The 144179-nt window shown below is 41.5% G+C and overlaps 1 protein-coding gene across 6 annotated transcripts; it reads left to right on the plus strand.

The window, feature by feature from the left end:
- Window positions 1-8206: 8206 nt before the first annotated feature.
- Tjp1 (tight junction protein 1) lies at window positions 8207-84143 on the plus strand. 6 transcript variants are annotated; one of them, XM_027408086.2, is made up of 28 exons: window positions 8207-8649; window positions 24184-24240; window positions 33914-34038; window positions 34762-34864; window positions 37070-37346; window positions 40268-40371; window positions 40751-40919; window positions 41242-41389; window positions 50257-50396; window positions 51940-52045; window positions 54566-54716; window positions 56961-57069; window positions 58351-58570; window positions 58842-59026; window positions 59140-59235; window positions 61205-61287; window positions 61840-62050; window positions 62301-62401; window positions 65326-65676; window positions 65995-66234; window positions 66870-67742; window positions 67873-67970; window positions 69038-69265; window positions 74068-74234; window positions 76721-77195; window positions 78868-79085; window positions 80392-80535; window positions 82607-84143. In XM_027408086.2, the coding sequence occupies exons 1-28, from the start codon at window positions 8623-8625 to the stop codon at window positions 82699-82701; spliced, it is 5301 nt and encodes a 1766-aa protein (XP_027263887.1). In that variant the 5' UTR covers window positions 8207-8622; the 3' UTR covers window positions 82702-84143. The 6 variants fall into 6 exon arrangements, with proteins under 6 accessions (XP_027263887.1, XP_035298358.1, XP_035298359.1 ...); XM_035442467.1 differs by having other exon boundaries at window positions 80392-80496; XM_035442468.1 differs by having other exon boundaries at window positions 80392-80475.
- The last annotated feature ends 60036 nt before the right edge of the window (window positions 84144-144179 follow it).

Genomic DNA, 144179 nt, shown 5'->3' on the forward strand with positions numbered 1-144179 from the left:
AGGCAGGGAGGCACCGAAACTCAATATTCCTTTCTGGGGCACACCCCCTGACCTAACCTCTGTCAGTTAGTCCTCTACCCCCTCCTGGCAGTATCACAAGCTGACAATATATGGGTATTTTGGAGACATTGAGTAGCTTCTTGTTCCCTACTAATCCAATGATTTGGATTCTCCCTGCCATCTTTGGATGACACACATAAAACTAGAGAAATGTAGATGGTTTTATTCTCATATCTGCTAGTGTGTGAGGCCCAGAAAGTGTCTTGTGGCAGTTCTTTCACAAAGTGGGACTGAGGGAAAATAGTTCTTGAGCATAATAAGAAATACGCTAAGTATGGTGGCATAGGCCTGTAATCCCCATACTGGAGACATAGAGGTGGGAAGCTCAGATGTTCCAGATCATTCCTCCACTACATAGAAAGTCCAAGGCCAACCTGGCTGTGTGAGACCCCCAACTGAGAGATATCTAGAGAGATAGAGATAATGAGAATATATGGATATGAATGTATACTTTGTTTTGTTTTCTTGATAATATAGTCTGCCTGTCCTGATGGTGTGTGTCTTAGTTACTATTGCAGTGAATAGACACCATGATTAAGACAACTTATGGAAGGAAGAGTTTATTGGGGGCTTACAGTTTCAGAGGGTGAGTCATGATCATTATTTTGGGGCACGGCAGCAGGCAGTTAGGCATGGCACTGGAGCAGTAGCTGGAAGATTACATCTTGGGACAGAACCATGAGGCAGTGGGAGAGAGCTAACTGGGAATGGTGTGGGCCTTTGAAGACACAAAGCCCACGCCTAATAACACACCTCCTCCAAAAACACCACACCCTCTAATCCTTCAAAGTAGTTCCACTAGTTGGGGACAAGCATTCAGATATACGAGCTTATGGCAGCCATTCTCATTTAAACCACCATATGATGTTCACACAAACTTGAGCTCATGGGACGTGTGGAAGTCAAGACTGATATAGATTCCCTAATATTTGGAGAGTAGGAGCCATTGACAAAGTTGGAAGAATATGGGTGAACTTTAAAAAGATTTAACTTTCAAACCAAAGTATGGTGGCTCACATCTGTGATCTCAGCAGTTAGGAGATGTGGGCAGAATGATCAGAAATTCAAGATCATCTTCAGCTACATGGTGAGTTCAAGTAGTCTTGGATACACGAGACTATCTCAAAAAAAAAAAAAAAAGAGTGAGAGAAAAGGAAAAAAAAAAAAAACAAGAATTCAGTGGTAGAGTGCTTTTCTAGCATGTGTGAGGCCCTGTTTTTACTTCCCAGCAGTTTGGGATGGTGGGGGAGTTACCTGGCAGAACTTGATATAGTTGAGTTAGTTGTACTAATGTGAACCAATACATGTTCAGTGTTTTAAGGACATGCAAGATATTAACAGCAGAGGAAAACACGTCCTCCTGCAAGATGTCCCCATACTGTCCTGTAAAGTTCTGCAGTACTTTTTATTTAACACACACACACACACACACACACACACACACACACACACACACACACACACGTACATGGAGTAGATTGAAAGGAGACTCAGAATGCATTTAATACAAAATTCATAAAGAACATTCTTTTGTATCCTTTTGTGTCGAACCAATAAAAGAAACAGTCAAATAGGACATAATGGGAAAAGTATATCAGGCTAATGATAGGATATTTTTACTAGATGAAAAAACACATAAAAGATTAAATAGGAATTCACATGCTTGCTTAGGGAACTAGTATATGGTTAAGCTTTCCCTGGAGGACAAGTTGGCAATATCAGTTAAATGGTTTCCCTCTCTCTCTTTTTCTCTCTCCTCTTCCCCCCGCCCCACTTTCTTTTTTGAGACAGGGTCCAGGCTGGCCTCCTCCTTCAGTTTTCCTGCTGCCAGGATTGCAGAAGTACCTCACTTGTCCAACTCTATTTTTATCTTCATATAAGCTATACTTTAACCCTGAAATCTACTTGAACCTCTCTCCTGGAGAAATATTTGCACATGTGTCTGAATGTCAAATGTAAGAATTCCAAGTTGAGTAGAATTTCAAGTTGGGTGGCAGTGGCACATGCCTTTAATCCCAGCACTCAGAGGCAGAGGCAGAGGCAGAGGCAGAGGCAGAGGCAGAGGCAGAGGCAGAGGCAGAGGCAGAGGCAGAGGCAGAGGCAGAGGCAGGTGGATCTCTCAATTCAAGGGAAGCCTGGTCCACAGACCAAGTACCAGGACAGCCAAGGCTATACAGAGAACCCTGTCTTGAAAAACCAAAGCACACACACACAAAAAAATCACTGTAACATTATAATAACAGAAATTGTCAGAGAAACTACACTATGTTTGCAGTATAGATTATTGGACAGACATTTTATTTTTTTAGTTTTTCTTTCCTTTTTGTTTTTCTAAGACAGGATTTCTTTGTATGGCCTTGACTGTTCTGGAGCTAGGTCTGTAGACAAGGCCGGCCTTGAACTCACAGAGATCCACCTGCTTCTGGGTGCTGGGATTAAAGGCATGCGCCACCACCCATCTGTTAGTTTTTCTTTATTAGACAAGGTCTCACTATGTCTCAAATATGTCTTGAATTTACAGTCTCCCTGAGTTCTGGGACCATAGGTATGTACTATCATGCCTGACTCTTAAACAGCCAATTTAAATGATAAAGCCAATTGTTTAACAGATTACCAAGACTAGTATTAAATAAAAAGCAGATGAAATTCAGAGTAACAGTTTATCTAACGAACACAAAAGTGTATATTCTCATTTGTTTCTCTGCTTCTATACACATACACAGAGAGACAGAGACAGAGAGACAGGAGACAGAGACAGACAGACAGACACAACACACACAGTCAAAGCATAGAAAGCAGTCTGGAGACAAGCTTTCTATTTAGGTTTAAATGATAGTATTCATGGGCAACTGGAATGTGAGCACAGTGGATTTTAAAAGTGCATATTACTTGTGAAATTAAGGAGGAGGGTAGATCCTGGCAATTTGGGCATGCCTTAACACAGAGAAAACAGCTTGTAGACTGCTCTGGAGAGGCACTGCTCTGGAGAGGCTTGATACCAACCTAACAGTATCTATAGGAAGAAGTGGAATAAACTCCACCCTGTATCTGGAACCTGATAAAAAATGAAAATTAGAGCGGGGGGTGGTGGTGGCAGATGCCTTTAATCCCAACACCCAGAAGCAGACAGATCTCTGTGAGTTCGAGGCCAGCCTTGTCTACCGAGAGAGTTCCAGGATAGGCTCCAAAGCTACACAGAGAAACCCTGTCTCAAAAAAAAAAAAAAAAAAAGAAAGAAAAAAGAAAAATGAAAATCAGATCCTGTTCCCAACGTAAGAAAAAGTGCCAGTAAAGCTATTACTTACAGTCTAAACCTAGTATTGTTTTTTCCTTCACTGGTTGCCATCATGATTTGTCAGATTTATTTGCTAATCGATGTCAGTCTAAGTAAAGAGAAATTTAAAATGTAAAATATTAGCACACATTTAACCATTTGTTTTGTATAACACCAGTTTTAAATGTCAGTCTCAGATTTTAGTTCCTATAAGGAGTTGCTACAACTCAGATGTTGTGGCTTGACCTTGGAGGATGCTTCAAGCTGGCCAGAAGTGACCAGCACAGCCAGACTTAGGAAGGTTGGAAAGAGCCCGTGGAGATCCCATCCCCAGGAACACAACCAGTCTTGGCTTGGCAGGCATGCAAGAAGCACTGCTTTTCACGGGGACCAGGTCTCACCTCTATGTATGCTAGGCCTGCTGGCTTGCTGGGATCCCCTCCCCAAAGGCCTTAAAATGCCTTGCTGAATATTAGGTATGGAGAAATTGAGTCTAGGCTGGGTCAGAGGTTCATCTCCAACCAAGATAGACCTTCTCACTAGCTGCCCATCAGATATGAAGTGTCACTGCCTGCCTGAGGCTCTTGTGCTGCCAAATGTACTTGTCTGCACATACAGTAGCTCCTGCCCCTTGCTTAGACCCTTGCCAGAGGCAGACAGGGCAGGAATTGCATAGACCTCCTGAGGTATGGTAGCAGGTAGCCCAGACCCTCTCCTAGGAAGTAACTGGAGGTAGGATGATGTGACAACAGAGGCCAAAGTCCCAAGGGCAACTTCCACTGTCTCAGAAACATTTATTTCCAAAATACAGATCCCAAGTGAAACCTAAGGTTCAAAACCATAACCCCCACTTCCTCCCCAGTACAGGGCTCCTGTGCATTGGGCTCCTGCCCATGTACACTGTTGTGAGCCTTGGAAGGTATAGTCAGGGGGTATCAATGGCTATTTTGTTCCTGCATTTTAAATGGGGCACACTAAGGAAGCTTGGATTCTAAGGTAGAATTCTTTGGTCGAAGAGAGATGAAGATGATGGAGAGAGCTGAAAGGAGTACAGGGTAGCCCTGGGGGAGGATTAGCAGGAGAGAGGATACTCAGGGTGGTTTATCAGTGGTTTGACAGGGAGGAGGAATTCCCATTCAGCAGCATCCTTTACCTGTGGGGTTTGGAGAAAAGATGCCTGGGCTAGGGAGAAGTGAACCATTAGGAGGCGTCAGAAGAGGCACAACAGATAATCTGTAGAAAAGTAACAAACTGTCCAGAGCTGAGCCAGGCAGCCTTCAGCTTTTACAGGCATAGCATTTTGCTGTAGCCTCTCTAGTTTTGTGTGTGGACTATTCAGGGCCTCGAGAGGAAAAAGCGCCACTTATCACAGTTGGAGGAAGGGTAGCTCCAAGGGACTGGTGTTTTTGTTTTTGAGACATGATCTGGGATAGTCCAGTTGGAAGGATTCTTCTTTATTCTGAAGAGAATAATACTATAAAAAGATTTGATTTTAGTGTTTATATGAGCAATGAAAAAAATGGAATGACAAAGGGAATGATAAGGTTGGGTAGCTGGGGGGAAGATAATGACACAAGCACCATCTATGCATTTATGGAAATGTCACAGTGAAACCCACTAATATGTAAATTAATATTCACTTATGATAAAAATCAAATCACATTGATCATTAACAATATTTTTATTGCAGTTATATATATATATAATCTAAAATTTTAGTTAACTTTAAGTATACAATTTATAATTTTTACTTTAAAATAAGATAAATAAGGGCTGGTGAAATGGCTCAACAGGTTAGTGAGCCTGATGACCTGAGTCTGATCCTTGGGACCTATTTGGTAGAAGGAAAGAACTGACTCCCCCACCCCCAAGTTGTCTTCTGACTTCCATATATATGGTGTGGTATGTACATGCATGTGCTCAATCATACACACACACACACACACACACACACACACACACACACAAAGAGAGAGAGAGAGAGAGAGAGAGAGAGAGAGAGAGAGAGAGAGAGAGAGAAGTAAATAAGTATAAACTAAAATTGGGATTGATAGCCATACGTATGTATGCATGCATGTATGTATGTATGTATGTAGACAGGTCACCCTATATAGCCCTGGCTGTCGTGGAAACATGTAGACAAGCTGGCCTCAGAATCACTGAGGTCCTCCTGCCCCAGCCTCTGTCCTCTGCTATGGCTAAAGATGTGCACACCATGCCCAGCTTGTTTAAGGATTCTAGAAACTTGACAAGTCACGGAAAGTTTCTTCCCCATTTTGCTCAGCTCTGTGACATATGAAAGTCCTGAAGCCATTCGCAGACTCTTTAGTGATGTGGTCTGGTCAAAACATCCAATGATGATACCTGCTAATAGTGTTGGGGTGTGTGTGTGTGTGTGTGTGTGTGTGTGTGTGTGTGTGTGTGTGTGTGTGTGTACGTATTCTTCTGTTGCGTTATCAAGATCACCTTATGGTGCCCAACATTTCCTCTTTCCTTTTCAAAAGTAAACTCACAGCTCTTACCAAAAGTAACACTAATAAAGTTTTTTTTTTAGAGATTGTTGTTGTTTTTTTGTTTTGTTTTTACAGTGGAAACAAAAATCCACATATGTAAAATGTAAGTGTAGGTATAGTTCATTGAGTCAGGGCTGTTTTATTAAGTAAGTCTAAGATTTCTAAAGACTCTGAATGCTTAGTGCTTCTTGCATTCTGACCACAGACACCAGAAATCCCACAGGAAGTTGTGCTTCTGAGTGTTGTGGTTTTTAGTTTCCTGTTCCTCTGCATTAGATCAGAAAGAAATCTGTACACAAAGGGAAATTCTTGGTTGAACTTTCTTGTAACTCTAAATGAGATTCTCTAACTCACTTGGATTTCTTCCCTTTTGATTTAAACCTAGAGAAAATGTAGCCACATTCATCTGTACTCATTAATGTCATGGTACACTTTGAAAACTTTTTGGTGTTCAGTGGATAAACTCTTATTCAAGTTAAGGGTGTGTCTCAGAGATTATGCTATATTCTGTCCACTCCAGTTTATCTGGGGAAAGGTCATATTGAAGCACCTTCCCACAGATAAACTGTAGGGCGGCAGAGCTAGATTCCTGACAACAGTGTTTTTCTTTAAAATTATTTTCTGATTTCTTTATTTTTATTAGCATACAAATTAATAGGTGTCACTATGGCAGCTTAATTTCTATAAATGATAGGAACTTCCCTTGCTATTTGGAGAAGATACACAAATATAGTTTGGTTTAGATATTAAGAATATCTGTTCAATTTACCTAGTGTAACATTTAGTTCAATTTAGATAATGTAATTCCATTATTCAAAATACCATTGGAAAATTTTAAAATGTTATGTTAACTGGAAATTTTTGATACACTTTTTAAAGCAAAGTATTATGAAAGTGAAACGTTTTTATTGATTTCATTTTTTTAAAGCCATGACAAAAATTAGATCAATCAGGTATACTGGATTTGAGACAAGTTGCAGATATCTAACATTTAATTCATACAGTGGGAGACATGATAGAAGATTGTCCAAAGAGAAAAGAGGAAGAGTATGTGCATAACACACCCCATCTGCCTCTAGGCAGGTTTGCAGAATGCATTTTATTAAAAGTTAACGCACTGATGTGAAAGACCTTCAATAACCACTTTCTAAAAATACAAAACATCTAAGTGTTTTGTGATGCTGTTTTCTCAGAGGAAAAATTTAATCACTCTTCTTAAGAGAACACAGGGCACTTTGCCTTTGAAACAATCACATGCAATATGACTAAAACAAAAAAAATGACTTTAATTGGTTTCTTTCATGGCAAGAAATAGGGTTTGGTTTGCATAATTTTTTTTTCTAGTTCAACTAGCTTAGAGTTGCAAAACACATGATTTTGAAATCTTAATTGTCATATACAGATATTTCTTAGAAGTAAGTTTGATTCTGTCACGTAGCTGAATTCTAAAAACTATTGTTTAACCCTATGTTCATGCCCCACTCTACCTTGCCTGGCCATCGTAGCATTATAATAGGTACTTTAAGGATGTTATTTAATGTTACTAAAAATTCTTGATATCTGTGAAGAGCTTTGCAGTATACAGAGTGTAACTTAATGAAGCTCGAAGTGGTTTTCTACCTATTTTTCCTGTTCATCAAGGTAGCTAGCTGGCCTAAGTTTGCGCGGTGGCCGATTGAACTGGTGGTGAGTTCCGCATGTACTTACATACTTTTTTGTCCAGCTTGAGCTGGAGGGCATGGTTTTCAGAAAGGCAGGCAGCCTGGTCTATCTCTTCAGGGGCCAAGAATTTCAGCAATCTTGATAGCCCAAAAATGTCTAGGGAGGCATGAGAAAGAAAGTGGCTGGGATTATCTCTGGATGCCTAGATCTGTAACTTGGTTTATTTAAGGCAGTTGGCTTGTTCTGAGCCTGCTAGAGCGCTTCTGATGTACTTCAAACAAAAACACATCTCTCTTCAATAGGGTAACAATGCCCAGACACGTGGTGACAGTTGTGACCATTGTTACTTGCGAGGTTAAGGAAACCACAGTCAGGTATTGGCCAGGCTCGCCTTTCCTGCCACACTCCTGCGTGGGACTGATCTGGGGTGGCTGGCTTAGGAAGAGAGTAGACAAGTCTCCGTAGGGAGTTGAAAAGCTTAGGTACATAGAGGTGTGGGCTTCTCCGGGGCGAATTCTGCCGGATCTTTCATAGAAGCAAACAGGATGGCTCGCGCGGCAGCGGAAACCGCCTAGCAAGTTACTTGGAGAGCTGAGCTTTTCCTTCCGCGCGGGGGTCGGAGCCGGCCTGGCCCCGCCCCTCGCCGAGGCCCCGCCCCCGCCGGCTGGGCATGCTCAGTGGCCCGGTCCGGCAGGTTTTGCGTGGCTGCTTGAGTTGCCCGCGACGGCTCTGCCCGCCGACGGCACGTCTCTCGGCGGCCACGCGTTCCGGGGAAGTTACGTGCGGGAGCAGGTTTCTGAGGAGACGCCCGAGGGCGGAGGGGACGGCCGGGGGTCTCGGTCCTGCGGAGCGGCGAGCGGGCCGAGGGCGGCGGAGGCCGAGCAGGCGGCCGGGTGTGCCCCGCGGAGAAGCCCGGGCGGGGCGGACGCTTCCCGGACTTTTGTCCCACTTGAATCCCCTCCCCGTGGGCCGGGCCTTTCCGGCCGCCCCCGCCCCTGCCCCGCTCGTCCCCGGGAGATGTTTATGCGGACGGTGGCGTGAGGAGCGGGCGGGCGGGCCGGCGGCGCGGAGTTTCGGGTCCGAGGAGCCTCGCGCGGCGCCGAGAGAGACAAGATGTCCGCCAGGGCCGCGGCCGCTAAGGTGAGGGCTCACGGCCCGCCGGGCTGCGGGCGGGGCGGTGGAGGACCCGGGGCCCTGCGGGGGGCCTCGCCCCGCCCTCCCCGCGGGCGGCAGCCGGGGGCGACGGTGGCGGGGCGGGGAGGCAGGGAAGGAAGGCGGGCTGGAGACGCGCCTGCCGCCCGGGCAGGTGCACGGCTGCCGGTGCCTGGCTCCGGCTCGCGCTGGGAGGCGACGTGCAACAGGTCTCGCGCCTGGAAAGTCGCCCCGGGTGAGGATTCTCATGTCTCCGAGAGCGTGTCTGCTGAGACCCAGGGGTGTCACCTGCAGCAGGCCGGTGGGTAGCTCGGGCTGTCTCCGGAGGAGTGGTTGGTACCCGGCGAAACCCTGTAGTTTCGATCTGATGTCACCCGCTGCGGTATGCGCAATGGCAGCGATAAAGCTTTGAGACAGCAAAACACTCAGCTCGAGAGTAGCTAAGATTTTTTTTTTTTTTAGCTTTAATATTTATGTGAGGCATCAGAGGAGGAAAGTTCTTAACACTTTAATTTCAACTTTCAAAAGTATCACAAAGTGTCCCTGCACATGGACAATAAGATGGACTCAACAACAGAAAATACCCGATGAATTCTGCACAAAACAACGTTCCGGTCCATTTCCCCGTGTGTTTTGAAGTGTGTTTCTTGACACAGCATGCCTTATGTTATTAAGTACTACATTAAGCCAAAAAATTTTAAAAATCGAGTTAGAATTCTTCCCATTTATGCATTTTAGTACTTGGTCTTTCAAACAATGATAGGAACACAAAATGTGATGAGTGAAAAAACTCCCTTTAAAAAAAAATCCATTACTCAAACAACTTAAAACAGGTGGTGATTTTATATATTTTTCTATTAGAAATACTTAATCATAACCTTAGGGAGCAGATAGAAGGAAGCGCCTGAATTCTTAATAGGACCTTGTCTTTTGGCTGGCAGTAGTTAGCGGTTACAGTTAGTAGTGAATAGATTGTTTTAAGGAATGGAGTATTCCTCCCTTAGTAATAATGCTTGTATCTTATTTGAAGGCACATTGATGACCGATCTAAAACGTAAGCCTGGGACCAAAAACTAGAATCAGTGCAACATTTTGTTACTTATAAAACATAAAACTTGTTATTTACCTTTGCTGGGACTTCCTGGGAAGAAAGGCTTTGTTGCCATATTACACAGAATGTCACTTTGTTTCGAAGTGTGAGCCCTGGTACTTGTTATTCAAGACAACACAGTTGGAAAGTGTTATTACTAGAGAAGTGTTTCCAATAGCTTGCTATGGCAAGGTGATTTAGAAGGTGTGCTTACACATAAATTATGATATTGAGATTTTTATGGAACATGGCAATGCTTCTCTAGTCAAATATTTGCATGCTTAGCTGGTAATTGAAGAATTATTTTCTTGGATGCTGTATTGGGGCACACTTTGAAGTCTACATAAAGCTAGAACCCACCATAAGTGAACAGGTAAATGCAGTGCTAACCAGTTGTTTCCCTAAGTCACATTTATTGTTTTGCTTAAGAGCTCAACTCTGTCAGTGCTTTACATAGGGTGCTTTTGTTTTTCCCACCCCTGTTAAAATATTTTACAGACACTAATTTTGCAGCACAACAGTTGTAGAGCTTGTGTATAAGCCAATGCTTTTGATTCTGTATTCTTGTAATGGTTGAGTAATTTTCATCTTGCTGCTCAGGTCATCATTGCCTTTTTGAGGAGATGTTTGGCTTGTTTCCAGGATATTGTTACTGCAATGAGTACACTTTAAATAATTGTATTTACATTTTTGTATCTGTCCACTTACTACTGTATGGCAAATTCTTAAAAATGAAATTGCTATGTCAAAGAGTTCATTTGAAATTCTGATATACCCATTAAAATCTTCCTCCAGAGCCTATACTTAAGAATAAATACAACAAATGATGGTTTGTTACCCAAATCTAGGGGAATCAAACTCTGGGTGAAGAGAGTCAGAACCTACCCATGGTCCCTGAATTGATGTGTAAGTGCAGTGCAGTTCCAAGTAGAATTCCAGTGTGGTATTATAGAAAACATGATAGTTTGATGTTTATCTTACCACATAAATGAATGGAGGGAGAAAGTCCTTTCAGATAATCTAATGTATTATAAATTCAGAGTAATTTAAAGTAGGCTATTGCTTCAGGAATAGAGAATGGCGCCACACAGCCATAAATAAATAATACTTATTATTCAGAAATAAATAAATAGTACTTATTTATTGGCTGTTAGTGTTTGTGATCAACTTTTAATATGTACTGTGGTTGTTTTGTGTTGGTAATTCACTTAATTCTCACAGTAATGCTGTGAAAGTGGAAATAGTTTGCACTCTTAGCCCAACAAAAGGGAAAACTGAATATATGTCAAAATAAGAATAGATTATTGGGAAAGGATCCTTTATTCAATAAATAAGACTACTAAGGCGGGTATCTTTTTTTAAAAAAAATGTTTCTTTTATGTAACAAAATCCAGAAGAATCTTTGTTGTAGTTGTTATTTATTGTGGGTGTCTGATGGGAATGCACACATGCTGTGGCAACCCAGTGGATGACAATTTTGTGGCTTTGGTCAGTCTAGCATCTGTGAGTTACAACCACCTTTATCCACTAAGCCATCCTTCCTTCGATGCTCCTCATGAAGTTTTAAGTGTTTGAAAAAAATAACTGAAAAAGCACTAGGAGAAATGTGTAGGGAGACATAAGCTCTTGAGCTCACAACACATGCCTGAGTACTACGTGTACACACACACACACACACACACACACACACACACACACACACACACACACGTTTGAAAAGGGATTCTCTGTGCATGATGTTCAGTAAATAAAGGAAAAAGCCTTTTATCTGTATGATGCGTATCTGAATTTGCATTGAATTTTGCTTACTAGTGTACTTGGTAACAGCTATTTGGAAGTTGAAAACAGAAATTTGGGGATGGTTCTCTGCCTTACCAAATAATTGTTTAACTAGGTAAGAAAATAGTATTAATTATTAGGAACATTTTCATTGGCTGACCCATCAACAGTTACTGAAGGGAGTTGAATGGTTTCTGGAATTTCAAGTTGTATCACTTTGGAGAAACAGTAAAAATTATTGTGCCTTCCTTGGCTAGCTTATTGTTTTGCTGTGTAATGAAATGTTTGTGTCGGAGAAACAGTTTTGTTTTTGCTAGTGGCTATGTCTGAAATAATGTAGATGGGTATAAAAATGATTTATACTTTTCTTTTTTAAACCATTGCTCTGTTTATTGTGAGGGTTCTCAGGAATCTTTATCAAGTGAGGCACAGTTAGTTTTTTTAGTAGCTGAACATTTTTGAATTTTAACTGCAGAAAATAGCTAATGTTCAAAACTTATTCCACCAGTCTTTATGGATAGGGATTGTTTGCTGAGGAACTATTAAACAATTTTAGTTTGGTACTTAACTGATCAGTGAGTATTTGCTTCATATACTTCAAGAGTAAAGTAAAAACTCACTTGAGGCTCAAGATTTTCACTTTATTGAGTCTGCCACCATTTATGATCTTTGTTCTACTGATACCCCTCCCCCCCTCAGTTTGTACAGTAGTTTTCACCAGGATGTAGAATTTTAGACACAGGCTTTTAAGTATGTAGGTGTTCAGCCTTTTAGATGCTGTTCATTAAAGCTTTACTTCATGTAAATTGGTTGGTAGTCCTCATTATATTATGTAGCTTCATAACTTACTGATACAGTGCCATTTTCCCCAATAGATGTTTCCATGGCAGGAGCTTGTAAAGTGAACTTTTATTTCAGATTTGAGGAAGACTTCATGCTGCCTCTGGCTTGCTGTAGTGATAGTGTTAGCCCAACTCACCAATAGTAAGGAGCATGTGTTGGGTATTTATAGAACTGCTTCTATAAATTACAATAGCTTCACTTTTTTTTTTTTAAATCCTAGAATTGGGATTCTGCCTCTGACTTACCTGCTCTGTAATCCTTTTCTATTTAGAGACCTAATGTAAGTTCAATACAGTTGTTAAGAATAAATCAGAATAAATAAAATCACTCTAAATTTCATTTAGAGAAATGGCTTTTTTAGAAAAACCTATTTAAAAACTTTTCTGGTGGGTGTCTTTTAAAATAATAATTTTGATGAAAATTTAGGAGATACAATTTTGTTTCTTGGTTTAGCTTTAATGTGTTAATAATTCAATCTTCTGAAAGACAAGAGTCAGCTTTAAATTCCTGTGACATCCATCCTCATGTGTCTCAATGCAGAACATCCCAGGCCTGCTAGCTTTCAGTCACACTCATTCCAAGTCCCCACTGAGCCGCCTAGTAATGATGACAAGCTTGGGGGTGAGGGAGGGCAGGGGCGGCACTGCTAACTAACTGTTGTTAGGCAGAGTTTTTATCAAATGTCAATTAAAATTAAAAATGGCTTTTATTTAGAATGATAATACTGAAAAATTTGACTGCAATTTGTTTTCAACTCCAAACTTTGAAAGGCAATGTCAAAAAGAAACAAACAAAAAACAAAACAAAACAAAAAACCCCAAAATCCAACAACAAATAACATCTTCTAAGTTTGGCAACAATTACTGTGGTGGGAAGAATAGACATTAGGGGCATAGTTTACCAACTTTTAAGCTTCCTCTGACTTGCTCTGTTTCTGAGTAGCATTTCCTTTGTAAGCCAACAATAAAAATAGGCCTTTTGCTATCTTTGACCTAGAGTGCTGCTTAATTTATTTATTACAGAGAAGAGTGGCTTCAGGTTGCTCCTTTATGGGCCAACTATTCCATTTCTTCTTAAGCAGCTAAATTCTAAATAATGAGTGAGAAGCTTGGGTAGGTATGAAGGGCATAAGTCAGGAGTTTTATCTTATAACCCAAAAGTGGATAAAATAATTGGAATGGCTTCACAGTTCACTATAAAGCCAATGGTGCCAAACTTTGTATCATAAAATACACCATTGATGGTATAAACAGGCCCTGAGTATTTGAAATGTGTTGTACTAAATCTTTGGGGAACACTGAACGATTACATGTTACTAGATTTTGTCATGGGTTATGTGTCAGAACAAGGTGTTTCTGTGCTGGTAGAATACTAGGAAGTCAATTGGCTGACACATGAACTCACTTGAGTTTACTGTGCACACAAAAAAGGTCAAAATAAAGAATATTTTCTGTGGGTAGTAACTTTCAAGTAAATTGGTTTCTATTATCTGAAATTTTCTATTTTATTTTTATTTTTTAAAATAGAGTACATTCCCAAGATAAAGACTTCCTTTTTCAGCCAGGGGGTGGTACACATCTTGAATCCCAGCATTCAGGCCGCAGAGGCAGACGGAGCTTTGTGAGTTGGAGGCCAGCCTGGTGTTCAGGACAGCCAGAGTTATACAGAGAGACATTGTCTCAGAAAAAAATAAAATAAAACTCCATTTTCTTCTTTGACTGTTTTGATATTGGTGCTAGTGTTTAAAAAAAAACCAAAAACTTTGAAGCTGGGCGTTGATGGCACACGCCTTTAATCCCAGCACTTGGGAGGCAGAGGCAGGCGGATCTCTACGAGTTCGAGGCCAGCCTGGTCTCCAGAGTGAGTGATAGGATAGGCTCCAAAGCTACACAGAGAAACTCTGTCTTGAAAAACCAAAAGAAAAAAAAAAACTTTGTTATTATTATTTTGAGGTGAGTTTTCATAAAACTGAGATTGATCCCAGACTCATTGTGTAGCTGAGGTTAACCCTGAATTCATTTCTTCGTGTGTCCCTCTCCACTACCAAGTACTGGTGTTATTGGTGTGAGCTATCAGCTTTTTAACAATTTCAGATGACTGCATATATGTTAAATTTATAATTAAATCTCTTTAAAATTTTTTATTTATTTAATTTTTATGTGCATTGATGTTTTGCCTACATGTATGTCTGTTTGAGGGTGTTGGATTCTCTGGAATTGGAGTTACAGACAGTTGTGAGCTGCCATGCAGGTGCTGGAAATTGAACCTGGGTCCTCTGGATGAGCAGCAGTGCTCTTTAACAGTTGAGCCATCTCTCCAGACCCTCTAATTAAATCTTTTTGGTTTGTTTGCTTTTGAGGCAGGGTTTCTCTGTGTAGCCCTGGATGTCCTGGAAATCATTCTGTAGATCTTGAACTGAGGGATCCGACTGCCTCTGCCTCCAAATGCTGAGATTAAAGTCATGGACCATCACCAACAGCTAATTAAATCTCTTAATTCTGGAATTTAGAGGATGCCAAGAATGACTAATTGTTTTTGTTAACACTGAGTTTATTTTGGTTTAGTTCTATGCTCTTTAGAAGTTTATGTAACTGGTTGGTGGCACATGCCTTTAAACCCAGCACTTGGGAGGCAGAGACAGGCAGATCTCTGAGGTAGAGGCTGGCCAGCCTGGTCTGTATCAGGACAGACAGGACTACACAGAGAAATACTGTCTTGGAAAACCAAAAGAAAAAAGAAAAGTTTATAGTATTCAGCTGTTCTACCTATAGTGTAATGATGAGTTTTAAAACTTGTAAATTCATTGTATAAAAACCAAAGAATTTTGGGCTGGGTGGGTCTGTCTGAGTGCTTGTTTGTCTCGAATGCACAAGGCCCAGTGTTCAGTCTCTAGTACTGTATGAAGTGTGTGTGTAAGGTAGAGACCTGCGGGTCATCCTCATCTATGTATGACATTCCAGACTGTCTCTGACTACTTGATCTATCTAGGCTGACCTTGAATTTGTTATGTGGTTCAGACTGATTTTGAACTCAGTTATGCCTCAGCCTCCTGAGTGCAGTGATTACAAGACTATTCCACTGTACTTTGACTGCCCTTCATAGCCTTTTATTTATTGTAGGAAGACTTCTTGCCTTATTGACTTTGGGAGGAGAAAAGTAGGCTAAGTTGTGGTTTTGTACTGGTTGACTGTTGTACAAAAAGAATTGTCTGAACAAATTATCCAGCTATTGGAGTTCTAACAGTTGTGTGAAAGCTGCTTTTGGTTAGTTTCAATTTTGAGAATATTTTAATATTTTACGATTAAATCTTAAATCCATAGTGAGCATCCCCTTACTTGACTCTGGTAAGACCATTGAAATCACCAATCAAGAGATAATATGTATTTTAAACAAAAACATGTAAAAACAAATCTTTCTTTCAGAATGTAAATTTTTTCCAGTAGTATCATATAGAAAAGGATGTTAGAAGACTTACGTGATAATTTTTTTTTAGTTGTAGTGGACTATTTAATCAAACAATACTATACTATTCTGATACTATATTGCCTATAAAATTGGAAATGAATGGGCATTGAAAATAGGTTCTGCATTTATGTTGAGTACTGACTCACAGATACTGAGCTTACTGTTTCATAGATATGCTCTTTGATCTTTACAATTTTATTCTGTACTACTATTCTCTTTTACAGGTGAAGGATCCAAGGCTAATTCATTTGCTATAGTTAGTCACACATCTGATTATAACTCAGATATGTGTACATTTACATGCTCCTGTGTTCTAGATGAGCATCAGACGAACATTAGTATATGTTAGGTGAGTCTTAGCTACTGAACAAGTAGCATGAATCATGAAAGCTGGAAACATGCTACTACTGTATTTGTTGGAAGCAAGCTGCAGTGAAGGACGCAGCTATTGAAGCTCCAGCTGGTTCTTTTCCTGGGGTCAGACAAGCTAGGTCTTCCAGTTTTTCAAAATAGGTCATTTGTCTGGATTTTGACATAAATGCCTTTACTTAAAGCTAGCCAGCTCAATTCATTTTTAAAAAATCTTCTTATTGTAAAACATAGTATTAATGTATAAAATGGCATTAAGCAAATGTACATAAATGAATTATAAAGTGAATACCCATATAAACACTGCCTACCTGTCAGCAGGCCAGATTCTTTACAGCAAGAAGTCCAGTAAGATAAGGACTTAAAAAATATGGCCATTAAATAAACTTAAGGTTCTTTCATTTACTGAGTTTAGGGTCTAGGTTTAATTTTGGGGGATCTACCTATCATTAGCTACCGTCTCACCTACTTGAAAGAGAGCAAGAGTAGGAAATACAAACAGTACCCAGTTCAGCTCAGACAGTTGTATACTCAACAGAGAACCTGGCACATAGTAAGTTACCATGATTGACACATTTGTTGTTGTTTTTCAAGATAGGGTTTCTCTGTGTAACAGCCCTAGCTGTCTTGGAACTGGATATGTAGACCAGGCTGGCTTCAAATTCACAGAGATCCTCCTGCCTCTGCCTCTGCCTCCTGAGTGCTGGGATCAAAGAAGTGCACCACCACTGCCCAGATGATTGACACATCTTTTAAAAACATTATAAATGAAACCCATTTTAATATTGAAGAAAGGCATGTAGGAATTATGGTTGGGTTTACTTATGTACAAAGTTAATTCATGCCTAGTTTGATGGATTGGGCAATAGAGCCTTTGAAGTACATTACAAATCCAGTGTGTATGACTCAGTTTGGATAGTCATCTTAGTGGTGAGTGATTAATTAGCAAGTCTTTCAGTTTTTAGTCATCTGAGCACCTCTGATCTTTTCATGTAGTCTACCTGTATTTTCTACCATTTGCTATCTATCCCCTCCTTCACATATGTGACATACACACTAATTCTCTTTGGAGTACTATAGTAGGCTTCTAAAGAATATCTTAGCCACAGCTTTTCCAAAATGAATCTCTCTCTCTCTCTCTCTCTCTCTCTCTCTCTCTCTCTCTCTCTCTCTCGCTCTCTCTGTCCTTTGATAGTCCCATATATGTATGTGATGTATCTTGATCCTAGTCAGCCCAAATCTCCCTGTCTTCAGCCCCCCCCCCCAATTATATTGAGTACAGTTAGTACTGATTGTATGTATAGGCTTGGGGGTATTTGCCAGGGCATGGACAACCTACCAGAGACCACATCTCCCAAGAAAAATAACTTCCCTCCTCCAGTAATGAGTGGCTCCTCAGCTAAGGGTGGAGCCTGATGAGCCCCTCGCCTACCCATGCTCAGTTGTGTGCAAATACCACAGCTTCTGTGAGTTTGTGAGGTCAGAAGGCAGCATTTCACAGCACCTCCTCATCCTTTGGCTCCTAAATTCTTTGTGCCTTCTATTCCATGGTGTTCTCTGAGCTGTAAAAGTAATCTTTACAAAGTTTAAGTGTTGGGATTAGTTTCTCTGCCACTTCCTCTAAAACTCACAAACATTCACTCATTCTAAAGTTTCTGTGTTCATTGGCTTGCTTTAGGTAGTAAAAGATTGAAATTGGTAACATGGCCAGTAAACTATTACTGGGTTATTGGGCCATTGTCTATGTGACTGACCTCATCTTTTATCTTTCTCTTTGACCTCTGTTGACAGACTTTGCTTTCCTCTTCTCATTTATTAAAGTGCATTTGTGGGTGCATGTGTTTTCCTCATGGAGACTAGAAGAGGGTGTCAGTTCCCTGGAGCTGGAGTTCCAGGGGGTTATGAGCTGCTTCAGATGGGTATTTGGAGCCTAACTCTCTGGTCCTTTGAAAGAGTTGTAAGTTTGCTTACTTAACTCTGAGGCATCTCTCCCAGCCCCTCCTCAGTTCTATCATGCACTGGCTGCCAGGTTTCTCTTTGTTCCTCTCAGGACACTGGTTTTCTTTCTTGGTAGTGCTTATTTAAGCTCATGATTATATATCAAGTCAGGAAGTGTTTGGGCCATTTTTGTCTCCCACTAGAGTGTAAGCTCTGGGAGACACATGGTCATATTTGATTGTGCCTGGTTATTTGCAGAGCTTAATACAGTATCAGCACATAATAAATTCAGATGCTTTGCCAGGCATTGGGCTTTTGATTAGACTTCTTCCTTTATCTGGAATGTTTCCCACATCCATCCTTCACTCATCCATCTCTGGTTTCTTTTTTCCTCAAGAGATTTGTCCTGAGCCCAGAAACTAGGTCAGAACCTAGGAGTGTCAAGACCCTATGCAATCTTTCCACCACTTAGAACTCACACCTAATTGTCTGCTGGCTAGTTGATAAAATGTAAACTTTTTTGACCATTACTTGTTGTATTAGATGATCTTTTAAAGTGCTCCTGTTAGATGCTTGCTTATCTCTAAGACTCCCTATACTTTTTCTTTTCTGGAAAAGAAGGCAGCTGCTGAAGTAACTGGCCCAGGGAATTTTTCTAGTGCTAGCTGGATCATGGTAGGGGCACTCTTTTTCTAGTTCCTTGAAGTCTTCTAAATTGAAAAACCTTTCAAATGGAAATTATGTTGAATTTCCCATGTTATTTTCATTTTAGTACAGATACCATTTAATGAGCTCATTATCACATAACAGTTTGTTTTTATAAGATCTTTCTCTCCACCCCTTTCCTTATCACCCTTCCACATGTTCTCTTATAGCCCAGGCTGGTCTTAAACTCTTGATGAACTTGTAGCTGCCTTTAACTCATGCCCATCATGCCTTCCCTTAAATGCTGATATCATAGATAGGCATAGGTTACTACACCTGGCTTTATAAGTGGTATCAGATACCAAGGTTTTTGTAGTTGTTGCTTAGATTTTTCTTTTTCTTTTTTTAAAAAGTTCTTGCCTAGATTTCTTAGTTTATTAGATGTCACCAGATAATGGTGTTTAAATTTTAGTCTTTTGTGGTTTATTAGGTGGAATATTTAAGAAAAACTTTAACGTACTGTTTGGCTACCCAGTGGTACTGTTTATATAAGAAAGACAGAATAAACACTTAGTCCCTTGTCAATACCAGAAAAAAATGTATTGTAATTAACTGTTCAAATGTTTATCTTTTTTAAAAGGGTAGACAAATGGGAAAATTATATATATATATATACATATATATATGTATATATATATATTTGATTTACTTTTACCAATTTCTTTACAACTTTTATCATCACAATACTTTAATTTGAAGCATTTCTAACAGTGCATTAAAGTAAAAAGATAGGTCATGGTGTATTTAAACTAATTTTTAAGTTGGATACATTTCTTCCTAGCTTCTGGAGCAAGAAGGAATTTTACCAATATCTAGGAGTTGTTTCAACTTTTGTGCCTGTGTACTATCCTGACTTCTAACTGGTAAACTAGTTTTTTTTGTCTGCTTAATTTAAAACTCATGTTGTTTTGTGGGTTATAAGATTGGCAAATACAAAAATTTAAATATATGACTCTAAAGCCAACTATTTCCCTGTGGATATATAAATATGCTTTCTTTCTTTTTTTTTTTTAACAAAGTTGGCACCTTTTTCATTTTCTGCATGATTTTCTTTATTAAATTCGGAAGTACTCTATGGAGATACTGATTTCCCTGACACTGTCAGTGTTCTCACACATTTCTTACACAATTGTGCTCATTTGTTATTTAATTTGGATTGAAACTTTATCTGCATGTATATTTTAATAACTGCTTGAATTCTTACGTGTAATGAGTTGCTTTTTTCTTGCATTAGTGAATTTTGTTGAGTCCCTGACTGCTCTTCGAGTCCCTTCACCACCTCATTCCATTGAACTTCAGATTGACTTTCTTTTACTACCTCTTGACATCTGTTTCAAGATATTAAATAGTACCCCTCAGATCATTACACTATATGTCATCTGCTATCTTTTAACACATATTCTGTACCCTATCACTGCACTCTACCTGTAGAGCAGCCTTTAGAGTATGATGTGTATTTGAAAATTCACAGAGGGTCAGGATCCTCTTGTATACTTCTTAGTTCCTGACTCAGTCTCACCCCAAGAAGTAATCTTGTGTTCTACTTTAGGTAGAATAAAAAGCTAACAGCAACAAAAGTAAAACACAAAACAAGGTAAGAACAAACTTTAGTGCTCCAGGGAAAGTGGTAACAGGTTAGGTTGAAGAGTTGCTTTCAGGAGCCCAGAAATAGCAGGACTTGATTTTCCTAATGGAGCCATGCAGAAACTGTTTAGGGTGTTTTAACCTAACTTTCTGAGCATATATTTAATATTATTTAAGGATTTAATATTTCTAAAGCTCATGGAAATTTTGTTCTTTTGTGATGTTAGATAATAAAGTATATTGATCTTGAATTGAGAGATCTTCAGTTCTTGTATTTTGTTGTGTTTTCTGGACAGTATATAGTGTTTTGTATTAGCTCCATTTATTTTCATGTATTTTCACCAGCAACTTCTCAAGTTCTATTGATTCTTCTTTCCCTCCCCTAAAATAGTTGTGGTCCATAGGGCCATCTTAGTCCTTTGTAACTAGATACTGGTTTCAATGCTACAGTCTTGTAAATTGCCCTGAGATCCTTGTCTACCCTGGATCTCAGCCTTGATCATCAAACATGTATACCCACCTGCCTAATTCCTGTGTCTCTGCCCTGATGGTTCTCTGGGTACCTCAAAAAGCATGTCTGAGACTGCATTTGTAATTGTTGCCTGCCCTTTCAGAGCTGCATCCCCTTCATACCTCCCTCCTCACGTTAACCCTCCCTTTTGCCTTAAATTTGCTTACCTTCTCCTTACCATCTTCAGAATGAACTCTGATTGCACTGTTTGATTATCTAGAATTTATTAGTGTTTCCCCATTGAGTTTAACGTTTTCAACATTACATCACAATGCATATGATGTGTCTGGAGATTGCTGTTTCTCTGTTTAACCCTCTCCCCTTTACTTTCTTGTTAGTTCAGTTCTCCTGTCTTTCTCCCATTTGATTTGTAATTGGCCTAAAGGATGATGAAACTGCCTAGAATTAGGATCTAGAGTTGGCAGGAAGCCCTTCAGATTTGGTGATCTGAGTATATTTGCCAGCTGGAGCTTAGAACAAAGAAACCAAACAAACTCTTGGCAGATTCTGAAATAGCTTTTTTTGCTTCTTTAGAAATTATGATTCTAGTCAGTTGATACTGACTTAGAAGTGTATGCAAAACTAACACAGCAGCCATGAATTGCAGTCACTTTTGATGCTAATTATTGAATTTGTAACCTATTCTCGAGTATATTTTAATAAATGGACTTTTGGAACTGGGAAGACCTTTTTCCTTGAAATAATTCAGTCTAATGTCCTCATCTTATAGGTGAGGAAAACTTAGCTCTCATTTCAAATTTATAGTAGATTTGGGTGCTGCTCTTTTTTCTGAGCTAGCTCATTTTCTCTGTGTCTTGCATAGTTAATAGAAAATACTAGACACAGAATCATCATGCTTAGTGCATTAATTCCTTTTCCTTAGTTTCCTAAAGCCTAAACACTTTTAGAATGGGACTGGTGTGGTTTAATAGAGGCCCTTATGTAGGTTTTATGATGATTCAGTTTAAAAAAAAACATTAACAAAGTTTATAGAATGAAAATTAAGTTTGCACTTAAATTTATGTGCACAAGTAATAGATGAGCATTATAAAACAGTACAGAAGGACTTAGAGTGAAGGCAAACCCCTCCACTTTCTTTTCAAAGGCTCTTGTATCTTAGGTATTCTTCCAGAGGCTCTTCTCCCTAGTCTAAGGATCCAGTTCCCACTCATTAATAATCATTTCCATCATTTTATAAATGTAACCCTTAAAACAAAAAGTCCAACTAGAAACAAATATTTGAAACTTGAAGTAGCAGTGGAATGTGAATGTAGTTTTAAATATGTTGCCAATTTATTACGAGTGGAAAAAGAACAAAAAGATAAAACACCTGATGAGAAATACACCCACAGTTCCTTTATTCCAAGCTGACAAGTGTGAACCTTTTTCGTATCTTTTCAACCTTCTCTCTACTTACACTTAAACAGAATTAGATTCGACAATGCCCACGCCGTTTTGTAACTTGCTTTCATTTGCCTAACAATGTAAACTATGTGATGTTCACAACCCTGGGGAGAACCATACACTTTTCGTAATATACTTACCAAGAAAAGTACCTGTTATCAGATCATTACAGTTTGGACTGATAGAGAAGGGTTTAAAAAGTCATTGAAGCCCTGCTACTAGTTAACAAAGTGGATCCAGAAAAAAAACAGTTTAAAGCTATGCAAGCAGTTCCCATTGTTAATGTCAGCTGAGATTGCACAGACTGGCAGTTACTGCAGACGTTTTATTATGTGTGTTTTAGTGGAACTGTTGATGTTTAATGATCCACTTATCAGTGTCACTGATTCACATTGATAGTGGAGGGTTTGTGGTGGTGGTGTTGGTGTGTGTGTTTGTGTGTGTGTGTGTGTATACATACATACATACATACATACATACATACATACATACACACACACACACACACACACATATATAATTATAATATATGTTTAAGAAATCTGGTCAGTTTGTGTTTAAAACAAAACAGCTTTGTGTCCAGGGAAGTCTCATTAAAAGAAAGTTTTGCAGCTCACGATTGGAAGATTGAAACAAAAGCTGGGAAGGTTGGCAGGTCTTGTCTGTGGAGTGAACAGAGAGATCCTTTCTCTTTCCTCTCTTATTCATTTGGGAGGAAAGTCAATCTAGTTGCTTTGAATTTAGGGAAGCAGGCTTTCTTTATAGGGATTCATTTTCTAAGGTGGCATTAATCTTCAATTAAAATTGCTGTGGGAAAAGAGAAATGGTCCCCTGGCACCTTGATGCTCAAGAGTCTTGTGATGCTACTGATGCCCATGTAACAGAAACAGATTTCACCTGTGAGAGATGCATTTATAGTAATAGCTGATGAGGGATGTTCTGAGAATGTCTCCTTTCACCTTACTTTTTGATAACTCTGAAAATCTATTTTAGAAATAAATACACATAGGCACCCCAGTTTATTAAAAAGTAATGCTAAGAGAGACTGTATTACTTTAAACCACCAAGAGCAATTAGCCCAATTCAAAAGAAAATTGTTTTAAAATTGTTAGTGTTTGTCTTTTAGATCATTTATTTTCTCCATGAGAGACTAATGGTGGGAGATAAAACTCAGCTACCCTGAAACTTGCATTGCTTTTTATGGTTCTTGGGGGTGGGGGTATGAGGGACTTGAGATTTTTGTCTTAATAGATTCATGTTTGTGATATGTATAACATAAAAACCTGTTTGGTTGTAAATGAAGTTACAGGCGGTGAGTCTGACATAGAACTGAAACCGGATGGAGCAGTATTGCTCATGGCTTTACACAACTTATCAGATGCTCTTCATCTGTTTTCCTAGAACATGCGTTTATACCGAGTTTAGAGATATTTTGCCTTTTCTTGCTTTACACAGCATGAAGAATGTTCTTAAATATCCACTTAGATATTTCAAAACTGTTGCATCTTTTATTCTAGCCTGTCTGATGTTAAACATAAAGTTGCTGAATTAGCTAGCTCGAACTTGATTTCTGCTTGCATTAAATGTAGAGCAGCATCTGTTCAAATTAAGTTAAAAACAAAGGAAGTTCCTGTGTCTGGTTTCCTGGGTTTCCTATCTCTTAAAACAAAAACAAACAGCCCTTTCATAGTTAAGAGTTTTCCAGAATAGTTTTAATATTAACAGTGCAAATTTTGGTATTTTATTGTGCTAAGTTGTTTCCAGAATGCTTTACTTTATTAAAAACTTACTTTTTTGAAAAAGGTAAATGCTTTGTTTTCTTTTCCTTTATCAGAGCACAGCAATGGAGGAAACAGCTATATGGGAACAGCACACAGTGACGCTTCACAGGGTGAGTTTCTGTTGCAGTAAATAATCTGTGTTATAATTCAGGATACTGGCAGCTTTGAAAACAATAGAGGAAAGCCAGATGTCAGGAAGCCAAAAGAAAGGGGAAATTTTTTCTATATTCTTTTGTTTAAAATTAGATTTGTAATAAATTCTTCATTAAGGTCAGTAGTGAGCATGATTGCTTTTTCACATATCCTTTTGGTTTTTCTTGTATATTTGCTATTTTTATCTCTAAATTTAAGTGATTTGTTGCTTAGAATTTTGAATGAAAAGATAAGAGATTATACATTAGATTATAAACTGGTTGTGGCTTGGGATTTAATTTTAAAGCAAGTTATGTTCCAAATAAAATCTTGAAAGAAGGCTTAGTATGAACTCAATTGCTAGTGTGCTTAGTTTTAGTATGCATGAAGCCCTGAGTTCCATCCCCATCTGAAATCCTGGCACTCAGGAGATAGAAACAGGAGAATCACAAATTCAAGGCCATCCTTAGCTACTTAGAAGGTTGATATGTGTGTGGGGGTGGGGTGGGGGGGCGGGCAGTCTTGAAAGATAATTGTTCATTTGAAGCATGTACAATGTAAACAATTTCAGATGGCCAGGAAAAGAGTAAGCACAGTGGAAATAAGATCTTTGAAACCAGACTTGTCTGTGTTTTAATTCTACTTGTGCTTTACTGTTGCTTTAGAAATGGGGAAGTGACCCAACCTATCCTATGAAACCTTGGTGTTTACATGTTTGAAATGAGGCTAGGAACTGGAGACAAGGTTCAGCAGGAAATAGTGCCTGCTTTTCAAAAAGGACTCAAGTTTTAGTTCCTGGTGCCCATGCTGGGTTGCTCACAACTGTCTGTAATTCCATCTTGGCAGACACACACACACACACCAATCTCCCCAAAACTTAAAAATTAGCTGGACATGGTACCACACACTTTTAATCTCAGCATTAGGGAGGTAGAGTCAGATGGATCTCTGTGAGTTCAATGCCAGCCTGTTATATATAGAAAGTTCCAGGATGGCCAGGGTTACATAGAGAAAGCTTGTCTCAAAAAATAAAAATTAAATAAAATAAGATGGCTAATGGCACCAATTCATGCTTTATCTGTTCAAACATGTTTCCCAAAATTCACCCCTTTTCTCTTCTTGAGCCGAGCTGACTCTACTGATGGCTTTCCTGCTTAGAGAATGTTTAAATATATGTTATATGCCTTACACTGATTACTCCTGAGAAGCTGACAAGGGCAGTGGGGAAATCATGTTCCTGGGCACTGCCACTGATTATCTCATGAGTGCTTCAATCTGTATGTAGTGATAAAGAGTCAGTCATTTATTCAAATGAAATGGTTTGGGGCATATATGGTTGACCGTTTTCTGTCTCACTAAATGAAGAAATCATTTTAACAATATCTTAACTTTTAGTTTGTAAAGCTGAAATATAGCTTCCTGTTGTTTGAAATGTGCTTAATAGGAAGCATGTCTAAATCAGATGTGTGACATAAAGTAATTTTATACCTCATATCTTTCACTTGGTTGGGATATACTGGCTTGGTAGCGTTTTAAGTATTTTTCTTAATACCTTTGTCATTTTGTTGGTATAATTTACTAACAATAAATATATATTCATCTAGTATACATTTCTAAGTTTTGACAGTCACATAACCAATAGCACAGTAAAAATGCAGAGTGATTCCATTATCTTAAAATTTTCCTTTAGAACCCCCCCACCCCCCCAACACACACACACTGCCCCTTTGTAATCAGCCCTGTCCTTTTACTCTGCCTTGAGCCACTGATCTGTCTATTTAAACTTTGACCTTTCCTGGGATGTCATATAAATGGATTCATGTAATAAGTCGCCTTTTGAGACGGACTTCATGACCTTCCATTAATGCATTTGAGACTTCTCCATAATCTTGCCTGTGCTGGTATCTAGTTCCTGCTTCTTACTAAATTCTACCACTTTGTATGAATGTATAATAGTTACTCATTCTACAGTTAATGGTACATTTAGGTTGTTTGCAGTTTTTGTTGATTATGAATGAATCTGCTTTAGCATATGGAGTTTTGTATGAACACAACTATTTTCATGGGTAAATCGTTAGAAATGGAATGGCAGTGGGTTTTATACTAGCTGTTTTAATTTTATAGGGCATTGCCAGACTGGATAAGCCTTCTCAGTTGTCTCATTAACCCTTGATACTGTCAGTTTTAACCATTGAGTTTAGTAATTCTAATAGATGTCTAGTGGTATCTTATTGTAGCTCTTTTAGTTTGTTTTTCTCTGTAGATTAATGCTGAGCACCTTGTAATGATCAACCTTTATTGCCAAGTTAAATGGATTTGTAATCCTAGGAGACAAACTGAGGCATGTCTGTGGAGATGTTTCTCAACAGGTTTTAACCGAGGAGGAAGACCGACTCTGAATATGGGCAGTACCATTCATGGGATCCTGGAACTTGTGGAGTACATGGTCTCCGAGCTTTCAGACTGAACAGACTGACCAGCTGCCTTACACTCCTACCACCATGCCATCCCTACCGTGCTAGACTGTATTCTTATTTCATGAACCAGAATAAATCCACTCCTCCTTCTATTACAATTGATTCTTGTCAGATATTTTTCCACAGTGAGGGATAACTAATACTTCATTCTCTGGGTCTATCAAGTGAACTGCTGGGATCTTTTACATTTTAACTCAGAAAATATGTAAATTTTAGTAATTTTAATTTTCCAGATATTGAGTTATCAAACTCATCCTGTAGTTTATTTTTTATTTTATTATTATTATTGTTGTTGTTCTTTGAGGCAGGGTTTCTCTGTAACTTTGAAGTCTGTCCTGAAACTAGCTCTGTACACTAGGCTAGCCTCAAACTCACAGAGATCTGCCTGTCTCTGTCTCCTGAGTGTTAATTCTGTAGTTTTTTTTTTTTTTTTTAAATGCAGTTGATTTGTTACAAAAGATTCTTGAAAGGAATTATCAGATTCATCCTCTAATTTTAAAAAATGCAGTTCTTTTTGTCCCAAATGAACTCTGTTTCTATTGAGGGAGAGGCAGAGGCAGGCCCATCTCTGTGAGGTCAAAGCCAGTCTTTTCTACAAAGTGAATTCCAGGACAGCCAGAGCTCTTTTACACAGATAAACCATATCTCAAAAAAAAAAAAAAAAAAAAAAAACCCCACAAAGCATCATCTGTCCTTGTTCATTGGCTCTTGGTGTTTTCTTATACCTTTAATGCCCAATTTCATTGTTACTGCAACAACATTAGCAGATATTAACAACTTCCAACAACTGGAACAATTGGAACAATTCAGAGTTCTGAGCTATGCTCTAGAAAAACATTTCCAGCAGGCTGGCAGGATTTATTCCTAGTGCAACCTGGGTAGTAGTGGATTGTACTCATTGCTGCAGGAACTTTAAACCTTTAATAAGAATGTTATGGAAAGCTGGGGTGTTGTCCTTGAATTGGAGAGACTTTGGGTCTGATTCATTTTTGTGTGTGACATTTTTATTTATTTTCAAGTTGTTTTTTTTTTTTAACTAATAAAGTTTATAAAACTAAAAAAATTTAAATTAAAAGGTGGGGGGGGTGAAAAAGTGCTGTCTTTTTGGTGAGGCAGAGGCAATCTGATGCTATGTTCCCAGCACAACACTTAACACCTTTTTGAAACCAAAGAGCTGTGAATTTGACATACCCCTCTTATCTCTGTTTACCTCGATGAACCCTCCAAGGGAACTGGTATCTCCTAAAGCAGGAAGAAGGCAGATTTGAATGCAGCCTCCACTGGCCCTCACACTGCCAGGTTTGCCTAAGGACTGCCTCTCTAGATTGATGAGATGACATGGAACACAGACACAAACCACGATGGTTTCTTTAACATTCAGAATCTTGCGTGTGTGTGTGTGTGTGTGTGTGTGTGTGTGTGTGTGTGTGTGTGTGTGTCTGAGGTTGATAATAATGGGTGTCTTCTTTGGTTGTTTTCACCTTGGTTTTTTAGATAGAGTCTCTCACTAGCACTAGAGCTCACAGATTACTAGACCAGCTGGCCAAAAAGTTCCAGGAATCTACCTGTCTTCACTGCTTGTCAGCACTAGGGTTAGAGGCACATAGCCTCCACACCCAACTTTTATGTGGGCCCTGGGGATCCAAATGCCGATCCCCAGACTTATGGATGCATCAGGCACTTTGCCAAATGAACCATCTTCCCAGCCCCAGAATCATACTTTTAACTAGCATATGTATCTTTTTTTTCATTTTCCTTGTTTAATAACTAAAGCACTACGAGGAGAAATGTAATGTGATAATAATAAATTATACCTCTAGTTTCCAATGGGTGATTTGGCTGGCTCCTCTAACATTCTATTCTTACTGCTAAAATACAGCTAGAATGGGCATTTGGAATGGAGGCTACTGGAGCTTCATGATAAATTTTACTTTTGGTATCAAATATATTTTATGTACTTAAAAACCACCCAAAACAAATAATTCATGAAAAAGTTAGAACTAGAAAAGTAATTAGCTTTATATCCTTTTTAATGAAAGAGGGCTCATGGCCATTACCTAAACTCGGTCCTTATGTTTTTGACAACGGAGGCAAAACCATACCTTGAGTAAAAAAGACAGCTTATTCAACAAATGGTTTGGTAAAATTGGAATTCTACCCACAGAAGAATGAAATTAGATTTGAATCTTTCTTCATGTACAAAATCTATTTTAAAAAATGGATCAAAGTTTAAGGCCTAAAATACTAAAAGTTTCAGAAGAAAACACAGGCAATACCCTTCAAGATGTTGGAATAGGCAAGGACATTTAAAACAGAGCACCAACAGCACAGGACTAACCCATGTATCAACAGACAGGATTACATGACAACTAAGGGTTCTTTTCTGTGCAGAAAAGGAAACCATCAGCCGAGCAAGCAGACAGCCCTCAGAATGGAAGAAAGTCTTTACCTGGAGATATGCAGAGTTTACTAGTAACTGCAGAAATTCAATACTAAGGAAATGGAAGTACCAATCAACAAGTGAGCAAATGAACTGACTAGTTTTCAAAAAAAGAAGCACAAATGGTCAATGACTATTTTAAAGGTGTTCAATATCCCTAGCCATTAGGGAAATACAAATTAAAACCCTTTGAGATACCCCTCATGCTAATGAGAATGGCTAGCATCAATAAATCTGACAGCAAGTGTTAGGGTGTGGAGAGAAAGAAACTATTCACTGTTGCACTGTGGGTGCAAATTCATACAGCCATTGTGTAAGTCAGTTTGAAGATTTCTCCAGAAAAATGGTATTCTAGATCTACCTTAAGCCAAAGGAATCAGAATCTTTGGTCAGAAGGGACAACCTAGTTGATTCTTCTTTCTTTGCAATAAACCTGGAAAGCTACTGCTCTAGGTCAGTGTCAACAAACTATGGTTCAAAGATTAAATTTGTCCAGGAAGTAATTTATTGCTTGTTTTTATTTTGTGTGTACATGTGCACACGTGCATGTATGTGCCCATATGGAGGTCAGATACCAACCTAACTATCATTCCTCAGGAGACAATCACCTTGTTTTGGGACAAGATTTCTCAGTGGCCTAGAGCTTGTTCACTAGGCTAAATTTGCTTGCCAGTGATCCCAGTTTGTATTCATTTCCCAGTACTGGTATTATACACATATGCCAACTCACCTAGCTTTTTTACATGGGACTGTCAAGCATAGACCCGAGTGCTTATGTATCAGCAAGCACTCTACTAAGTGAACTATTTCTTCAGCCCTTCCAATTGTCTGCTTTTTATAAATACGGTTTTATTGGAGCATAGCCACATGAGCAGTGTATAGCCATAACAAAGATTTACAGCCTACAAAGCCCCATATATTAATTACTATCTGGGTTTTTATAGAAGACTTTGCAGCCCTGCTCTAGACACTCTACATTTTATTCTGGAGAAACTTAGAAGAACAGAGGATGTCGGTACCTGAAAACACTGTTGTGCAGCCTTAGAAGTCAATTCAGTTAATCTTTGGCAAAAGTCTTGCAACTTGGTTTAGAAAAGCTGTCTTTTCAGAACCTCTGAGAGGGGCTGTAGCGATGGCTCAGTGTTTAAGAGCTCTCGCTGCTCCTCCAGGCGATCCAAGTTCAGTCCCCAGCAACCACATTTATTGGCTCACAGCTGCCTGTAACCCCAGCTCCCGTGGATCTGGCACCCTCTTCTGGACTCCACAAGCACCTATACTCACACTTACATAGATGCACATACACACACACACAAAAAATCTTCAAAAATAAAAGCCCACCAAAGTCCTTTAAAACAAACAACAGCTACTTTTAAGAAAATCATTCCGTCATGTTCTGCTGTACTCACATACACATTTGTTTACATATATTATTGATTAGAGTCTGCATAAGAGAAAGCAGGAGATTTTTGGTTTCCTTTGAGATTGTGACCTCACATAATATCATACATCCTGTCTATTGATTTTCCTCCAATTTTTATTAACTTCATTTTTCTTTAGAGTTCAAGAGTATTCCATTTTATAGGGAAACACCAAATTTTAATTCTTTGTTATAGTGGGTAAAAAAAAGCAGCAGTAGACAAGGGGTTACAAATGTCTGTATGTTAGTGTATGAAGTGAAGTTCCCTGGATATATGCCCAGGAGTGAAATAGTTGGTCTTTGCACTCAGTGGTTCTCAGTGACAACTAAATATATATAAACCTCAGGCAGTAGTCTGCCCCATTGTGGTGCACTATGACCTTTTTGGGGTTTGAAATCCTAGTCAGTTTTGTATCTCCTTAGTTACACACAATAAAATTTAGTGGGCATATGAAATCAGTAATGGTCCACAAAGCCTCTCCCAAGAGATCAGCAGCACTGTCCAATAACCTAATCTACAGCAAAATCCACATGGAAATTAAAAGATTTTGGTTTTCATATTTTAAAAATGGTTGAAAGTTTCATTATATCCTATTTAGCTCAGTATACTCAAAATGCCATGTTAACATGTAATCATTATTTTAAAATTATGTACTTTTCCTTGTGCTGTTATAAAATGTGTACACATTTTACAATTTGAGCATATTTCAGGCAAGACCAAACACATTTAAAGTCTCATAGTCACATAAAGACATCACACTTTTAGCAAGTGTCATCTGTAGTTTAAGGTGCTGATACCTTAACTAACATTCGAGGGGGTTGGATTCTGTGCTGTACTTCCATCATAACACCCTACTTTATTTCCAGCTGTTCTTCCTTGGAAGTTGCATGTATTTTAATAATCCTATGAGAAATAAAGTGAATGCTCAGAATGAGTTAGGCATTTCTGATTTCTTATTAAAGTATTATGGTAATGTTTTAGAGGGTGAAATTACATAAGCAAGGGAATTAAGAGGGAGTCTATAGGGGAGCTGCTAAGCCTTTTATCTATGGAAACAATTGAACAAGAGGGAAACTTGAGATGAGAGTGCTGGTACAGTGCAGGAGGTATGGATCTTTAATAGATGGTGACAGGAGAGCTTTTAAGCCACATGCAAAGTGATGAACTTGGACCGGACTGCTTGCTGCACTGTGTGCAAAGTTAGCTTGAGATGAATCATAGGCTCAAGTGTCGCTAGACTCACAGAACCTCAAGAAGAAAATACAAGGATAGATGTTGGCCTTACATTAGGAAATGTTTTATTGTATGTGATGTCAGAAGCCCAAAACAAAAGAGAAAACAGGTAAATTGGGCCTAATCAGGATTGGAAATGTCATCAAGGAGATACACCACAAAGCCCAGGGCTCTCCCAACATGGCTATAAGAATAGACTGTGGAAAGGTTGACAAGGATGGAGATAAATTGGCATGTTTATACATTACCGATTTTAGTGTAAAATGATGCAGCTATCATAGAAAACAATTTAGGAATGCCTCAGAAGTTAACTATATAGCACTTCTAGAAATAGACCTAAAAGAAATGAAAACAGATATCCACTCAGTAAGTAGCGTGTGAATATTCATAGCAGCCTTATTTAAAATAGCCGGAAGTAAAAACACAAATACCCATTTGCTAATGCATGATCAATAAAATGTGTTGTATATTTTTAGTATTTGAGTATTCAGCAATTAAAATAATGATACATTTCTTGAAATTATTTTGCTGTGCCAAGATGTAATATATTTGCCCATGGCTTAGTGATTGTCAAACCCCTCACTTCAAAGGGCATAACAGTTTTCATGTCCTTTATCAGCGTACATATACTGTCAATATGGAACTTGATAAGGACAGTTGTTATAAAGAGAACCCTGTCCCTATGTAAATATAACACCATAAAGGCATTTATGCCATCGAGCCAAAATTGGTATATTGGGAAACCCATTGCTACTGTGTACTGACTGTGTACTGTATTAATAGCTATGAAGTTATATTTATTACTTAAATAATTTCCTATTTAGGGTATGTGTATGCATGTGGCAGATGCTGATACCAGGCGTCTTCCTTAACTTGTGTCCGTTTGGGTATTCTGTCCTAATTCTAAATCAAAATTCACTGGACAATTTTATGAAATTCAAGTAATCAACTCAGTGATGTCTTGCTTTTGTTCTTTAAAGACAAAGTCTCTATTTCTCAGGCTGGCTTTGAACTTAACAAATGACCTTCAACTTCTGATCCACTTGCCTCTACCTCCCAATTGCTGGGCTCACATGTATGTACAACTATACCTGACTCAAACAGCAAGTTTTAAAACCAAACATTCTACCACAGTACAATCCAAAAATATACAAATTTGGTACTCAAATGCTGACAAATTTGATACTCAAATGCAGCCTGGTCTATAAGAGCTAGTTTCAGGACAGCCTTCAAAGCCACAGAGAAACTCTCTCTCGGAAAAAGAAAGAAAGATGTGTCTGTAAGAGCTGAAAGTGTTTAATGTACAGTAAAAACACTTGTTCAGGTATTGGCATCACCTGGGCACAATGGCACCCACAGTGCAGCATGCCCATGCTGTATGTTCAGAAGCAAGGCTGAGGTGCAGTCCTGACACTTAGAAATATTTGGATTTTTTTTTCTTTGTATTGAACCATTGAGTCGCTGGCATAGAAATTTAGTTCTTTCAGAAGTTTGTACCTTATTATAATATATTTAGTTAAAATATAAAGAAAAATAAATGAAAACTGGTGCACATTTTCTATTATACAGTGAATTCTATTATACAATGAAGTACATTAGTGTTACTTGTGTAGGGATTTTTTTCTGGGATTTTTTAGAATAACTGAAGGAAGTTGAAATACATAAGACTTGTTTTTTAAGGCAACCATAGTATTGTGTGAAATGATAGATGGTCTATGGATGAGTCAAGTCTGTTATTTCTGAACCCGGTGTCAGTGTCCGTGATGATCACGCTGAGCCCTACTTGTCCCTTCAGAACCCTACCTGATAATCAAAAATAATTCAGGATCTTTTTAGCATTTTAAAATAAGTTTATTGCTTATGGAATATTTATGCAGTTGACATTTTTAATATTGCTATATCTGGTGTATAATTTATTGGAACATGCATTCTCATAGAATGGACTGGTGATTGTAATGTATAATCGTGTGAGTACAAATCATAAATGCAATAAGATTATAATTTACAGTTTTTACATTATGTATGCTATAATGAGCATTTTTGTTGTCCTTAATAGAACGATTTTACTTGATTACTATTTTAGGCTCCTGGGTTTGGATTTGGAATTGCAATATCTGGTGGAAGAGATAACCCTCATTTTCAGAGTGGAGAAACCTCCATAGTGATTTCAGATGTACTAAAGGGAGGGCCAGCTGAAGGACAGCTACAGTAAGTGTATGGGTTTTGTTCTTAATTCAGATCCCCTCCCTCTCCCCCCACATTGTTCCTGTCCACAATTATGGATCTATTTTGTTAGTGATTCAGGATTATTTATACCCAACTTGTGCTGTACTTGCTTAATATGTTTCCCTAAGTGAATGCACACTTACACTTAAGAAATCTTTATCAGTGATGAAATTGGGCAGCTAAGTATTCCTTACTTTAAATAGATAGTAACCCTAATGGTAAAGACAGTGAGCAAGAGCTACTATCTATTTTAGGTGGGCACTAGTTTTTAAGGGCCTCTCACATGAAGTCTTCCCTTTCTGCATGCTGAGGAGATTAGGGCAGTACAGAGAATAGCAAGGGGAGGAAGGAAAAATTGAGGTTATAACCACAAGGACTCAAAGACATTTAAAAGGAGAAAGACTTAATGTTTAATGATGGTGTCTCTGGTAGCTGGGTGACTTTGTTTCATCTGATGCTGTAATTCAGCTACCAGTGATCTTTTTATTTGTTGTAGTGTCTGCTGTGTTCAGGCCTTTAGGGAAACATCAAAAGAAGAAACTGATGCCCTGTAAATGCTCTTTTGAAAGACCTGACAGTAAAATATGATGCTGTTCTATCATTGCTCTAAGGACAAGCAGATTAATTAACCTGTTATTAAAGATTTAGTGAAGTCTTATGGTTTTCTTTAACATGTTTTTCTGGTGTTCTCTCCCTCCCTTTTAGGGAAAATGACCGAGTTGCAATGGTTAATGGAGTTTCAATGGACAATGTTGAACATGCTTTTGCTGTTCAGCAGCTAAGGAAAAGTGGGAAAAATGCAAAAATTGTGAGTATCTTTTGTGCTAATTTAGTAGAACTATCAACTGCTCTTGATACTTGTTTGGTATTTGAACCCCGGGCTCCCCCCCCCCCCGCCCCCTCCCCCCTTTACACCACATCCCCCTTGTTCTCCAGACAGGGTCTCTGTAGTTCTGGCTGTTCTGGAACTCTATGTAGACCAGTCTGGCCTCAGAGTCACAGAGATCCTTCTGCCTCTGCCTCTGCCTCTGCCTCTGCCTCCTGAGTTCTGGGATTAAAGGTATTCTGTATTCAAGCTATTCCTTGTCCTTTAAGAAATGAAAAGGTAGTTCTGAAGTTATTTGCTCTTCTCTACTCTGTCTTTAATCTAAGTTTAGATAGAATTTTTCTTTTATAAAGGGCACTATGTTATCCTGGATCTTGGCAAGTATTGTGAAAGTGTGTGCGGCCCTCCTTCCTGCTGTGAACTTTCTTTGCTGGGAAAGCTTTCCCTTCCTCCTCTGAACCCCAATCATCCACTACCTCCTTATCTGTGACTTGTTGAGGGGAAAGAACAAACCAAGATTGTCTATGAAGAATTGTTCAGGGTGCATTTCAAGTTACTGCCTTAAAGCTAAGTCTGTGGTCACAGGATGCATTGGCATGCCTAGGTTATGCAGTATAGGGTATCACTTCTAGTACAACTCTCTGGAGAGTGAAGGAGAGGTGAAACCAGCCCGGGGAAAGCAACTGTCCTTTCTTTCTTAACAGCACATTGCTTGTCTTTCTTACATGCTGGTTTCTCTTGCTGCTTGTCCTCCAACTTCAGACTGACCCACTCTGGTTAATCTGGAGAGTAAGAAGCAGTGGTGTTTAGTGTTGACTCAGTCCAGAAGAAATTTAGCCATGAAAGAAATACAACATAATTTGGAAGGGAATAGCATGACAAGATTATTTGGCAATTATCAGATGGATTTGCGGTAATTGGGAGAGATGAAAGCTACAAGTCACATAGAATGGTAACTGATGAGGAAGCCTCTTGGAAGAGTGTATTGATGAGAACAAGCCCAAATGGTAAGGTTTTCTTCACAGACAGAATGATCCACTTAATCTCTGGAGAGCACAAGAAAGGAGCATCAAATAAAAGAGACACATTGAAGGGCTTTTAGAAGAGGGCGTAAAGGGACACTGACTCCAAAGCAGGCCAAGGGACTGAGGCCTTCGTAGTGATTTAAAAGAAACCCATGTTAGGCATTGAGAGGGCACAAGATGCAGATGAAAAGATGGCTGAGTGGTGGCAAGAATTCTACTAGTAGAATGAGTTTATAGATGGCCTAAGCAATAGAAAATATTTTTTATTATGTCAAAACATATCTGGTGTTTATCATGGCAGATGAGGGGAAGAAACCAGTAGAAAGTCATTAAATGTGACTGCAAGTGAGGCCGTGAAAGGACTGGTGATTGAGAAAACAGAAGAAGATGGAGCAATCAGAAATAAGCCAAATGTTTGAGTAGCTAACGGTGTCAGAAGAACTCATGTGTCCCAAGAAGCTCTTGCAGGCCCCTGAGGACATTCAGAGTACCACTGTGAGGGAGCCAGGTGGCTTGAAGGATTACAGAACTGCACATTCAGAAGATGCACATAGATCTCGAACTTAGAAAACAAAGGAATGAGTGGACAGGGAGCACTAAGAGAATGCAAGAAGGAACTTGCACTCATGCCAGAAGTTTAAATGGGACCGACACAGAGGCAGGAGGCAGTTTGTGTTGGGAAAGCATGCTGAGCTCACAAGCTGCTGCAGAGTAAGTTGTATGTTAGTTTGTGGCAAATAAATGTGTCCCTTAGCAGTCTGTCAGGATAACTGTAGACCTTGATAATGATGCACTATCAAATTTAGATTAAGGAATGAGGTTAGACTTGTGAGTTTGTTGTGCTTTCAGTTACAGAGCATCCATAAGGTATATGATATGCTTACAGTTATAGTTACTAATTCCCAGTAAGTTTGTGATTCTTGTCACCTGGAAGATTGTTACAAATTCTGGAAGGATTTAGTAAATTTACTATTCCTAATCTGTTGCTTAGTCATTTCTGTTTAAGAAAGCAGCCATTGTGGAAATGGATTGGTGTGACTGCTATATTATCTCCTTTCTGTTTAAATTAGTTGATATAGGACAAGAGAAATGTATGTTTCTTCCTCTCATGAATGGAGAGTACATGGGTATCATTCAGTTTATAATCTCTTTTTACTTATAGACCATTCGAAGGAAAAAGAAAGTTCAGATCCCTATAAGTCGTCCAGACCCTGACCCAGTATCTGATAATGAGGATGATAGTTATGATGAGGAAGTACATGATCCAAGAAGTGGCCGTGGTGCTTCAGTTAACCGAAGGAGTGAGAAGAACTGGGCAAGGGATAGAAGTGCAAGTAGAGAGAGGAGCCTGTCCCCTCGTTCAGACAGGCGATCGGTGGCCTCAAGTCAGCCTGCCAAACCTACCAAGGTCACATTGGTGAAGTCTCGGAAAAATGAAGGTATTCTCCACTGACTCTTGTATTGTTTTCACGTGAGAGTTTTAAAGCTAATTTTAATGAGAAATGCAGTGACCTTATTTTCCTATCTTTGTTTTATTCAATTTCTCTTTGTAGTTGTGTTCTTTTGGTAGGACTCAAATCCTGTTAAGGCAGACACATTGGGGCATTTTGACACCTTTTCTCAGATCATTTTGTTGGAGCAAACTGTAATTGAAATAAAGTGTTTTATTGTGACAGGAACAGCAAAAATCAAATTATGCTAACTAACAAGGAATGTCACACTATCACTGAATTAAAATGTTGTGTTTAGATCAATAGTAGTATGACTATGGAAAGAAATCTAAGGACTTATTTAGAGGGGAGAGATGGGTTATTTTATTTTGTAAATGGAAGGATTAACATTTTAAAACTGAAGTCCAGCTACTTTGTATCACTTCATCAAATTACTAGCTTTTAAATGGCTTTTTGTTCCCTCTTGCTTTTAGTTATGTATGGCTGATCATTTTGATTTCAAAGTTGTTGAAGAAAGAATGCTGGGGTTGATCTCACCACCTCACACATCTTGTCACTGACATCCTACCCACTCCTACGCTTAGTTAACCCCTAAGTCTGCACTTGGTGTTACTATTTGCACTTACTTATTTACTCTTCAGCTTTCTCTGATCAGTACCTGTTATTCACAAAGTCTCCCAGGCCCTTCCAGTAATATTTCTCAGCTATCTAATTTGTGGAATAATGTAAGGCTCATCTTCCCGAGGTTCCCACTTCTCCTGTTCATTTTCATCAACTTATCCTTTGATGCTCTAGTTTTTTGTTCAAGAATCTTTCTTCCACGTCCTGTGATTTCTTTTGTACTAGTCTCAGAATCCCCATTACCTCAGTGCACTGCTAATGTCACCGTTTGCTTTTCTAGTCCAAGCCAGTGCACTCTTGTGTTCCCAGCTGTCCTTCGGGATTCCTCAGAATCAGCCAAATCCTAAGGGAATCACATTTTATTCTCAATTTTTTTCTTTGTGTTTCTAATAAAGCATTTCTTTGACCATATCAGGTCAATCCATTTTTTTCAGTCAGCTAAGCATGGATAATATATAGACTTCCCCTCAACATCTTGTCTGTGTATAATGAACATGTCGTAACTTCTGCCTTTCTATACTGCCGATTTTCTTTTCCAGGCTGCTATATCTCTTTAGTGGGCTTTGCCAGTTTTGTGACTGGTCTCTCTGCCTTTCCAGTGACTCCTGTAGACTCTTTTGTGAAGGTGCTTCTCCTTGTGTTTCTATCAGTGTCAGTTGTCCTAGACTTAGGACTCCATGATACCTGCCATGCTCTTTCCTTCGTACTTTGGTGTATTTGAATACTCCCAGCCTCCTGCACACAACACATCCTTGAGGTTTAGATTTAGTGTTTCTTAGGTGAAGTTTTAGCTTTGGTATTTCTTTCTCAGGCCTTCTCTGACCCTGGTAGATATGCATATTTAGTTCCATTGTTTGAATCTTTGTTGTACTACTAAATTACCATGATAACATCTTGTTGCCAAGGTGCAGGGACTGTCTGATTTGTTGGTTTAATCTCTAGTGCCTGCACATAGTTACTGTGTACTCAAAGAAATACCTAGCACAAAGGAGTAGACTGATACACGAGGAATATTTTGGCTCCATCTCTATAATGACCATTTGTAACCTTTTTTTCTTTGTTTTATTTTGAGACAGGGTTTCACAGTGTAGTTCTGGCTGTCCTGGAACTCACTATGTAGCCTAGGCTGGCCTTGAACTCACGGAGTTCTGCCTGACTCTTCCTTTCAGGGATTAAAAGTGTGCAGCATGTCCAGCTATTTGAAACCTTTTAATTGTGAATAAGAATATTTCCTTACTCCTGTATTTTTCTCTGATGAAATGGTTGTTTTCAAAGCACTTAACAATGCCTGCCTGAATCTCCTAATGTCACTACTTTTTTCTTTTTCTTAACCTCAGTATTAGCCCTGCTTCTATGTATACTCTTTGGATATTTACCTTAAGTTAAATTGTAACTGTGATGGAACATTTAGATTCTTGCATGACAGGCTTCATAATTTATTGTAGATTAAAAACTTTTTGTTTTTCATCTTGGCTTTTTAGTTTTTGTTTAATCTTATTTCTTTTAAAATGCAGTGAAACTTAAAAGAGTTCTCCTTTCTCTTTTCACTGACCAAGAGCATTTCTTTTCTTAACAAAGGACTGATAGTTTTTGTTTTGTTTGTCTTCCTTCGATAGTCTTAACTGTGTGGTCCTGTCTCAGCCACTGACTATGGGCATCATGTGGTGCTCTGCCACACCTGGGTTTTGTTTATAATAAATTTTTATAATCTCCTTAATTCTGACCATGTATCCACCACAGATAAAATCACCATTTCTTGGATCCTTTGTAGGTTGAATAAATGAGAGAGCACTGTGTATTAACTCCTGCTCACATCTGCTTGACTAATTGTGAACCATTACACTAATGATTAGAATGCACTAAAGCTCTTGAGTTTCTCTTGGTTTGTACACACCTAGGAGCTAAGGGAAACAAAACTAGTATTTGATTTATGGCAGTCATCCAAAGTACTGTTGGACTTCAACATTTTTCAAGCCTCAAGCAATTCACTCTGAAGAATTGTGTTCTTTAAACATAAGGCAGTAGGATGTCATACAGTCTGAAAAAAAATGGCTACTATCTTTAGGGCCTTCTGTTTTTTAGTAAGATAGGGACACAAAGTGTTACCTATTTGAATCATGTTTTACTTTGCTTTTTTATGACATTACAGACTTTAGATGATTTAAAGATAATGAGTGACCTTAGGTGCAGGATAGTTCATAAGGCCAGTAATTTTAAATCTTACAATTTAAACTGTAATTAATTGTTTTAGGATTTTGAACTTAAGATATTTAAATGTATTCTTCCAGAATATGGTCTTCGATTGGCTAGTCATATATTCGTAAAGGAAATTTCACAAGATAGTTTGGCAGCAAGAGATGGTAACATCCAAGAAGGAGATGTTGTCTTGAAGGTACAGTAACATTGTATATTGTAATGAACTGGAAGGGAAAACAAAGTTTGGAGTCATTTTGTAACCTCTGCTTGTGTTTGAAAGTAGTTTTGCCAGAGAGAATATTCAGCATTTACCCATTATGAGGTTTGGGGTTAACCTGAGAGAATTAACTACTGCAAATATGTATCATTCACCAGGATCATTTTAATAATTGTTCTAGATACTGTTGGAAATGCTTTCTAGTATGCTTATAGGATGTTCCTGATGATTTAGAAAGTATATAGGTGGTATTAGGTCTTCCAGCTATCCAAGGAGTGTGTTTCTTCCTGTAACAGATCAGACTTAAGTTTGTACTTTGTTGTTTACTTTTCAACCTCTACTTTTTTTTCTGTTACAGATAAATGGTACTGTGACAGAAAATATGTCATTGACAGATGCAAAAACTTTGATAGAAAGGTCTAAAGGCAAATTGAAAATGGTTGTTCAAAGAGATGAGCGGGCTACCTTATTGAATGTCCCTGATCTTTCTGACAGTATCCATTCTGCTAATGCCTCTGAAAGAGATGGTGAGTACCATTCTGTTTGGAGGGTCCCAGTTGATTTCTTAAAGTACTAAGAGGTCTGGATATGTTTGAGTGAAGTGATAGGTTTCAAAAACCTAAAACTTGCATGTACATTTGTATGTGTGTTTGTGTCTGTCTGTCTGTCTGTCTTTGTTGCTACACACAAATGCTTTGTATGTAGTTCACCACTATGTTTTGGGTTTGATCTCTGGAGATATTAATGCTTAAATCATTTTATGTGAAATATACTTCTGGCTTATATCATTGGAATCCTTTATACTTTATTTTAATCATTTCATGGGAAAATACTCTTCTTATTTAACAGATATTTCAGAAATTCAGTCACTGGCATCAGATCATTCAGTCCGCTCGCACGACAGGCCTCCCCGCCGCAGCCAGTCACGATCTCCTGACCAGCGCTCAGAGCCCTCTGATCATTCCAGGCAGTCTCCACAGCAGCCCAGCAATGGCAGGTAATAACAGCCTTATTTAAAACAAAATACATTTAGAGCTATTTATAAATAAAATTAGAAAATAGATTTTTCTTTTATTATTTAAGATTAAGTCTGTCTTCTTCTTTTTTTTTTTGTTCCCCTCAGTTTAAACACTAGAAGACAGTCAAGGTGCTAGGTAGTACATGTAGGCAGGCAAGTCAGTAACTATTTGTCACTACTCAATTCTGGCTTACAGTACAAAAGCAGCTATAGACAGTATATAAACAAGTGGACATGGCTGTGTTCTGTTTTATGGCCTTTAGGAAAGATAACTTGTTTAGTTTGAAGGTTCCTCCCAAAATGAAGAATAGGGAACCACTGTATGATCTTCCTGAGTGTATCTGGGAAAGAGAAACTGACCATCCTTAAGAAATATCTGCAACCCTACATTGGGATAGATCTTTATTTATAGTGACCACAGTAAAGAGACAGCCTGCTCATTATGGATAAAAACATAAAGACAGGTATATGTAATGGAAAGTTATCCAGTGCTAAAGGAGGAACTCCATCACTTTCAGTGACATGGACATACCCAAGATAATGTGAGGGCACAAAGAAGCGCACTGTGGGATCAATCGTATCTCTGGAAGAGAAAACACTTGAACTCAAAGAAAGAGGTGGGGAGATTTTGGTCACAAAGAGTACAGGTTGTGGAAACCTAATGTATGTTAGGTTTCCTATAGCTAATAATACATGCTTGAATTTTAGTAAAAATCATAAATATTCTCATCACATACTAATATTTGAGGTGACAGATTTAATTGCTGTAATTTCCAATGATATATATATATATCCAAGTAGTCACATTGAACACCTTAAATATATGTAATTTTGTTGATTATATCACAGTAAAAGTAGGAAAAGGAAAAGAAATCCAGTCTTGGAGCTGAAGAGACAGATTATAGCTAGAAAGTGTTGACTTTAGATTCATCTGCAGGCAGATATTACCAGAAACCTGAGAAATAACAGAAATTGCTAAGAGAAGGGATATGAAGAAGGGCCAAGAACTGGGGCTACAGCATGTGTGTATCTTTAGGAAAGTGAGCAGGCAAGAGAAAACAGAGAGCTTCCGAATGCCTGTAATCCCAGCCCTTGGGATGTAGAGACAGGAAAACTGCAAGGTCAGGATCATCCTAAATTATATTAAGTGTCTTAGTCAGGGTTATTGTTGCTTTGATAAAACACCATGGTCAGAGCAACTTGGTTGAAAGGGTTCATTTGCTTATTCTTCTACATCGCAGTTCATCATCAAAGGAAATCAGGACAGGAACTCAAGCAAGGCAGGAACCTAGGAGGTAGGAGCTGACACAGAGGTCATGGAGGGGAACCTGGCTAGTTCTTGGCCTGCTCAGCCTTCTTTTTTTTTTTTATTTTTTATTTAACTTTTATTGATTCTTTGTGGATTTCACATCATGCATTCCCATCCCATTTAACTTCCCCTCCCTTTGAATCTGCCCTTGTAACCTCCCCAAAACAAAACAAAATTTACAAGAAAAACCAAAAAACAAACCAAACAAACAAAAAGAAGAATCTCATTGTGGAAGCTGTATTGTAGCCTGTTGAATCACACAGTTTACCCTTTAGTCCATTCATCTTTACTTGTAAGTGTTCATTGCTGAGAGTCATTGGTCTGGTTCTAGGCCTCTGGCTTCTGTTACACTATTGGTAATGGGCTCTCTTTGGGACTCCTTGGATATCTTGTTGCTGTCCTATGTTATGGAGATCCTGCAGTTTTGAATCTGTAGGTTCATCCGCTTCACATGTTCCAAACAGTTCATAGATGCGGTGGATGTTGGGGTGGGCCAACTCACAACCCTGATTCTGGGCTTTGTTGGTCAGCCTGACAGCTTTCCCTCATCATCACTATTCAAGTGAGTTCTCCTCACTGCTTTGGCTAGCTCGCCCAATTCAGCCTACAGCAAGGGGCAAGGGTCAGTTCTGTTCTCAGGTCCTCAGATCCAGCTCACTTACACACCACCAGGACCAGTTCTACTGTTTTGCCAAGGCCAGGTTAAGGGCCCTCTCTCCTGAGTGTTGTAGGGGCTATACAGGGTATGTCCAACTGTCTCTTCATCTGTCCATCTGTGTGTCCAGCTCTCCTACTCTTCGAGCCCTCAGGGCTGGCTCACAGGAGCCTGACCTGTGCCCCCAACAACAGGGTCAGCTCTAGTGTGCTATCAGCCTGCTTTCTTACAGAAGCCAGGACCACCAGCCCAGGGATGGCCACACCCATAATAGACTGAGCTCTCCATCAATCACTCATTAAGAAAATGCCCTACAGGCTTGTCTATAGCCTGATGTGTTTTCTTAGTTGAGGCTCTCTCTTCTCATGACTCCAGCCTGTATCAAGTTGACATTAACTAGTCAACACAGTGAGTTTGAGGTCAGCCTAGGACACATGAGGCCCTGTTTCAGAAAAAAACCCACCATCAAAAAAAAAAAATATTAAAAAAACCTAAAGTAATACTTGTTAAAACTGTATTCGTAAAGCTATTTAGCTTTTTACTCAAACAGTAACACGCTGGGTAAGCAGCAGAAGTTATTTTGGTTGCTGTGATTACATCTTCTTTAGCTTTTAGATATATGAGCTCCATCCTTTTTTTCACTTCAAGCTTTGGATCCATCAATTGTGTGAGTCTCTATCTTTAATTAAGCTTGAGATGGTCTTTAAAGGATTATTATGGTATATCAAACACAAAATTAGTTCATTATTTTATAACTGATGGTTTTTACTTGCTGCAAACTATCTATTCCAAAATGTTCCCTGTTACTTTGAAGAGGATTCAGCCACAAATGCATATGGAGATGGCACTAATGTTTCTGATGGGTTATCATGGGGGCAGCTGTAACTTAGCACAGCCCTTACACCTAGAAACTGTGCTGATACCCATTGGTTTCCACATGCTTTTCCTTTAAGAAAAGGAATTGTAATAATTAGAGTCTCAACAATTTAGCCACATTTATTTATTTATTTATTTATTTATTTATTTATTTATTATGTATACAGTATTCTGTCTGCATGTATCCCTGCAGACCAGAAGAGGGCACCAGATCTCATTACGGATGGTAGTGAGCCATTATGTGGTTGCTGGGAATAGAACTCAGGACCTCTGGAAGAGCAGCCAGTGCTCTTAACCCCTGAGCCATCTCTCCAGCCCCAATTTAGCCACTTGTTGAGAGTAAACAAATTCTAAATGTTAGGAAGTTTTATTGTGTTAATTTGGTTTGCTATTTTTATTACCATATATTGTCCAAAGTACTAGGCTTTACTCCGTTATTTCCTTTCACTTTCCAACTCCCTAGTAGTCCTCATCTTTTTTATACTAAATTCCACATGTGACTGGAAACATGAGATACTTTGTCTGTGAAATCTGTTTTATATGTCACTTATCATGATGGTCTCCAATTCTGTCCATTTTCCTGTAGATGATACATTTTTTTGTGACTGTATAAAACTTCTTTGTGGTGTGTGTGTGTGTGTGAGAGAGAGAGAGAGAGAGAGAGAGAGAGAGAGAGGAAGGAAGGAAAGAGAGAGAGAGAGAGAGAGAGAGAGAGAGAGAGAGAGAGACTGACTGACTTTGTCTTTACCCTCTCATCTATTAGTAGGCAGCTAGGCTGATTCCCTAACTTGGCTGTTGTGGATGATGTTGTGATGCTGTGACGGGTAGGCAGCTGTTTGGTTATTTGGATTTATATCTAAAAGGGATATATTTGGTTCTGTTTTTAACTTCTTGATGTCTTGAGGAAACTCTGTGCTGATTTCCATGGTGACTGATACATTTTTTTCTTTTGTTGTTTTTGCAATATTTTTCATCACTGTTAAAACATGTTTTGAATGTGAACTTTGTAGATTTATAGATGATATCATGTTGCAGTGACGAAAGGCTGAATAACCTGAGTTCTCTCTTACTCTGAATCTTGGTTATTTGTTGTTAACTTTCTTTTTTGACACAAGGTTGCTCTATGTAGCTCTGGCTGTTCTAGAACTCAATCTGTAGACCATGCTGGTCTGGAACTCACAGAGATCTGCTTGCTTCTGCCTCCCAAGTTCTGGGATTAAAAGTGCCACACGGCTCCCTGATGTTGTTACTTTCTTGATGGAAGTCAGCCATTAAGGGTAAAATCAATCTCATTATAGTGTTAGTTTGATAAAAAGTTATTTTAGCTATTTTTGTTTTTATTTAGAGTAACAGTTTGGCATCTAAAACCTTATTTTGAAAACTCAAATTATTATTAATAGTATCTTCCGAATGTATCATGATGTCCGCTGCCTGTTAGGAGCCTTAAGTGTTTTTATATGTAACATCAGTTCTGTGGCTTTTTAAAACTATAGTGTCCACATCCCAGTTCATCTGATGATATGCTTGTCCTTTCTGTCTGAAGTGACTTCCACAGTCACATGTAAACAGGAACAGTAATGAAAACACATATTACAGCAAAAGCTCTGGTTAATAGACTAAAATTGTCCAGGCTTACATTTTGTTTTACACTCATTTATTCCATGAAACTAACAGCTTACCTGAGATGAAGTGGTTTATGTTTTAATCATTATAAAAACAATCATTTATACAGCACACACCCTTTTTTATTGAAAATAGTTGCTTCTAAAGTAGTTGAAAGTACTTACTGCCTTAAAAAAATTGAGTTTGTAAAGATGTTAAATATTCTCACTATTACTGTTTGTTCGTCCTGAAAGAAATGCCTACACTAAATCCTGAGTGCAGTGGCAGCTTTGGCTGACACAGTTCATGACCTAACCACATGTGTGGTAGGGATATTGTGTATATGAGCAAGACATTGCCAACCTAAACTCAGGTGTTATGCCAGAACATTGTATTTGGGACCCAGGCCTTGTAACTTATAGTCTGCACACAGCATTAGAATTAGAATTATTTGAGAGTCTTGACTTTTAAGTGACCAAGGTGTTTTATTGTGATAGTAGTAGTAGTAGTTTCAAAACTTTTTTTTTTTTTCTGTACTGGCTCAGGAAATGGCTCAGTGGGTAAACTCTTGCTGTGTAAGTGGGCATCTGAGTTCAAATCCCAGTAGCCCATGTAGAGTCCATAGTTCTCCTATAACAAGGTGAGAGCTGGAGACTGGAGTCCCTAGAGGTTTGTAGGCAAGCCAGCTTGGCATACACATTTTAAGACAACAAAAAGACCTGTCTCAAACAAGCTGATAGACAACTGACACCTTAATCCTCCCCAAACAGTTGCTTCAGTTGGAGACTCAAGTATTCAAATAGATGAGCCTACGGGAGCCATTCTCATTCAGACCACCACAGTAATAAATAAGGATTTTATTAGCATATATTAATTATACAAAGTGGGGTTCTATAGTGACACTTTTGTTAAAGTGTACCATGTAGTTTGACCATATTCACACTATTACCCTTCTTGTCACTTTTTTTTCCTCTTCTACTTGTCCTTTTCCTCTTTCAGAATGGTCTCCCTTCTACTTTGATGTCATATATATTATCTATCAGTCTAGGTTCCATATGTAAAAGAAAGCATAGGATACTTTTCTTTTATGAGTTTGGCTTAACATAACGATCCTCAGTTCCATCCACTTTCCTGCAGATGAATCACTTCACTCTTCCTATGACTGGGTGTATGTTGAAGTTGGTTTACTGTTGACTCTTCTGCCAACTTTGTTATAGGTTTTTTTGTTTTGTTTTGTTTTTGTTTATTGAGACAGGGTTTCTCTGTGTAGCTTTGGAGCCTGTCCTGGAACTCACTCTGTAGACCAAGCTGGCCTCGAACTCACAGAGATCCACCTCTCTGCCTCCCGAGTGCTGGGATTAAAGGTGTGCTCCACCACCACCCAGCTAAACTTGTGATTTTTAAAAGTAATTTTATATTTTCTTTATTTGTGTGTGTATAAGTAAGAGAGGAGAGAGGGAGAGTGGCCACATGTGCCACAGTGCATGTTTGAAGGTCAGGAGAACAACTCATGGCATCCATGTCTCTCCCTGTACCATGTGAATTGTAAGAATCAAACAGCTTACCAGGCTTGGCAGTGAACACCTTTACCCATTGATCTATCCTTTCATCCATATGTACTGATTTTTAAAACTTATAATCTTCTGTCTAAAAAAGGTTTCATGTTTCTGTTGTATGTTGGTGCCTTATTCTAAACAAAAAAAATACATATTGTTTATAATGCCACATTTTCTTATACACACTTTGTTTCTGGCTCTGCCCTTACCCCATTCCCCTCTAGCTCCAACATGCAGAAAAAGCCGGGTAGCAGGATGTGATTTTTAATTGTTCAGTGAGGTTCATAACTGATGGCCTCTTCCATGGCTCTTTACAACTTAATGGATAGAATTGTTTGTGAGTGGGGCAGATTTTTATTGGTATTCATTTGTATTACCAATGCCTTTCTATAAAGGTCTGGAACAGACTAGACAAGTCTGTGTTACTTGAGCTTACAAACAAATGAAGAAAGTTAAGTTTCAAATTTGTGGTAATGCTTAGCAGTACACATACTATAAGGGAAGACTTCACTGATAAGGGAAGTCTGAGGTAGTGTGCTTAGGAAAGGAGCAACTCTTTATTCCTATCAGGTTAAATGATAAGAAAAACCCAGCGGGATGAAGATCATTCCACAGGGAGACTTAATGTGCTGCTCCTGAAATGGAAACACTTGACTTGATGGAAGAACAGGAAAGGAGCCCTGTGGCCAGCCCTCAAGAGGCTTAGTGATTAGACATTCAGAAAAGGTTACTTTGTGATAGTGTGACAATGTTAAGAAAAAAAAAAGTTCATTAAAGTACCACTAAGTGTGTCTGTTTACCAGGATGTTTTAAGAAGCTGTTTATCATGTTTACCATTTCATAGTGAGGGTGATTGATGGTAGTCAGCTGTTCTCAGTGCTCATGTAGCAACTGCAGCTTTGTTATGCTTTGTGCAGGGCAGGGTGAAGGAAAGCATAGAGATAAGCATTCTGGTCAGTCAGAACCAGAACCAGAACCAGGCTCAGTGAGACACTGTCTCAAAAAAAAAAGGGGGGGGGATTATAAGAAAACATTGATGTCAACCTCTGGCTTCTGTTTATGCACACAGGGATGGACACACACACACACACACACACACACACACACACACACACAGAAGAGAGAGAGAGAGAGAGAGAGAGAGAGAGACAGACAGAGAGAGAGAGCTATATATAAAGTAGTACCATAAAATATGTATCTAAACTGTTCCTTGAAGCCCATTTTCATTTTCAGAATGAGTTATAGAGACTCAATGTAGCTACCCCCTCCTTCCCCCCCAACACACTCGCACGCACGCACGCATGCACATGCCCAGGCTACTTGGGGAACTAGGCAAAAGAATATCACAATTTCAAGGCCTGGATACATCACTACAGAGCAAGTTCAAGGCAAGCTGGGTAACTTAATAACATCTTCAGTATGGATGGGTTGAGGGTGCTTGAGTGCCAGAAGTACCAGGGAAAGCTTCACTAGTGGGCAGCGTGGCATAGCATAGTAGAGTGAATGCAGTTTTATGGGAGCAGTGTAAAGAAGCTAAGCATAAAAGGAGAACTATAAAGCTTTGGCTCCTAAGAAGTAAAGGTAAGTCTAAATGTAAGAGCTACTACAGATACACAGAGCTGTTTCTCCACCTGATTCTGAGATGGAGTGCCAACAGAAGAGGCACTCCATCCCAGGAGTGTCCCCAGGCCTTGGTGTAGCTTTCTTGGAAAGGGCTCAGCCTGTGTTCCCTGAATGTTCAGAAAGTTTGTAGTGTATTCCTCAGTGACCTTGCAGGATGTTTGCTTTCTAGAGTGTCTGGGAAGGACATCTGTGGAAGGTATCTTATTTGGAAGCCTTGTACTGCACAGCCATTTGAGAATAGCTTAGATAAGCAACTAGCCACCATGTTCTCATGCTCAGTGGTGAGGCATTCCAGAGGAATGTAAGCCAAGACCTGCAGGGTCTTCAGGCCACTCTGCCTGCAGATTTTCACTTACTATTATTCCTTGCTGATCTAATTGATATGTACTTTGTAATTTGCTACTTTGTTTACACAGTTGATAGTCTAAGGAGCCTTTATTTCCAGTGATTCCACTTATGTACAGTATAAAAATTTCTTCAGACTCTATTTCATGCCATCTTTAACAACCATTTTTATAGAGCTTTTAGCCTACCTGAAATCTTTTGCACAAGTTAAAAAAAAAAAAAAAAAAACAGGCCAGCAAGGTGGTTCAGTGGTTAAAGGTACTTGCCAGGGAAGCCTGGTTGACCAGCATTTATTGGGCCCCCATATAAGGATGGTAGAGAAATGACTCCACAAAGTTATCCTCTGATCTTCACATGTGTGCCATGGTATTGGTGACAATCTACATATGATGTGCATATGCACTCACACACATACACACAAGTAAAACAGTTTAAAAAACACACACACACACATACACACATGCTATCTGTACCCTTCTGAGGAAGAATGGAATGCTTTGCTAGCTCTTTGAAGCCTGATTTGCTTCTGGCCAGTGAGGAATGTGGTAAACAAACATGGCTCAGAGCTTACATTTAGTGTTAATTCATGCATGTGTGCATGTCTGTGTGTCTGTATGTGCCATAGCACACAACTTATAGTTGTTGGTTCTCTTTCTGCCATGTGGGTCTAGTGATAAAACTCAGGTTGTCAAGTTTGGTGGCAAGTGTCTTCACCCACCAAGTCAGTCACGTTGCCTGCCCGCCCCATCCTAATTTTAATTATTAATTTTGGTAACTGAACACATCCCTTTCCTTTGGTTTTGAAGTTGTTTTGTCTCTTCAGTTCTCACAAAGTGTTTTTCAAATCCATTTCTCCTCATGTTCTTATTGTATTAATTAGTCTCCGGAGCAGAGAGGAAGAGAGAATTTCTAAACCCGGAGCTGTCTCAACTCCTGTAAAACATGTAGATGACCATGCACCCAAAGTAATGGAAGAAATTACAGTTGAAAAAAATGAGAAGCAAACACCCACTCTTCCAGGTAAGTGTGGCCACAAAAAATGCCTTTGTGATCAGACAACAGCAACTGTCAGCATTTGAAAGATGCAGTTGTTCAGTGCTTAGCTGTGAATCTCTGTTTCTGCTTCCATTAGCTACTGGATGAAGACTCTATGGTGACATTTAAGGTGGCCTCTCCACTATTGCTTAGATTCTTAGTTGGGGGCATCCTTGTGGATTCCTGGAGATTTCCCTAGTGCCAGATTTCTCATAAAACCCATAACGACTCCCTCTATTGAGGTATCTCTTTCCTTGTCCTTATCTGTCCTTCCTCCAACTCCACCTTCCTGTTCCCTCATGTTCTCTTCCCCCTCCCCTTCTCGCCTCCTCTCACTGCTACCTCCCATCCTCCTCCCCCCATGCTCCCAATTTACTCAGGAGATCTTGTCCCTTTCCCTTCTTGGGGGGTCCATGTATGTCTCTCTTGGGGTCCTCCTTGTTTTCTAGCTTCTGGGGTTGTGTATTGTAGGCTGGTAATCCTTTGCTCTATGTCTGATATCCACTTATGAGTGAGTACATACCATGTTTGTCTTTCTGTGTCTGGGAATCCAGTTGTAGAGGGGGAGGAGAGATGAGCAAAGGGGGCAAGATCAGGCTGGGGAAACCCACAGAAACAGCTGACCTGAGCAAGTAGGAGTACAAGGACTCCAGACTGACAGCTGGGGAACCTGCATAAGACCAAACCAGGCCCCTGAACATGGGACGACTGGCAATGAATGGCACTATCCCTAGTGCTTGAACTGATTTTTTGGAGCCCATTCCCTATGGAGGGATACTCTCTCAGCCTACATACAGGTGGGAGGGCCTTAGTCCTGCTCCAAATGATGTGACAGACTTTGATGATCCCCATGGGAGGCCTCATCCTCTCTGAAGAGTGAATGGGGGGGGATGGGGAGATGGGGGGAAGTGGGAGAACAGGAGGGAGGGGAACTGGTATTGGTGTGTAAAATAAGATTGTTTTTTAATTTAAATAAAAATTAATTAAAAAGAAAAAAAAAGAAAGATGTAATTGCTGTTACCACTGTGAATATTTCTGCATATACCTTTCAACATCTTATTAGGGTAAGAATTAGTATAGATAATAACCTTCATGAATGTTTTTATTTTCTAAATATAAATTATTCATGTGTAACCGCTGCTTGCAGTGAGTAAGGATGTTTTCCAACACTACTCATTAAAGATAAACAGAGCTGAGGGATGACCGAGTGCTTGCTAAGCTGTCACTATGGGTCATCATACATTACTGCAGGGATGGCACGGGGGTGGGGGGTATATTAGATTGCCTTCAAAAATTTAAAACAAAGTTATTTCAACTATTAGAAGAACTGCTTGCTTCTCTTGTGTCTGTCTTATTCTAGTTGACTAGCGGCAGGAATGTGGTTATTAGAAAAGTTTTTGCATAATTAAGAATGGTGGTCCAGAGAAATATATGGACGCTTTGGTAATTATTTTCTGTTACTCTTATTCCTGCCCATATCTCGTGGGTCTTATTAAGTTCTGCACAATTTCAAATTTCTTTCTCTTAGAACCAAAGCCCGTGTATGCCCAAGTTGGACAACCAGATGTGGATTTACCTGTCAGCCCTTCTGATGGTGTTCTGCCTAATTCAACTCATGAAGATGGGATCCTTCGGTAATCCAAATTTCAAGCCACACTGTTTTTTGTGTTTATTAGACATTTCTCAGCATGAGAATTGAAAGTCATGTTCCTATAGCACTATGTAGTGCTTGTAGTACTGTGGCCAACAACAAAGCAACTTTTTTTTTTTTTTTAAATGCCACGTTTTCTTACCTAATTCTTAGGTCAGTAATTAAAGAGTAATGATTGTTTTCTACTAAGATAACAGAATGTCCACAAGCTTTCTGTGCCCTAGCACTCTTAAAAGATAAATACTTGTTGGTCAGCACTGACATTTTGGGCTGATGTCTGCTTATTATGGACCTCCTGTGGTATGACATGTTTATGCACAGGGTCCCTGGCCACAGTACCAATAGCACATCTTCAGAATAATCTCCAAGAAAATCTCAATCTTCTGCCTGGAGGAAAATAATTTCTGGTTGAAAAAGCTGTTCCAGAATTAGTTTAAGAGTCCATATCATTTATTTATTACTGTATAGATAGACTTTATATAAATTTTGTGAGTAAAATTTAAGTCTTCATGGTCTTTAAATTTGTTCCTTCTATCATAAAAAGGACGTGATATGTGTATACTTAAAAATAAGCACATCTACTAAGGTGCAGTAGTCCAAGAACTCTCAGCAACCTCGGTATTTTCTGTACAAAAAACAGTGTATGGGTTGTTCCCTCAGTACCTAGGCAGAGGCAGATAGCTTCAGAAGTTGGTGAATATGGTACAAATTTAAAATAGTAGAATTTTAGTGTTAGTAATAAATGATTGAAACACACAGAATGGATAGGCCTAGTTCTCTTTGCTCATTCTTGGGATTGCTTGAAATTGTAGAGGATACCAAAGAACTGCTTTTCTGGAAAGCTCTGAAGAGGGACACTGAAGAGGACTCTAGGATGTCCACAGTAGTATTAGCTGAGCTATGACAGTCTTTCATGCAGATATAGTTAGTGGATTTGAAGGAAAAGAGTATGTCACTGCACATAGCTGATAAAATGTAGAAATGACAGAGTATAAAACTTGTCATTTTCCTGAAGCTGTCATCCAGCATTGCTTTTCAGAAGCTAGACTTTATATGAGTACAGAACCACTTAGCCACATCTACTTTATGAGACATTCTCAACTAGTCAGAATTAGAGGAGGATTTCCAAAGACCTCGGAGTTTTCAAGAAAATATTTTAAAGGTCTAACTGTGTACTCATTATTTTGGGCAAGGAATCCATGAGATATTTTTGACTTGGTTAGAAAGCAGAACATCAACACAACCAAAGGACTCAGATCATCTACCAACATAGCTGGTAAATACTTTCAGGATGGGTCAAGGGTGCTAGGAGTCCTGACTAAGTGTGACCTGTCCAACCTGTGACCTTTTGACTTTTATGTCTAGCTGGATCGTTCCAAGTTAAAAAACAAAACAACCCCCCCCCCCCAGATTGCTGGGCATAGTGGCACATGCCTTTAATCCCAGCACTAGGGAGGCACAGGCAGGTAGAGGCCAGGGCTACATAATGAGGCTTTTTTTTTTTTTTTTTTTTATAAGGAAGAAAGAAAACCAGATCAGATCAGTGGTGAATATTTTATAAATTATAAACGCATTGCAACTAACCAGTCAGTTCAAAAGGACCAGGATTCTCCCTTAATTCATTTATTCATGTATTTGACTATAGTTTATTTTAGATTTTAATAATTTGGTAATTGATTAATAAGTTAAGAGGAAAGAGACCTTTACTTTCTATTCAAAATAGTGAGATAATTGTTGAGGAATGTAAAGGTGACAACGGGAACTTACACAGCAGTGCAGCCCCTTCCCCTAGTATCTTTCTTTGCTGCTATGCTGTCCTTTAAGTTGTGCTTAAGTGTTTGCTCCCTTCTTGTGTAATAGAGGGACTGCACACATCTGTTCCTTCATTTCTTCCTAGGGAAATGAGGGACAGAGATGGGTGTTGGGCTAATTAAGAAATGCTAAATAATGTAATGTTCTTATTTCAGACCCAAAAAGGGCTGCAGATTAAGGGAACCGCAAAGAGACCACCAGTGGTTAAATGAAAACCTGTGTCTATTGGTTGTAGAGATTAGAACAGATTGTACATTTCTCATAGTAAGAAAATTACTGAATTTTATGCAGCAGATTCTTTTACTTATATCAAATGAAACTTTATCTAGTAGGATTGGTGTAGAAAAGTAGTTTTTTGTTTTCTTTTTGTTTTTTTAGCTATTGGGAATTTGCCGGATATATCTTCTCAAGAATAGGGGAAACATTGTTTATAAGGAAAATTGTAAAGCAGTCATAAAAAGTGTTATTTCTCCACCATTTAAATATTTCAAAAGCTACTTTCTAGTAAGAAATTAGAAGGTCTATTAAATCTGGTTTTGGATCTAATACTAGGTTTTATGCAATAAATGAGTGCTATCTCTATGTAGGAGGCTTGAGAAATGACGGTCCTTTATTCCATTCTGAATGTAGTTGTTGCTGTAGCAGCCTACTGTGACTTTAACTGTTTGAAATGAAATATCTGTTTTAACAGGCCCAGCATGAAACTGGTAAAATTCAGAAAAGGAGATAGTGTGGGTTTGCGACTAGCTGGTGGAAATGATGTCGGAATATTTGTAGCTGGCGTTCTAGAAGATAGCCCTGCAGCCAAAGAAGGCTTAGAGGAAGGTGATCAAATTCTCAGGGTATGTCAGTATATCATCTTATGTGGATTCGAAAGTCTTAGATCATCAGATGCCAGGCATAACAGACCAACTATTGTGATTAGATTATAATTTATGTACAGTCTCTTGAACCACCTAAGTTTCACAGTAAGAACTGATTAGTTCTAGCTTGTGTTAGACCGGTCACTTGCCATTCTGCCTTTGCTCTTGTTTGCTGCTTCATTATGTTGTTAGTGATGTTCTAATGAAGTCATTGGTATTCATAGAACCTATAAGGAAACCAAGTTTTAGATCCCCCTACTATCTACCAAATAGTCTTTTAAAAGTTCAGTTCAACTTTTGGACTGGTAAGACTGCTGGAGACCACAACTTGTGAGCCAGCAATTTTGGGTATTGTTTTCCCATGGGAATGAGAAGTCTTTATTGTAGTCCTGGCCTCTTGGACCTTCCTTATTTCAGATCATGGCTCATACTCAGGAGGATGGGATTTCTGTCAGGCAAATCTGTAAATGGCCTGGTTTTTAGCCTTCAAACACCAAATGGAAGGAGATCATTGGCAAAAGCCAGGAGAGCTTGGTCTAGATGTAATCTCTCCTCTTCCTTCCCTTTCCCTTCCATGGCTGTGTTGCCTAGCGATGACAGTGTCTTCATCCATCTCTCACTTCTCTTTTTAGAGTATCCAGATGTTTGTATAGATATTTGATCTGGTTGGTAAACTCTGTCCCAGTTTTTAAATCACAGCACTAGTCTATCCAGTGTGGGTTGTACATTTACTGTTTCCCTATCTCCTCTTTTTGGTGCCTCCATTCTCGTCTCTCTCTGCTTTTAGCCTTCCTCCTCCCTGTGCTGAATTGAGTCTCCCATCTGCCCTATAGTCCTGCAGCTTTGTCCACCTTTTCTCTTTCCCTCCCCTCAGGTTCTCTCTGGTTCTTCAGTGTCTATTTCTCCCTCTTTCTGTTGACTGGTTCAAGGAATGGTTGAGTTCCTTCCTTGCCCTTTTTATTTTACTTTTATTTTTTTAAATCACTGTGGCCCTGTAGTCTGGCTAGCTACAATAGAATCCGTGTTTTCATGGCCATCACTGAACAGCATCAACTTTGCCTCAATTTTTTTTTTAAAATCACTTCTTAGCATTTGCCTGTCAACCCTCAAAAACTTTCTCCCTGAGATTCTGTCACTTGACCGATGCTCCTGCTGCTTTGTCTTCTGTAATTTGTAATTCAGTGTTCCATGCACCTCCATGGTTAGTCTTCATCTCAAGGGAGCAGCCCACACCCAGAATCTTCTCACCAGGTGCAATTTCCCAAGCTTGTGGCCCATCCTGTGGCTGCGTTCATCTAGACCTCTTTTCCCTTCAAACTTAAGCATGTCAGAGAGTCATGACATTGTCTCTGACTTAGCGGTCCCCTCTAACAGGCATTAGGTTCCTCCTGATAACATATCCCTTCTTCTCCATGCATTTGTGTCAGCATGGTGATAATATAGCTGACTATATTTGAAATTCCAGTGCTTATTTTCTTACTACCTCGTGATCCTGCTTTGAGGTAATCGGAATAAATATATCACCTAAGAGTAGCTTCTTAATAGCTCACTTTGGGTTTTACATGAAAGTAAGTAGTGCATTTTGGTTTTTTTGCCTTTGGCCTTTTTGTTATTGTTGCTATTAGTGGAGAAAAAAAGTTCCAAAAGGTAGTGGATAAAACTCCTGCCTGTTTGTAACCCTACACAGTTACTGGTGAAAATTGAATAGATGTCTTTTCAACTTCTCTTTGGAACTTAAGGATTTACTAATATAAGTAGACATTGACTTGAGACACATAGCCTCCATTACAAAGTTGCTGCTACAGGGACACCATAATGCATATACTGTCTTACTGGTTGTTTTTTTGTGTGTATCATTTCCTTTTTAGCAATTAGTAAAAAAAAGTTAACCTGTATGGTACCTATGTAGAATGAATATAGAATTTTAAACCTAGAATTTTCACAGTGGTAAATATACATTGTCATTTTGGGTTTGAAATAGTTAGATTTTTAACAGATTATCATTAATGTCAGTTATAACTACTCTGAATTTACATTTTTACTCACCTGTTTTACTTTGTTTCTGCTTATTTTAAATTAGAGAATATTAATATTCTCTAAAATAAAAAAAAAATCTTCCCTATTAAATACATAGTATTGTCAAGTTAAATAGACTAGGAGCAAATAAATACATTTATATTTCTAAAAGCAGCTAGCACAAATTTATAAATTTTTTTTTAATAGGTGAACAATGTAGATTTCACAAATATCATAAGAGAAGAGGCCGTCCTTTTCCTCCTCGACCTCCCTAAAGGTGAAGAAGTGACCATATTGGCGCAGAAGAAGAAGGATGGTGAGACAGTGTCTGAAATGGAGGGGATTGACCTATAGGAATTGGGGGCCTTTCAGCGGGGTTGGTTCAGTTGTTCAGTGTAAGGAAGGGCCAAGTGTGGTGGCACACCTATAATCCCAGCGCTCAGGAGCCTGGCACAAGAGGATCACTCGTTCAAAGCCAGGCATGACGAATTCCTTCAAAAAAGAAGTTCAGCCCGGCATGATGACTTAGGCATTGTATCTCAGTATTTTATCATCAGAGGTAGGTGGATATTTGTGACTTAAGGTTAGCATGATCTCCGTAGTGAGTTCCAGGACAGCCAAGGCTACATGCTGAGATTTTGTTTCAAAACAAACAAGACAAGCCATTAAAAATGTAGTTCAGTGCCAGGTGGTGGTGGCACACACCTTTAATCCCAGCACTCAGGAGGCAGAGGCAGGCGGATCACATGAATTTAGGGACAGCCAGTGCTAAACAAAGAAACCCTGTCTCAAAAAAAGTAGTTCAAAATAAATCATTCCTAGTAATGACTGAGTTGGTTAATCTCAGTTAATTTTATTTAAGGTTCTACAGTCTTATGCTGTGCTTATTAACAGAGCAAAAGAAATAGGACAAGCGTTTATGGCATTATGATTTAAGTTAAATGCCAGTCTATCCTTAAGCCATAGAAAAATATATGTCTTATTAGCTATTGGAATTACATAAACATGTATGTAGATAGCATCTAAAGTTTGTACTGGTGTTTTCTAAGCAATATACAGAAAGGTTAGTGTCATTTTAAAGAATATGTGATTTTTCTTTCCAACATCTTTACTGAAAATTGGTTCTTTTTGTGTTTTGTTTTCTTCTTCTTAGCTTTGGCACTATTGACATTTTGGGCCAAATACTCCTGTTTTTCGTTCCATGTTTCAGAATATGTCTTTTTTGTTTTTGTTTTTTTGTTTTTGTTTTTCGAGACAGGGTTTCTCTGTGTAGCTTTGGAGCCTATCCTGGCACTCGCTCTGGAGACCAGGCTGGCCTCGAACTCACAGAGATCCACCTGCTATAACAGGAAGCAGAAATGGAACAAATTCATCTTTTTCTGCATCATTTCATCTTGTACAGAAAGGAGGTACTATTTTATCAGATAATGTTAAAGAACAATGAGATGAAATAATTCCAGACACAAAATTGAGCATTGACTGGTTACTGTATGTTGATGTGGGCATTAGCAGGAACATCTTCACATAATGTCTCATTTGAAAATTAATTTATTTATCCCAGTAAGTATTGATTAATGTGTTTCTTTTGATTCCTTAGTTTATCGTCGCATTGTAGAATCAGATGTAGGAGATTCATTCTATATTAGAACCCATTTTGAATATGAAAAGGAGTCTCCCTATGGACTTAGTTTTAACAAAGGAGAGGTGTTCCGTGTCGTGGATACCTTGTACAATGGAAAGCTGGGCTCTTGGCTTGCCATTCGAATTGGCAAAAATCATAAGGAGGTAGAACGAGGCATCATCCCCAATAAGAACAGGTATGAACACTTGGAAACTCCTTATACTGTGAATTAAATAAGTGATGATAGATGGTTTCCGTGTCGATGAGGAATTTGGAGGATACAGATTAGTAGTTTTCATTGTGTTCACTCACTATAGTCATAGCTGACTTAACCAGTTTATACAAACTATTTTATTATAACTGTTAATGTAAACTGCATGTGGAGTTTTGATATTCTATTTCATGGTGGATTTTTTTTTTCTTGTTGCCTTTTAAATACTCCTGTTTATTTTCTTTTTCTTCATTAGAGCTGAGCAATTAGCCAGTGTACAGTACACACTTCCAAAGACAGCAGGTGGAGACCGAGCTGACTTCTGGAGATTTCGAGGACTTCGCAGCTCTAAGAGAAATCTTCGAAAAAGCAGAGAGGACTTGTCAGCTCAGCCAGTTCAAACCAAGTTCCCAGCTTATGAAAGGGTTGTTCTTAGAGAAGGTAGTTTATTCCTATACCATGGTGTCTATCTTTTCATGGCAGTATGTTTGAGAAAACAGACATTATAAACTGTGTCATCGTCTTTTAATTTTTTTTCCCTAATTTCTCTCCAGCTGGATTCCTGAGACCTGTAACCATCTTTGGACCAATAGCTGATGTTGCCAGAGAAAAGTTGGCAAGAGAAGAACCGGATATTTATCAGATTGCAAGTGAGTAGACTCAGGCTCAGCACTGACCATCTGTAGACTCAGGCTCAGCACTGACCATCTGTAGACTCAGGCTCAGCACTGACCATTGGTAGACTCAGACTTCTCCATACTTATGATGGTTTTCTCTAGGAAGAAACCATAGGATAGGAACATTGTGTCTGTTGATGTACCCACAATAACTGCTTTCCAGAGGATTGTGCCCACAGTCTTTTGTTAGGAGACCCAGTAACACTTTGAAGTTTACAATATTAGAGGGTTAATACTTTACCCTTTTTTGTATTTTAATGGGCTTTGATGAAGATTTAATTTAATGAAGATACTTATTTCTTAAAAATCAGACAAATGATAATAAAATTTGAGGAGATTAAAAAAATATTTTCCTGACTTTTTTTCAGAAATCTTTTGGTTATTGTATAGCAGAAATTATTTCATCTGAAGAACCAAGTTTATGGGTTTTACATTGAGGGAAAGCAAGTGTGAAGGTTTGCAGAAATTAGCTTTAGGGGCTAGTATATGGATCCACTCAGATGACATCACAGACACACATGAGAGTTCAGATAGCCTAGTTAGAGATACTCTTTGAGTTAAGGGCTAGAAGCATTTTCTTTACTGAAAGTCATAGCTGATTGCTCTCCCTCCATGTCTGTTAGGTTTTGTGTTGCTCTGTCCTCCTGTGACGTCTGTCTTCTGATAGTCATGTTCTCGGACATTACTTGTTCCTTGGAGTCTGTGGTCCTTTTAGACCTCTGCTTTTTCTGATCTGAGACACCAGCTTCCTTTTACTTCATGCTTCCTTTTGTGGCCAGAGTCACAACCATTGCTGTCCTCTATAGTGAAGTCAAGCAGAGCACTTCTGTAGTGGTGGTCTGGAAATTGGTCCCCTGCTGCATTAGACATTTTATGAGGTAGTAGAGAAGAGAAGGCTGCCAGGATGGCACCTAGGCTGTCTTACAGCTTCATCTCCAGCTCCTCATGTCCTCATTGCCTATGGCTCTGTTACTGTAAGGAAGGTGTCAGACTAGAAGTCCCCAGGCCATTTGCTGCAGCATTGTTGTTCAGTTCAGCCCATTGGGTCTAACTGGTTCTGTGCAGTAGCTTCCCCATGTCAGTGTGACACACAAATGAGACCATAATTTTTGTGTCACTGCAGATGATGGTGTGAAACTAAGCCTCATTCAAAAGGGGAGGGGGCATCCTAAAACCCATAAGCCCAGGAATTTTTAGGACCTGTTTCTTTGGTTGAAGGAACACTGAAGAAAAAGTAAGCATTTTAAAACTCAGATTTAAAAAAAACAAAAACAAACATATTTTGTCTGTAAAAAATAAGAATTTATTGTAATTTTACTTTCCTGGCTGTAAAAGCAAAGTCATCAGTGCCATTTTTAAAATCTTCATCTCATGTTAGGTAAGATACTTATCATATTTGATAATTTTTCCTCACACATTGATAGCTAAAATAACTTTTTATTCATGTTCTACTTATTCATTGTTTGGCTTATGATTTTGATGTGTTATCCTTTTTTTTTAAATAACTGTGACTTTTTTTAAGTACCACATCAAAATACTTACCTGGATTACTGAAGTTCTTGGGGTGCTTCCTTAGTTTTACTCCCAAAGAAAGTGCCTTACCTGCCTTTTATTAATCCTGGTTCTGTTGGGAAACATATTGTCTGACCTAGTATAGGTGGGTCTTCTGGGGCCAGAGGTCAGGGAGTACATGCTACCTCTCTTAGCAGTTTCCACCTTTGTGATGGAAACAGTTTTGCTTTTTACAATGGATTAATAGGGATTTTTCCCTGATGACTTGCTACTGACCTCTAGTGGATAGAATTCATACTGATAGACATGCAACAGTGTACAGCACAGTCCGAAGCCAAGTGTTATTCCAGCATGTCTGTAGTACTCAATACCACATTGATCTGACTAATGGAAATACGATGTTTTGTTTTTGTCCTGTCTTCATGAATAGAAAGTGAACCACGAGATGCTGGAACTGACCATCGTAGCTCTGGCATTATTCGTCTCCATACAATAAAGCAAATCATAGATCAAGTAAGTTATCACAAGTTGATCTATTCTTTATAAATAGTGAACCCTATGTTTTTGAGAGGAGATTTAATATGTAACAATGGGGAATTTTCCAAACATCATTACTGGTGTAGCCTAAGAAAATTAGGCCCTTACTGTAGAAAGCATTAATAATACTTTGAAGAGGATAGTTCTGAAGTTTACCAGAAGAGCCTTCATTGCTATAAAATGGTGATGTTTGGATGTGATTGGCAGTCCGATATAGCAGTGCAATTCAGAGTGCCAGGAACATTGAGTTGCTGTTCTGACTTTCACAGACTGAGAGCAGGTAATAGTTGTTAGCTTACAAGTATTAGGGCTGAGTCTTAAAAATAGTTGATGAAAAGTTCTTTTTTAATTGTGCTGGAAGTTACTGAATTAACTTCTGATTACAATTTTTTAATGTGTGCTCCTGAGACATAGCAATTGCAACGTTTGACTAATACTGAAGTATAGCAGAGCCTGAGGCTTTTACAGAAGAGAGTGATTTTTAATGGTGTTTTGTATCTTTGTATGTGTTTTCCTTCCTGTCTCTAGGACAAACATGCGTTATTAGATGTAACACCAAATGCAGTCGATCGTCTTAATTATGCCCAGTGGTATCCAATTGTCGTGTTCCTTAACCCTGATTCTAAGCAAGGCGTGAAGATGATGAGGATGAGGTTATGTCCAGAGTCTCGGAAAAGTGCCAGGAAACTATATGAACGATCTCATAAACTTCGTAAAAATAATCACCATCTTTTTACAAGTGAGTATATCCAGTTATGTAAAAGTAAAAAGTTAGTTGTTCAAATGCTGAAGCTTTTATGATCTCTGCTTAGAGAGCCTACTGTTGATTTAAAAGCTAAAAATGTTTGGTTGAAAGGAAAAGAGTATAATGAATGCCTACATGGAAATTTGAAATAGTTGTATTCCCTAGACTGATGGTAACAGGGTTGGATGATTTCTCCTGACTTGTGGCGATGTTCTAAACATAAAACTATATTGTTCATTTTCAGCTACAATTAACTTAAATTCAATGAATGATGGTTGGTACGGTGCCCTGAAAGAAGCCATTCAACAGCAACAGAACCAGCTGGTGTGGGTCTCTGAGGGGAAGGTATGGAGCTTCCTAGTACTTTTTACACTCGCTAAACTATACAGCAAATATATATGCCTCTGAGTGACCATTCTTTTCTTATTAGATAAAGATTTAGTCATTTTGGAAAAGCTAGCCTTTATAGTGCTTTTTATCATTTGTATGTAGCAATTACAAAGCTGAAAGCTTGTTCTATTTCCTACTCAACCAAATTACTAATCTAGTGGGATCCTCTGTTAAAGAATTCTCAAATTACACTAAAAACAATTTGACTCTCTCCCTGACTGACCAGGGAGAGACAGCTTTGAACTTGGCTTCAGTTCAAATTCCTCTCCTGAAGGGGAAGGGATTTATGGCCTGAGTAAGGGGTGAGGGTTCTGTAAAGACAGGAAATGTGTGGAAAACACTGCCCCCGGTGGCTATCAGGAGTGTTGCGGGCACCACCAGCCCACTAAAACTGGAAATATTGAAAGTAAACACTGTGCCCCCTCACATTTAACCATAGAAATTCCCTCCACCTCCCTCCAATAGCACCTTTAACATCCTTACAAACAACTAGAAAACAATAAACAAACTAATGATCTTTTTCTGGCTTTGAATTTTGGTTTTACATAACCCAATGACTAGATAAATTAGCTGCTTTCTGTTGTTAGCCTGGTGTATAGCAGTCTTTGATGGGAAAGATCTGTTTATTTGTTTGGAAAGGCAATTGTTTCCTCAAGGTACACTGTTAAAGGTACCTTTGTTTTTAAAGTCTTCAGATCCATGTGGTTCTTAGGGAATATTGAGAGTCCCTCTGGGTTTTGGCTTGTTTTCAGTTTTTATATTGCCTTGTTGGTTTGAGTTCCGTGTTTTGCCCCTGCATGGCCCCTCCTTCCCTTCCTCTGCCTGGCTACTGTGCAGGTGCTATGGCCATGCATGCTGCATGCTCAGTGAGTCCCTATCCAGAAACATGTGACCTCTTCAAGAAAAACTACTGAATGTTTCAGCCAGAGGTAACATGACTGTTCCCAGCTACCATAAAGCATCAGAATCATAATTGTTCTCACTGTGCACCAGCTTGGGAAGTGGGCTGTGCAGATGAGGTAATAGGCCACTCTGAATAACTCGCAGGTCAGCTTGGACACTGACAGGAAAATCAAAGTGGAAAACCTCACTACACCAATTCACAGCAACACACCAGAGTTTACTTCGTGGCATTTGATGGGAAGGATTGTCTTCTTTATGCTAATCATCTGCAGCTACCATTGTTCTCCTAGTACCCTTGCCAAGTAGAATGCCGATGTCCTTCACTCTTGAATGGAATTCTTAAAATTGGTCTATAAATTTATTCCCCAAATGTACAAGGTTATACATATCTGCCTGCCAGTTTAAGTCAGAAATCTTAATTTCCAATAGTTTTTCTTCGTAATACTTTTGTATAATTAACTTGGTTTGGTTTTAAAATAAATATCCCAACCTTTTATATAAGGAAAAATACAATATTTAATATTGTCTAGTTTGATGCATTTTATAAATCAGAGAAGTTATTTCAACTTAAATTAGACTTAGTTTTTCTTCCTGCCCCTTCCATCCAAATATGTTATATAAGAGTGGACAGATTATTGAAGAAAATAGATTTTTCATTTTCACCAACTTTCCTGAATTAACCATTTTGATTTAATTGCCACAGAGTTACTTTTTTGCAAGATCTGACACACTCTTTATTTCCCCTGTGAAATCAAGAAATATCATCCTGAGATTTTCTTAATATTAAGATAAAACATTTCCTACATCAAAATAGCCCATGGCTCTTGCTCACTTCTGTATTTCAAGAAGCTAGATAGATTGATGGATTCTGTGATTCTTCCTCAAGCTTTAAATCCATCCCAGCAAGTTAAACATTAGAGTAGATGGCAAGAACACTTCTCTTGAGCAGTAGCCCTTACAGAAGTTAGAGGGCAGTGAGAGTGAGGATGTGAAAAGCACTGTTGAGGAGCTCTGGCTCCCAAGACCATGATCTTGGCACAGCCAACTCACAGAGCTGTACCACACCTGACAGTTACTTCTAGTGCATCTGCCTAGAGAATTTATCTCAACATTTCTCACATAGAAGTCCATGCTGTAATGGAAGAAATCCTTATAATTTCAAGATTCTAGATCAGTCACTTCTCAGGCAAGATCTTCAGAGACTGCTCTGTTTAATCCAAGTACTGGTTTCAAACTGGTGTCCTGTGACAATCTGTAGTTCCCTTTCCCTCATGTGCTTCTCATTTTCTTTCTGATCTGCTCTGAAGCTCATCACAATAGGCTGTTAGGAATTAACTCAAGTCTTAGTCACTTGTAAAAGAAAAATGCAGCTGAGTTTTCCTTTGTCATCCATTGCCAACTACTTCTGTGAAAAACAAGATGAAATATCTTCTTAATCGAGATGACCACCCTGCAGATGGTGGCTTCCTATTGTCTCATAAAAGCTTTAAGGCTACATGTCAATTAAAGTAAAATCTGCTTCCTAACTATAAATACAGTATTTCTTACTCAGCTTACTGTGGGGGTTATTTTCATAGTTGTTCTCACAAGTACTGTTTGTCAGTGTGCCCTTGTTTGTGTGAGCTTGGTTTAACAGCATTCTCTTTCTTCGCCTTGCTTTTGGTTGAAAAGCTAGTGACTAGGTTTTTAACTGTGTGTCATGCCAGAGTTCCTTCCTGTTCTCTGTGGCTGTGCCCTAGCTTTGTCCTAGCTGGTCAGCCACTGTTTGATTCATCCAAGCCCTTCCGATCTCAGGGGATGCTATGTGTATCTGCATGTGTGCTTGTACAATCTTCTTGACTTTCCTCATCAGAAATTTCAAGAAATAGATATGATTTCTCCAAAGAAAACTATTCTTTTCAATCTCTCTTGTAAAATAAAGGCCATCTCTTAAAGACTACTGAATAAATTTTTTAATTTACTTTTATTTGACCCAGGCGGATGGTGCTACAAGTGATGACCTTGATTTGCATGATGATCGTCTGTCCTACCTGTCAGCCCCAGGTAGTGAGTACTCAATGTATAGCACGGACAGTAGACACACTTCTGACTATGAAGACACAGATACAGAAGGCGGGGCCTACACTGATCAAGAACTAGATGAAACTCTTAATGATGAGGTGGGGACTCCACCGGAGTCTGCCATTACACGGTCCTCTGAGCCTGTAAGAGAGGATTCCTCTGGAATGCATCATGAAAACCAAACATATCCTCCTTATTCACCACAAGCGCAGCCACAATCTATTCATAGAATAGAATCCCCTGGACTTAAGACAGCCTCTCAACAGGTAAGCAGCAAGCATTTGCGCTTTTAGTTAGAGGTGCATTGTGAGATTTGAGAATGCGGTGATAAAGAATATACCTTTCTTCCTCAGATTACAACTTAATCTTGAATTTCAGACTGAGAGTACCAAGGGCTTTATTCTGAGTTTTCTGCATTCATCTTACACAGCATTATATTGAAATTTTCAACAAAAATATAGCACATGAGGTCATAGTTAACACTGTTAATAAGCACACTTAATACCTACCAGTTATTTTAAATTGAGCAGGAAGTTAGTAATAGACAGAAACACCGTATTTAAAATATTTTAAACACTTCACAGAAAGCAGAAGCCTCATCTCCAGTCCCTTACCTTTCGCCTGCAACAAACCCAGCACCACCAGCCTCCGCAGCTAGCCCTAATGTAAAGTTAACTAATGTCAGACTGGAGGAGCCCACTCCAGCCCCTCCCACCTCGCACGCACCACAAGCTGATTCTTTAAGAGCACCGAGTGCTGAGGCAGCTCACACAATGCTCAGAGATGAAGGACCATCATTGCCGCCGCATGTAGACCCGACCAAGGTACCTGTGCTGCAGTGCTGCACTGATTCGTTGCTCTCCATCAACCCGGCCATGATTATTACTGCTTCGCCCGCCCTTTTAAGTTTTCCTTCTGCTTTTTTTTTTAAACTGGGCTTATACACTCTAATGCTTTCCAACAAGACAAATCATTTCAGTTTTGTAGTTTGCATGGCTTCCAATGGTATATTGATTATTTGAGACCAAGCCTTTTAACATTTGTGCTTCAGTAGTTACTTTTAATTTTGATTTTAGTATCTTCTAGAGTTCTTTAATATATAGTTGAGACTCATAAAATATTTTTATGTTTTTATAAGTTATGGCATCCATGATTTCTTTGTGATTTTTTTATCTTCAATGTCAAAATCAAATAGAATCAGTCATTCAGTGAATTTTCTGCTAAACAAATAATTATCTTTCCTTACTTTTGATGGTACAAGCTAAAGCATAAACACTCCTACCTGCAGTGTATATTCTGATCTTTCATTGAGCTAGCTCTCTCTCTCCTAATCTATCCCAATTAGAAATGGTAGGATATACCATTTCTCATTTTGAAATCATAACTTAATATTTGGCATTGCCTAATAAAATAGAATTATAAACAAGCCTTTATCCTCAAATATGAATTTTTAATGCAGGTGTATAGGAAGGAGCCATATCCTGAAGAAATGATGCGACAAAACCATATTTTAAAACAACCTGCTCTTGGTCACCCAGGGCAGAGGCCTGATAAAGAGCCAAATCTGGCCTATGAACCCCAACTTCCATACATAGAAAAACAAGCCAGTAGAGACCTTGAGCAGCCTGCATACAGGTATGACTCCTCAAGCTACGCAGACCAGTTTGCTCGAAACTATGACCATCGCCTACGATATGAAGATCGAATCCCTACCTATGAAGACCAGTGGTCATATTATGATGACAAACAACCCTACCAACCTCGGCCTTCTTTTGATAATCAGCATCCTCGAGACCTGGACTCCAGACAGCATCCGGACGAACCTTCAGAACGAGGTTATTTCCCACGTTTTGAAGAGCCCGCTTCTCTGTCATATGACAACAGACCACGCTATGAACAGCTGCCTCGAACCTCTACTCTCCGACACGAAGAACAGCCAACCTCTGGATATGAGGTGCACAACAGATACAGGCCAGAAGCACAGCCCTATTCTTCATCAGGTCCTAAGTCATCTGAGCCTAAGCAGTACTTTGACCAATACCCACGGAGCTATGAGCAAGTACCGTCACAAGGATTTACCTCCAAAACAGGCCACTATGAGCCTCTCCATGGTGCTGCAGTTGTTCCTCCTCTGCTACCTTCCTCTCAACATAAGCCAGAAGTTCTGCCCTCAGCTACCAAACCACAGCCCCCACCCCCAACACTAGCTGAAGAAGAGGAGGATCCAGCCATGAAACCACAGTCTGTGCTCACTAGAGTCAAGATGTTTGAAAACAAAAGATCTGCGTCTTTGGAGAACAAGAAAGATGTGAATGACACTGCCAGCTTTAAGGTAAAAAGTCAGTGTGTCTATCTCTTAGCCCGATTCTGTGGATACAGTAGTGGAGTTCAGATGTTTCTTAACTGTCTGCTGCCTTTTAATGATACCTTCTTGCTGACTACCTCTTTCTTGTTCCCTGCAGCCTCCAGAAGTAGCATCTAAACCTCCAAGTGCTTCCCTTGCTGGCCCTAAACCTGCTTCTCAGAGTCAGTTTAGTGAGCATGACAAAACGCTCTACAGGTGGGTGTGCTCAATCATGAGTCTGAACAAGAAGGAGAGGACCTTACTCCCCAAGCTAAGCAGCCAGCTTTCTTGATGAACCCTGACCCCAGGGAGAGACTCAGAGATTTCATGTGCCTCTGTGACAGAGCTTTAGTAAACAAACCTATGGGAAAGTTGTGGGGTTTTTTGTTTGTTTTTAAGCATATGGTTTAAACAAGAGTTTTAAAGCCGTATTGTTTTCTCAATTTTAAGTATGTTCACAGTGTGAAGTGTTAGTTTGTAGGAGTGAGAACAAACTGAAATTGGTTTAAATCACTGAAATTATTCATTTAGGAAGCATGCATAAAGTCCCTGTCACTGTGCTAATCACACCACAACAGCTAACATTGTTGCTTTCTGTATTACAGAGATGCTAAGGTTAAATAGCATACAGGGTGGGGTAGAGTAGTTAAAGAAGCCTGGCCTTGTACTCTAAACTATGCCCCAAAGTGACAGACTGGGATAACTCATTTGTTGCATTTACTGAATAGTAGGAAGGAACAAGTCACCTGTTGAATGACTTGTTGTTTCCTTTTCTACCTTCTAGGATTTTGGACAGATTGGGCTGTTTGCTTAAAATGAGAGTCATTTATTGGTCTTAGATTAAAGTTCTTAAAAATCCCTATTATCCCCAATTCTTAAAAGTCTCTCATTTTTGCTGACACTGGCACATTGATAGGTTCTCCAGTATCTTTCCTTTTTAAATGCTTCTCACCTGCTATGAAGCCCCTTAACAAATAATCATTGAGTTTACTAAATTGTACTAAGGCACTCAGAGGCAAAAGGAGCCTGTATTTGCATATACAGCATGAATGTTATTTTAGAATATATGTGCTGATTGTTGACTATACCATTAAAACCCAAATAGTTACAGCTGTAGGGAAAAAGATGAAACTACAAAAAGGTAGACCACTACTGAAGAACAACACCTGAGGTTGACCCTGGCTTGTGCACACAGAAAATGAAAAAATCAATATGAGATTTTTATGTTCCATTGTTTTTGTGAAATTCACATCTAACAATTTGGTTTACTTGTTACTCATTAGGCTCCCAGAGCCTCAGAAACCTCAAGTGAAGCCACCTGAAGATATTGTTCGATCAAATCACTATGACCCTGAAGAGGATGAAGAGTACTACCGGAAACAGCTCTCTTATTTTGACCGGAGAAGTTTTGAGACCAAGCCTCCTGCACATATTCCTGCCAGCCAGCACCCGGAGCCTGCCAAACCAGTCCATTCTCAGAGTCAGCCAAATTTCTCTAGTTATTCTTCAAAGTAAGTTGTTTCACCTAAGATTTACCTTTAAAACTAAGATGAAAGAAAAAGTTTCAGCTGCATAATATAGAGTTAGCCAGAGTTCAGTGTGCTAAGGAGGTTGGGCATAGTGCCTTGCTCCACACTGTGCCACTTCCTAGAGGCTGTACATCAGACACGCAGTGTTTTGACATATGCAAGGTGCTAAAGTGAAGAGTGACCTGAACACCTTAAGTTAAGCTGAACCTTTAGTCTTGACACATGGGGTACACGTTTAATTGTGCTCTTTTCTTTATTTCTGTTTTTTGTCTTTAAGACATGAAAGTAGGTAGGTAAGGGGGCCACAGAGAGGTAATCCTCAGGTGGTTTTGGTTTTGTTTTCACGAAGGTGAGGAAGAACTTCTCTTTTTCTTATTTTGGAGCGTGGGATGATCAACTTTACAGATGATCAGGTGAGGTGAATGACAAGTTTCCTGGTTCTTAGTCTTTTTTTCTCTGTCTGCTTCTCTCTTTTTCCTAACTCCTGTGTTGGTGCATTTTCTTCTTGTGCCCTGGTGGATTTGTGCTTCCTGCTGTGCTTCTCTGGTTGGATCCTGACAGACTTATGCTCCTTAGAGTTGGGCACAATCCCACACAGGCAGCAGTGGGCTCATACCTCCACAAAACTACACCAATAAAAACAAAAACAGATGGGTTTGTCACAAACGAATTTGTTTATAAAATTATGGGAGCTGCCCAAACAAATCCTAAGTCAAAAAGGCAGGGTCCAAGAGATGCTTTTTAGTGTCTAAATTCAGGAAAGGACTACATTCTTTACCTGATAAACTTCACCTCAAGAAGTAAGGTATTCTGTTCCAGCTTAAAGCCCATTTCTAGTGCACCTAGCTTAGTCTTTTTTTTTTTTTTAATTTTTATATTATGTGCATTGGTGTGAGGGTGTCAGATTCCCTCGAACTGAATTACAGACAGGTATGAGCTGCCATATGGGTGCTGGGAATTGAACCTGGGTCCTCTGGAAGGGCAACCAGTACTCGTAAACACTGAGCTATCTCTCTAGCCCCCTAGCTTAGTCTTATTTGAAATAAATGGAACTATGGCTCAGACACAAGCCATCACATGGGATTTTGTGCCCAAGATTATAGGTATGCGCATTTTCACTGAACTCAACACTTAGAGTTACCTGAAACTGTTATATAGTGCTAAGTAAAATTGTTTTAGAATATATTTTGAAACTTGTAACATTGAAGACTCAATTTAGTTACTCTTTTCTGAGACATCGTTAGTAAAGATTTAGAACATTTCAATCTCTTTAAATCTTTGTTTCTATTAAAGAATCTAGTCTGTGAGAAATAGAGATGTACACTTCATACTGCAGTGGAGATTACATTAAATAATATAGTTTTCTAGCACAGCACTAGACAGATGCCTCATAGGAGCTAGAGTATCAAGTTTAATAAGCTCAGGTTTTGGTAAGGCAAATGGGATAGTGTATAGTAGTCTTTTATTTTAAATTATTTTTTTAATGTGCATGAGTCTTTTTGCCCAAATGTATATATATACACCATACATGTGAATGTACATGTCCTGCTGCCCACAGAAACCAGAAGGGAGTGTCAGAAACCTTGGAATCGAAGTTATATGGTTATGAACCACTCTAGGGTCTGCTGTAAGAGCAACAAATGCTCTTAACTGCTGAGCCATTTCTTTAGCCCCAAGTAGTCATTTATTTTAAATGTGTCTTGAAACAAAACAAAACTGCATTTATTAGTTTGGGAAAGGTGGACATACCACAGTGTACACATAAAGGTTGTAGAACAACTTTTGGGAGTTGGTTCTTTTCTTCCACTGTGTGGGGTCTAGGTGGTGGCCATATGGGTCTAGGTAGTTTGTCTGGTTTGGCAGCAAGTGCCTTACTTGCTCAGCCTTCTTGGCCCAAAAGTGAGCATCTTTAAATATTGTGCTAAATTCTTGGTTCCTGTTAAAAGACGACAAAGGTATATAAAGAGATACTTTACCTTTTTTTTTGTTGTTGTTGTTGCTTTTTGTTGTTGTTGCTGCTTTTTGAGACAGGGTTGTACTATGCATCTCTAGCTGTCCTGGGACTTACTGTGTAGGACAGGCTGGCTTCAAACTCACATGACTGCCTCTGCCTCCCAAGTGCTGGGATCAAAGGCATGCACCACCAGGTCTAACTTAAAAAAGCAGTTTTGATTTTATGTCAATTTGATTTTTTTTTTAATTTTAAAACTTTGGTTATTTGTATTATATGACTTTCAGACAGGATCTAAAACACTGACTAGTATACAGTATTTATTGAATTAATGAAACCCAATAAAGGGCATAGTGTGCTAGTTGAGTCAGTCATGCACCCCACAAATCTGGGAGGAGCCAGTGTTAGTAATAGTTTTTACAGGTAAATTTTACCATTGAATGAAATAGTGACTGTTTGCCATTTTACTTTCTAAGGCAATCTATTTCCTACTTTGTAGGAGATAGATTGATGGCAGTTGTACTTTTTAGTTGTTGTTCATGTGACATTATTAGAGGAGAGAAGCTATGAGTGTTGTGTGACAGTTTAACAAGTAAGCATCTACTCAGCACAGGATTTAGCTTACTGCTGGATATAGATAATAAGGACACAATTCTGCCCCTCCATTGACTGGCTGTGTCTAATTTTGCCTAATAACAGCTAAATTGAAGAGCTGTGTCAGAGGCCCTAGCACTCAAAAAGGCAAGGCCATTTATTTATCTGGCTTTACATTGGAAAAGCTTGCCAAACTTGGGTCTATGGCATCATATGTTATAGTGCTTTGAGTATGCCTGACACCAAGATTTTGTACCTGATACAAAATTAAGAAGTGAGTTTAAGGAAGGTTTGTGCCAAAGGAAAAGAACATAGTTGGTCCTATAGCCATGTTTGAAATTTGCATTTGCCAGCTTATCTTTCTTAAGGTATACCTGCCATATAGTGTCCCTTCTCATGTCTTTACTTACATCATTTCTTTTGTACAGCCTTTGTTTTAATTGTGATTTGTTTATTCAGAATCTGTTCATTATGACCTGATTATTGCTCATTGTCTTGCTTCATTACTTTCTCTGTCTGTCTCTGTCTCTCTTTCTCTATCTTTGGTTTTTTGAGACAGGGTTTCTCTGTGTAATGCTGTCTATCCTCAAACTGTGTAGTCCAGACTGGCCTCAAACCCAGAAATCCACCTACCCCTAGTGTGATTAAAGGTGTGTACAACAACCAACCCAAAACTTTTTCCTTTCATTTTTACATGATGTTGGGTGTTGAACCCAGGACCTGGGATGTGATAGACAAATACCCTACAGAGCTACCCCCTGTCCTGGCTCATTTCTTTGCTCACCATTAGCTGCTGTGGTGTAGGTGAGCAGAAGTTAAAGTTGAGTGAAACACAGACACACATTGTCCTCACTGGTAGCAGCAGTTAAAATATGTGGGGTGGGTGGGCAGGAAGGGTGTAACTAAGTTAACTATAGGTTAATATATTGCTAATTCCTTTGGCTAAATGAGAGTTAGTGGTATGTTCTTCTATGAAACAAATTATTTTAAGATTGTGGGTGTTGGTTAATATTTTTAAATGACATTTGAGTTCTATTTGCTGTAAATCTTAGTTAGATTGACCGTTTTCTTTCGTTTTTCTATTGCGCTTGCTTTGCCATCACCTAGATTTCTTGGCTCTTACACTAGCTATGACTACTTGAAAAGGAACATCAAGTGGTAAGACTGGCATTGATGTGAGGCTGTTCCATGAGATGTCCCTCACTGTGTCATTGGCATTATGTGCACTTTCAGATCTCAGTGTTTTCTTTTGGCATTTAAGTCTAATATGTGTAAGCAAAGTACTCGCTAATTTTGAAGCTAATCATAAAACTAGTTTTCTTCAACAAAAATATTGTATGAAAACAAATACACCTTTCAAAATTCATTTTATTGTCTGTGCACATAAGGCCAGTGCAGCTTGGCACTCTGCAGTAAGGCTCAGACGGCAGTGTTGAATTATGGGTCTATTTAGATTCCTCTCACGAGTTTAAATTTTATGTGTTACTAACAATTGGCAATTAAAAAAAAATAAGCATACATGGCACACCTTTTACCTTACAAGTCTTGTAAAGTAAAGCAGTGTCTGCTACTCTAGCAACCATTAAACAGGACAAAAGAGCAAGGAATCCAGGGCAGATTTTAAAGATACCTGTTTTTTCCAGTGTCACTGGAGCACAATTCTGCCCCTCCATTGACTGGCTGTGTCTAATTTTTCTAATACCAGCTAAATTGAAGAGCTGTGTCAGAGACCCTAGCACTCAAAAAGGCAAGGCCATTTATTTATCTGGCTTTACATTGGAAAAGCTTGCCAAACTTGGGTCTATGGCATCATATGTTATAGTGCTTTGAGTATGCCTGACACCAAGATTTTGTACCTGATACAAAATTAAGAAGTGAGTTTAAGGAAGGTTTGTGCCAAAATAACATTTCTCAAAATATTTACAAAACTTCCTTAAATCTACTATTTTTATAAATATCACAAACATTAAAAAGTATACCCAAAATTTCATCCGCCTTTTAATTGATCTATTCTGGATGTTTTACTAATATTCTTCAAGTATCTGTGCTGTCTTGACATTTCTTGTGCTGATGAATTTGTTTGTATATTTTGGTAGAGTAGCTGCCTATACTCATGAGAATAAATTGTGACATTTCTAGATACTTTTTTTTCTAGATTTAAGGATATTTTATAAATGACAGCTTGTTTTGTGACTGAGTTTATTTTCCAATAACAGAATTTCTTTTTTCTTTCAAACAGGGGAAAACCTGAAACTGATGCTGTGGATAGATCGTTCAATGAGAAACGTTATGATCCAATTCAAGCCACGCCTCCCCCTCCTCCATTGCCTTCACAGTACACTCAACCAGCTCCACCTATGTCCAGCTCTTCTCTGCACATACATGCCAAGGGCCCTCAGGGTGAAGGTAGGAAGTTAAGAAGTTGACATAATACTGTAATAGAGTAATGTTTATGAAGTTAAATTCTTAGAGTTTTGAAGCTTAGTTTACTTTAATTTTTGTTGTTGTTGTATTGTTTTTTTTTTTTTTAAAGCCCCAAAAATGTTTGGGCTGGTAACAGTGAAAAGTAGAAGATTTTGTTGAAAATGTATCTCATCTGGGCATGGTAGTTTGTGTCTTCTATCAATCCTAGCACTCTGGAGATAGAGGCAGAGACAGATGGGTCTGAGTTTAAGGCCACTCTGGTCTACATAGTAAGTTCCAGGCCAGCCAGGACTACATAATAAGTCTCACAGAAAAGAAAATGTTATGTGCTGTTTACTGTTTACATGAATGACCATTATATTGGATGAGCTTTGTAGCTAAATGGGTTTTTGTCTTTTTTTTTTTAACTTAGCTTAATTTTATGCCAATTTCCAAATATTTTTGAAATCAGTACCTGTTAACTGTTATGCTTCAATTTAAATACTTGAGGGCCATGGAGATGGCTCAGCAGGTAAAGGTGCTTCAAGGGACCTGACAATATAAATTCCAACCCTGGAACCTACATGATAGAAGGAAAGAACCGATTCCAGCCAGTTCTCTACTGACATGATATACTCCGAGTGGCACATGCGTGCCTGCGTACACACACTAATAAGATGTAATTTCAAATATTTGTATACTGCTTTGTAAAACTTGTTATGTTTCATCCTAAAAGATAGACATAAGAAAGTAGTTTAACATGGAAAATATCTTACATTTTCATCCTTTAATAAAATCTCAACAGAACTAGCTTACTCATTTGAATAGATAGATAATATTCTACCCTAACAATGCAGTTTAGCCATTTGTTGTTGCCTTTCTATTAGATGGGAGTCAAAGTGGAGGGTGTCAGTCTTGTGACATGCCAGTTCTTGTACATGTAAGTGGTACCGGGAAGTTTTCAGCTCCATGAGGTGCATGCCCCTAGCTCTGGCAATTTGTAGGCAAAGGCCAGCCTAAGCTACACAGCAAATTCTGTGCACAGTAGAGAGATCTTTCTCAAGGAAAAAAGAAACAAATGGTAAAGGCAGACATCTTTTGCTGGTTCTCCTTCTTAAGGAAGAAAGATTTGTTTTTTTCCCTTAAATGATGCTAGCTGTAGGGTTTTGTTGGTATTGATTTGGTTTTCTAGGTGCCTTTTATCATAGTCTCTATTCTTAGTTTGCTCAAAGCATTTTGTTGAATATTTTACTATCATGAGCTGGAGAGATGGCTCTCAGTGTTCAATAGCTTTTGCTGCTTTTACAGTAGACCTCAGTTTGGCTCCCCGCATCACATCAGGCAACCCTCAACTAACTGTAACTTCAAATTCAAAGACCCCCAACATCAACTTCTGGTCTTCATAGGCACCAGCTACATACCTGGTAAACATATATACAAGCAGTTGAACTCACACATACATATAAAATAAAAGTAAGCCTCTGGGCAGTGGTGGTGCACGCCTTTAATCCCAGCACTTGTGAGACAGAGGTAGGTGGATCTCAAAGTTCGAGGCCAGTATGGTCTACAGAGCAACTTTCAGGACAGCCAGGGCTACACAGAGAAACCCTGTCTCAGGGAAGTGGGGGGGTTTAAAATTAATTTTTTTTTCTCAAATTAACACTATCAACTAATTTTTCTACTTCATTATCTTAATGTGGTTACATTAATCATATTCATAAAATATTTGGATTAATGCTTTTCTTGAAATGGCTTTGTCTGGTTTTGTTTATCAGTGTTGTACTAATTGCATAAAAGAGACAGTAGGACACATTCCCAGCTTTTATTTAAAACAAAACATCTTTAAAACAAAACAGAAGACCTGGCATTTTTTACACCAGCATTCCTTTTCCTGTGACTCCATAGAACTTGTGTGGTTCTGTCTTAGGATGCTCCAGCAGAGTGTAGCTATCCCTGCTTTTCACATCGAACTTCTCAGCTTTGCCATTTTCCCTGTTGTGATGTGGTCTTTAATGATTAGTTTGTGTTTATTTCCCATTTCCCTGATGGATAGCTCAGGGTCTCATTGCACAGTGCGTGGGGTTTTCCTTTTGTTCTTACAGAGACCAATGTTCTGCATTTATGCACAGAGCATGACAACTGATGACCATGTACACTCTGCCAGTGTGTGGTTGCTGGGCCTTTGATTTGTGTTGTTGTTTTTAACACTTTAAGAATGAGTTTTCAATACTGATTTGTTTCATATAATCAATTTTGTCATTCTGTTTCTAACTTTTGATGGATAATGAAACAGAATTACTCAAGGCATCTTTCTCAGGGGGTCAGTGCTTTCATAGCCTCACGCTGAATCCCAGGAAACAGGATACACTGCAACTTGTGTCCTTCAGCATCAGAGTTCAATTCAGTACCAGGACATATCATATCAGGAAAGAGAGGTTTTAAAATGTTTCAGGAGACTTATAAAAATGTGTGTATGCTTGTTTTTTTAGGCAATTCAGTATCACTGGATTTTCAGAACTCCTATATGTCCAAACCAGACCCACCCCCGGCTCAGAGTAAGCCAGCAGTGTTTAGGCCGCCAGCCCGGGAAGACTCTGCTCAGACTTTCTATCCCCAGAAGGGCTTCCCAGAGAAGACTCCAGTTAATGGAGCTGAACAGCTTCCGAAAACTGTCACTCCAGCCTACAACCGATTCACACCAAAGCCCTATACAAGTGCTGCCCGACCATTTGAACGCAAATTTGACAGTCCCAAGTTCAACCATAATCTTTTGCCAAGTGAAACTGTACATAAACCTGAATTACCTTCAAAAACTCCCACTTCTCCAAAGACTCTTATGAAAGCCCATAGTTCAGCACAGCCTCCTGAGTTTGACAGTGGAGTTGAAACTTTCTCTGTCCACGCAGATAAGCCTAAATATCAAATAAATAATATCAGCACCGTGCCTAAGGCAGTTCCCGTGAGGTAAGCTATTATTTTATTTGTCTTTGTTTAATGTATTGCCTGGTTTTTGTTTTTGTTTTTTTTTTTTAATGGGAAGGGAGAGTGGGCAGAGATAAGACCTTGCTAGGAAGCCATAGCCAGGATGACCTTGAATTCCACAGTGATCCTCCTGCCTCATCCTCCCAAGTGCTTGGAATACAGGTATGTAGCTGTAGTTAGTAGTAGTTTATATGATGAGACTTGAAATGATCATTGGAATTATACCTGTAAACTAAACAGTTACTGTAGTGATTGCGTTTTGTAGAAAGTCCTCCAGGAATTATAGGATGTTAATCGAATTGTAAAGATAATGCACATATACCATCAATAGATATTGTCATTATCTATATATCACCAATACTAAGATTGAGGGACAGAGGGCAGTTTGCCCAACCAGCATCAATCACATGACTGGGGGGTGGTGAGCCATTTAGCTCCTGGTCATATAATTTCAAAGCCCACACGTATCTTTAGCTAACTATGACTTCCTATAGCTACCTACTTTATTTTCTATCAGTAGAGGGTACATCTGAAGAATAATGAAAAAAATATGTCTATTCCTCATTTACTATTTATTCAGCTAGGGTACAGAAAAGAATGGAAATGTAGTGAACTCAAAATAGCTATTGGAAGCCATAGTATGATGGTTGAGTCTACATCATGCCTCCCCCAGTCAGACTTGTCTGTCTGCTTGTTAAATAGTAATGGTTCAGAACCATCTGACTACATACCCCTCAGCTCAACTTCCTTAGATGTTTTCATGTCATCTGTGAAAGAGAAGGACTCACAAGGAGAACCAAGGACCAGGAGGGCCACCTGAATGAAGCCTGCTTCTCAAGATGGTTAATGTCGGTCTACCTTCCTGTAGTTGATCCAGCAGGACTCTTGCTATGTAGGGGCTACATGGTGTTACCATATCAGTTATTGGGTGCTCTGCTCTGAGAAACTGTAGCTTCCTTCCTATACCCTTCATGTTGTCAGTCTGTCTGTTTTCTCACATTAACAGTACTTCACAAAGCCTCCATAGCCTAGCTTCCAGTTTTGAAACATTCATTGGTATTATGTCCTCTGCCTTTGGTAACATTTTCTAGTAAGTCACCTTGTTCTGTCCTTCTTGGATCTTTTATGTACCAGAGCGTCTTCCCTTTTGCAACCTGAAGACTTTACCTTTGGCAGCCTGGGCACACTGGAACTCAGTGTGTAATAAGATGAGTGAGTGTGCACACTGAAATTCTAAAGTCTACCAAAATCTCCATTTCAAAGTGCTCTTTTCTGTTTGAACTGTGCTGGGGGAATGCTGTGCTAATGAGCTCCATATCATTGTTTTCTGTTACCGACTGAAGTGTGGCTTGGCATGATTTAGAGCACCCATTTCATGGATGTTCACTGTTTTGCTTAAGACAGATGGTAGCTGTGAGAGCAAAGTATCCTATTCAGTGTATTGAAATTACCCCGGTAATTATAATAACCCGACTCTTTACTTTCAACAAGGCAGTTGGAATTTTTCCAGAAAAAGGTATATTATCCCTCCAAGTAAGACCTTTCACTAAAAACTTGCCTTGTTTAAATAAGGATCTTCTAAATTGTATAACATAATAAAAGGAAAGCCCATGTGTATTATTAGGATTTTCAGTTGTTATTTCTGACCCCTCAGTCCTTCAGCTGTGGAAGAAGATGAAGATGAGGATGGTCATACTGTGGTGGCTACAGCCCGAGGCATATTTAACAGTAATGGTGGTGTGTTGAGTTCCATAGAAACTGGTGTTAGTATAATTATCCCACAAGGAGCCATTCCTGAAGGAATCGAGCAAGAAATCTATTTCAAAGTCTGCAGAGACAATAGCATCCTCCCACCTTTAGATAAAGAGAAAGGTAAGTGTGCTTATTGTCTGCTTCACTGTAATAACTCCAGTGTTGTCCTGAGTATACCTCACTGCTTACAGTGACAGCCACAGGGATAAGCTGGAAGCCCCTAAATGTTGTAGGCCAAGCACAGCATTTTCTGTAGACAACAGAGGGCCTCTTAAATTAACTTTCTGATGTCACTGGCATGTGGTAGGTGGGGCCCAAAGGAGGCATGGTGGCCTTCTACACAGAGTACTTTTAGTATGAAATAAAAAATGGTGTCACATGACTTCAAGGCTGTTGGCCTGACTTAACCAAATTTGTCAGCCCTTCTATCTCAAGATAGTTGTCATCTATTCTAGAAGGCTTTCCACTGCCTGTCTACCCATACCTCAGGAGCCAACAATCAGACACTCAGCATAGTGAATGAAATGTCCTTAGAAAGTGGTATAGCATATTTCTGAACAGTCTAAGGGAACCAAGAGTGCTGTGATTTCCATAGCCTTCCTAAATGCATTGCTACACTGTAATGATGAACTGTGCTGTGGTTTCTTTTAGCAGTTTTGAATTCACTGAATGTAGTATTGTAATCCACTTTCTTAGAATACTCTGCCTTAAAAGCAGTGACTGACACTGTTGGCCCTGCTTGAATTCCTGAATGCATGTGTAGCAAGCACTTAAAACTGAAAGGCATAGGCTAGCAAGATGATGTGGTGGGCAAAGGTGCTTGCTACCAAGCCTGGAGACCTGAATCAAAGGAGCCTATGTAGTCAAAGGAGAGAACTGACTCCTGCAAGTTGCATTCTGACCTCCACCATACACCATGGGTGTGTATGCGTGTGACACACACACACACACACACACACACACACACACACACCAATTAAGATTGAGTTTTTGTTTGGGTTTTTTGGTTTTTGTTGTTGTTGTTTTGTTTGTTTGTTTTGGGATTTTTTTGGAAAATATGTAAATTTGTGAAAAGGAAATTTGAATGTTCTATGCTCTAAAATTATATGGTTGAATGCAGTAGCTACTGGTTACATGGGATTACTTAGTACTAGGAATGTAAAATAGGGACCTCAGAGACTGTGTTGGTTATGTGTTGGAATATTGTTTCAGCCACATTAAGTTAGATAAAATATTAAAATGAATGTCACATATCTTTTTATTCTAATGTATCTATTAAAATCTTATAAATTATATTGTAGCTTCTACTGTGTATTACTTAGCACTGCTGTGAAGAGCTCTCTTCATTTGGCTTTAGCAAGCATGCACAGGGAGTGAGGACTAGAGGGAAGACCTCATCTCTCTTACCCTTTTCCCTCCTTGACAGGTGAAACTCTGCTGAGCCCCCTAGTGATGTGTGGGCCCCATGGCCTCAAGTTCCTGAAGCCCGTGGAGCTTCGCTTACCACACTGTGCGTCCATGACTCCTGACGGTTGGTCTTTTGCTCTAAAATCATCCGACTCCTCGTCGGGTATGCTGTCTTCACTCTGTCCTCTGGGGCTTTGGGTACTGTCATTGATTGATGCCTGAGCTCTTGGTGCTCCCCATGCTGTGTGTGGACAGGTCTTCACTCTGTCCCTGTGGCCTTGCAAGCATCACTGGCTTTTTAAATGTATTTGTGGTACATGTCGTAAATACATACGGAACCGTGGAAACTTGTCTCCCTTTTAGTAATTGGTAATTTGGCTAAAGATTGGCTGTTTTGGGCTTCAGAAAATTTTATCATCTGATTTTTTTCGAGATTCAAAATATTTATTATAACATTAGAGAAAGTTTCCACAGTGATGATGCCTGGCCATGGATTTGGTTTTTTTTCCATCGTGAACCTCTAAGGAACCTCTAAGTAACTCCTATTATGCACTGTTTTAAGTGACTTTTGCTCATTGGCTTATGATTTCAAGACTTCTATTGCATTTTCATATTTCTCACTTGAATAACTTAAAAGTCAGCCTTTATTACCAATATTGTTTACCCTAACAGGAGGTAGAGAAATAACAAAAATTTAAAGTTCTGCCACTAGATTTGTACAAATCAGTGAGCATTAGTAAGTTCCAGTTTGGTCCAATATGAAATAAAGTTATGATAATAGATACAAAGAATACAATGGGATCAAATTTAAATGTTCCCTGGGAGAAAGGCCTTGTAGGCTAACTTTAAGTAGTAAACTAGAAATTAAGCAGTATTTAAAGTGGACTTTCACATGCAGGGCAAATGTTGCAGGTTTGAGGCCAGCTTCATCTAAACTGCTTGATTTACTTACTGTGCTGTAAGTGACCTTACATGAGGTACAAATGAGCTACATGTTTGTCATTTCCAGTGTTTATGTGGTACTGTTTGATTGTAGTGAGACCATATACTTTCTCTGTGAGTATTAGAGTGTGTTCACGCAGAAAATAAATATACCTTTGTGTACTGTCGTGCAGCAGTAGGCTGCGTTGCTACTGCTAGCCTGTTCAGTAGGCATAGTGTTGGTAAGTACTGTCTTGATTGCAGTAAAGACTAGATATGTTGAAAAACTTAAAACCTAATGATAGTGATGCCTTTGATTTCCAGAGTCGTCACAATTTTCTCACTGAATAATTTGTTCATTTGTATCTGAAATTCAGCCACTTTATTAAACCATGTATTTCATTATTGGTTGTGATGTATATCTTGCTCTACATGGTACACAACTGGTATAGTTGATAGCTAATCATTTGTTGTAGGGGCTGCCTGGTACATTGCAAGAGGGCTAGTGGTTTCTCTGGCCTCAAGTCTGTGGGTGCCTTTTGTAATAGAAGCATCTCCACGCATTGTCCCACAGGCACAGAAACATTCCTGGACAAGGACTATTATAAGGGAAGGAAAAGTCAGCAGCTTTGATTCTTTACTCCATTGGCTACCACAGAGACATAGACTTTCCCCACCATTCACAGTTCATGCCCACTGCCAGGTCATCATGCAGGGTACTAATCTTCAAATACCAAGAGCATCTTCAGAACTCCAACACCCAAGACCTACCTCAGATCTACTCAGCCTGTGGGGATTTGAATTCCCACAAAGGATTGTACTGCACACCCAGAGTGTGAGAAGCTCTGGTGCAGTCTTCCTGGTTTGGCTTGGTAAGGAGGAAGAGTCTTGAGGAACTAGGCTCTACAGAACTTGGCAGAAAGAGTGTCCTTTGAGTGCAGTGTCTGATTGTGAGCAGTATTCTCTCACACATGCTAGAATGGGTTACTGTACAATGTTATACAAAAGGAGGTGTTGTTAATAGTTATATACACTGAGGAGCAGCTTATCTGTCTCCTGAGTCTTTATTACTTATTCTTGTATTAAAAAGTCCAGTGAATTTGATAACATAAGAGACATCTAAAACAGTTTTAAATGCTTGCAGCCAGCAGGCCTACTTGAAATAAAGCACCAAGTTTGGATGTAAGTATAATATTTGAAGACATAGAAGAAAATTCTGATATGTGTGTTTATATTTGTCCCATAACAGGACAGCATTGTGGGTAGCAGTCCAACCAACCATTAAGTGACATCAAAATCTTTTTCTCTCATAGGTGACCCTAAAACTTGGCAAAACAAGTGTCTTCCTGGAGATCCAAATTACCTTGTTGGAGCCAACTGTGTTTCTGTTCTGATTGACCACTTTTAGGAACTGGACTAAGCAATGTGAACGTGGACTGAACTTACTAAATCTAAATGGAACCACTCTGCTGAGTATTATATTTTCTTAGAATTTATACTGCAATTATTAGTATTAAGCATTTGTTGGAGCTGATGAAGATTAGTGAGCATGCCCCTGAACCACGGTCAGAAAACATGCTACAAGCTACATGTCATTGAGTGAAGAACTGTCTAGCATTGACTAGAGAGTTTCAAAGATATTTTGCTTTGTAATGATTTTTGTACTTTTTTATGGTCACTGCTTAACTTCACATACTGATTTCCGTTAAAAATACCAGCCAGTAAATGGGGGTGCATTTGAGTTCTGTTCTTTCCAAAGTACACTCAAACTTTATTATGACCTTGGCCTAGCTTACACATTTTATTTTATTATGCATGAGGTAATGTGCACACATTTTTTTTTACAAATGCACCTGGAATATATAACCAGTGTAGTGGATTTAACAGAAATGTACAGCTGGGGGATTTATAACTTGGGGAGGGAGGGTCAAATGAAGACAATGACTTACTGTATATGAAAACACATTTCTCTTAGGGAAGGACACCAAAGCATGTGAGCCTGGTTCCGTGGCCTCTGAATCTATAAATTAACATATCACCACAGACATCTAACCAGCAGGAATGCCTTACCCTCATATTTTTAATTCTTAGATCATTTCGCTGTGTACTACTAAGTTTTTATGAGTTTTGTGCATATCTAGATACTGTATCATGAAAAAGATTGAGTAAATTGTGGATGTGATGGTTTCCGAAATGTGTAATCACCTGGAAGAAAATGATGGTGTGACTTAAAATACCTTTTTTTGTTTTTTGGTTTTTTTTTTGTTTTTTGTTTTTGTTTTTTTTGGACAAGGGGGCGTGATGGTCTTTTGTTCTTTAGGCTATGCATCTGAAATGTTGGATGTTTTCAGGACGCATGTACATAGTGCGTGCATACCACTTTTGTTCTTGGTTTGTAAATTAACTTTTATAAACTCTACCTTTTTATACATAAACAGAACCAAGTTTCTAAGGCTACCTTTGTATTCTCTCCTGTACCTCTTGAGCCTTGAACTTTGACCTCTGCAGCAATAAAGCAGCATTTCTACACATACAAGGTCATTTTTTTAAGAAAAAGAATGCACAGAGTTGTTACATTTTTAAGTGCTGCATTTAAAAGATACAGTTACTCTAGTTTGATTAAATTCTTGCAAAGTATCCCTTCTGTAAAATTTGTGATACAATGCTGTGCCCTAAAGTGTATTTTTTTACTAATAGACAGTTTATTATGGCACATCAGCACGATTTCTGTTTAGATAATACACCACTACATTCTGTTAATAATCATTAGGTGTGAAAGAATTCCTTTTGTGGTTATTAAAAAAAATCTCAAATTTCTAAATCTGCAAGAATAAAACTTTTTAAAATACAGTACTAGTTTGGTTTATTTGCCATATTGCCTGTTCCCAGCAACTTTTTAATACTGCAGAGATCATTTTAATGTGCTGTCGTTCACAGACCCTTATTACTAGCTCAAATTTGATCACAGTAAAAGTTGTTTAATAGCTTTTTTATTTTATGCCTCAGGATGCTTTCCTTTGAAACTACTTGGTGTCAAGAGAACTAATACCCAAAGGGATAGAGAGTTAATGTAGAATTCACAAAGAAGATACGCAGTAAATTTGGAGAACTTCCACTTCAAAACTAAGATGAATACAACTTTCAACTGCAAAGCATCATTCAGGGTGTATCTAGAGCTTGTTTCCTCCAGGTTACCCATGGTCAGAGTAGATAGAACCGAGGTACTTGGAAATGAAATCTAAGCCCTTTCCATGCTGACACTCCCATTTGCTGTATAGGTTTCTCTGAATTAGTTGTGCTCCTCATTGCCAAGGAAATTACATGTCTGTGAGGACTAAAACTTAATTTTTGTTAATCCAGGTGTTTTGCCTGCTTTAACAGTGCCAGGCTGAAAAGATGGATATGCACATCGGGGCATACTGAGATGTGCAATTAGCAGGAGATAAGAGAGCCATTGCTAAGAGCTGCCTTCTGCCCTGGTCCATGGAGAATTACAGACATGGGTGCAGACATTACTGTTGCTGTGTTTTAGGCTAAGCTTAGTTGTCAGATTGGCAGTTGGTAGAAGCCTTGCAAGAAGCCAAGGGCCCAATTCCCAGTATCACATAAACCTGGGTCTGGTCTTAATACTTTCAATCCCAGCACTCAGGAGGTAGAGGCAGGAGGATCAAAAGTTCAAGGTTATTCTTGAGTTTCAAGCCAGCCTAGAATACTTGAAGATAAAAAAACAAGAATAGGCATAACTCTTTAGTCCTTAAAAACAGAAGGAAAAACTGTCATGCGACCAATACACTTACAGGCACTCCATGGTTAAGAGCCCCATATTGATTTGGCAGTTAGAGTATGACAGAGCCCAGTTTGGAATGGAACCCTGGTGTTGGGTGTAACAGTTACTTTTCCTTTGCCATACTAATATACCCTAACAAGCAATTGAAGGAAGGAAGGAAGGAAGGAAGGAAGGAAGGAAGGAAGGAAGGAAGGAAGGAAGGAAGGAAGGGTATGTTGAGTGAATAGTTTGCAGGTACAATCCCTTGTGGCAGGGCATGGTGACAGGAACTTGAGGCAGCGGGTCACATTGTACTCACAGGAAGCAGAGGGAGATGAAGTGAACGCTGCTACTCTTCATTTTCTTTCTGTTTGTTCAGTCCAGGACCCAGTGCTGGATTGCTGCTGCCTACATTTAGAGTAGGGCTTCCCACTTCACTTAACATAATCCTTCATAGATCTGCCTAGAGGTGATTAAGACAGCCCCACAGGTATGCCTAGAGACTTGCCTCCTGGGTGACTCTGGTTCTTGTCAAGTTGCCAGTTAAATACTATCAAATTGGGGCTTTCATAGGCAAGCTTTAAGATCACGAGGTTTCCCAGAACGTCTCTCAAGAACTGAGTGTTTGGGGAAAGATAACTAATACTAAGAATATTTGTAAAAGACTTAGAAACCTATTTTCTAATCTTCATATTAAAAGAGTTGAAGTTACCTGTCTTATTTTTCTATTGCTGTGATATGACACCATGACCAAGGAAACTTCTAGAAGAAAGGGTTTATTGTGGCTTACATTTTCCGAGGGTGAGTCTGCCCTTCATGGCAGACATAGTGCTGGAACAGTAGCTGAGATGTCATGACATCTTGAGATACAAGACAGACAGAGACAGGGACTGAGACAGGCTGGCTCAGAATGGAATAACACAAAGCCTCAAAGTCTACCCACAGTGACACAACTCCCACAACAAGGTCCCACCTCCTAAACTAGAGACCAAGCATTCCAATATATGAGCCTATGACAGCCATTCCCATTTAAACCAGCATATTTTACTATACAGGACTTAATGACCTTCCCAGAAGCCTTAGTTTGCTAATAAGAAGCATAGTGCCAGGTGTGGTATACCTCCTCCCCTGTTGATGATCAAGGGAAAGCAATACAGACTATTGCCATTGCTCTTACCTGCTAGAATTTGCTGGTAAGACCCCATTACTGAAGATACCACACTTTGATCAAGGGATATGGTAAAATTAAGTTGGTACCTGCCAGGAAGCTTCCTCCCTTGTGGCCACTTTTCATGTTATCAGACAGTTGTCAGGTAGGCTGTTGGGGTTGGGGGTTCATCAACAGTGTAACACAGCTATGAATCCTATAAGCTAAAACAACCACCAGAGTGGCAAGGATATGCCCATCAGTGCAATAGTGAACAGATATTTGGGGGCTAACCAAATGCTTTCTGTTTGGCTTTAAGACACATTTCATAGGAGGAATCATGTACCTAGGACTGTAAATCTGAACCAGAACCCTTGTCTGGGGAGCTCGCAGGCTGCAGGGGTGAACCTACTACTCTTATTTTGCTAAATGGGCATAGTATCAAACTGCCCTCCAAATTAGTATCATATATTCATGGATTAGTGCAACTCTCAGAGTTTATCAAAGAAGGTTAAGTGATTAACAGAAACAGCTGCCTAACAAACAGAGAGTAAGTGCCTGTGAAGTGCTCAGACACAACTGGAACATCTTATCTCATTCTCACCGTCCAAAGCTTGGAGACCATTGAGGAAGAAGGGGTGGAAGAGAGCAGTCATGGAGGAATGGAGCGCACGCACACACACACATACATACATACACACACACACACACACACACACACACACACACACACTAAATCTCTATTGACCTTTGATGGCTTCTGAGGGAGGGAATATCAGCTTTAAGTGTTTGGCCACTGGAATGTCCACACTCCAGTGGATGGTCCCACATTGATGAATATATGAGCAACGCAAGTTATACTCGGTTTATTTAGAAAATGAAAAGGTTGGAGGGCAGGGAGGTGGGAATGGATCTCGGAGTAGTTAGGGGAAAGTGGGGGTTGAGTATGACCAGAATACACTGAACACATATATGAAGTTAAAAAATAAAAATATGTGTAATGGCTATTCCTGGTTGCCAACTTGACTGTATCTGGAATGAACTATGATCCAGAAATAGAAGGGCACTTGTGATCCAGATCTTGAGGGAGGAAGACAAAGACAAAGGAAGAAGGAAGCATGTTCTTCGCCTGCTTGTCCTCACCACTGTCAGCCCATCCATTCCTTCTTCGAGATCCCAGCAGACCAGATGAGACACCCAGCCTTGTGGGACTGAGCAGCTACTAGATTCTTGGACTTTCAGTTCATAACTAGCCATTGTTGGACTGCAGCTGTAAGTCATTCCAATAAATTCATACATGAGAGCGGGGGACAGAGATTCATTCAGTAAGTTCTGTCACTCTAGAACCCTGACTAATACAGATTTTGGTACCAGAATGGTTTTAGAGCAACAGAAGGATAATGATTAATCTTTTAAGTATCTGGAATAGGCTTCTTAATTTGCTAGCACCATCAATTTCACCAGCACCTTCAGCTACTGAAGCCTTCTCCAATCACCCTCCTGGGAGCTTGGAAGATACTGATGATACATGGTATAAACTATTTCGAACTTAGAGTTAAATGCCTTTGATTCGTCAATAGTGAATGGCAATGGATTTAGTAAAGCTATATTTGAAACTTATGACAGATTGGGCTGCTGCTGCCTGATTGCTCTTAGTATCTCTGGGTAAATTGCTAAAGGATAGGAATGAGCTCTGTGATAAAATTAACCAACTTCAGAATAAGGTGAAGGACAGCAATGAACTTGGTGATAAAGTTGACCAGCTCCATATGTAAATAAACAGTCTAAAGGTTAAAGGTCTAAGTGTGCCCTGGGAGATAATCTTCTCTCCAGCAGCCACAGTTGCAGAAAATCAAACTGGTGCCCTCATTATAAGGTTGGCTGAATTACAGCAAAAGTCCAAGCCTCAGCCTCAGAGACCTACAAGCTGACTCAAGGCTAAGCAGGCTCCTAGAGGGGAGGTGTTATACTACTGAAGAGCCTAATGAGTTTACTAATTCATTCAAGCAGAAGTCTGGGGATATGTGTGGGAATGGATTTTAAGGGTGTGGGGTAAATGGTGGAAGGAACATAAAACTGGATCAGATTGAGTTTATTGATATGGTCCCTCTGAGTGCAGATTCTAGGTTTAATATGGAAGCTTACACAGTTTTTTTTTGTTTTTTTTAAAGGTATGAAAAGCTTGTTTGAATGGTTGGCTGAAGCGTTTATCAAAAGATGGTCTATCAAAAGTTGGAGGTGCCCAATATCCCTTGGCTTAATGTTGATGAAGGGATTTTAAGGCTCAGGGAAATTGCAATGCTAGAATGAATACGCTGTGTGAAAACTAATCCTCCACAATGGCAATGTGTGGTGATACTTTGTTTACGAGCTAACAAATAAAGCTTGCCTGAAGATCAGAGTGCAAAGCTAGCCACATTAGATAGCCATAGAGGCCAGGCAGTGGTGACACACACCTTTAATGATAGTATTCATAAGACAGAGGCAGATGGATCTCTGTGAGTTCAAGGCTACCCTGGGCTACACCAGATTGAATCTGTTTAAAAGAGAAACAGCTCACCCAAAGGTTGGGATCACACGCCTTTAATCCCAGCACTGTGAGGTGGAGACAGTGATACAGCTGGGTAGAGAGGAATACAAGGTGGGAGGGGACAGGAGCTCTGAGACAGCAGTCTGAGGGCAGGATCGTCTCTTTTGTCTGAGCATTGGTAAAGGTAAGAACCCTCTAGTGGCTGGCTGCTCTGCTTCTCTGATCCTTCAGCTTTCATCCCCATAATATCTGTCTCTTGGTTTTTATTAAGACCAATTAAAATTTGTTCCATGGGAATGCCCAGAAGACATGCCCTTCATGCATCCTGTAAGACGCAAAATGGTTAGAGGGGCACTGCACATTTGAAAAATCTTGTTGCAGCCCTTTTCCTTGTGCCAGACCTTAGAGTTGGATATGCTGTTGCTGAATTGGACAAATTAAATACAATGGGTTTAATTGACCCCCTGAGGTAGCAGGGGCCAGGTGCATCATTGAATCACCAGCGGCAAGGTGATCATAGTTATAATGAGCAACATAGACAAAACAATGTTCACGATGGCCTAACCAGTAATGGTCAGCACAGGCAAGGTGAATTTTAGAGTGGCATGGCTCATGTGGTACTGGCTAATCAATCATGGTGTTTGCAGGCATGAAATAGATAAGAAGCCTTCTGCATTTCTTGTTTGATGTGCATAGGCAGAAGAATTCTCAAATAAATGAAGGGCTGCATTGCATCATGGCAAAAGGCAATCTCGGCCAGTTTCCAGACTTGAGCCAGTTTGCAGACTCAGAACCTCTTGAATGAAGAAGGGGTAAGCAGGTTTCCCAGGGAAGGACCCTGGTAAGATACATAAAAGTTTTACAGTTAACCTTTCTCCAGTTCTTCCACAGGGGGACCTGTGACCTTTTATGAGGGTAACTGTACACTAGGGGAAAGGAAACAATCAGACTTTCTGGTGTGGGTTGGATACTGGTTCTGAGTTGACAATGATTCTGGAAGACCCCAAGAAACATGGCCCTCCAGTTAAATTGGGGGCTTATGGAGGCCAGGTGATTAGGGAGTTGTGGCTGATGTCTGACTCACGGTAGGTCCCTAGACTTATCCTGTGGTTTTTTTCCCCAGTTCCAGAATGTATGATTGGGATAGGTATACTTAGAAGTTGTCAGAAATCTCACATGTGGAGTGAGGGCTATTATGGTTGAAGAGGCTAAATGGAAGCCTTTAGAGTTGCCTCTGCCAAAGAAAATAGTGAATCAAAACAGTATTGCATCCCTGGAGGACTTGAAAGATGCATGGATGGTTGTAGGGAGAAACCCTGATTGAGAGGTACCACTGTCCACGCCCTCGGTGTGGATAAGGTTGTGGTCAGAGTGACATAACAAGGGTTTAAGAAGGAGGGAGGTGAGAATGGGGCCTTTTCTCTCTTTTGCCTGGCTGAGCTCAGACTGTGCTCACAGGAAACATCTTGTGGGTCCCTCCTGCTCCAGTGCAAACCTGGTCACTGGCTCCCTTGTGTGAGTACTATTCCTTAATAAACTCCCTGTTATCAATCTATTTCTGACTCCACTTTGTAAACCTCATTAGGTGGTGGTTCCCACCACATTTCCATTTAACTCAGCCAATGCAGAAGACAGATGGATCACAGAGAATGGCAGTTGACTATCAAAAACCCAGTCAAGTAGTGACTCCAGTAGCAGCTGCTGTACCCGATGTGGTGTCCCTGCTTGAGCAAATTAACACATCTCCATGTACATGGTATTCAGCTATTGATCTAGCAAATGCATTTTTCTCAGTACCTGTCCATAAGGACCACCAGAAGCAATTTGCTTTCAGTTGGCAAGGCCAGCAGTATACCTTTACATTTTTACCTCAAGGATATATTAACTCCCCAGTCCTGTGTCATAAATTAGTTCAAAGGGATCTTGATTGTCTGTCTCTCCCACAAAATATCAACATTGGTTCACTATGTTGATTGGACCAAATGAGCAGGAAGTAGTGACCACTTTGAACTCATTAGTAACACATGTGTGTCAGAGGATGAGAAATAAATTCAAGGACCTTCTATCTCAGCGAAATTCTTAGGAGTCCAGTGGTGTGAGGCATGCAGTCATAGTCCTCCTAAGGTGAAGGATAAGGGAATACATCTGGCCCCTCCCACCACCAAGAAAGAAGCACAATGTTTGGCGGGTCTATTTGTATTATGGAGACAGCACATTTGGTAACTTGGGTGTGTTACTCCAGCCCATATACGAAGTGATTTGCAAAGTTGCTAGCTTTGTGTGGGGCCTGGAACAGGAGAAGGCTCTTCAACAGGTACAGGCAGCTATTCAGGCTGCTCTACCACTTGGACCGTATGATCCAGCAGACACACTATGATACTTGAGGTATCAGTGGCAGATAGGGATGCTGTTTGGAGCCTTTGGCAGGTCCCCCATAAGTGAAGAGACCTTTGGAATTCAGAGCAAGGCTGGAACATCATCTACAGACAACTATTCTCCCCTTGAGAAACAGTTCTTGGCCTGCTATTGGGCCTTAGTGGAAACTGAACGTTTGACAATGGGCCACCAAGTTACCATGTAACTGGAACTGGCCATCATGAGCTGGGTGTTATTGGACCCTCCAAGTCACAAAGTAGGATGCACACAGCAGCAATCTATTGTCAAATGGAAATGGTACATATGAGATTGGGCCTGAGCAGGTCCTGAAGGCACTAGCAAGCTACATGAAGAAGTTGCCCTAATGCCTATGGTTTCTACTGTTACAATGCCATCTGCTGTCAAGTAAGCGCCTACAACCTTGGAGGTATTCCCTATGATTGGTTGACTGGGGAAGAGAAGACTAGGGCCTGCTTTACTGATGGTTCTGCATGTTATGTAGGCACCACCTGAAAGTGGACAGCTGCAACATTACGTCTTTCTTGACACAACCCTGAAAGAGAACTATCGGGAAAATATTTACATGGGCAGAACTTAAGGCAGTACATGTGGTCATACAGTTTGTTTGGGAGGAGACCAGATGTACGATTGTTCACTGTTTTGTGGGCTGTAGCCAATGGATTGGCTGGACGGTCAGGGACTTGGAAAGAGCATGATTGGAAAATTGGTGAGAAAGAAATCTGGGGAAGAAAGAAGTATGTGGATAGAGCGCTCCAAATGGGATGTGAAGATCATTGTGTCCTATGCAAATGCTCATCAAAAGGTGACTTTAACTGAGGAGGAGTTCAGTAATCATCAGGATGACTTGTTCTGTGGAGTCAGCCTCTTTCCCCAGCCATCCCCATCATTGCCCAATGGGCACATGAACAGTGTGGCCATGGTGGCAGAGATGGGGATTATGCATGGGTTCAACAACATGGACTTCCACTCACCAAGGCTGACCTGGCTATAGCTGCTGCTGGGTGCTAGATCTGCCAACAGCAGAGACAAATACTGAGCTCTAGATATGGCACCATTCCCTGGGGTGACCAGCCGGTGACCTGGTGGAAGGTTAAATACTTTGGATGACTTCCTTTGTGAAAAGGACAATGCTTTGCCTTACTGTAGTAGATATGTATTCTGGTTATAGATTTGCCTTCCCTACCTGGAATACTTCTTCCAAAACTACCATCTGTGGACTTAGAGAATACCCGTCCACTGTCATGGTAACCCACACAGTATTGCTTCTGGCCCGGGAACTCACTTCACAGCCAGAGAACTATGACAGCGAGCCTACAATCATGGAATCCCCTGCTCTTACTATTCTCCCCACCATCCTGAAGCAGCTGGCCTGATAGAAAGATGGCATGGCCTTTTGAAGACACAGTTACAGTGCCAATTAGGTGGCAGAAGCCTGGAGGACTGAAACAGAATTTTCCAGAAGGTGGCATATGCTCTGAGTCAGTATCTAATATATGTTACTGTTTCTCCCATAGCCAGGATCTAAGGTTCCAGGAATCAAGAGGTAGAAAAGGAATAGTTCCACTCACCATCACCCTAGTGACCCACTAGGAAAGCTTTTGGTTCCAGAGTGGGGAGTGCTCCTGCCAGGTGCCACAACAAACATTACCTCTCCACAATGGAGGTAAGAATGGTTGGCATGCAGGAGAACCTTTACAGTGTCTCTCGGCGCTACTGTGCCCTGTGATTGAAGTCAGTGGGAAGCTACAACAGTCTAATACAGGCACCATGACAAAGGGTATAGAACCTTCAGGAATGAAGGTATGGGTTACTCCTCCAGGAAAAGAGCCAAGGCCTGCAGAGGATGGAGGAAATACAGAATGGGTAGTAGAGGAAGGTAGTCATAAATACCATCTAAGGCTATGTAACCGGTTGTAGAAACAAGACTTATAACCGTGAGTGCTTCTGTTGTATTTTGTTAAGAATGTATTTGTACAGATAGTTGTGTTTTCTATTTCCTTATCATAGGTTGTAACATCAATTAAGAGAATGTCAATGGTTATATGTAAGTTTGAGATACTAGAAGGATGTCTCCCAAGAACATTACAACTATTCTAAATTTATAATACATTTGCAATTGTATGTGGGACAGTTAATATTATGTTTAGGCATTACTATGACCTGGTTATTGTTTTTCATTTGGAAATTAATCATGACATACATAATATGATTGTGTGTCAAGTTGACAAGGGGTAGGTTGTGATGGCTGTTCCTGGTTGCCAACTTGACTATATCCGGAATGAACTATAATCCAGATATGGAGGGAAGTTGTGACTAAGATCTTGAAGCAGGAAGGCAACATACCTTTGATTCAGACCTTGAGGCTGGAAGGCACACCTTTAATCTGGGCCACACCTTCTGTTGGAAGCCTATATAAGGACAATGGGAGAAGGAAGGGTGTTCTTCGCCTGCTTGCCCTCACCTCTGTCAGTGCATCCATTCCTTCTTCGAGACGGCAGCAGATCAGCTGAGACACCCTGTCTTGGGGGACTGAGCAGCTACTGAATTCTTGGACTTTCCATTCATAACTAGCCATTGTTGGACTGTTATTAAGGACATTAATAGGATAGCCTATTAAGTCATTCCAATAGATGGATGGATGGATGGATGGATGGATGGATGGATACATACATACATACATACATACATACATACATACATACATACATACTTGAATGAATGAGAGAGAAAGAGATTCATTTAGTAAGTTCTGTCGTCGCTCTAAAGAACCCTAACTAATACATTAACAAGTGGCAGAAGACAACTTAAGGATGAGGTCTCAAAGCAAAGCTTGAGACTTGAGGAGGCCTGTGCTGGTTGCCCACCTGAGGTGGCTGGGCTGATATCCACCAGAATGGAACAGCTCTGAATGGAACACAGCAAAGGGCTAAGAACACATTTGAAGCTGAGAGAATTTAAAGAAGAATTGAATTTCTTAGCAGTTCCTTTTAACAGAGGGTATATGTAACAGCACCATGAAAGTTCATTGGTTTGATAAGTCCAGGGAAGAGGGTGGAGGGCAATAGAATCCAGGGCTCCTGCTGTCCCTGGGGGGACAGGCCTCTATTTGTTTTTAGTGTTATAGAACACTTGAGTAAGCATAATTGAGTGTTCTTACTAAAGTTTCATCACTTGCCTCCTAATTTCCACAATTAGTAACACTATATACAGTACATAAACTACTAATTTCCCCTGGAAATACATTTTGTATTCCCAGGGCATGGAGCATGCCACAAGAGAGCAAAGGGAAGGTCTGTGTCCACAGGCTTGGCTTTCTAGGGATGTGGGGAGGAGCCATGACAGAGTCATGCCATGAGGCTGTCACTAGCTCAGGAGACAAGCCTAAAGCCTTTGTGTGCACTACCTGATCAAGGTGGTGGTAGGGTATCTTTGTTGTGTAACATTTCCACAAGGGTTGTAAGAACAGCACAGAGCATTTTGTGAGAGTAGACAATTTCCTCATCTCTTTGCTTGGATTTCCCTTTCCTGTATATGCGTGCACTCTTAAGGAGTGCACCCAGACACCCAGCTAAAAGTACCCAATAGAACCTCACATAGTGGGTGACTTCAACAGTGAGCCATCCTGACAGTACTAGAGGCTTGCAGTCAACTTGTGTGGCCCACGTCTGCATTCCTAGCATCCAGGCTGGACACAGGAGGATCAAGTTTGAAGTCAGGCTGAGAGACACAGCAATACTATATCTCCAAACGACCTAGGGTCTCATGAGAGAGCCAGAGGCTGGCAATCTAGATCAGGCGGATAGCCTGCTCACCTTTGGGAAGGATTTCCTTCCTGAGTCAAAGATGACCACCTGTTTTGGAATATTCCCTTGATACTGTGAAGGTGTGTCACCGTGATTTCATTTAATAAAAAGCTAAATGGTCAATAGCTAGGCAGGAGATATAAGTGGGATGTCTGGACAGAAAGATCTCTGGAAAGAAGAAAGGTGGGGTTGAGAGCTAGAGGGAGCAAGACATGCAGGGGGAGAGGCAAAAGCCATGAGTCACGTGGCAGCACATAGACGAATAGAAATGGGTTAATGTAAGTTTTAAGAGCTAGTGAGACAAGCCAAACTTCTATAATTAATAATATGTCTCTGTATCATTTTTGTAAGATGGCAGCCCAAAGAAAAATCCATCTACAACCACCTTAATGTGTCTTTATGTGATCTTTCCTTGGTATATACAAATAGAGCAAGCAAGGTCACACTCATACCACTGAATCATGACCTCAGGTTTATGACTTCATTTAACATTACTTAGAAACCCAATATGTAGATACAGTTGAATTAGTTTCTTTCTCCTTGGCTGTGACCAAATGCCCAACAAGAAGCAACAAGAAAGGAGGGCTTGCTATGGCTTACAGTTTCATGGAGGGGATGTCATGGTGGTGGGGCCATGCACCTGGTCATATGTTTTGCAGACAGGAGGCAGAGAAGGATGAATGCTGTTCTTCTAGTTTTGTTTCTGTTGTTGTGATAGACACTGTCTTAGTTACTATTCTGTTGTTGCTGCTATGCAGACATCAATACCAAAGCAATCTACAAAAGGAAGCATTTAATTGGGGGCTTGTTTACAGTCTCAGAGGGTGAGTCCATCCGTCATGGTGAGAAGTGTGCCAGCAGGAACAGGCATAGAACTGGAGCAGTAGCTGGGAGTTTACATCTGATTCAAAGGTTGGAAGCAATGGTGTGGGCTTCTGAAACCTCAGCTCCCACCGCAGTGACACACCTCCTCCAACAAAGTTGTACCTCCTGACCCTTTTGAACAGTGCCACTGTCTGGTCACCAGGCATACACATCTGAACCTGTGGGAGGTAGCCATTCTCATTCAAACCACCACACCGTTCAGTTGACAGTCACACAAAACAGCCACAATGGTTAGGGCTTCAACTTGAGTTCTGAAGAACAGACACTCAGCTCATAATGCAATTTCTTTTTCTGAAGAATTTGAAAATAAGCTGCAGATAACCACGGGGGTTTCCTAATAACAATAGTACACCTAGGCTCAGAAATCCTGAAGACGATTGATTTCATTTTCTTTATTTTATATTTTTGATTGTATAGAGTTCTGTTTCAGTCTTTATAATTTTCCTTTGTTTGCACTGGGCTCAGCTTGTTCATTTTTATGTTTTTGGAAGTAAGTAGAACATTCTATTACCTGAGATCTTGAACAGACATTTTAAACCCATAGTATCTTTCAAAAGAATGCTTTGGCTTCAGTTGTTTATAAGTTGTTACTTGTTTTTCTTTCAAAATATATTTTCCAGTTTTCCTTGTGATTTCTTAAGCCAGGAATGATGTACCAAATATTTTGGGGCTTCTCCAAATCTCTCCCTGTTGATTTTAATTCCTTTATGACAAGAAAATATACTTCATTGTGTTATTTAGATTCTCTTAATTTTCTTTCTTTCTTTCGTCGTCTTTTTTTTTTTTTTCCCCTTATGACAAGGTTTCACTTTATAGTCCAGGTTGACTCCAGACTTACTATGTAGCCTATGCTGATTTCAAACTCTTGGTCCTGCTGCCTCAGATTTAGTACTGGGGTTACAGTTTTTATACCATCACACCACACTTCTATTATCTTAATGTTTTTGTTTTTATGAGACTCTGTCTCAAACTTGCTATGTAGCTGAGGGTGGCCTTGAACTCCTGATTCTCCTGTTTCCACATCCCAAGATTGGGATTACAGGTATGTAGCACTATTCCCAATATTTACTGTCTATTCTTTAAGGCCTTTCACAGGGTCTAACACTGGAACTAGTTGGAAGAAGTGGGGAGGGGGCAGAAAGAGAGAGTGGGGTGGATGGGATGGGGTGGAGGAACCTGTGGGGCAAGGTGTATGGATGTGGAAAAGTCAGGCTCTTGGTTAGCCTAGTGGGCTCAGGTCTTCTGTGCCCTTGTTTCATGTTTGTCTAGTGTTTCTCAGCTGGAAGCACTACACTACAGATTCCAATCATGGCTGTTCTAATGCCTGTTTCCCCCTGCCATGGTCAATATTTGCTTTACGTATTTAATGCTCTATTGTTGGGAGCACATATACTGCTATATTTCCCTTATAGCCATTGTGGTATTAATATGTCCTCTTCACAGTGTTTTAGTTTTGTTTTGTCTGTTTTCACTATGCCTAGGCTGGCTCTTCCATGTCTGTTAAGGTCACTGTTTATATGGTACATCTTTTCCTGATTCTTTTGCCTTCAATCTGCCTTTGACTCTAAACTGTGTCTATATACAGTCTATATACAAAGTACATGGTTTACTGTTGTTTTGTGAAGTAGTCTATTTTGAGTGGAATTGCTGTAGCTAATCTAGCTTTCTTGTGGCCCTTGTTTGCACAGTAGACCTTTTACAGTCTTGGTTTTCTATGTGTTTGAATCTAAAGTGCATCAAGTCTCATAGAAGCATTCAGCTTGATCTTTTATGACTTGGTCTGTGTGACAGTTAATCTCTGTCACACGATAAAATTCAGAATGTCTGTCTTCACAACCTCTGGACATGTTGTGAAGAATTTTCAGATTAGGTTAATTGAGATGAAACCACTGCTGTAAGTGTGGGTGGCGCATTGCGTGGGCTGGGGGCCTGGGCTGAGTAGAAAGAGAAGGAAGGGGACTGCACACGTCTTGCTGTCTGGCAGAGACTTAATCCAGTCTAATCAGTGATGAGGGTGGATTTCTCTCTTTATGATGTGTCAGGCTTCTTGTTGTTGTATATATTACAATATGAATGTTCACTTATTCCAGTCTCCTGTGAATTTTTTTACTCAATCTATGAAATATAGAAACCGTACTCCAAGGTAGCCCTGGTGCTGTTGCTGTAATATCGTGTCATGTTTATTGCTTCATGAGCTTTTCCAGCACTGTAAACAGCTGCCTTTTAAATCCATTAAAGAAAATGACAGCAGTGCTGTGTTTGCCTGCATGAATATGGTTCCGATACTCTTCACCAGCAGTGTGTGTGTGTGTGTGTGTGTGTGTGTACATATGTGTAGTATTCCTGTGTGTGAGTTCAGATGCCACAGCACATATGAGGAGTCAGAGGTCAGCTTTCAGGTCTCAGTCCTCAGAGACTAGCTGGCCTTTGAGTTTCTGGAGATTTTCCTGTCTCTGCCTTCTATTGCTCATAGGCTTGCTGGGGTTACAAACACTGTGTCACATTGTCCAATTTTCACGGCAGTACCGAGGTTTCAAACTCTAGCTGTCCCAGTGTGCCAATGGGAGTTTGGCCCATGGAGCCACCTCCTGACCTCTTCACGTGGATTTCAGTTACGTTCTGGTGCCATTAGTTTTCTGCCAAAGGACTCCTTTTAGGGTAGTTTGGAAGGATTTGCTTGAGGTGAACCTTCTCAAGCTTTGCTTCAACATGCCGTTACTCCGCCCTTCCCTTGGAAGGCTAGGTTTGCTATGTGTGCTTTTCATTTTAGGGCTTCCCCTTTCCACCTCACTGCCCCTCCTCCAATGCTCCACTGCAAACTCAACAGTGGTTGTTCTTTCCCTTTGCATTCAATGAGCTTTGTTGCTGTGTTGCGATTTTTCTTTGTCTGGCAAATGTTTGGCTTTGTGCATCTAGCTGTGCATCTCATGGGTACCCTACGTAAGTGCTTTTGTACTTGGTTGATGGATATCTTAGTACCTTTTCTCAAACTGGGAGATTTTCTTTTCCTGGCTTCTATTTGTACTCAGTTACCTCTCCTCCCTCCCCTCTTCTTTCACCTGAATCTCTCATAATGCAATCTTCCTTCCTTTCTTCCCTTCCTTTTCTTTTTTTAGACAGATACCCTGCTGTGTGGACTAGGCTAGAGTTAAACCCATGATTCTCCTGCCTTAACCTCCTCAGTGCTGGGAGTACACATGGCTGGGGTGGATGGCTTTTCTTCATCTATTTCCAAGTTTTTATGCCAAGGCAGATGTGCTGTTGAGGCCCTCTAGTAAAATCTTCCTTTAGGTTAGGTATGTGTAAAAAACATACTGCTTCTGTCTGTTGATAGGCTGGGTTTTGTGCCATTGTTGTCATAACCGTTCTTTAATTCCCTAGCCATGATTTCCCTTAGGTCTTTGAACATATTTACAATGGCCGTTTTGAAGTCTCTGTCTAACACCAGCCTCAGCACCTACGTCACTGTCTGCTGGCTGCTGCCCCAGCCCACAAAGGGGGGACTAACATTTTACTTGTAGATCTCAGTTTTCTTTTTGAAAACTGAACACTTTCTGTGTCTGTCTGTCTGTCTGTCAATCTCTAACTTTTTGAAAACTGAATACTTTCTGTGTCTGTCTGTCTGTCTGTCTGTCTGTCTGTCTCTCCCTCCCTCTCTCTCTCTCTCTCTCTCTCTCTCTCTCTCTCTCTCTCACACACACACACACACACACACACACACACACACACACACACACGGGGGGGGGGTTGTTGCTATATTTATTCACTGACTCCCCTAAACAAATCCTAACATCTCTGAGCCTCAGTGCTATCACTGGAGTCTGGCTCTATTTTGCCTTGTTATTCTTGGTTTGCTTTCCATGTCCACTGCTCAGTGGGTTGCCTCCACTGGACCAGCAATGGAGCCAATACACTAAAAAACACCTCAAAACCACTCCAATTCCCACTCTTTGGGCGGATTTGCGTGTGGCCTAGAGGATGCAGGCCCAGTTCAGGCAGTGGACTGCACGCAGCTCTTCTATCCTCCTGTGTCTTGCCAGTGCAGGCACAAATCCTCACATTCAACCAGAGACACAGCTGTCTCACTCTTGCCGCCCCCCTGACTGTTGTGCCTTACACTGGTCTCTGTGCTTCCAGACAAGGGGGGGAATGGGGGAATGTACCAAGGCATAGGGCTCCCATTCTCCACTCTCCTGGTTAGGTTTCTGCCTAGTCTGCAGCTCTGACATTTGTACAGCTAAAAATGGTAATGTTGGTCTTGCTATGGCATTACCGTAAACATGGGCGACTGTGTTGGGTGGTTGGGGAAGTGCCATTGGTTTGTATATGGGACTCTGTTGATTACCCAGCAGCCCGTGCTGTGTTGCAGAGTGTACCTCTCTGACAGGGCCCAGGCTAGCACCTGACCCTTCCCCTCCCTGTACCTTGGCTTTGTGATTCTTAGTTGGACTAAGTGACTCCCACTGACTCTGTCACAGTTCCAGAAAGGCCTCCCATAGGCCCCTGATCCTCCCTCCCAGGCAACACCTACCCTCCCCCACCCCACCCCCACCCCCCCCCCACCCCCATCCCCGCCTGGGAGCAAAATGGGAATGAGCAAGAAGCACATTAGTCCTAATCCATACACACCAGGTCATCCATACACACCAGGTCATCCTGTCCAGGAGCAACGAGGACAGAGATTTCTAGAAGATGCAGTCACCTGTGAGAATACTCTCTCCCAGCAAGTAACAGTGTGCCTCTCAGCAACAGCCCAGAGCCCTGGCATTCAAAGACAGGCTGAAGCTTACCCTTCCTGGTAACCCTTGGCCAAATGGAATCTCCCCTGAGGAAACTGGCAAGGACATGCCAACTACTCAGCCTACTGTGAACCACACCTACCAGCCTGCTTGGATAGATCACCAGCTAGTATAGGGCGGTTTCTAGCCTACAGCTGCCACTCCACAAGGAAGCTTGAAGCCCTGTATTTCCCGTGTCAAAGAGCTTGGGTGGCGAAGAGTGTGGTCAGTGAATCATGTTCCAAGTCTGTCACAGTCACCATGAAGGGGACTAACAACCCCAGGGGGAAATCAGTTCCTGTGTGCATGGGCACAGAAGCTCCAAGACACCAAACATACAGACATGCCACCCTAATTTGATACACTCTGAGTGTAGCCTTCACATAGGCATCCTGCTGTTCTCCGGCCTCTGAATGAAAGCATTTGTTATCTGTTGTAGGTTTTGTGTGCAAAGGATGGCATATAGGTTCTTATGGCCGATGTCCCATGGTCACAGTGGGGAGGGGGGGCGGAGAAGGGGTTTCCTGTCAGTCTTTGTTAAGTAGGCTGCAAGGTTCATTTCCTCCAGGCTCCAGGACACTCCTCACTATGAACCTGAGATTAAATGCCAGGCTTCAGGCCCAGATGGGTCAATTTTGGAGTGACCCAGGGTATGATTGGCAGCCCTTTTAAGACAAGCTATTTTGAGGTGGTAAGAGGAGTGTCCCCTGCCTGCACAGCCAACTGGACCGTCAAGGTGAGAATTCTGTCTGCTTGGCTTACTCTCCAAACATGACTTATTTGCAGGGAGATTCTTTGCTCACATCCCTACATTCTTAGTCTTATTTTTTATGAGACAGCCCCAGAGCTGGCCACCCCAGTCAGATATTCACGAAAAGGACCCTGCCACTGTAAAACTGTAGCAGCAACTCGGGGGAGGGAGGGGGTCAGGCTGCAGCGCTACGAGATCCCCTCAGCTTCCTGGATGAGCCTCTCAAAGACATCACCGTTCTTGTCACCTTCCTGCAGTCTGAATCACACTGCAGCACTCCATCCTAGGCTAAAATCCTCCATCTTCCCCGTGGCGGCAGGATGATGGATTCTGTGTGTGCAGGCGGCAGCTGCTCTCCATCTGCAAGCAGCCACTAGCAGGGAGAGGAAAAAAAAAAAAAAAAAAAAAAAAGCCAAACCCTGTTTCTTGCTCAACAGTTCTGGAACTTTCCAGAAGCCTGATCCTATTGGGGCTCAGAAAATGATGCCCCCAGAATGAAGGCTTCTAAAGCAGTGACTCACTTTCTGCCTCTCATCTGGCATTTTCTCTTGATCAACCTTAGAAACAAGAATGTCTCTTTCCTCAGGCAGGTCATAGATACAGCCCTTTCCACAGAGCCAACCATAAAGCCTGAATGTAGGACCCTGGGGCTGGGAGGCTTGCCAAAGCCTTTGCCAAGCACATACCAGTCTCTGGGTTCAATCCGCACCACCTCCTGCTGTTTCCACACTTTTCTGTGTGAGAACTGTCATAAAGCAATTCCTCTGGGCTGTGCTGTTGGGTTGTTGGTCAGAAGACCACCATTCCTGGGGCGAGGCTACCTACTGTTACAGTCTGTGTGAAACCCTCCATGTGTTGACTGTTTGAGCCCAGCTGGTAGCTCTATTTTAAGAGGAGCTAGAAACATTAGGGGTTTGAGGTAGTTGTTTACTGGGTCTGTGCCTATTCCCTTCCCCTCTCTGCTTTTTGCTCCCCATGAGGTGAAAGGTCTTTCCCACGTACTCCTGCCACCACGATGCCCTGCCCAGACATAAGGGGCCAAGCAGCCATGGACTGAACTCTCTTAACACTGGGAACAAAATGTATCACTTCTCCTTCAAGTTGTTTCTGTCAAGCTACATGGTCACAGTGACTTTTAAAAATGTAACTCGGAAGAATCTGGACAGACAGGCTGTGGTGGTTTGGATGATGTCTGCTATAATAGTCTTGGGCTTTTGAACAGTTGGTTCCCAGGTTTAGGAAGCACAGCCTTGCTGGAGGAAGTATTTCACTAGGGACCAGCTTTGAGAGCTAAGACCTCTCCCTGCTTCCTGTTTGCTCTCCCGGCCCTGTGCTATTGGTTCAAGACTTGAACACTCGGCTCCTGTTCCTGCCACTGCCTGCTGCTGTGCCTCCCAGCCACGACGCTGATAGACTTAGTTCTCTGGAATCATAAGCCTGAATAAACTATTTCCTCTGAACTGCCTTGATCGTGGTATTTTCTCACAGCAGCACTAAAGTAATGATCACATATGCCTTTCTGGGTCCCCCTCTGTCTGTTCTATTAGATCACAAGTTGTATGTGATCTGTGTCTAGCCTTGTGTCTACATGGTCATCCATGCTGCATCTCACCTTAGCCTAACAGTGAGTAGTTCATGTTGAGTCTTTTCGCCTCAATCCTCTGGCACTTTAACTCTGACCAGGTTAACTGTTTTCCTTTGGGCCTGTTGTTTATGAAGGACATTCCTTTCCTCACTCCTGCTAAATGTACCATGAAGGCTGTCACCCAATTTTTCAGGGCAAGGGACCATGGAGCTGTAGGATCAGAGGCACCCTGAACCTGCCAGGGTCTCAGGCTCAGAGGTGGCACCCGGTCATCCTGCTCTATTCCCATGGCAGCTGCCCTGCACACTGCCTTTGCTCTTCCTCCTTCTCCTGTCTTCTTGCCTCCTGTTTTTCCTTCTGTGACTCTCCAAATTGGGTTTCCTGAGGAGAGAATCATTTGACTGTGGGGACTCTGGCAAATAAACTACTTTCAGCCATCACTGTCACCCGACTGGAAGACCAAGGTGTATGAGTTACAGTGCCTGGCCTTGGAGAGCCGGGTGGGCCAGGTGGACACCAAGGAGCTCCAACACCACCCACATACAGCTGCAGCCTGCCCAGGCTCTTCTGCCACACGAGTGGATCTAATATACAAAGGCCACAGGGCCTGTGGGGTCAACTCTGCTCCTCCCCCTCCCCCTTGGAAAGGCCCTGACTGGAGAACGTGCACTTTACTGCCAGCTTGTTTCTCTGCAAGCTTTCATTTTTCCTTCTCCCTGGGCATTCACTACCCAGGATCACTGGGTTAGGGAGGTCACTCCTGACCATGGGCTTGCTCCAAATCACAATGGAACCTTAATTTTAATCTTGGAGTGTGTCTCTAACCACCACAGTGGCCAGCTGCCACCCCTCATACTACACATGCTGGCTTGGGAGGGTGCCAGAGCCCTGCCTAGGCCTTGTTATCTGTCACAGTCATTGGTGCCCAGTGGACCCTGACTATGGTCTTCCTCCCACAGTGGCTTCCATCACCAGGGCCTTGGGGGCCAGGTCTTCAGCCATAGGCAGCTCATCTGTGGATACCTTCTGTCCCCACCACTGTGCTCCTAGGTCTCACCTCTCAGAGGGGACAGCACTGAATGGGAGGTGATCCTCTGGGCACTCCAACTGTCACTGCCAACAGGGCTGCTTTCTTCTGCTGGGCTACCACCACAGAGCATGTGTGGTGCTATGAGCAAGCTCCCGTGCACGAGAGAATGACTCCCCAACCCCTCTTTTCCTCCCTGCCAGGGCCCATCCCACCAGTCCTTGCCAGGCTGTGCCTCTTTTGCCCAGAAGCATCCTCTTCCTGGATGCCCTTCTTCCCTAGCTAGGGACCAATTTCAGGGCTCAAGCCTCACTTCCTCCAGGAAGCCTTCCCTGACTTCTGTTTACAGCTGCTCTGTGAATGCGACCACAGCCTTCTGTGTGACTGTGTCCACTATGTGTTCCAGCTATCTGCACTTCCCGCCTACCCTCCACACAGAGCTACGCAACAATGCTCAAGAGTGGCCGTTCATTCCTCTGCCTGCGAAGACTGAAACCACAGCCAAGGGCAGTCCCGCTGCATTTTAGAAATGAATATCCTGAGTTGTCACCTTAATGGGGGACACAGGTAATCCAGAGATTAAAGATCCAAGCCAGAAAACATGGCTGCCTACCAAACTCAGCACCAGGGGATGGGGGCTCAGTGGATCAGTGCCTAGTGTGCACAAGATGCTGGGTTCCATCCTGGGCACCACAGAAGAATCAGAGAAGTTGTCATTAGCTAGAAGCAAAGACGTCCTGGCCAACTGCAGCATTTAAAGATGCGCCTCTGTAACTCTGTGGTAGCCTGCCTCCCTCAGGGTCACAGTGCCATGCTAGCCTGCCTCCCTCAGGGTCACAGGGCCACTCTAGCCTGCCTTCCTTAGGGTCACTTTGCATGTAGTCTTCCTTCTGTTCCTGGGCTGAGAGCTAACTTCCTGCTGGCTTCACAACAGGCATTCAGGAGAGATTTTGGGGGTACTCTCCTGACACCCTGCAGGGAACTGCAATGAGGTGAGCTTCCAGGTGTGCCCTTAAAGTCTCTGAGCATTTTGTTTGACGACCCTTGGTCTCCTGTTTGTTGTGAGCACACAACAGCTGGGACACATGCTGCTGATTAGGAGGGCACCAGAGTCCTGGCCCGGGACTCTGGATGCTCTGGATCCTAGTGAAAGGCTGGAAGTAATTGCCAGATATTGTTATCAAGGTTGCCCTTCCGATGCCTCAACGATGGTAGCCATTGCACCCATGCTCCAGCAATCAAAACTGCTCAGATGCCTGAGGTATACCTGTGTCACTGTCCTTGAGTCCCTGCACCTATGTCGCTACACTTGAGTCACCATGCCTGTGTCATTGTGCCTGTGACTATCTGCGGCCCTGGAAGGGACTGATGGAAACAACCTTCTTATCAATGATGAACAGACATTGGTATTTATGGGTAGTTACAGGGGCGGGGGACTTCTCAGTGGGTGCCACTGTGTGGACTGTGAAATCTGGCTACATTTATGGAGCACGATCTATAGTGGCAGAAGCTATTGCAGTGGTGTAAAGGATTACACCACCATCTTGCTGGGGCTGGGATCATCCTGAGTACCTCCTGAGATGAGGGTTCGACTCTCATCAAGACCTTCAAGCATCCCATGACATCACAGGTGACTCTGACCCTCTGTAGCTCCTTAGGCATCCCTGCTGTGGTCCACAAAGGGCCCATTAGTTACTCAAACAGCCAGACCTGAAGGACCTCCTTCCCCTGAGCAGGCAGCTAGGGCTGTGTTGAAAGTCAGAAGTTAGCCAGTGTGCACTGGGCATATGTATGCAGGGACCCACCACTGTTGTAAGTAGCCCCACTCCCACCCAGGTCAGGTCAGCTGGTGCCGCTCTCACACTCCCCTTCTGCCTGTTTCTTGCGGCTTTTGTTTTTCCCCACATGAGAATTGTTCACCCTTGAGCCAATGCTAAACACTGTCCTTGGAACCACCCAACACTGGCAGGTCACTCATGCTGGGAAGGGAATATGGAGAAGTCACCTGGGGCAGCCAGAGAAGAGGACAGCAGAAGACAGGGCAGGTCCCACTTCTGGAAGAACTCTGCCCCAGGTGAGAGGAGGCAGCACTCCAGGGTAGACCTCTCCCTCCCTCACAGAGAGGAGCAGAAGTGGGGGACAAGGGGAGTATTGGGAAGTGTGTCCAAAACAGGAGGGAAGACCCAGGGCTTCAGGAAACCCACTTGAATCCCCTGAGGACATTCCCGGTGACTGTAGGGGAAAGAAGAAAGAGGGGGATAGTGTGCAGGTGCTGTGGTGGGCGCAGTGCCCGAACTGGGATGGGCACAGAACTGCAGGGTAAGTTAAGCAGAGAGCAGGAAGGCCGGGGTGGAGATGAGAGGTGGACATTGTCCCTGGCCAGCTGGCACTGGGAATGCTGGTCTGGAAAGGTGGTGTGCGTGTGTGTGTGTGTGTGTGTGTGTGTGTGTGTGTGTGTGTGTGTGTGTGTGTGTGTAACAGAGGGGCCAGGAAGGAGGCCTTTGGAGAGAAGCAGGGGGAGGGAGGAATAGCTGAGGAAGATCTGGGCTGCAGATGTGGGGAAGGAGAGACAGGCGTGGGGGTGGGGTGGGCAACGGGGCAGGAGAAGCCATGTGTGGGAGGGGCTTCCCCCATCAGGGCCACTTCATTCCTTCTCCCCTCCCAGCAGCACACTATGCCATTCCTTAGGGCCTCTGCTTCCCTCTGCTCCCCCCCCCCCCCACTGTTTTGTTTCCTTTCCGTTTAAAAGGTTACATATAGTCACACGCTGGGAGGGAGGACCTTTAGTCTCCCTGTCATGCCTAGAAATTTTTAAGCCCACAAGGCAGTTGGGCTCATGGGGATTTAAAAGAAAGAAAACTCCAACTACACCCCCACACTGGCCCCCTCCCCAGACCCTTGCTGGGTCTGGATGGATGGACGGGTCTGGCAGGACTGCCTAGCTCCTTGGCACATACCTGGCCCCTAGCACAGGTCTCAGGCCTGGCTTCTCCTTCTTCCCCTAGCTTCTCCAGAGTTGACATTCAGTTTCTGGGAAGCCCTGAGATATGTTCTCAGTGGGATGGGGAATGGTGAGTCCAAAATGCCATTTCCTACATATCAAGTCCAGCCGAAATATGGGGGGTGAAGACAGTTGCTCTCTGACTTCTAGCTGCTGTATAGTGATGGGACCCACGTGGTGGCCAGACACTCCAACCCAAACTCTCTCAAAGAAAGGCCGTGAACAGGTGTGTCTAACAAGTCAGTGGCAACGCTGGTGTGGCATCGTGTTCAAGCAGCCAGAAAACTTCTTGGTCCTTCACATTAAGTCACTGGAATTGCCCTCCCCCCTCCCCGCCCCCCCCCATGATTTTGACTTTCATGGGTAAAACCCAGGGCACAGCAGCCTTGTATTTTTGGTTTTCACTTCAAACACTTTTAACCCTTGGGGCGAACAAGGGCCTTCTGAAAAATAAAAACAAAACAAAACCAACCAACCAACAAAAAACGATGGCCAATTTACTTGATAAAGCAGACTTTAATAAACTAACAAAAACTGTTGGGACCAGAGAGGCGGCTCGGGGGTTAAGAGTATGCACTATTCTTCCAGAGGACCCGAGGTGGACTCTCAGCATCCAGGTTGGGTGGCTCAACTCTCTGTACCTCCAGCTCCAGGGCATCTAATGCCTCCAGCGTCTGTGGGCATCCACACTCATGCCCGTTCACAATTAAAAATAAATCTTAAAAAAAAAAGGAATTGCATATGCCGGTTTGGCCCTTGGAGGAGAAGCCAGCTGTGCCACTTCTGTGTAGGACTTGAGGACATGGAAGGAGTCATTGGGGAACTACAGCTATGGTCCCAACCTCACAGTCCCTCAAGCGGGGAGCCTGACTAGGCTCCAGTCCAAACAGGGTCCACAAGGACCCCAGAGAGCATCTGAGTCAGACAAGCATCCAGGAAGCCCACTGGAGCCCAGAGGGAATGCTGAAACAGCAAAGGAAACAAAAGGCTCTGCTGGTGAAGGAAAAGTGGGCGTGGCCTGCTTGGGGACAGTTATTCTCCCTGATTTGCGTCTGTGCTGAAGTTCCACAGCTGGAGTGAATTCTGTTGCTTTATGGCCCAGTAGGATGAAATTGGAAAGTGCACTGTCTACCTCAAGCAGTTAGAAGAGACGTGTGTGTGTGTGTGTGTGTGTGTGTGTGTGTGTGTGTGTGTGTGTGTGGTGTATCCATGTGTATGCAGTTGAATCTGTGTGCCCACATATAGAGGTCAGAGGCTGACATCAAGGCGACCTTTTTAAGCACTGTCCATCTCATGTTTTGAGACAGGGTCTCTCACTGTACCTGAAGCCCACGTTTTGGCTAGACTGGCTGGCCACCCAAGCCCCTGCTGTCATCTGTCTACCGTCCTGTAACTTCGCTGGGGTCATAGAGGTGTGTCAAGACCCTTGGCTTTCATGTGGGCAGTGGGTATCTCATCTCAAGTTCTCACATTTGGAAAGCAAGCACTTCACTCACCAAGCCATTTCCCCAGTCTCGAGAGCACTTGTTGAACACTTTCCCCGGTCTTGTTGAACACTCACCAACAAGAGATGATAAAGGGGGAGTTGCTCCTGCAGAACTTCACACCACAGTGTACCCCCCACCCCTAGTCCCCACGCCACTGGTCTTTATCACCAGGAAGGTGACTTAGGACTAGGACAATCCAGGCTGGTCCAGGGACTGGTCCCTCGGGACATTCCCACTTCAGATGCACCCACAAGTCACAGGTTTTCAGGGTACCCACATTCCTGTCTGATTCAGCCACAGACAGAAGAGATGGGAACACTGTGGTCACTGCTACCAGCTTCTTACAGAGGACACAAACAGAGAGATGAAGAGGCACACACACTAATGTCTGGGACTGTACCCCTGTCCTGGAGCATGAGCCCTGCCATTGCTTAGGGATGCTTATGGGGGCCTCACTGTACAGGGATGGCTTATGAAATCATTGGTCATTTTCCTACTTTCCTGTTGCTGCAACAAAAGGCCCTGACAAAAGTGACTTTTGGAAGACAATATAAATTTTAGCTCACAGTCCAAGTCCATGGCACAGATGTCAAGTCAACAGGAGCTTGAGGAACCACCTTCACAGTCAGAGAAAGCAATGAACACATACCTTGTAGCAGACAGCTCACTCCATTTTATACAGTCCACAGTCCCCCGCCCAGGGAACGGTCCCCTCCCCCACAATGGGTGGGTCCACTCAATAAGCACAATCAAGATCACCCCCCACACACACCCACACACCACATGTCCAGAGGGTCATCTTCCCAGTGGTTCTATGATTCTAGATTTTGTCAATCTGAAAACTAACATTGGCCATTCTCTGACCCTTGTCCCTTCCCCAGTTTAGGGGTAGGGCAGAAACTCTTTGTCTTTCCAATTGATCCCAGCTGCTATCAGGAAGACACCTTCCAGATGCCCATTTACCAGGCATCTCATTGGAGCATGGAAGATGCTTTTAGGACCACAAAATCCTGTGCTGCTCCTGCCTGTGCTGGCCAACCCACGTGAAATTTAATTTACAAACTGGGCATTGCCCATGACTGCAAAGCACAGCTATTAACAGCCTGAAATAACATCTCCCATGAATTCAGTCTCCGTCTTCGGAATATCCTACTGTCTATGTCCCCTTCCTATTAAAAAATGGCCTTGTGGGTGGAGGGTTGGGGTGGGGGTCACAGATGAATGAGAACCACTATACTCAGGTTTCTCATCTCAGTTTCCCTGAGCATGGGATCCCATGTGGGGGTATGTGACCTTCATTCTATGCTACCTCAGGAGGGACACTCAGAATAATATACTACAGCTCTCTCTCTTTCTTCAGGAGAGCTCCCTGGTTGCATAAACTTCAGTCTCCTCAAGTGAGCTTCAGGATATAACACTACAGCTGGGCTTTTCTCATTACAGAAACCAAACAGAGCCTTAAAAGAAGAAATGCCAGGCCAGGCACATCACACCTGATGCCACTGCAAGAGCACACTCAATGTCCAAGGTTGTCCTCTATGTAATAGTACCTAGTCGTCTGAAGACCTCAGGGAGGCTACAGCTCTTCTCCCAAGCCTGTCCCTGGGAATCATAGCTAGAACTGCCTTTCTGAGCTCCCCCAGGCTAGACCCTCCACGTGCCACCCTGCTTCTTAGCTCTGGAGCCCTCTCTGGGGACTTGGGCACTTTTCTCTGTCATTTTTGTTCCCTCTCTGCTGCCTGCCACTAGAGCTACCTTCCTTTCCCACCCCTGCTGTGGCTCTTGCCTGGAAGGAGTAAGAATTTGACAGGCTACATTTAACCTAGATTAAAATTGCTTCAAAATAAGACATTTGAAATTTGCATGCCAATCGAGTTTATCGCCAATCCAAGGTGTAATCAGCTGCTTTGTGTTGACAGCAGCACTGACAAGCTCATGTGGCTGGGAGCTGGGGTATCTCAGAGCTCTGACTCAGTGTGCTGAAGGCTTGTGGTGATTGCCGATACAGGCTTGGGGTGTTGTCTGTGAGCGCAGACATGATGCCTGGCAGCAGATGGAGCACTCCCAGCAGCCCCTTCCAGGTTTAGCCTTCCCTCACCCCTGCCCACATCTCCTGTGGATCCCACAGACCTTCCCCTCCTAACTCCCCCCTACTTGTAGCTTTTGTCCTAAACCCTACCTCCACCAGGCATCCCCTGCTAACCCAAGGGCAGCTCCTCCCTGGGCAACAAGTAGGTTGAGGGCAGAGCCACACCTCTACTATTGCTCCTAAGATCCAACTCCACCTCCCACACCTCACACCCCGTCTCATTCCCCAGCTCTGTAGCTGGAAACCTGCCGTGGTCTCCCCTTTCTCTCTGACCTCATCTCCAATGGGTCACAAAGACTTTCTCCTCTAACTTTCCTTCTCCCAACTCATCCCAGTACCCCAGCCTCCAACACCAGCAGACATTCCCTGTGAACACACCAGCTGACTGAACAGGGAAACAGCCATCACACTCTCAGAAAGTCCAGAGAGGAAACAGAAACCAAGGAACAAAACACCCATCCAATAAAGAAACTCAGAAATAGGCACCTAGACTTGTAATCACCCCAAACCCAGATGCCTAGAAACCAGCCTAAGAACACAATAGCCGGGCAATGTGTCTCCACCATAGCCCAGCTATCCTACTACAGAAAGCCCAGAATATATACCAACATAGCTGAAGCACAAGAAAAAGACCTTAAAAACAACTGTATGGCCGGGCAGTGGTGGCACATGCCTTTAATCCCAGCAGAGGTGGGCAGACCTCTGTGAGTTCAAGACCAGCCTGGTCTACAAGAGCTAGTTCCAGGACAGCCTCCAAAGCCACAGCGAAACCCTGTCTTGAAAAACAAAAAACAAAAAACAAACCATAAAACCAAAAAACAACTACATGAAGATGATAGAGGACCTTAAAGAGGAAATTAATAGATCTGTTAAAGAAATCCAAGAAGCCAGGCAGCAGAGGTGCACACCTTTAATCCCAGTACTTGGGAGGCAGAAGCAGGTGAATCTCTGAGTTCAAGGCCAACTGGGTCTACAAATCCAGTTCCAGGATAGCCAAGGGTGTTACACAGAGAAATCCTGTCTTGAAACCCTCTCCCCAAAAGAAAACAATTAGAAAAAAATGAATAAATCCCTTGAAGAAAGCCAAGAAAACCCAAACATTTGAAGGAAACAAAAAAAAACTAACCTGAAGATGAAAACAGAAGCAATAAAGAAAACACAAATTGGGAGCACGGGAAGATGGGGGAGGGAGCTAGGAGAATGAGAAGGGGAGAAGAAGAAGGATACCAAGGACATGAGGGAGCAGAAAGGTTGAGTCAGGGGAAGAATACACGATAACAAGAATGGAGATATCATAATAGAGGGAGACATTTTTGGTTTACAGAGAAATCAGGCACTAGGGAAATGTCTGGAGATCTACAAAGATGACACCAGCTAACTATCTCAGCAACGGAGGAGAGGCTTCCTTAAATGCCCTACCCTGATTATGAGATTGATGACTGACTTATATGCCTTCGTCCAGCAGCTGGTGGAAGTAGAAGCAGACACCCATAACTAATCACGGATCTGAACTGGAATCCAGATGCAGAGAAGGACCAGTGAAGAGCACAGGGGTCCAGACCAGGCTGGTGAAACCCACAGAAACAGCTGACCTGAACATCCGGGAACTCTTGCTCCCCAGTCTGATAGCTGGAATACCAGCATGAGACTGATCCAGACCCCAGGAACATGGGTTTCTGTGAGGAAACCTCAGAAATCTATGGGACCTCCTGTAGAAGTCCAGTATTTATCCCTAGCATAGGTGTGGACTTTGGGAGCCCAGAAGTCCAGTATTTATCCCTAGCATAGGTGTGGAGGGAGGAATACTCCCTGAGCCAAGACACACGGGGGTGAGCCTAGGCCCTATCCTAAAGGATACGAAAGACTCTGATGATACCTTATGGAAGGCCTCACCATCCAGGGGGAGCAGAAAAGATATGTGACAGATAAGGTTTTAGTTGGGGGGGGGTAGGGGAGGACAGGTGGGAGAAGGGAATTGGGAGAAGGGAACTAGGATTGTCATGTAAAACAATCCTGTTTCTAATGCAAATAAAAAGTTGGAAAAAATAAATAAAATAAAAAAGAAAACACAAATTGAGGAATTCTGGAAATGAAAAATTTAGGAAGTTGAACAAGAACTACAGAGGCAAGCTTCATCAACAGAATCCAAGAGATGGAAGATAGAATCTGAGGAGTTAAAGATACAATAGAAGAAATGAATACATTGGTCAAAGAAAATGTTAATTCTAAAAAACTCCTAACACAAAACATCCAGGAAATCTGGGACACTAAGAAAAGACCAAACCTAAGAATAATAGCCATAGAGGAAGGAGAAAACACCCAGCTCAGAAGCTCAGAAAATGTTTTCTGCAAAATCATAGAAGAAAATTCTCCTAACATAAGGAAGGGCATGCCTATAAAGATACAAAAAAACATACAGAACACCAAATAGACTTGACCAGAAAAAAAGTCCCCTTGCCACACAATAATCAAAATACTAAACATGCAGAATAAATTAAGAATATTAAGAGCTGCAAGGGAAAAGGACCAAGTAACATTTAAAGGTGGATCACCTTTAAATTAGAATCACACCCAACTTCTCAACAGAGACTCTAAAATCCAGAAGGGCCTGGGCAGATGTCTTGCAGACTCTAAGAGACCACGAATGCCAGCCCAGACTACTACATCCAGCAAAACTTTCAATAACCATATATAGAGAAGATAAGACATTCCACGTTAAAGTCAAATTTAAACAATATCTGTCTATAAATTCAGCCCTACAGAAGGCGCTAGAAGAAAAACTCCAACCTAAGGAGGTTAACTACAAACAAGAAAACGTAGGGAATAAATAATCCCACACCAGCAAAATCAAAAGAAGGGAGACACACACATACACGCCCACACACAATCACCACCACCAGCAATAACAAAATAAGAGGAATCAACAATCATTGTTCATTGATACCTCTCAATATCAATGACATCAATTCCCCAATAAAAACACAGATTAACAGAATGAATGTGAAAGCAGGATCCATCCTTTTGCTGCATACAAGAAATACATCTCAACTCCAAGAGTAGACATTATCTCAGGGTAAAGGTTGGAAAAAGACGTTCCAAGCAAGTGGACATAAGGAGGGAGAAGTTGGTGAGGCCATTTTAATATCTAACAAAATAGACTTTGAACCAAAGCTAATCAAGTACAGTACATAGGAATTGAAGGAAAAGTCTACTAAGATGACATTTCAATTTTTAACATCTATGCCCCAAACACAAGGACACACAAGTTTGTAAAGGAAACACTACTGCAGCTTAAATCACATGTTGACCCTCACATACTCATAGTGGGAGACTTCAATATCCCACTCTCACCAATGGACAGGTCATCCAGACAAAACTAAACAGAGAAATACTGGAACCAAGAGACATTATAAACTACATGGCCCTAACAAATATTTACAGAACATTTCACCCAAACACAAAAGACCACACCTTCTACTCTTAACTTCATGGAACTTTCTTCAAAATTGACCACATACTCAGACACAAAACAAGTCTCAACAGATACAAGAAAATTGAAATAACTCCCAGTATCTTATCAGAGCACCACATATTAAAGCTGGATGTCAACAGCAACAGAAAGCTTATGAAGTCAAGGAAACTGAACAGCTCTCTACTGAATGAATTAATGGGTCAAGACAGAAATAAAGAAAGAAATTAAAGGCTTTCTAGAATCCAATGAAAATTAATACACTGCATAACCAAACGTAGGGGACCCAATTTAAGTGGTGCTAAGAGCAAAGTTCATAGCACCAAGTGCCTACATAAAAAAAAAAATTGGAGAGATCTCATAAAAGCAACTTAACGGCACATCTGAAAGCTCTAGAACAAAAAGAAGTAAGCTTACCCAAAAGGAATAGATGACAAGAAATAATCAAACTGAAGACTGAAATAAATAAAATAAAAACAAATAGAACAATACAAATAACTAATGAAACAGAGCTGGTTTTTTGAGAAAATCAACAAAATAGACAAACCCTTATCCAAATTAACAAAATCAGAAGCAAAAGGGGGACATAACAATAGACCCTAAGGAAATCCAGAGAATCATAAGAACATACTTCAAAAACCTGTATTCTAACAAATAGCAAAATCTAAAATAAATGGATAATTTTCTCAATAAGTGTCACTTAGCAAAGTTAAATCAAGATCAGATAAACAATTTAAATAGAACTATAATCCCTAGTGAAATAGAAGCAGTCATTAAAAGTCTCTCATCTAAGAAAAATAAAAAGAAGCTAAGTCCAGGGCCAGATGGTTTTAGCACATATTTCCACCAGTTAATGTCAATACTCATCAAATTATTTCACAAAATAGAAACAGAAGGAACACTGCCAAATTCATTTTATGAGGCCACAGTCACCCTGATACACAAACCACACAAAGACTCAACAAAGAAAGGGAATTACAGACCGGTTTCCCTTAGGAACATAGAAGCAAAAATACACAATAAAATACTTGCAAACTTAATCTAAGAACACATCAAAAAGATCATCCACTATGATCAAGTAGGCTTCATCCCAGAGATGCAGGGATGGTTCAATATATAAAAATCAGTAAATATAACCCACTATATAAACAAACTGAAAGAAAAAAACTACAGGATCATCTCCTCAGATGCAGAAAAGACTTTTGACAAAATCCAACACAACTTTATGTAAAAGTCCTGGATAAAGTTGGGATACCAAGGATATAGGCAACATAATAAAGGCAATTTACAGCAAGCCTATAACCAACATCAAATTAAATGGAGAGAAACTCAAGGCAATTCTTCTAAAATCAGGAACAAGAAAAGGCTGTTAAATATCTCCATATCTATTCAATATAGTACTTGAAGTTTTCACTAGAGCAGTAAGACAACTGAAGAAGATCAAGAGGATACAAATTGGAAAGGAAGAAGTCAAAGTATCATTATTTGCAGATGAAATGATAATATATGTAGGTAACCCTAAAAAAATCTACCAGGGAACTCCTATAGTTGATAAACACTTTCAGTGAAGTGGCTGGATACAAGATTAACTTAAAAAAATATCAGTAGCCCTCATATGTACAAATGACAAATGGGGTGAGAAAGAAACAGGGAAACAACATCCTTCACAATAGCCTCAGATGATAAAAAGTATCTTGGGGTAATTCCAACCAAGCAAGTGAAAGACTTGTGTGATAAAATATTCTAGGATTTGAAGAAAGAAATTGAAGAAAATATCAGATGATGGAAAGATCTCTCATGTTCATGGATTGGTAGAATTAACATAGTAAAACTGGTAATTTTTAAAAAGATTTTATTTATTTATTATGTATACAGTCTTCTGCCTGCATGCCAGCAGAGGGCACCAGATCTCATTCAAGGTGGTTTTGAGTCACCATGTGGTTGCCGGGAATTGAACTCAGGACCTCTGGAAGAACAGTCAGTACTCTTAACCGCTGAGCCATCTCTCTAGCCCAAAACTGGTAATCTTATCAAAAGCAATGGAACATATCCAGTGAACTCCCCATCAAAATCCCAGCACAATTCTTCACAGACCTTGAAAGGGCAATTCTCAACTTCATATGGAAATATAAAAAAATTAGTGTAGCTAAAACAGTCCTGTACAATAAAAGAATTGCTGGAGGTATCACCATCCCTGATCTCAAGTTGTACTACAGAATGATAGTAATGAAAACTTACAGAAACAGCTGACCTGAACAAGGGGGAGCTCTTGGTCCCCAGACTGATAGCTGAGAAACTGTCATGGGACTAATCCAGACCCCAGGAACGTGGGTGTCAGTGAGGAGGCCTCTGAAATCATGGGGCCTTCTGTAGTAGATCAGTACTTATCCCTAGCATAGGTGTGGACTTTGGGAGCCCATTCTACATGGGGGATACTCACTGAGCTAAGACACATGGAGGTGGGCCTAGGCCCTATCCCAAAGTATATGACAGACTGTGAAGACCCCCATGGAAAGCCTCACCCTCCCCGGGGAGCAGAAAGGGTATGTGATAGGTAGGGTTTTAGTTGGGGGGATGGCAGGGGAGTAGGGGAGGGAGAGGGAACTGGGATTGACATGTAAAACAATCTTGTTTCTAACTCAAATAAAAAATGGAAAAAAAAAGAAAACTTACAGTGTTGGCATAAAAATGGACACATTGATCAATGGAATTGAATTGAAAACTCAGACATAAATCTATAACCTATAGGATTTTTGACAAAGAAGGCAGAAATACGTACTGGAGAAAAGACAGCATCTTTAACAAAGGTGGCTGGACAAACTGAATGTCTGTATCTAGAAGAATGAAAATCAATCTACATTTATCATCCTACACAAAACTCAAGTCCAAGTGGATCAAAGACCTCAACATAAAACCAGATATAATGAACCTGAGAGAAGAGAAAGTGGGAAATAGCCTTGGACACATTGGTACAGGAGAAGACTTTCTGAACAGAACACCAATCATGCAGGCACTAAGATCAACAATTAATAAACAGGAACTCATGGTACTGAAAAGCTTCTGTAAGGCAAAGGACACCATCAATCAAAGTGGTAGCCTAGAGAGTGAGAAAAGATTTTTTTTTTACCAACTCCACATCTCATAGAGGATTAATATCCAAAATACATAAAGACCTCATGAAACTAGATTTCACCAAACCAAATAATCCAATTAAAAATGGAGAACAGATCTAAACAGAAAATTCTCAATAGAAGAATCTCAAGTGACTGAGAAACACTTAAGAAACGTTCAACATCCTTAGCCATCAGGAAAATGCAAATCAAAACTACTTTGAGAATCCATCTTACACCTGTCAGAATGTCTAAGAAAAATAACACAAGTGTCTGCTCATGCTGGCAAGAATGTGGAGCAAGTGGAATAGTCCTCCATTGCTGGTGGGAGTGCAAACTCAAATAGCCACTATGGAAATCAACATGGCAGTTCCTCAGAAAGATGGGAATCAATCTACCTTAAGACCCAAAGGATGCTCAATCATAACACAAGGACACTTGTTCAACTATGCTCATAGCAGCTTTATTTGTAACAGCCAGAACCTGGAAATAATCTAGATGTCCCTCAACATAAGAGTGGGTAAAGAAAATGTGTACATTTACACGATGGAGTATTACTCAGCTGTTAAAAAATAACATTATGAAATTTGCAGGCAAATGGATGGAACTAAAAAAAAGAATCATCCAGAGTGAGGTAACCCAGAAAGATATATTTATTATATATTCATTTATAAGGGGATATTAGCCATCAACCACACTACAACTCAACTCAAAGAAGTTAAGAAGGAGGATTGTGTGTGTGTGTGTGTGTGTGTGTGTGTGTGTGTGTGTGTGTGTGTGTGTGTGTTCAAGGATCTCCCTGGGAGGGGTAAATAGAATAGATTTGATGGGCTGACTGGGAGTGCATGAGGGCGGGAATGGGGTGCAGGATCAGATGTGCAGGGGGATGGAATGGAAGGAGAGAATGTGGGGAAAGATGACTGGAATGGGGGGCGTTTGGGTGGTGGCGTGGAAACCTAGTGCAGTGGAAACTTTCTGCAATTTATGAAGGTGATTCTAATGAGGACTGCTAATAATGGGGGATTTGGAGTCTCAACTATCCATCTCTTGTAGCCAGTCAAGGCTTCCATTGTTGGGACTAGGGTGTATTCAATTGAGTTGTTGGCCAAGGTGTCCCATGTAAATCTTCAAACAACTCCCTCTGCTGCTCAAACAAAAGGCTGCTCTCTGTAAACTAAAAGTAGGGCCTTGTGCTGAGGACAACACCCACATAACTCATTGAACGTGGAGAAGTCAAGCTGGTACCTACTTGGAGCCTTCATCCCTACATTCTAGTCTCTTTGGTGCATGAAGGTACTCTGCAGGCTACTGAAAAATAATGTGGATACCAACCCAGACACAAAACTGTTGACTTACAGCCTGACCTGCTTGCAAAATATGCTGGAGCAATGGTGGCACAGAATGTGTGGGAGTAGCCAGCCAATGTCTGATTTGATCAAAGGCCCACTCCACAAGAAGGAACCCACATCTGACATTGTTTGGATAACCAAGAACCAGAGACTAGCTAGTCCAGAGGTTTAGAAAACCAAATGCTACTGGTCTAAAAAGGAAAAAAAAATCAATAAAATGATTTCTAATGATATTGTATTATACTCATAGATCAGTGCCTTATCTGTTGTGCCAAAGTCACAAGGATCCCCAAAGAGACCAGGGAGACAGACCATCAATGCAAATGCATGAGGTTTATTGATTGTTCTATTCTACTGCTGGAGGGACCCCGTCTAGCAAGCTGATGCAGCAGCCTCCAGAGGGGGTCAAGTTCCCTGTCTATTGCTAGATTTTAAAGACAAAAGTTACAGGATTACATCAGTAGGTATGGGTTGGTTTCTGATTGGCTCACATTTGGGAACAATCAGGAGAATTTCTCAAAGTCATATTTTTGCGTGAACTGAGTATCAATTATTTTCATTGGTCAGTGCTGAGAGGGAACATTCTGTGGTTTCTATGGCTTTGTCTTGTTACTTACAGGAGGCCTGTTGTACATAGATACCAATAGTTTTCAGAACTGTATCTTGGAGATTACAAGGGAGGCTTTGGTCTCCCCTAGAGTTTCTTTTGTGTCCAAACAGTTCCCAGGAACCAAGTACCTAGGAGGCCTGGGGAGGGTTGGGATCTGGAGTTTCTTTGTGTTCAGTTTTGGCCATAGGCTCTGGGAGGCCAGGGGATCTGGAGTTTCCTTGTGTCAGAGGACTACGTGTCTTTTCTGTAGCCTGTCATGGCTGCTAAAGCAGGGGCTGAGTGAGGGTCTGGTCCCTTCGTTTCTAGAAGTGAAGCCTTTTAGTTTAGTTTTACCCCTTTCATTATCCAGTAATCATCAGAGAGGCTTCCTCCAGCAGCAGATGGGAGTAGATACAGAGAGCCACAGCTAGACATGCAGAGAGAGAGAGAGAGAGAGAGAGAGAGAGAGAGAGAGAGAGAGAGAGAGAGAGATTCTAAATTGAAGATCTCTATCAAGTCTCTTCCCTCAGAGCTCAGGGAATTCTGAGAAAGAGGAGTTGTAAAGAATGTAAGAGCCAAAGGGGATGGAGGGCACCAGGAGAGCAAGGCCCTCTGAATCAACTAAGAAAGGCACGTACGAGCTCACAGAGACTGAAGCAGCAAGCACAGGGCCTACACAGGTCCACACCAAATCTTCTCCATGTCTACTGTAGGTATTAGCTTAGTATTTTTGTGGGAGTCCTGACTGTGAGAACAAGTGTGTCTCTTATTCTTGTGCCTGCTCTTGGGACTCTTTTCTTCCTGTTGGGTTGCTGTGCATAACTCCAATACTACAGTTTTGCTTCATCTTATTATATTTTCTTTAGCCATGTTTGGCTGTTGTCTCTTAGAAGCCTGTTCTTTTCTAGTGAGAGGCAGAAAGGGAGTGGATCTGGAGGGGAGGGGAGGTGGAGAGAAACTGATGAGTAGAGGGAGGGGAAACCATAATCAGGATATATGTATGAGAAGAGACTCTGTTTTTTAATAAAAGAAAAAAGGAAAAAAAACAGCACAAACAAGGAAAATTACTGTATACAAATCCATTTCTCACCCCAAGGTAACAGTTAATATTTTAGAATTTTTCCTTGGAGTCTTCTATGACATGGGAACGTGCTGACATCGTGGCTAATGAGCCGCACTGCGTACTTGGTGTCCCTGTCACTTCCTTACTGCACTTCCACACCGGCGCTCCATGCGGATTCCAGGCGGATCCTGATTCGTCTAATGGCAGGCGTGTTGCATGTGCTGCGCTTGTATATGTGTATGCTTGTGGGGAGCCCAAGGGTCCATGCGTCTTCCTCTATTGTAGTCCTCTTGATTATTTTCCTGAGACAGAATTTCTCTGTGGAACAGTTCTGGCTGTCCTGGAACTCACTCTGTAAACCAGGTTGGCTTCAAACCCCCAGAAATTCTCCTGCCTCTTCCTCCCAAGTGCCGATATTAAAGGTGTGTGCTACCATTGCCCCGCCTCCACCTGATTTACCTTTTCTTTTGATGTGCATGTGAGCGCAGTTGTGTGAATGTGTGTGCCCCACACCTATGCAGGATCCCATGGTGCAGAAGAGGGCATCAGATACCCTGGAACTAGAGTTATAGACTGCTTTGAGATTTCATGTGGGTGCTGGGAATTGAACCTGGGTGCCCTGGACAGCAGGGACCCCTTGCAATATCTCTCCAGCCCTGTCATTTGATTTTTTGAGACAGGGTTTCTGACAAATTTGGCTGGACTGTCAGGCCAGCCAGCCCCAGGGGTGTCGTGACTCTGCCTCAAAATGCTAAAAACAGACTCAGCTATTCCAGTGCTGAGCATGTACTCAGAGGATTCCATATCCCGCTACGGAGACACTTGCACATGCATGCTTATTGCTGCTCTACTCACGCTAGCGAAGAAATGGAAGCAGCCTCGACATCTGTCAACAGATGGGTAATGAAAATGAGGTGCATATGCACAATGGAATTTTATACAGCCATAAACCAAAAAACATTATAGAATGTTAGGAAAATGGATGGAACTAGACTATCAAATTGACTGACATAACCCAGGCTCAGGAAGACAAATGCTGCATGTTCTCTCTCGTAGGTAGGTTCTAGCATCTCCATTTTATACATGGGTGTTTAGATCAGAGAGAGCATATAAACTGGAACGCAGCCTTTGAGAGGAGAAAGAAAAAGGCTTTTGAGGAGAGGAGTGTGGAGGGATCGCATGAAAAGGGAAGGGGGCAGTGGGAATGGAAAGGTTTAAGTAGGGACAGGAACAAGAAGGTGGGGGAAGGAGGGGCTACGGGATGTCAATCAGAAATATGTATGTATAGAAATGCCAGAAGGAGCCAGGCGGTAGTGGCACACACCTTTAATCCCAGCACTTGGGAGGCAGAGGTAGGCAGAACTCTATGAGTTTGAGGTCAGCCTGGTCTACACAGCAATGTCCAGGACAGCTAGGGCTACACAGAGAAACCCTGTCTCAAAAAACAAAACAAAACAACAAGAAACTAAATGCCAGGAGGAAACTTTCTTTAGCTGAAACCTTCTGTAGACATCTGCTACAGCGTTCAGCCCAAGGCTGAGGCGGGAAAATCAAGAGAGAGCAAGGGTGATTTTTAAAGACATCAGACCACAGCTGCTTGCCTTCACTGGCTGCCAGGGCTGCTGGGGGATGGTGTAGGGTAAAAAGATGGGGTTAGGGTTAGTACCAGCACTCCCTGACCCAAGGAAGCATGAGGTGTGCCAGGGAGATAGAGAGTCCTCTTAAGAGGAACCAGGGTTAGAAAAAGAATTCGTTCTAACTGCAGAGCTTGAAAACCAACCTCGAGCATTGGCCAGATCCACCGGGAGACCACATCTGGGTTGGTGCAGTTTAAAGAGACTGAGAAGCTTTGGCAGATGAAAAAAGTAAATTCCTGGGACCACAACTCTTGGAGGCTGGCCCACTGCCCTTTCCACATCTAAGACTTGGAACAGTCAAGTGGGCACCGGTGCGGCTGTGCGTACTCATGGCCACATTCGGAAAGCAAGAGCACACAATGTCGAGAAAGTGCAGCAATTAATTTTTACAACACAGGGGAATTCATATTTAAGAATTCTTCAGCTTTTAATATACTTAACTATTAAGAGGAACTTGTTGGCAAACATGAGTCTACCTTCGTCTGATACTCAGTAAAGAGTGGTTCTGAGAAATCGGCCTCTTTCTCTTTTTATGCTGATGGGGGTCAAACCCGGGACCATGTGTGGTCTATCACTGGGTCACACCTCCAGCCATACACGTGCCTCTCTCTTAGGACTCTCCCTGGGCCTGTGAAGGTCCTAGCATGCACTTGATTAATGGGGCCTGAACAGTCCCAACACAAATCAAGTACCCAGTTAGGGTGTAAGTGTCCGTTGGACAGGACAGTAGGTAAGGAATTAGTAGTGAAGAGTCAGCAATGTGTCCTAGGCATAAGATGGAATGGGTGAGGGCAAGCAGGGAGTGGGGGGCACTCTAGCACACCCTCACATCAGAGAGGCAGCCACCCCTTCCAGGACTAGGTAGAACTGATTCATGAATACAGTGGAGTTGCGAAGACCACACAAACGAGTAGATAGATAGGGTATTTTGTGAATGTCCCCATGTGGGCGCATATATTGATTAGAAAAATTATTCCCATGGTAGAAAAATCCTCACAAGCATGATTTTTGACAAGTGCAAGGAGACAGCACCAAAAACCCAGACTGTGTCACTTCCTTTTTGCGCTGTTCTACTCCCCTTAAGAGATGTTCTTCTTCCCCAAAGCAGCCTCAGCAGAGTAGCTTTTTGCTTTCCCCAGGAGTGTAGCTTTTCCCCAGCAGAGTAGCTCTGCAAGCACTCCATCAAACTTCGGTGTATTTAGGGAAGAGCGCTCTGACCTCTTAGGCACATGTGGATATGGAAAGCAGCAGTATCTCAATATTTGTATTCTGATGGACAAGAGCACTTATTCCAGTGTTGGCATGTTTAATATTGAGTGTCAGCATTACAGGCTCTGGAATCACTGGAGAGAAAGTCTCTGGGCTTTTTCTGTGAGGAAGAGTCTAGATGAGGTTCACTGAGGTGGGTGGATCCACCGGCTGAGTGTGGGCAGAGCCATTCTACCTGCTATGGTCCTGGATCAAATCCAAGGAACAGGGAAATCTGTCACCATGATGCACACCTTTACCCTAGTGTTGGGAGGCAGAGGCAGGTGGATCAATGTGAGTTCAAGGCCTACATAGAGTGTTCCAGGACAGCCAGAGCTAGTGTGTGTGTGTGTGTGTGTGTGTGTGTGTGTGTGTGTGTGTGTGTGTGTGTTCTCTCTAATATATTATATATTATTCTAATAATATATATATATATTAGAGAGAGAGACTGTCTCAAAAACCAAAACAAAACAAAAAACCCAACCAAAACAACAACAACAAAAAACTAAAGGCACAGTAAGCTGAATAGCATTCATCTCTCCCTGCCTCCTAGCAGGTGCAGTGTAGCTAGCTGCTTCACCTTCCTGCCCCCATGACTTCCCCAGTGATAGAACATTCACCCTCCATCTGTAAATAAACCCTTTCTTCAGTAACTTCTTGTCAGGCCCTTTGTCACAGCAGTGAGACACATAGGTAGTGTAGTTGGGCTTTACTTTTTACATTAATGTGGTAAAGGCCACATTAATGGCCTTACCATGTGGTAAAGGCCCCAGGGTGAACATTAATAGGGAAATGCAGAATGTAAGCCACTGACAGCTTCGTAACCTCTGTGCCCAGCAGCCCTAGGGTCACACAAATTTCTGTTTATGTATATGGCTCTTTAGCTGTTCCATGGAATTGCAACAGCCAGCCCAGCATTACTTGCTGTTTGCTGTAGTGGGGTTTTAAAGTACTATCGTAAAGATAAATTAGTCAGCCAAGTGAAAATGCGACAACCACACCCAAGCTTTATGATGGAAGCTTCATCTCAGAGTACACAACTGTCTTAGGGTTTCTATTGCTGTGATAAAACACCATGAGTGGAAGCAACCTGGGGAGGAGAGGTGTATTTCAGCTTAGAAGTCAGGGAAGAAACTCAGGGCAGGAACATTGGGCAGGAGCTGAAGCAGAAGTCATGGAGGAGTGCTGCTTTTTGGCTTCTCATAGTTTGCTCAGCCTGCTTTCTGCTACACCCCAGGACCACCTGCCCAGCGGTGGCATTGCCTACAAAGGGCTGGGCCCTCCCACCTCAATCACTAATAGAAGAAATCCCAACAGACTTGTCTACAAGCCAATCTACAGGCATTTTCTCAGTTAAGATCCCTTCTTCCCAGACAAGTCTGGGTTTGTGTCAAGTTGACAAAACCCAGCCAGGACAGCAACCCTCTGCAATTTTCCAAAAGAATCTTGGGTTTCTGTTCTCCACTGAAACACTGAAAGGCATTGTTGCCCTTGTCTGCTAGTTTTCATTATATAAACAGTTCTTGTCAGACCAGTAAAAATGCTGTAAGTGGAACCTCTTAATCCATGTAAATATCATTTATGCTTTAGAATAATTATAGTTATTTGATTCTAATTGGAAAAGATGAAAATAAAATGCTCCATAAAAACTATTTTACACATGAGGGCATTTTACTATCATTTGTCAACAAGAAACCCAAGCTTTCTGAGTTTTCCTAGTACTTAACAATCTTTAGTTTAATTGGTTTCAAAGAAGGAATGCATTGGCATGGATCAGACCTGAGAGATTACATATCTGAAAGCCATGTGATATGGTGTTATGTATGGCATTCTTTGTAATAAATAGCTCAAAGCAGAAGCACTCCAAATTGCTGTGGCAGCAGGTAGACAAATGACGTGGAATAGTCATGCTGTTGAATATCATAAAGCAATAAAAAGCGAACAGTGCCATGTGGAGTCTAGAGGTTGATGCTGGGTCTTCCTCAATGACTAGCTCTCCACCTGTCTTTAGACACAGGGTCTCTCACTGAAATGGCTGTCCCGGCTCTCATTTGGGCTCCGGGGACCTACCTGTCTCTGCCTCCCTTGTACCAAGGTTGCATATATGTGCCCCTCAGCTTGGCTTTTCATGTGGGCACCAGGGATGTAACTCAGACCCTCACACTGTATGGCAGGTGCTGTAATGATTGAGCTATCTCTCCAGTCTCCAAACAAGTGATTTTTGAGGCATAAACTTATTTAGACTATGTGATTTGATTTTTGTAAAAGTCTAAAGAAGAAAAGACTGCTCTACGGAGTTAGAAATCTAGCTGGTTTCCTTTTTAGAGGATGGAAATGTGCTGTGGAAGGACACTGCAAGATGAGGACCATTTAGCCAACCAGCAATGTGGACACTGCATTTACTTGTTTTACTGAGTGAGTTGCAGAAGGAAAACAGAGAGATTTAAAGAGCCCTAGGATCGGCATTGGTGGCGCACACCTTTAACCCCAGCATTTGGGAGGCAGAGGCAAGCGGATCTCTGTGAGTTCGAGGCCGGTCTGGTCTACAAGAGCTAGGTCCAGGACAGGCTCCAAAGCTAAAGAGTCTTAGGAAGAGAAGGGCCTTGTCATTTTGTCTGTTGAGAATTGCACCTTGTCCCTGGGGCAAGGCAGGATGGTTACACGTACATGGATCTGTGCCATGAGTCTCCTATTGCAGTTGGGTAAGAATTTTCCTGAGGCCTTCGATAACCTGGCAAGTTGGTGTTGCACAAACTCTTGGTTGCCTATCAATCATCTTTGCTCTCATTGCTCAAATTACTTTTACTTATCAGTTTTGGCTGCTTAGAGCAGTGTTCGGGTTTGACAGGCACAGTCTGCTATCAGTGTAATTAATTTTACAGGCCTTCCTCACAGCCCTAACTTATCCAAAATAAAAGGTGACCTGAAAGGCCAGCTTGGATTGGTGTTGGGTGCTTCAGAAAGGGGTCTTCTTAATTTAATTGATTTTCTTTCATGACAGGGTATAGTTCACATGTTACAGCTCCCCTTCACACAATAATTTTTATTAATTATTTGGGAATTTCATACAATGTGCCCGTACTACACTCACTTCCTGTTCTTCCTAGGTCCATCCTCCAACTCTTGTACCCTCCCCTCAAAAAGAAAAAAAAATACATCAGTTCCAATGTGTGTTGACCATATACTCATTGAAGAATGATCAAATTCCTGGTGGCCAGTCCCTTAAAGAAAACTGAATCATTGTTCTCCCACCCTCTCCCCTCAACTGAGAAGAATTACACTTAAGTATCTTTATCACAATATTTTTGTTTGTTTGTTTGGTTTTGTTTCGGTTTTTTTTTTTTTTTTTTTGGTTTTTTGAGACAGGGTTTCTCTGTGTAAGAACTCTGGCTGTCCTGGAACTCATAGAGATTCTCCTACCTCTGTTTCCCAAGTGCTGGGATTAAAGGCGTGTGCCATCGTGTGTGTGTGTGTGTGTGTGTGTGTGTGTGTGTGTGTGTGTGTGTGTGTGTAGGAGTTGTCACAGAAGCTTTCCATGTCTCTCCTTCTTAGTTATGAGTCTGCCTTCATCCATACCATTGCCCATAACAGCTGTGGCATCACGGGTCACAGACATCCACAAGGCCTCCAGCAGAGCACAGAACACGGACCTCACTGTGCCTTCCTTCCAGATGCAGCTAGGTTACGGACACCAACATGACCTCTGGATACTTCACAGACCAAGATTACAGCATGGCTTCTGCCAGCAGCATGGACCAAGGAAGTCTTTCGAGGAGGCTGAATCCAGAAAATAAACCCCTCTTCATCTTGGATATCTTGTTGTTGAGAGCCATGATTGTGCGGCTGGGCAACATGTCCCAGGGCAGAACCTGCACAAGCTCCAGGCTGCTGCACACCATCCTGCAAACCCTACTTGGCAACGGCATGCTGTTTTGTTCAGTGAGGCTCCCATACCTGTCGCCACCACGGCATCTCTAATTCTGCCTCTCTCTGCTGAGCGCACTGTCCTATATGCCATCCTTCCCATCTCTCTATCGCAATTCGTTTATTAAAGTGGCATTGAAAAATGTAGTGTGTCCCACAATATATTGTTTTGACCCAACAACAAATACTAATTGCATCGAGTCATCAGTCTGGCTCAAGGTTTCAGGTTTCTGAAGCACCATGAATACTATGGACGATCACTGATTTTCTGTTATTGTCCAGAGCTGGGGTCTTACAGCTGGGGCAGGATCCGTGAGAGCGCAAGGCTGCTGCACACCTCCCCGTCCTCATCTCTGTCCTCCCTGCCCGCTAACCTGGCACAGCTGCGGCAACAGTGGCTCCTGTGTGCCCATTGATGCCACCTACCTAATGGGTGGTTCTGAGGCAAAGAGTGCTCGGTGGTGGCCGCAGCCCCCTGGTGGGCCCAGGCCCAGCCCTACTAGGCAATGGCACTGACATGCTCCTTTGTCCAAGGCTGGAATCTCATACCGCTTTGCTGTTCCATCTTTCCTTCTAATTTTGTGAGTGTACTTTTTAAAAACATCTTTCCATAGGATCTGCCTGTTTCCAGTTGTTCTGGAGTGCTCTACAGCCTCATTCGCTGCCACCTTGTCTTCTCTCGAAGCCTCCGTGGGTCCAAGTCTCCGTGGGTCCAAGTCTCCGTGGGTCCAAGCCTCCTGGGTCCGAGCCTCTATGTGGGTCCAAGCCTCCGTGTGTCCAAGCCTCTGTAGTCTCTCAGGCTCCTTGGAGCAGCTCTGCACACCCAAGGGTGCCAGTGGCTGCCACCATCTTGTCTTTCTCTCACTAATCTACACATTACAACTTTATTTCTACTTTTTACTTATTTTTTTGAGGCAAGCCTTGGACTCACTACCTAGCTGAGGATGACCCTGAACTCCTTCTACCTCCTGAGTCCTGGATTATAGACATGTACCATGATGCCCAGTTTATACTGTCCTTGGGACAGAGTCCAGGGCTTTGTACATGCTAAGAAGATTCTACCAAGTGAGCTACACCCCACCCCCACAAAGCAGTTTCCCTATGAGTGTGAAATTCTATGAGATTTGAGCATTGCATCCAATTAATTGTGCAAACTCTACCAGAACCACCAGCACTTATACATCAAGACAGTTATCGTCACCCCTAGAAATTCTCTCATGCCCCTTCTTAGACCACAGTTCCTCCGATTCAGAGCATCTATTCCAGCATGCCAAATGCCTTTGAATTCCTCTCCTTTCATGAAGCATGAGGCATAGGAATCCATTCATGGCGCCCTGGATCAGTTGCCCATATCCTCTCATTGCTGAACAGCACTCCAAAATATTATAAACAACCACAGTTTGGTTATTAAATCACCAGCTAGTGTACATTTGGGTGATCATGAATAAAGGTGATTTGAATATCTACTTATAGATTTGTGTGTGATCTTGTGCGTACATGTGTGTACGTGCAAATATATGTAAATTATGCATGTGGAAGCCTGAACTCAATCTTGAGTGTCTTCCTCAATTGTTCCCCATTCTGGTTTTTGAGACAGGGTCAGTCATCGAACCTCCCAGAGCTCACTGATAAGGCAAGAGCAGCTGTAGGGCAAGCCATAGGATTCTACTGTATCTACTTCCTCAGCGCTGGAATTACAGGTGCACGCTCCCATGCCTGGCTTTTCATGGTAGGTGTTGAGGGTTTGAATCCCAGTGCAATGGCTAATCTCAGTTCTCAATTTGACTGCCCTAGAATCAACTAAAGCCCAAGCAGCTGGGCATACCTGTGAGGAATGATTCAGGTGACCTATGGATATAGAAATGTCACTGTATTTACAGGTAGTAGTACAAACTATTTTCTTTAAGAGAACTGTTATTTAGTGTGTGTGTGTGTGTTTTGCCTGCATGGACGTCTGTGCACCACTTGTGCCAGACACCCACAGAAGCCTGAAGAGGGCTTCAGATCCCCTGGAAGTGGAGTTACAGACAGCCATGAGCCCCAAGTGGGTGCTTGGGAACTAAACTCAGGTCCTTTGGAAGAGCAGCCAGTGCACTTAACCACCGGGCCATCTCTTCAGTCCTAACAAATTATTCTCTAAGGTTTCTGTATTCATTTATTTTATCACTAGCAAGAAGTCTTTCAAGGCTTCGTTTAAGGTGCTCACTGTTTTGGACTCCTGGTCATCTCCTGGTAGCAAACCCATGTTTTTTTTTGTCTCATTTTTGCACAGGGGATCCACAAATCCAAACATCCACTCCAAGTAGCCTTGCAATGTTATCATTTGTTAACTCCCTCTGAAAAACACATCCCCAGTATGCCTCAAGAGAATGTTTTCAATTGGTGTCTTTTCCAGGACATCTAAAATCTGGTTGGAAGAGGTACCAAAGGTCACTTTTTTTTTTTTTTAACAACCAAGTTTCTCCATTGGAAGATAAGTATGGTGTACTCAATCCTCCTTGATATGATAACATTGAGTTTGGTCTGTCCAACTAAGGGCAGCTAGTAGCAGGCTTGTCTTGGTTTGTGGGCCTTCTAGTTATTAATTCAAGAGGTTAGAGTCAATGAGTTCCAGAATAGGCTACCCTAATGGCTCCTGGGCTCAGACTCTCAGCTAGGGCCATCCAAGGGTCCCAAGAACGTACCCAATTTGCGTTTTACAGTTACAACTACTTTTCTTGGAAGCTGGAGAGTGGGGCAATATAATTTTTGATTAAATGATGACACTGTGCCAAGTTTCTTTATGATTTGCTCAAATAAATGTGCACCTTCAACACAGGGACCAGTGGCTGTTTGCCCTTGTGGGAGAAGCATTGTCCAAGTTTTTTTTTTTTTTTTTTTTTTTTTTTACCTGGCTATTGTAGTGGCTTTTCTGCCTAAGATGGCTTCACCATTCTGAAGATGTGCAATCGATCCCTACCATTTGTTCGAAATCTTATAACTTGGCCAAGTGGATAAACCCCATCTTTAAGTATTAAGCGCCTGCTGGGATATGTCTTGCCTTCACGATGGGTCATGACACAACAGATGAAATATAAACCTTCCCCATCTCCAGCTTCCAGAAATATGTTTCCCCATAAGCTTATTCATTATGGAAGCAGCACTGTACATTCCAGTCAGCGTTTGTACCCATTTGTGGTGTGACAGTAGCAGTCTCAACTGCCTTAAGGAACACGGTGGTAACTGTTCTTTGGAAGAGCAAAAGTGCAACAGTCTGACTTTACCTACTGCTGCTATTTTCTGCACTGTGTCTAAATGCTCGGAAACATATTGCATGGAAAAGCCGGTTCATTTTTCTCGTTTCTCCCGTCACAAGTAACACAAATAAGTCAACTGCTGCTTTTTTAAATGATCTGTCAATACCTTCTGCATCATTGCCCCTACTCTGTTTAACTTTTAATGCAGATACATCTTCTGAAAACATAGACTCTTCTCCACTTTTAAAGATTTAGAGTAATTTTTGGTAATAATAAGAACGCTCCCAGGCATCCAGGAGGCACTCTGCAACACAGTAAAAACCAGCAAGAGCACAAGTCAGTCCCTCATCCTTTACTGTTTTCTTCAGTTAGAGTCTCATTAGTTTTCCCAGGCTGACATTGACACTCTTGACTAAAGTGATCCTCCTGCCTCAGCCTCCTGAGTAGCTGAGACTATAATCGTGTGCTGCGTCACCCAGCTCCACTAGATCAGCATATGCCCTTGAGTAGAGTGCTCATTCCTTAAGCAATGCACTACTGCCTTTGTTAAATGGTGATTTTTCCCTATGAGACTTTTTATCATATTCTGCCATTTGTACTTTAAGAACAGGTTGAACCTTCTCAAGTGTTTAGCCAGGGGAAGTGATCTGAGGGTGAAGGCTTCTTGGGAATACTCTCTTTGTTCGGTTGTTTATAATAAGTCATCTTTATTTGGTATAAATCAAAATTCCTTAACCAACTGCAATATGGAGATGATTACAGACAGCCATTAACCAATAGAAACTTCTGCAGAGGTTGGAAGTTTAGCCATGTTGTTAAATACGTTAGCCACATGTGGCTACAGAAATCTTTCCATCTCCTTAAACATTACAAAGGGTTTCAATAATTGTGCCTAATTATGAGGTGTGTGGTAGCTCCGTGTAACTATACCGCATGCCCTGAGCAAACCAGGGTACATGACTGCCTTTGAGACATTCCTGCAGAAGAAATGCATCTAGTTGTTCCAAACAAAGGGAAACAGTGAACAATCTATTTGAGGAGATGGTCCAAAGCAGCCAGCTGTTTACTGCAAAGTACAATTGGAGATTGAGTGTTATTAGATGGGATGCTGCTGGAAACCTAGGAACAGCTTTATGAATGGTTGTTAAGTCTTACCCATGCCAGTATTTTCTGTATATGTGATAGAATGGGGAGCTCATTAGGGGAGTTGGCTCAGGCAGTCACAGAGGCTTAGAACTCATGACCGGCCTGCGAGTAGGAGATGCCGTAATGTGTTATTGGCTTAGTCCACATTTGAAAGTTCAATGGCCTGGCCTGATCAGTGGTGTGAGTCCTGGAGGTCAATGGCCCGAGAGTGACTCTGGGTTTGGATAAATGTCTTCTACGAAGCTAGAGCTGGTTCAAAATAAGATGTTGATGTTAGATGTCAAGTAGATTTACATCCCGGAAGCATTTTCCTTCCAGAAGAATTCTCTTTTCAGACTACAAACGTCACCTGGCCCAAACACAAGATCAACAGGAACCGATGCTTTAGGTAAACCTCCTTGCTCCAGTGGCAGTGTCCTTCCAATTTCACAGGGAAAGAGTGAATCTGTGGGGCTGGAGAGATGGCTCAGGGGTTAAGAGCACTGGCTGCTCTTCTGGGTGATTGGAGTTCAATTCCCAGCAACCATATAGTGGCTCACAGCCATCTATAGTGGGATCCGATGCCCTCTTCTGGCGTAAAGGTGTACATGCAGATACAACATTCATGTAAATAAATAAATCTTAAAAAAACAAAACAAAACAAAACTAAACAAAACACAGTGAATCTGCAGTCAAGATCCATAGCTGCACTGCTGAGGCAGATGCTCCTTTTCCTCTTAAAATAATATATATATATATATATATATATATATATATATATATATATATATATCCTAGGGCATGTGTTTGTGTAAGAGTCGCTATACAAGCACTTGCACAATGTGTGCCAAGGCGCATGTGTGGAGATCAGAGGATAACTTTTGGGAGTCAGCTCTTTCTTTCTACCATGTGGGTCCCAGGAATACAACTCAAGTCGTCAGGCTTGTTGGCAGCCATCTTGCTGGCCCAAACTCTTCTTGTCTGATTCCTTACTATGTTGTGGACTCACCCTCTCAAAAGGAGCTGGCCATTGTTAAATGATCGGGGAGGGGGATCAGATTCAACAGGGGGCTGTGCTGTGTTTTGGGGTCACACTGTGGGAAACCTGCTTCCTCCTATCCCCCCCCCATGCTTTCCATGTGGCATGTTTGACTCCACCCTCCAGAACAGCCTCTTCCTTGTTATTGCTTGGCATGGAAATGGGTAAATATGGCACAGCCCTGCAGCACTTTGGTCCCATGCAGGGGGCACATAGCCTGCTCTATGGCACAAAACCCCTGAGCATGCTGTAAATGAGGCAGCATGCTCACAGTGCCCAGGCTCACAGACCTTGTGTTAGCCAATTCTCTGTCATTGTGACAGACTTCCTGAAGTAGACAACTTATGAGGAGGAGAGGTCTCCTTGGCTCACAGTTGTGGTGGCTTCAGTCAGTGGGCAGTTGAACTGGACCTGTGCTAAGCAGCATATCATGGCAGGATGCTCACCGTGGAGGAAGCCACTAACCTTGCTGTGACTTGTAGGGAGATGGAAATGGTCCTGGTTTCTGGTGTCTTGCTTAAGTGCACACCCTCAGTAACCTAACATCCTTCCATTGGGACTCACCTGTCAGGAGTTCCATCATGTGCCTAGTACTGTCACTGACCCACAACTGAACATTTCAAACACAGGCCTTCCTTCTTGGGCAACATTCAAAATTCAAAGTGTGTAAGAACTATAGGTGGCCTAAATAGGGAAGAAGACAGCTACAAATTGCGGGTGGTACCTGCAGTACTGAGAGGGTCCTGTCTGGGGAATGTCCTTGTCTGAGAGAAAGGAGGGAGCAGAGGTCTGCCATACTAGTAGGTCCAAAGCCTAAACAAGATCTGGACAACTGTTTCTTTTTAACAAGCTGGGCAAGAATGGGCTGGCATCTTGTCTTGCAAACCCACTAATCTTCGGTGATGGCCCTCAGGGCTTCCCTCTTTCATTGTGAACATTTGCACCCTGGGCATTTGAAGGGCTATCCACAGACCTCATCCTCGGGCCTCCTCACCCACAGCACCAGAAGTCAGGAGTGGGAAGTATCAACCCTGCAACTAGTAGAGCCCAGTAGGATGGGGCATGGAGTTCATCACAAAACCCTCACCCATTTGCCAACACTTATGTGCATATGGATATTAAAATAGCTACCTTCTGCAATGTCTGATTGTAAAACCATGCACAAACTTACCAAAGCTAAGCTTTTCTCACCCTGCTCATCTATTTTTGTTCTTTGCTTCCCTGCTTTGATTGAGTGTTTTATAAAACACCACTTACTCCCATCCCAATTTTATAATAAATACATTTAACTGTCCCCATCTCCAAAATCAAATGCTGTTTTTTTTATTACTACATACAAGTTGGCTTGCTGGTCTGGCATAAAAATATATCTTCTGGAGGCAGGGTGTATAGCTCAACGGTGGAGCATGGGCTTGAGTTCAGTCCTTAGGAACAAAAATTATTTCAAATCTTATGGATCCCTAATGAGACACAAATGATAATAGTTCAAGCATTGGAATTAATGTTTCTCCTACCTTAAGCTTCAAAGCCATTAGAAAGCTGGTGTACATGTCCTCTTGCCCCAGAGAGAGTTGACAGTTCGGGGTTCCCACCTCTTCACAGAGGCAGTCTCCTAGTGAATTTACTCTTAGGGTACTTTGTTGCTGAAATATCTAACAAAAAGTTCAGCAACCAGAATTCATTCCAACACTGTGCAGGACTAATGACAATGTCTACTCCATTCCCAAATTTGCAAACCAGGCCAGACGTGGGCAGTCTCATGCTCTTGCAACTTCCCTCAGGATGGCCAGGTGGTTGGATGAAGATTAGTTAGTTTGTGTTACTGTTCCCATCACTTGTGTCCCCCCAGGACTAGACTTCTAGATAGATAGCAAAGAAGAAACCTGAAGTGGGAGTATCAGGTTGAGGTGGCCCAAGAAGGATCCAGGCCAAGTGACAAGAATTGCCAATGGCCTTCTTGGCCCATTGTTGGAGTCTGCCACCAAGGCCATGTCTACAGGAAACTGAACATAGACACTGACATACAATGTACCAGGCCTGTGCTATCTCTGGGTTTTCTTCTCTGCTACTGAATGGGCAGGTGCAGAGGGCTCCAATACCTTTAAAGGCAAGGGCAGGAACAGCACAACTGTGATAGCATTAGCCAACACACAGGGTAACCGAAAAAGCAGTAAGTTAAACTTTAAGCATAGCTATTGACAACACGCATATTAGGGGATTATGGGAAATGGGCATGGATTTAAAGGAAAGCAATGCTTGGCTCATCTGTGCTTCCTCCCCACCCCTCTCTATCTCCCTGTGGGAAGACTCTTGGGTTTGCTCTTCTGTGAAGGTGGGACATTGAGAGGCAGAGTTGTGACAGGTTGTCTAGCTAACAGTAAGCGCTTGAGGACTTCTGTGTTAATGCCATTTGTCATACTTAAGTGTGGGTGAAGCAGATTTCCATTTGAGGTGATGGTACCCGAAGAGGGGCTTGTGTCAGGGACTATTAATACACATTTCTCATTTCGATACCAGATCAGTTAGGAACAAAGCAGCCTTCCAAAGGCTGTGATAGATGCACAGGCTTCCTTCCGCTGCAAGGCGCAATACGCTTTCAGCTAAAGTAAATAATAATAATAATAATAATAATAATAATAATAATAATAATAATTTAAACTGAATTCTCTGCCATATCTTACTATGAAACATTTACATATGGGAAAATTAAACAAAAAGCTAAGAAATTTTGTAGTCCCAAAACAACAGTAGATGAACATCTAGCTTGAGAAAGCAGCCAGGCTCTCAGTCAGACACGCATGTCTAAATGCATGCTTCCTAACTCCATTTTTCTTCTGAAACTAAAGGCCATAGAAACATTTCAGTAGGTGACCAAATGGGGACTCAAAATGGGGAGCAAAAGCAAGTCTGACTGGAGAGCTCAGGGTGGGAGCTGATGCTGTGAGTTCCTTGAGGGTGTTCTGTCTTCCACATATTCTTGTCTGCATTTGGAAGAAGTTGCAATCCAGACACAAGCATCACAAGCAAGGCTGGGACCTGGGGGACCATAAACACTCTGCTGGAGTTACCTCCAGAAGCCCAGAAACTCAGTGCCTTTATAATATCTGCTGCTGGAACGGGGAAGGGTATTATCTCGTCTCAGCAGGAGGTCTGTGTAGGGGGGCAGTCCCAGACAGCCATTATCCTGACCAAGGAAGCTCGGCTAATACTGTCTGCACACAGTTAGCATCCTTATTCTGGCTAAGGGAAGGCTCTGCCATTCTCATGGACCTAAAGCAGTGGTTCTCAACCTACCTAATGCTGCGACCCTTTAATACAGTTCCTTATGTTGTGGTGACCCCCAATCATAACATTATTTTCATTGTCACTTTGTAACTGTAATTTTGCTACTGTTATGAATCATAATATAAATATCTGATATGCAACCCCCGTGAAAGGGTCTGTTGACCCTCGAAGGGGTCTCTAGCCACAGGTTGAGAACTTCTGGCCTAAGGCATTGGTGTTGGGACAAGACTGTAATTATGCCAACGATGCCCAGATGCCCATTCAGTTAGGACTCGCCCACTCTTCACACAGGCCTACCCAAGGGCTCAGTTAATCAGAGCTGTAAGAAAGCTTCCTTCTAGCAGGACTGGAAAATGGGCAGCTCACAGGACAGAAAGCTTGTTACTCAGGCCTCCTTAATTCCCAGCTGGAACACACTAAACTATCCAGTCACCACAGCCTCAGCGAAAGCTGTACAGAGGGTCTTAACTCCCGCCCCTGCCCAGCAGGAGCCAACAGCCCAGAGGTGCATTTTTCTTTTGTTAGAGGTGTAAGTGAAGGCCAGGCGGGCAGTGTGCTCCAACTCTCACCAGTCAGCACCTTGTGACAGATGGCTGTACTCGTTTTTGTCCTCTGGCATGGTGGCAGAGGATGGCCAGTGGTGTGGGAGCATCTACCCCCATTCTCAGGCATAAAGCAGGAAGAGGATCTTAAGAAAAGCAGGACCTAGAGGAAGGTAGCCTTCAGACCTACACAGAGAATGGGGAGCAGACAACTGGCTAGACTCAAAAGAGCCAAAAGGCTTCGAAGGACCCAAACATGCTCTTCTTTCTTGTGCTAAGTCACCAAGCTCCTTATTTGGCCACTTCTTCATCCCCGACTCATTCCTGAGGCTGACCACCAAAGTCCAGCTATCAAAATTCATTGTTTGGCTACACTAAGTAACAAGTCCAATTAGGACTTACCAATTCATCCTAGCATGGACTTCCCCCTTTCTCCTTAAAAACCACCTGCTGCTGTCTTGGCTCTATTCAAAGGCAGCCTTCTGCTTGTCCCTCCAGAGAAATAAAATCTCCTTTGTGCTGAGAATTTGAGGTCTGGATGTTTTCTGTGCTGACTTTGAGGCCCCTCCAAGTTTTAATTGAAGCACTGCAAGGTATTCACATATACACACATGCTCATTCCACCATCAGAGTTAGAAGAGCCTGTGGGGACCACACACACAAGCCAGATCCTAACCTTGTTGCCAGAGTTCTGAACAAAAGTATGCTGACTCTCCCCACCAAACAGGAAGCCAGGCCCCCAAGGTCACCACACAACAACCCAAAGACTCAAGACATGGACAGAGGCCACTCGTGAAGTCTTCCAGTGTTTTCAAACCTCTGATGTGTTATTCTTGGACATTCAGGGGCAATAAGCCAGCATTCCTAGGCATTCTCAGACTTTCAAACATGACTATGTTTAACACAAACTTCTAGCAATCTACATACTCTATAACTTCAATAGTTAAATTATTTTTAAAGAATAAAAGACATTGCGCTTATCAGTACTTACAAAGAGCAACATCCTGCAGGAATGTGAATGAAAATACAATGTAAAACCCAGATTTTTCAGTCAGGTCACAGACTCTCTTGGACTCATGTGTGGGCTCTGTCCCTTTAAGGACTCATTTGCACTGAAAATGTGGTATAGCCTGAGACAGCACTCAAAGGGCTTACACAAACATCTACATATGTAAACTTGTTTGTTGTCCCCTAAAAGCAAGTACCAAGGGGTCTACTGGGCATGTGGAAAGCTGTCTTGAGGTAAGCCTGTTAGGATCCTGTTAGCTTTCCATGGCAATGACAAACTAGTGAAGGCAAACAACCTACAAAGAGAAAAGGTTCACCTTCGTTCACAGTTCTGGAGGTTTCTGTCCTTGGTGGTTTGGCCTCATCACTTTGGGCTGTGGCAAAGCAGAAGATGACAGAGAGCTGCACACCACACAGTGGTCGAGAAGTAGAGAGAATCAAGGGTTAGAGTCCCAGCTTCCTCTTCAATGGTATGCTCACAAAGACTTATCTCAATTAGATCACATCTCCTAATGTCCCTACCACCTACCAGTAGCCCTGCCAGCTGGGAACCAGATCTTCAACACAAGAATTGGTGACTCTGTGCGTGTGTGTGTGTGTCTGTGTGTGTGTGTGTGTGTGTGTGTGTGTGTGTGTGTGTGTGTGGGCATTTAGAACATAGCAGGTTCTAAACTTGATTCATCTCAATTGGAGTTTTCATGTATAGCTAATGGAAATGTAAAAACAGTACACTCACTCTGGAAATTGTTTTGGCAGCTGTTTTTGAAAACTAAGCATGCTCTAGGCATACAACCCAATATCTAGAATCTTGTATATGGAGTCCCAATAGCAGTTTTATTTGTAATACTCAAAAAGTGCAATTGACCTAAATGTTTTTCAAAGAACAAGAGGTTGAATAAATTCTGGAATACTCACAAAGGAAATTTTACTGAATAATAAAAGGAATGAGCCATCAGCCTATGCAACAGCTGGAATCGATCTCAGGGACATTTAGCTTAAGGAGAACAGCCTGCCTGAGAAGGCTCTGTGTGAGTTCATGAACGGTGTCCTCAGAGATGGAGAACAGGCTAGGCATTTCCAGAGGACAGGATAGGGGTGCGGGGACAGGTGTGAATACAGAGTGGGGCCGTGAAGTTATCCAGGGACGATGGAGGGAGTTAGTCATCATCCTGTCACATGCCTGAGAGTCTTCTTAGAAAGAAAAGTTTGTTTCAGGTCACAGCTTTGAGTGTTCCAGCTCACGAGTGAGCCACTTGTTTGGGGACCAGTCATCAAGGAGGGAGCATGTAATGAAGCAAAGTGTTCCCTCATGGCTGGGAAGCATGAGGGTGGATGTCGGGGGGGGGGGGCACATCCCTGTGACCTAATGACTCATGACTAGGCCTAGTTCTTAACATTTCTACTGCCTCCCAATAATGCCACCTGGACACCAAGCCTGGGCCACACCTGCCTTTGGAGGACACTTTGTTTTGTTCCCTGTGAGTTTACTTTTTTCCCACCCCCCACATTCAGCAGTATTTTGACTTTAACTTACTAGAGTTTTAAAATATGCTTAGGTTCCCCATCCCCTTCTTACATTTATCTAATGTTTTGAACTTTTTTCAATACTGGGAAATATTTTTTGTTTTCCTTTAAAATATTTAATCTTTTGTTCTTTCTCCTCTGTAATTCTCTTCTCCCTTACTCTTCTTTATTTTTCTTTCCTCTATCAAGCCTAACTTTCCCTCTTTCCCCCCTTTGCTTATTGTCTTAGGGTTCTTATTGCTGTGAAGAGACACCATGACCACAGCAACTCTAACAAAGAAAAACATCTGATTGGGGCTGGTTAACAGTTTCAGAGTTTCAGTCCATTATCATCATGACAAGAGGCATGGCAGTGTGGAGGCAGACATGGTGCTGGAGAAGAAGCTGAGAGTTCTACATTTTGATCAGCAGGCAACTAGAAGTGAACTGTTGACCACACTGGGTATGACTTGAGCATATATGAGACCTCAGAGTCCACCCACACAGTGACATACCTCCTCTAACAAGGTCACATCTCCTAATAGTGCCACCCCTTTAGGTCAAGCATTCAAAGGCATGAGTCCATGGGGGCCACCTATTCAAACCATCACATTTATCTTTTTCCTTATCTCACTTATTTCCTGGTCCCACACTTACCCTAAGTTTTGTGTAGCCTCATAGCACATTCTACAACAGTTTGGACATTTTCAGTCCTATGACAGTTGGTGATGGATTGGTGGGCTGTAATAGCTTTAACTGTGTTGCTATATCTTGAATAGTGTGATGTTGTTCTGCCACAGGGGGTTGTTTCATCCTTGCTGAGTGCTACTAGGGACTGTGCCTTCAAGGATAAGCTTCTCAATAGGAAGATCCTTGCCCGAGTCAAAATCTCCAAGAGTTGTCCTGGCTGATACAACCTAGAAAGGACCTGGAAAAACAGGGCCACATGACTCCAAAAGATCACTGTGGCTTCTCAACGGCTGAACTCAAAGACATGGAAATAAGCAATATGACTGATGAAGACTTTGAAGTTTTGTGGCAAAAATGATGGATGACCTAAAAGAAGTTACAAACAAACGTATCGATCCAATTCAGGCCCTAGAGACAAAATTCAGCAACACAGAGGGAGAAGTCAGTAGGGTGAATAAGAAAACCACCAATAATATGAACAAAATCATCAGCAATGTGAAAGAAAGAGTCAGCTAGGAAATTCAGATTTGAAAAAGAGACATAAATGTTGGAAAAGGCAAACTCACTGAATCTCAGAAAAACACAGTGGAGAAAAACCTAGACTTAACAAACGAAGAAACATGAGGATGGAGAGAAGGCTGAAGGGAAGCTGTGTCCAGACTTCAAAAGGAGGAAAGGGAACCTGAGCATGACCATGGTGTCTATAAACCCCTGGACAGAGACCAGCTTGGTCTACAAGAGCTAGTTCCAGAACCTACAGAGAAACCCTGTATCGAAAAACCAAAAAAAAAAAAAAAAAAAAGAAAGAAAGAAAGAGGAAAAAAAGAAAGGAAAGGTAAGAAAGAAAGGAAGAAAGAAAGAAAGACAGAAAGAAGAAAGAAAGAGCGACCCCCTGGACTTGGTCAAGAGACTGTGAGAATCCCAAAAGAGAAGGGACTGAGACAGACACCAAAGACAAAGAGAATACACACTCACACTTCAATGAAGGCATTGCAGAAGCATTCTCAAATCTAGGGAAATACGCATTCAGACACATGGAAGAGGCATCTGGTGCCTCAGATAGACGTGACTAGGGGAGTATAACCCCATGATGTACTATAATGAAGATGTCAAAAATGCAAGCAAAGAAACAACATTAAAAGCTGCAAGGAAGAATGCCAACTTTCCTACAAATGCATAAACATCAGCATAGCACCAGCAAACCTTAAGGTCAGGAAACCATGGAAACTAGAGGAATACTATCTATCCATCCATCTCCTTTAAATCAGGCTTTCTTGTTGGCCTGGAGCTCACCATATATACTAGGCTGGCTGGTCAGAGGTCAAGGGATCTGCCTGATTCTGTCTCCCCAGTGCTGGAACTGTAACTGTGCACTACCACGCTCAGCATTTTTATGTGGGCTCTGCAGATGCAACTCAGGTCCTTCTGCTGGCAAGGCACCTGGAAAGGAAGAGCTCTTAAGGGAGGTAGGAAATAGAAAGGGATGCATGTAATAGAAAAGCAGAGAGGAGACTAACAGGGAGAGAGCCAGCTGTGGAGAGGAGGCACAGCAGAGGATGGGTAGAGAGAAAATGAGAACAAAGCATAGTAACACATACATGTGAAGACGATGAAACTTGGTGTGTGAAAACATAAAAAGGAATTACAAAACAAAGAAACAAGAACATCCTTAGATATTTTCAGGTACCTTCCAGGAGCTGGTGTTCCCAAGAGTTCTGTATTTGTAGTTAACAGTGTTATCTCAGCCAAGAGAACCCTGTTGCCTAGACAAGCTGCATCCTGTCTTACCTCCTCTATTCAGTGCCTATGGGACTTTACAAAACCTGCCTTTTGTGTGACTCAACCTCAACTCCCTAGCTGGAACACAGTGGGAATCACAGTCTAACCTCCCTAGCTTTGTCAGTGTGAAACAAATTTGATCACAGCAAACCATTGCATCCTGCTAACTTCAGCTGCCTAGAGCCTGGGCCCTACCACCTCAGAATCTCACATGGGAATCCACACTCAAACCCACTGAGGACTTGGCTTCCAGGACATTCTTGCTGAGCTATTGAGCATACAAAGAAGCCTTCTCAGTGGAGAGACCACTGAGCTTCTCAAGAACGTTGATGTGTTTTCAATGCTTCAGAAACAGATCCTTCACTCTACTCAAGTTCCTTGTCCAACCCACTTAGAAGCAAAGTAAAAACCAGCGATAGAAATAAAATTCAGCGCCAGGCTGTGGTGGTGCATGCCTTTAATCCCAACACTCAGAAGGCAGAGGCAGGCGGATCTCTGTGAGTTGGAGACCAGCCTGCTCTACAAAGAGAATTCCAGGACAGCCAGAGAAACCCTGCTTCAAGAGAATCTCCAAGATTATCAAGAAGCCATGGAAGATAGTGTTTAGGGTGGGAAGGCTCACAGGCTGTCATCCAACTGTTCAACAGAAGTTCTTAGATTTCAGTTCAGGGATGTTTTCCAAAGCTCATCTCCATGGACACCTTGCCAGCCTCTGGTGATCACTTGGCAGAGAAAACTTTTCAGGGAACATATTTGTCTGTCTATCTATCTCTGTGTCTCTGTCTCTGTCTCTGTCTCTGTCTCTCTCTCTCTCTCTCTCTCTGTCTCTCTGTCTCTCTGTCTCTCTCTCTGTCTCTCTCTCTGTCTCTCTCTGTGTCTCTCTGTCTCTCTGTCTCTCTGTCTCTCTCTCTGTCTCTCTCTCTCTCTCTCTCTCTCTCTCTCTCTCTCTCTCACACACACACACACACACACACATAACCAATAAGCCACTAGGTTAACATTTGCAAAGCAAATAAGACAGCTTCTGTAAAACCTTTTAAAGAGACATTGTGTGAACACCTGTGTCTCCTAGAGTAGGGGTACTGAGAGAAGAATGTGGAACCCAGGTATAGAGATGGGTCTCCCAACACCCACCAGTCCAGTTGGGCCCCTCACAGCCTTTTGTATGGTATCAAAAGTCTCATCTTCACACACTACAAGCTGCCTTCTGCTACATCTTAGCAAAAAGAAGTCTGCCCTCAGGGTTAGGTGCTGCTAGTCTGTCAAAGGCATACTGTAGCAAAGAGTTTTTGTGATGGACAGGGGCTTCTCAGTTTGAAAGGCTTTGTTCCAGAATGAGAGTTACACATCAAAATTGACTTGTCTGTTCTGAAGTGTGCAAGGCTTCTGGGTATTCCTATTGTTGGAGGTGCATTGTCCAGCACTGATGCTCATGTAATCCTGCTGCAGAGGAATCCCTGGGGTCCAGGTCACCCCAACTGACATGGGAACCATAGTGAGAATCAACTCTCCAAGCACCCATTCCTCGGGTATCTAGGCCATCAACAAATGCACTATTGAGCAGGGTTTGTGCCTCTTAGAAAGAATAGTTTCACACTGCAACTCTGAAACAAGAAAATATGAGCTCGGGGCTCGAAGATCAGAGCTTGGAGCCAGACGTGCATTCTTCCTTCTGAGTCCTATACTTCAGCATGAGACTTCCCCCACTGATCAGCTTCAAAGACATGACTACAGGGGATTCCAGTACAGTTGGAAATCCTACAATGCATTCTTGCAGCAGTTTCACATGTGCAATTAAACATGGGAAGATGAAGTCTTATTTTTTGATCATTAAGTACTTACAGAATAAGTAGCACAAATATCAGAAGTCAAAGGTATGTTCAAAAAAAGCAAAGAGAAAGCCATGGCACCCATCTCTCAAGGAAAAGGAAAACCAGGGATATGCAGAAGATCCAGTGCCTGATCAAGAATTGCACAGCTTAGCAAAATAGGCACAGAATCTTTATATACATATATGAAATTTGCCCAGATAAAATCAGAGAACAGAAGTGTATGGGAATAGGTATAGCTATGGGGATAAATACAACAGCAGAAACAGCCAGCTGGCTTAAAGGAAAAGGATAAGCCAAGAACACCCTCCTTGGTAGTTGCCCAAAGACATTTCCTGAATAATGAGATTTCTGTGCTAGAGAAGGATGAGGGTAGGATGAGTTATCTCTTTATTCAGCAAAGATCAGTGAATAACAGGGCATTTCCGGGGAGCACGGAATTCTAAGAAACTCTAGGATATGGCCTGAGTTGACCTTAACACAAGGTTTAGATTTCAAATTCCAGTATATGTGTTGACAGCTTGGCCCCCAGAGCAGCGATGGTCAGAATTGGGGCTTTGAAAACATGTGGCTCACATGGGGATTCTAACCTCATCAGTGCAGTCTCCACTTGTGGGTTCATAGCTTACAGGACTATTTAAAGGTGAACAAAACTTTACCAGACAAGACTTAGTAGAAAGTTTAGGTCACTCCCCTCTTCTCCCCCTCTCTTTCTCCCATCTCCCTCATGCTCCCAGTTAGCTCAGGAGATCCTGTCGCCTTCCCCTTCTCTGGGGGGGGGGCATGCATTCTTCTCTTAAGGTCCTCCTTGTTTCCTTTGGTGATGTGGATTGTAGGCTAGTAATCCTTTGCTCCATGTCTAAAATTCATATATGAGTGAGTACATGCCATGTTTGTCTTTTTGTGACTGGGTTACATCACTCAGGATGGTTTCTCCTAGTTCCCTCCATTTGCCTGTGAATTTCAAGATTCCATTGCTTTTTTTCCTGCTGCGTAGTACTCCATTGCGTAATTGTACCACATTTTTTCTATCCATTCTTCAGTTGAGGGGCATCTAGATTGCTTCCAGGTTCTGGAATGGGGGAACAGGAAGGTTGAGTCATGGGGGAGAATAGAGAGCAGAATGAGAGATACCATAATAGAGGGAGCCATTATAGGTTTGAGGAGAAATCTGGCACTAGGGAGATTTCCAGAGATCTACAAGGATGACACCAA

This window comes from Cricetulus griseus, chromosome 3 (assembly GCF_003668045.3).
Source record: "Cricetulus griseus strain 17A/GY chromosome 3, alternate assembly CriGri-PICRH-1.0, whole genome shotgun sequence".
In the NCBI taxonomy this organism is placed as follows: Eukaryota; Metazoa; Chordata; class Mammalia; order Rodentia; family Cricetidae; genus Cricetulus; species Cricetulus griseus.

Coding starts and splice junctions, on each gene's coding strand:
- Tjp1 (XM_027408086.2), top strand. CDS start 8,623: ATGTCCGCCAGGGCCGCGGCCGCTAAG. Junction 8,650..24,183: donor CCAGGGCCGCGGCCGCTAAG/GTGAGGGCTCAC, acceptor TTCCTTTATCAG/AGCACAGCAATGGAGGAAAC. Junction 57,070..58,350: donor GGCGCAGAAGAAGAAGGATG/GTGAGACAGTGT, acceptor TTGATTCCTTAG/TTTATCGTCGCATTGTAGAA.